This window comes from Artemia sp. Qi Xiang Cuo, unplaced genomic scaffold, assembly GCF_049724085.1.
Source record: "Artemia sp. Qi Xiang Cuo unplaced genomic scaffold, ASM4972408v1 HiC_scaffold_23, whole genome shotgun sequence".
Taxonomy (NCBI): domain Eukaryota; kingdom Metazoa; phylum Arthropoda; class Branchiopoda; order Anostraca; family Artemiidae; genus Artemia; species Artemia sp. Qi Xiang Cuo.
The window spans coordinates 6,304,087-6,431,064 of record NW_028297432.1 but is presented as its reverse complement, the minus strand read 5'-3'; the positions used below and the strand labels follow the sequence as shown (position 1 = coordinate 6,431,064).

The 126,978-nt window shown below is 34.7% G+C and overlaps 2 protein-coding genes across 4 annotated transcripts; one reads left to right on the top strand and one right to left on the bottom strand.

Moving 5' to 3' along the window:
* The first annotated feature begins 6,306 nt into the window (after positions 1–6,306).
* LOC148939001 (33 kDa inner dynein arm light chain, axonemal-like) lies at positions 6,307–21,939 on the top strand. Its single transcript, XM_089107386.1, has 5 exons — positions 6,307–6,498; positions 7,110–7,242; positions 15,908–16,053; positions 18,470–18,667; positions 21,717–21,939. The coding sequence occupies exons 1-5, from the start codon at positions 6,307–6,309 to the stop codon at positions 21,753–21,755; spliced, it is 708 nt and encodes a 235-aa protein (XP_088963512.1). The 3' UTR covers positions 21,756–21,939.
* Positions 21,940–22,149: 210 nt separating this feature from the next.
* Positions 22,150–94,207, bottom strand: LOC148939000 (general transcription factor IIH subunit 3-like). 3 transcript variants are annotated; one of them, XM_089107376.1, is made up of 8 exons: positions 94,148–94,207; positions 53,428–53,608; positions 44,943–45,158; positions 40,538–40,661; positions 36,063–36,185; positions 33,784–33,919; positions 24,533–24,569; positions 22,150–22,301 (listed from the first exon to the last, which is right to left on the bottom strand). In XM_089107376.1, exons 1-8 carry the CDS (start codon positions 94,173–94,175, stop codon positions 22,223–22,225), a joined length of 924 nt encoding a protein of 307 aa, XP_088963502.1. In that variant the 5' UTR covers positions 94,176–94,207; the 3' UTR covers positions 22,150–22,222. The 3 variants fall into 3 exon arrangements, with proteins under 3 accessions (XP_088963502.1, XP_088963503.1, XP_088963501.1); XM_089107377.1 differs by lacking the exon at positions 94,148–94,207 and adding an exon at positions 94,082–94,105; XM_089107375.1 differs by lacking the exon at positions 94,148–94,207 and adding an exon at positions 58,152–58,296.
* Positions 94,208–126,978: the final 32,771 nt, after the last annotated feature.

Genomic DNA, 126,978 nt, shown 5'->3' with positions numbered 1-126,978 from the left:
ACAACCTTAAGGTTGAACGTAACGTAAAGCCTTACGTTTTCAATGTGAAGGAACCTCAGCCAAAGCGCACCGCGTCGGCTCTATAGCCTAGCTGATACTTACTGAATTTTTCATAGTTGATTTAGTGTGAAGTGTCCTTTTTTTTTTTTTTTTTTTTACCTCTGTTTTGTTGCTTTTATTTTCTTTTGTTGCTAATTTTTTTTTTTTTTTTTTTTTTTTTTTTTTTTTGAGGGGATTTTGTAAGGATAATGGGTGATATTTCTCACTTGCGTTTTCTAGAGAGTAATCTTTTTAGAGTGGGAGATGTTCTTTATGATGATTTACTTCCGGAAAGTATAAATGCTGATTTTTCCCCGCAAAGAGATAGTTGTTATGTGGATGTGATTTCTTCAGGATTAGAGGTGAATGCAAGATCGTTTTGCCTCTGTCATTGGAATTGCCATGTAACTTCAATGTATTATGAAATTCTCCAGTTAATTGATAATGTGAATAGTAAATTTGATGTAATTGGCCTTTGTGAATCTTTTTTAACTTCTGAGCATGTTCTGTTGTTATATAATTTTCCAGAACACAGGCTTATTGTAAGGAATAGAGCGAGAATGGGACGTGGAGGTTTGGCATTTTTGGTTAAGGATCATTTTGTTTCTAAAATAAGGGAAGAATTATCAGTTTGGATAGAAGGTAAGGTAGAATCTCGGACTCTTGAGCTGGAGTTTAGTAGAAAAGATATATTGATTTCTGAGGTTTTTAAGCTATCAAGTACAGTCTTGATAGATTTTTAAAATATTTTTATTAGTTTAATTGATTAAGTAGAATTAAGTAGTCTGTAATGATGTGGCACGGGTGATTTTATTTTTGATATTTTGAGTTTATGCAATGATAATTTTGATTTTTTAAAAATTTTATCTAGCTATTATTTTTATCAATTAGTTGGGATTTTGACTCGTGTAACAGGACAGTCATCTACACTTATTGACAATATTTTCGCGCAATCCCGGGTATTACATAGCTGTTATGCTGACGTTATAGTAAGTGAGGCTTCCGATCACTTTCCTATAGTAACAGTGACTTCATATCAATATGCGATAAAGCAGAATAGGACAAAGATCAAAAGAAGGCAACTAAAAAAAGAGAGCCTACAGAAGTTTAGAGAGGAACTAAGTATCCAGTCATGGAAACCAGTTTATGAAGAATCTGAAAGTGCTTTTGCGCCATTCGATATGTTCATGGACATATTACAGCCAATATTTGACAGAACTTGCCCAGTAAAGAGCATAAAGGTGAGAAAAAAGGAACCCCGGAAACCTTGGGTAAATATGGAGCTACTAGACTTAATTAGAAAGAGAAATAAATTGTATAGGAGTTACTTAAATAGTAACCATAGTCAAGATCTAACTGAATTTAAACAAATCCGTAATAAAGTAAATCGGCTAAGGCGGTCATGCATCCGCGAATATTATGGAGAGAAATTTAAAGAAAAACAAAGGCAATACGAAAACGACTTGGAATATTATAAATGAAATCGTAAATAAGAAGAAAGAGACCGAGATTCCTGCTAGTCTGATCTTTGATGGTAAATTTGTTGATGGAAATGAAGAGGTGGCTAATTTCTTTGGTGAATATTTTTCCAAGATTGGTGAATCAATAAGTGAGAATCCATACGATGAAAATAATGAAACTAATGAGACGTTTAGTGATGAAAGGGGAGTTGGATTGGAAATGTCTGCAGATGAAACGAACGTTGAAGAATTAAAACAGATAATAGGATTGGTAAAATCAAGTTCTCCAGGGAATGATGGAATTAATCTGAAAGTGTTCAAACATGTTATGGTATATTTGTTGCCTTGTATTGTTTATTTGATTAACCTTTCTTTGAAGAAAGGTGAATTTCCTACTCGTCTGAAAGAGGCTAAAGTTATTCCGCTTCACAAAGGGGGTTCAAAAACTGATCCGTCTAATTGGAGGCCGTTTTAAATTTTGCCCCTATTTGCTAAGCTGTATGAAAAAGTGATGCATCGACGACTTTATAACCATCGACGACTTGGATTCAGGAAAAACCACTCTGCAATACATGCAGTCCAGCACCTAACAGATTTCATCAATGTTGCTCTCGAAAAAAGTGTACTGGTACTTTCAGTATTTATAGACTTTAGAAAGGCTTTTGACACGGTGGTTCATAAAATTTTATTAAATAGGCTAAGCCGTTTAGGGATCCAAGGGGTTATTCTGAAATGGTTTGAATCTTATCTTAACCAGCGTATTATTCGAGTCTCTATTAAAAATTCTATTTCAAAAACTTTTATCGTTAATTCTGGTGTGCCTCAGGGTTCAGTGCTTGGCCCACTTCTTTATCTAATTTACGTTGATACCATGCGTTTTTATATATCAGATGCACTTATAACGTCTTTTGCTGATGACATGGTGTTTACGATTACAGCTACATGTCTGAACCAGTTAATTGAGAAGACAAATAAGGCCCTCGCTGAATTGATAAGTTTTACAAATTCTAGTTATTTGGTAGTGAATATTTCAAAAACAAATTTCGTGACATTTTGTAGAAATGGAGTTTCATGTGTTTTAGATAATAAAATTGTTTTTAACGGTGAATTTTTAAAGCATGTAAATAGTGTTAAATATTTGGGCTTTAGTCTTGATTTTAATTTAAGTTCGAAATCACATTGTGATCTTGTGGCAGTTAAGATTTCAAGAGGGTTGGGTGTGATAAGAAGACTGAAAAATCAAATACCGTCAAATGTTTTACTTTTACTATATCATTCTATTGTTAGCCCTTATTTATCGTATGGTTGCATGCTATGGACTAGTAGTTTAATTTCAAGTTTTAGAAAGGTCCGAATTTTACAGAATAAAATAGTTCGTATTGTAGGTAATTACATTCAGTTTGAAAATAGCCCGTTGAATTGCTTCACAAGTTTGAAAATTTTAAATATTTATCAGTTACGGGATTACCAGTTAGCAAATTTTTATTTATCAATGGTTGAATAAGTGTTCACCGGAGGTATTTTGGGAAATTTTTGAAGCTAACTCATCTTATCACTGCTATGAGACTAGAAATGCGAATGACCTTGCATCGGAGCTCCGGAATACTCAACGTGCTGCGTTTCTGCTTCGTTTTGCGGGACCGGGGGTGTGGAATTCCCTCCCGGATGCTATTAGACAAGTTGATAATGTAAGCCAGCTCAAGAGTAGATTGAAGCGTTACCTTTTGGGTTATAATCTGAATGATTAGATTTTTGAATTTGATTAATGTTTGGTATGAAAATTGTTTCGACAGATAATGGTCGTATTTTCGCGAAATTACCCAGGCAAAGCGCACGGAGTCGGCTCTATAGCCTAGCTGATACTTATTTATTTTGTAATTTTTGTTTTAGTTAGTTGTATCTCTTTTTTTTTTTTTTTTTTTCTTTTGAGTGGATGTTTTAAGGATGATATGTGATATTTCTCACTTGCGATTTCTAGAGTTTAATCCTTTTAGAGTAGGAGATGTTCTTTATGTTGATTTAGTTCAAGTGCTGATTTTTGCCCGTAAAGAGATAGTTTTTATGTGGATGTAGAGCTTTATAATAATGGATTTGCAGCCATCGTAAACAAACCTTCGGGTTTTTGTAGATGGCCGCTGTAAATTTGTTTGTATTTTTTTATGCTAAATAAATTAATTTGAATTTGAATTTGAATAGCTTTTGGGGATCGAATTTAAAGTTTCAGTGGTTTGGGTAGGGGACTAGCAGACTTGGTAATTTTTTTTTAAATGGAGAGGGTGAAGGGGCCTAAAAATTTGTGTCTACGCTCTGCCTGAAAGTTCTGTCCTGTTATTCCCAGGAGAACTTTGAATTTATTCATTGTGAAACAGTAATATAAAGACAAAGACAGCCCAATATAAATTAGCGTGTTTTGTAATATCCCTGAAGGGCTTCTAAGCCGAGAATGATTGAAGCAATTCAAATGAGCCAATCTATTTGTAGACTGTTGCTTTGTTGTTATCCAAACTGTGTGTGCATTTTCCTCATCTTGGTCCTTCTTGTTTTTCATTGATCTCCTCGATCAGTTAAGTTATTTACTATAAAACTACTACTTTTTCAATTAATGAAACTGAAGCAAGTAGCTCTTATATTGAATATCTGACTTTAGCAGAGGAAGAGGAAGGCCCGACTTTAACACAGGTAGAGAAATGTCTGACTTTAACAGAGGTAGAGGAAGGCCAAATTTTAACTGAGGCCAAGGAAGGTCAGAAATTAGCATAGGCAGCGAAAGAAAAGAATTTAACAGTGGTAGTGGAAGGCCATATTTTAACAGACGAAGTAGGTAAGAGATAAACCAAGGCAGCGTAAGTTACGCTCAGAGCAATACTGGAATCAAGGGAGATTCTTCCAATGCCAAAGAGAATTATTTCGCAGATAGAGGCAAAAGAAATGGAGAATTTAACAGAGGGAGAGCAAGTAGTTATTTTTTTTTTATCAAGTAGTAGTTATAGTTGGAACGTAAGTAGGGATTCAGGCCTGTTCGTTGAAGATGGTAAGATCGTCAAAAACGAACCTCCAGAGTGGATGAAAACTGAACCTAATTTCTATAAATATTGGTATAAGCAATTCAAAAATTTTTAGAATTTGACGAAGGAATTTTATTAGATAAAGAGGTATGGCATTCGACAACATTTGAAGATACAGTAAAACAAATTACTGACAATAAATACTGACCAAGTAGTCAATTCTAATTATAGACCTTCTTTGAATTCCCTTTTTTCGCTCCGGTCTTAATTCTTTAATAGTTAATGCATTATTAGGAATTAATGAAACAAAAAAGTTAACAAACTATGACTTCATAATTAAAAGTTCTAAAGATTGGAGGACAATTAGTCCACCTCCCTCACGCCCTTTTTTCTCCAAAGACATTCGATCAAAATTTTTAGATAGCCATTTGATTCAGCATATTTGAAAGGTCTAATACATATGCCTTCTGGGATGACATGACCTCCAGTACCCCCAGTATTCACTGGGGGAAGGGGTGTAAGATGCTTTGTTTCCCTATTAGGGGTAGATTGTACGTTATGGAAAATGTGCGGAAATTTTGGGAAGGAATTTTCAGCTGGTGGGAGCGGGAAAGTCAATGAGAGAATCTACCACGAAGAGGGAAGTTCCCAGGGCTGGGAGAATTTTTTAGGAGACATTTTACACGGGAGGAAGAAAAGGGGATTTATAGGCATTATTTGGAAAACAGTGAGAAATTAAATAAATAAAAAAAAACAAGTTTTCACAACTAAAAGTGAAGAACAAATAATTTCTGAGACCACACTGGCTAATCATGACAAAACAAAATCACAAAGAAGAGAGAAACAAGGACAATAAAGGCACTGTTATTTTTCTCGTTTCTCTCGTCTTTGTGATTTTCTGTTTTGTCATTATTAGCCAGTGACCTCAAAAACTATTTACGACAAGCTTACGGGGATCATTTGATCAAGTCTGTTCTTAATTATTTTGCTTTGTCAAAAGAACACGCTAACCTAATTAAACAGCAAGAATTTTTACAGCATTATAGGGTAAAGAGAATTATTCCGAATTCTCTTTGTCTAGTGTTTATTTTGAGGTTTCGTTTTTATATTGTCCTTTTGACTTTTATCTGCATTTTGTATTATTCTGCACTGAGAACAGTAGAGCGTAGGTCTCAACCAAAATGTTTGCATAATTTTTTCCTCCGTTATCCGCTGGCTTTTATTGTCTTCGCTTCTCTCTTCTTTGCGATTTTTTTTTGTTTTATCAGCAAAGAGCAACATTAAAACTTAAAAAAACTGAAATAATTCCACTTATAAAGGGCACTACCCCTTCCACAGCCTTCGGTCTTTGTTTTAAAATTTGATTTTTGGTTTCAATTCCTTAAGAAAGACCGCTGGAACACAAAGGACCTTGAGTTTTAGTGAGAATCAATTTTAAAGAACTTTAAGACTTTAAAGTAAAGGACGAGAGATGAGGAAGGGGCAGCCCCCCTCATATACAGAATAATTTCTATTCATTTTGAATTTTAATGTTGCTCCTTACTTTCAGCTGAAAAACCCTGTTTTTTATTTTAATAAATTGAAGCACGGCATAAATCTGTCCGCAGCTGATGGAATAAACTAAAAAGTCAAAGCAAGGGAGTAACATCTTTAAAAACGTTTCTTTAGTAAAGCCATAAATGCAAATACCAAGTCATAAATACAAAGTCATAAATGCAAAGTCTCCTTAGAAAGGTCTTGCATAATATACGTTGCTATAGATACGGAGAGTGTTTATTCATAAATGCAAATAGAAAATAAAAATGTCATGTAAAAGTTTACCGTTTTCCTTGTTGAACTATAAAAAGCCAGTACTAGTAACAAATAATTTCTGTGAGGCAATCACTTCAACTGGAAATAAAAATGAATCTGGACTAATATGTCAAGAAACTTTGAATTCAATTTTGCAACCGCGGACGCGGATTGATGACGAAGGAGCAATATGGATGCAAGAGGTACGTTTTCTGAGTGAGAGACAAAGGTGGACTGTTATGAAAAAGTTGAGAGCCATGGCTTATTGAAAAAAAAGACAGATAGTCTGAGTGAGAGGCAAAGCACCCCTCTCTGAATCTTTATGTTTGTGTTTTCTGAGGGAAATGATGGTGTTCAGAGCAATGGCTAATTGGAAAAAAAAAAGCCAAAACAGATAGTGTGAGTGAGAGGCAAAGCACCCCTCTCTGAATCTTTATGTTTTTGTGGAATCATACTGACCATTTCTCTACAAAACAATAATAAACAAAGTAAACTTGCACTTTTTTAAGGTCAAACATTATTTTTTCACTGTTTTTACAGGACTGAAGAAAAAAGACTATTTCCACGTATACAATCAGATGCTTAGATTCCCTCTTGAGTAAAGTGTGAGAATATCAAATACATGATGCACCCTTTAAGTTTTTCCAATAGTTAGGTAGCAAATGTAGTATGCATTTAATTCAAAATTTGATTCTATAAACTGTAAAACCTTCAGAGTCATAGTTTCTAGTTTTTATCACTGAGAATAGAGTCCACCTGTTTCCAAGTCCCGCGAGTGGTCTTATGCCCTACCCCAGTATATTTTCCTTTGCAGGTATCAAGTACTCCTGGATCAAGGACAGAGGTTATAACCCTCCGTGCGAGATTGAATTACCAGCTCAAGCAAAGACAATCTAGGCCAGTCGGATTTTGCCCTATAAGAAGAGAATTTTATAGTCAATGCTTTGGTAAGTTTTGAGGGAATTTATCTTAAAAAGTCTTTAAGTTTATCTTCAAAATTTACTAACAATTGCCAAACTTTTCCAAAAATATTTTTATCGGTCATTACTATGACTAAGCATTATAGTTTATGTTATAAGTAGTAAACGTGTAAAAGCCAGCCCTTATTTGGCATTCTCCGCAAATTGTGAAGAATCATATTCTCTGGAAGTTTTCAGTCTTCACTATCCAAGTTTAAATGAATGAATAAATGAGGAATTATTTCCAATTTAAAAACAGCTATTAACAAACTGAGCCTGAATAAATCAGAAGCACCGGTGTAGAGCTGCCTAAATAAGGAGCCATGTGTCGTCGTTTTTTACCGGACGACTCAAAACTGATATGTTTGAATTAAGGTCCAGGCGGTAAGGGGCAGCTCCATATGGAAAGCATGGTCTTAGAAGCTTGGGAAGGTGTTCATATGATTAGAAAATGAAATATCTAGAGCTGGTCTTGAGTGGTCAAAAGCGATTGGAGAGCAACCAATCTCACTCCTTTGCCCTTTTTTGCTACCTGACCCAGAATAAGGGCACATGATATTTAATCAAATTTTTTCTTCAAAAAACGTAGTTTACTTTTGGGACTGACATTATCTCCACAGCCCCAGGAGTAATGGCTATAAGGATTTAAGGGACTTTAGCCCTACTCATACTTGTGGTAATTTCTGTTCGTTTATTATTTACTTGATTATTACTTTTAGTTTCAGGTCGTTTTAGGATTCATTTTATTCATCTATAGCAGTCGCTAATGGTCGGAATTTGCTGCCGATAATGGATGGAATGGAGTCAGTAAGGGCTGCCAAAATCATGCAGGGTCGGGAGGGGGGTTATTTTCCTCCTGGACACATGAAGCACCAGTCCTGGCAAAAGAAAAGATCTATGAGAAACAATACAAGGTGGGATAAAGAAGTTATCTTGCTACCAAGGCCGTATCCAGGGGGGGTTACCCGGTTTGAACTGGTTTGAACCGGTTACCCGGTTTGAAACCCCCCCCCCCCTCTGAAATTTTTGACCGAGACGAAAATTAGGTGAAATTAGTAAAACCTTAGTAAAAATTAGTAAAGTTTTTCGAAAACCGAGTCGAAAATTACTAACCCCCCCCCCCCAAACAAATATCCTGGATCCGCTCTTGCTTGCTGCTAACGGTTTTGAGGTTTCCAGTACCGCCTGCTGCTGATGGATGGCGAGTGATGGGTGCCTCTTCCCTTTGTTATGAACGACGAATGTTGCCTGCTCAAGTTGGTGGATGAGGTTTTTGGGATAGATCAAAACAATAATGGCCACCATGACACTACCAAAGAAGGCTCTTCTATGAGGGGTAATAAAAAATAAATATAGGTAAACCCTGTCTTAAAATGGCGCGCCCGAGGGAGCATCAATTGCCCCGTTGCTATCGGTGCTATACTATTTACATTTGAAGGGAGGGGTGGGGGCTGAAGGAAATGTAGCTTTGTGGCCTGAACATTGACTTTGTGGTTTTGCTCATAGCAATAGCAAAAATAATAATATATTGATAGTAATTTTTGCTTGTTTTAAGTTTGAAATATTGTTTTACTTTATTTCTGACGTCTTGGGTTTGAACATGACGCTTTGATTTTCTTTGAAAAACCTATTTTATGAATTTATTTAATAATAAAGAAAAGAAGAGTCAAGAGAAACCTGACAAAATTCAACGCAATATACACAACACACAAAAAAACAACTAACAAACCATCTAAAACAGATAGATGAATTACAATTTAAGAAAATAACATACAAACAAATCACGGTTTAAAACCAATTAAAATTAAATTTAATCCAAATTTATCTCTCTTTAATCCAAATTTAAAATTTAAATGCAAATTTGAATAAAAACCAAACTTCTAAATTTATTCTCCCTATCAATAACAACGGCAGGAGTAGTTCCATTTTTTGCTAATATTCCAGATTTGCTGGTCAAACATAGGTAATTCATAAGGCACTTGCAATCCTTATAATTAGTAGAACAGAGAAATCTTTCGTCCACTTCAGATAGAATGGAGACAACGATAGACCATGTTGTACAAAAAGAGCATTGCATATGCGCGCAAATGAACAGTTGAACAGCAATTTACTGATAACAAAGACACCGTAGCCACGATAAGCTTGTGTTGAAAAATACTGAACAGGAGCAGAAAGAGTCGATATTAGGTTTGAAGCAATTATAAATTAATTTGATGGACATTTTTTATACGGGTTTCAAGGCCGTAACCGGGGGGGTAGGGGGAACTAACCCTCCCCCCCTTCCGAAATGTTTGTCTGACTCGTAAAAACGCAACAAAAATGGATATAAACAAATTTTTCATGCGTTGTTTTGTGTAACCCCCCCCCTCCGGAAAAAAAATCCTGGGTACGGCCTTGGTTAAATCGATTTAATGTCAGCTAGTTTTATCCAGCGTTCGATTCCACGCTGGCACTTGTACAATTTAGTTCACTATGCACCATTTATTATTTAAAACATAGTTGCTATACTTATGTCTGACTTCAATTCAATTCAATTTTATTCAAGAAAAAAACATAACACAGACATCAATAATAATAAAGATTCTAGAAGATAACTTGTTAAGGACCAAAAAAAGAAAAAATTAAAGTAACACTGAAAAAGAAAATAGAAGAATAAAACATGGGTAATTAAAGCAAATTGGTTAATAATGGATAGATTAAATTATATTATCAACTTTTGTTATATTTTTATACAGCTTGCAGAAACTTCTGGCTAGTTCAGCACTGGAGAGTATTTTGTTCCATTGAATAATAGATTCGTGAATGGGTGATTGCTGGGCAGCACTAGAAACGCATTTAGGAATTTTAAAGGCTCTATTGGATGAACGGAGACAGTGGGCTTCCGAATTATTAATATTATAATAGGTTAGTAGTTGAGGCGGAAGATTATTGTGGAAAGCAGAGTAAGCAAGCGATAAGTTTAGTTTTTGTATGATTTGATCAAATGGAGCTATGCCAAAATCTGAATAAAAATCACGGGTTGGATATAGACGGGGAAGCCAAAAAGCTGCTTTAATGGTGCGGTTTGGGTGAATTTTTAGTTTTTTAGTAAAAGACTATTGTCTAATTCCCCAAACAAAACTACAATAAGAAGGTTAAGGAACAATTAAGGAATCATAGACGGTGTCTAGGATTTTAGGAGGAAAAAAATAGTTCAAACAGGTGACCACAGCTACTTTTCTCAAAATTACTGCTGGGATGTACGAAATATGATTAGAGAACGACAAACATGAGTCAATAAATACACCAAGAAACTTGGCAACCTCCACTTGAGGGAGGATGTCGGAGGAGGACCTGAGACCAAGAGCAGGTTGAATTACGTCTTTGTTGTAGGGGGTTCTGAATAATACTATTTGACTTTTTTTGCTATTAATGGACATGTTATCCGTAAGGCACCACGCCTGGACTCTGTTCAGAAGGACTTGGGCAGAGGTTATTGCCGATGCTAAATTGGTGCCAGTGATGAAGAAGTTGCTGTCATCAGCAAATAATACAGGATACACTGAAGGGCCCAGGTCCATAACAAGATCATTGATATATAGGAGAAATAAAATAGGGCCTAGAACGGAGCCTTGCGGGACACCCCTCCGAACAGATAAGTGCTGAGAGGATACTCCACCTAGGCTCACACTCTGTACCCTTCCAGATAGATAAGAATCAAACCAAGAGAGGGGAACACCACGAATACCGTAACTATTTAATTTACTTATTAAAATACTAGGCCTTAGAAAAATCCAAAAATAACCCCAATACAGTTTTTTAAGGTCGAGTTGTGAGCGTATGAACTGTGTGGCGTCAATTAGAGCATGAGAAGTTGAAAATTTCGGCCGAAAACCATATTGGTGAGGAGAAATCAAGGAAATGGAGTGCTGATTGCCAAACTGAAAGGTAGACAGACGTCTGAAGATGATTCTCTCGAGCACTTTAGATATAACTGGAAGAATTAGGACTGGAAGATAATTACCTATCTCAGTTGGATCGTCCTTTTTAAGAACTGGAATAACAATGGCTGACTTTAGTAAATCAGGGAAAACTCCGTGGGTTAAAGATAGGCTGGGAATATGCTTGATGGGCTCATACACAAAAGGAGATATGGTCTTCAGGAGCTTATTACTTAATCCAAGACAGTCAGGAGTAAAACTATTAGGGAGAGAACCGATGATTTGAAGTACCTTTAAGTCTTTAAGGCGAATAGGTATTGACTTCGATTTTCTATTTTTTGAAAGTACATCGTTAATTGTAGACCAAGTCTTTGTCAGATTTCCTTTGCAATTGTGAATTTTTGCGTAGTAATAGTTTTTATTTAGTTAACGGATCAGTGTAGTACACAAGTTTTTATAACTTTTATAATTAGAATGTTCAATATCACTACTGACAGGCTAACTTATATAATTTGTTTTTACGATATGAGGAGACAATGAGGCTATTTGACATCCAGGGGCATATAGGGATATTTTTCCGGTTAGGTTTACGAATAGGAAAAGTTGAATGGATAACCTCACTTAGCCTTTGCGCGAAACCATTTGTGGCAGAATTTACCTCTTGACAATTTAAGGCATCGGACCAGTCAGTGGTTCTTAGGCAATCAGTAAAATAGGTTATATTTGCAGAGCTGTAGTTTCTAGTAGGTGTTGGGATATTAATTCTAGAGCGTAGAGGTAGTGGTTACGAAGGTAGTGACAAGTAAATAGGAAAATGGTCTGACAGATCCTAAAATTTTATATTTGAGGACAGGTAACTTCCTAGGTAAGTGGATAAAAAAATGTTATCAATTATTGTTTAAGTTGATCTCACAGGATCGACTCTACTGGAGAAAAAAAGTGTGGGTAGAAGACCACAAGTGGTTACCAATTCAAAAAAACTGTCAGATTCAATATTTTTACCAACATTAATTAGATTGCAATTAAAGTCCCCAAGAACTATTGCCTTTTTATGGGGTAGGTTAATAAAATTAGAAAAATTATAAAACAGATTACAAAAACATGAGGTCGGTAATGGAGGAGGTTTATAAAATAAGGAGAGTATATAGGAATTTTAGCCGATAACTATGTTATTAATTATTGAATAAATACATCTGAGATTTATTTGTGTAGAGAAAATAGTTTCGCACTCTGATAGCCTGGTAAAATTTACATTAGAACAGATGTAAAGTGAGATACCCCAGAACACTTTGTCAATCTCCTGGGCATATGGATTATTTGGGAACCAGGTAGTAAAAAATCACTAGTGTCATCATTATCGGAAAGCCATGTCTCTGTTAATCCTATTACGTCAAGAGGGCAGACACCATTGAATGAAATTAGATCTTAAACTTGAGCCACTTATCCCGGATGCTTCTGATGTTGAAACAAAGAACATTAAGGGAATTATTATTTACAAGTTTTGGCTCCACATTGGTAGCAAAATCAAGAATATCAAGGTATTTACAACTAGCATGTGTTAAGGTACCAGGGGGGCTGCTTATAGGGTTGGCATGCTGATTACTTTCTATATCGGGATAATTAAAAGCAGTGTTATTAAAAAGGGATAAATTAGTTAAAAACGAAAAGTCACACATTAAATAGTCGACAGGCATTCTGATTGTGACTCAATCAGCCTATGCTGGCTTAAAAATCTGTGTGGAGTAATTCCAGGTAGCTTTGTCGGTCTTGATGTCTTTCCTTGCGCAGGATTTTCCGAAAGGGGGTTCTTCAGGGTTTTTTGGGGGGCACTTGGTATCAAGGGGAACCATGGATTAGTTTTATCTCGGATGAAATTATTCTGAAAATTTTCAACACTAGGGGAAGCATTGGGAACTGTTGGTGTCCTGGGGGCTGCTGATGGTATGGGGGCTGCTGGTTGCCTGGGGCCTGTTGATGGTTCAGGGGCTGTTGGTGGCCTGGGGCCTGTTGGGGGCCGGGGGACTATTGGTGTCCTTGGGACTTGCATTGCTCCAAAAGGGATTGGAAGTTGTTGCTCTTTTGCTATTCTTAGTATCTCTGCCCTTTGTTTATATTTGGGACAGTTTCCTTTATCTAGGGACTGGTGTTCGCCCTTACAATTAGTACATATTGGGTCAAAATGACAGTTTGACTCATTATGGTCCTTGCTTAGGCAAATCTTACAAATGTTGGAATCCTCTCTGAAGTATTTATCTGAGTGCCCAAGCTTTAGACATTTAGTACACTGCAATGGCTTTTCTTTGTAAGGCTTGAAAGATTTTTGTTGGCCAAAGAGGAACACTTTGTCAATATTAAATTGTCCTTGAAGCTCAAACAACACAGTTTTAAAGTTTGAGGTTTCAGTGGTTTCGCGACCAAGGGTATGAACACTAGAGACCAGAATGCATTCACCTTTTTCGTTCATCAATGCTTCCTTCAGGTCCGAGTTTAGAAACGATTTAGGGACATTGTAGAGCACTATCTTTGTTTGTATCGGGCTTGGGGACCACAGATGGGCTGTGACAACAACATTTTCAACACTTTTTATCTCCATTACCTTTTTCACTGATGTGGGATCGTTCAAAAGGATATCTAGGGATCCTGATCTGTTTATATTCATATTAAAGTTGCAACGAATGGTCTTGAAGAGGGAAACTCGCAAATTTGGTAGATCACGGTTGTTAAACAAGCAATTATCAGATTGGGGAACTAGTTGAATGATTACCGGGGAATCGGTTGGATTTCTTGAAGAGTTGTTCGTGGTATCGGTTTGATGTATTATTACTAAATCTGGTGGACTTTTTGTTCGCTGTCTTCTACGCTTAGCCGAGTTAACTATCTTAAAGCCTTCTTCATCTTTTTCAGTATCCGTTGTTGAGGGGGATGGACATTGGGTGGTATCCATGTTTAGGGTATAAATACTCTTCAGAGAGGTCGCTGGTACATACGCAGTTGTAGGGGAGGGTTCTAGCGAGGGCTTTTGAAGATGGTTGAAATGGAGACTTACTCATATCCCTATCAGGAGGTTGTTTTGGAGGCTCCTTTTTTCCAAACATTTGGGCTATTCAAAATCACAAAATCGAACACTAATTCGAATTTGGTTCTCTATAAATTCAAAATAATTAACAGTAACGAGAAAAGTACCAGTAATCTGGTTTAGTGTTTACTTTTCAGTTGCCAAGAAATTTAAATATTCACTATTTTAACAAAGTTGAATAGGATAGTGGGTCACCTTAAGTCAAAGTATCCACAAGTCTTATCAAAAACATGAATTATTCACGTTTTGTTCACAGGTTAGGTTGCGAAATTGCTGGTATCCAGATTATATATAATTCACAAGAGAAGTCTTATCAAAAACGTGAATTAATCACGTTTTTGTTCACAGGTTAGGTTGCGGAATTGAAGGTATCCAGATTATAAATAATTCACAGGAGAAGTGTCTCCTCCGAACTCACAATCAAGACTCACAATCAAGACTGGCTAGTTTTAGCCTGCGTTCGATTCCATGCTGGCACTTGTACAATTTAGTTCACTATGCCCCATTTATTATTTAAAACATAGTTGCTATACTTATGTCTGACTTGTATCTTTAATTTCTATTTGTGTCTTTTTGCTTTGTTTTCAATGGAGATGAGTCAATAACCAAAACAAGCTTTGACTCTACACATTCACATTTTACTTTATTATGTAGTATTTATTGTTCAATCAATTCCCTGCTACTTTATTTGACTTGCATCTTCAGCTACAACATCTTCATTTTAAACGCTTATATTTAATTCGATCTGTTTAGACGACCCAATCTTTAAAGATCGATCACATACCCGTTGAAGGCCATGACATTCATTATATATGAATAATGCTTTGGCAAATAATGGTTGAAATAAAAGTATTTACAGTTTCAGCATGAAGTATTACAAGCAAGATTGGTAAGCATCTGGCTTACCAATGACCACAAGCCATTGATAAGCTATACTACAAGCCAGATTGGCAAGAAAGATATGTGAAAAAATTTACTTGTTTGCACTAAAACATTAAAAAAGACTCGAAAGAGTAATAAAGATATTAACATAAAAAAAAATGGTAGTTACGTGTTATAGCGACCATACTTTGCTCTTGATCTGTAATGAAGCTGGTCTTCTTTGTCCACACGGAGATAATCAGCTTAGCCTGAGCGAGAGAAACTATTTCGCAAGAATATTTTAATTAAATATTTAATATACAGAGGTGGTTAGGTTATGTTAGGTTAAGTATTTAAAATAATGCGCTCTGGACGGAATGCTTTCGATAATTCTCTACTGTAGTTTCCATAATTTTGTTACTAAAGTATTATACTTTCATCATATTTTTGCATATTTCATTAGGATTAAAATACATTCAGTTCTTTAGCGTGGTCGCTATAATACGTAAGTACCAAAAGTTTGAAAATAGATGTCTCCAAATGCAGCAATAGGTTAAAGCTAATTTTTTTACCTGCCATCTGAAAACCAAAAATTTTGTTAATATAAAAAAAAGCACACGGCGATCATCACAGAGGCAATGAGGGCTTTCCATGCTCTCATTTTTGGTCTTAAAAGATTTACTTTTCCGGAAAGCAGCCATAAAACATATAAATCTTTACTGTTTATTACATTTGGATATAAAGGCATTTTTACAAAGTTGTTTTTTGAATTGTTTGTTTCTCTTCTTCCTTGTAGATGAGCTAATACGACAAACAAGCGTAAACTGTACAGAGTCTGGACTTTTATTGGCGGAAGTACGTGATGAAATAATTACAAGCATGAACGCTATAATCCAGCTTTACGAAAGCGCTGTGACCTACACATTATCGAAAGATTTAAAGGTATGTAAGGATTATAAAGCTGGAGATACATTTAGAGCTTTTATTAGTTTTTCATCAGGTCCCTTCAAAGACCTTATATTATGAAAATCTTTAATTGAGACTGAAACTACTTTGAAAAGCCGAAAATAGTTTTGCTTTGATGTGGATGGAATATGTTAAATATGAATACCACCAAGTCTTGAAACCCATGTAGTAAACCAAATGGGTCCAGGCTTGCGCAAAGCCTCCACTCAATTGGAGGTTTTGGAGACTCCTTGCTACTCGCTTCTAGGCCAGATTGCTTTGTGCGGACTTGAGAAGATGTTATTTGTCATTGGTCTGAATTGGTTGGACCTGTTACTTTTCTTGAGACCATAACAATTTCAATGATTCAAACAATGTAAAAATTACGAAATGAAACCTTACAACGTTGAAAGAAAACTGACGTATTTACATTTTAATTGATGAATCCAGACAGTTTATCTTCTTCTTTTTTGTTGGGGGGGGGGGGTAATGTACGCAGCAGTGCTGGCCTCACGCAGCTTGTTGCTACACTGACTTGTTAGTAATCGCAATAGTAATTTGATTAAAATTTGCATATCTTTAGCAGTTTTTTTGGGAGTTTTGAAAACAAAAAAAGGGAGAATAAAGGAGCTGTGAAAAGACAGCTTTTGGTAAAATTGTCGCGGGTCTAAAAGATGCAGTCTGACGGGAAAATAGCAAGACATTGTCTTGGTATCTTATAAGAATGACGCAAAGCAGGGTTTTAAAAGTTTTGAGGGTTTTTGTCCTAACTGACACAGGAAAGGCTGTGCTGGAACAAGCCACGATCTGAGAGCGAAACTGCCCAACAGCTCGAAAGCTCATTCCGAGATAAATACGATTAAATGTTTTGAGCCCTACTTTTCAAGCCCTCAAAGTCCAGTCAATAAAATTGTATCAGATCAGGTTTTTCATAGATTATAAATAATATTGAAAACAAATATTTGGGATAGGATAGCTTCACTCGTAAGATAATTTGGCTCTCAAGAAAAATGCTGACGTTTTAATTAGAACAAAACTGAATTTGCTATATCTACAAAATAGAAGGTCGTACATAGTCCTACGCAGACCATAAAAAAAAAAAAAAAAAAAAAAAAGATAATTTCACTCTCAAACGTTCTGAGATCACACTGGCTTTATTCGACGTACGAGAGAAAAAAAGGAAAATGAAATGATAAAGCAGATATTTTGGCATGGCTGTATATTTAGCATGGTTATATATTTATTAGGAACCGTCCTGATTTCTTTTTATATTTTACAAAAAAAAATGCATATATCTTTTTTCCTTCCCGTGTTTTTTAACACCAAGGACGGCGTAGCGGAAAACTGTCAAATATCTGCTTTGTCTTTTTTTTTTTTTTTTTGCTTCTTGTCGCAAATCTCACTTTCAGGTCATTTATTTATGAAATGGGAAGGTAATACTATGTCCTCCCCAACTTTTCCTTCTATGCAGGTAAGAATATTAACACAGTCGTCTATGTTACATTTGAAATTTTTTTCAATGGGGTTAGCTGTCTGCCTGCACCACCCATTATAAAGGATTAGTCAAAATACTCCATAAAATAAAGTGAGAATAGAAGAAGGGGACATTTCCTAACCCTACCCTCTTTTTGTTTATATTTATATGGAATATCACAGACAGGTAAGAAATTTAGGCCTAAAAAGCCATCCCTTTCCGGCAGAAAAATCCAGTGATTCTCTTCCCAATAGTCTATGTTATTGGATTTGTTTCGAAAACGCAAGATTTTTTTGAGGGGAGAAGGGACAGCAGTAGAAAAATTTGGGAGGGGGAGGTAGATTAATTATAAAGTAAAATTTATTTAATTATAAAGCAAAATTTCTGCTGAAATTATCCCCTTCGGCAAAAATTTTACCGAATTCCAAAAAAGGACGGGGGTGCAGTGCCCCCCCCCCTCAGGACGACCCTGCCGACAACTGAGCAGGGATACCTAAAATGTTTTGTGGGTAAAAAGGGGTACAGTGTCTAAATAAATTTGTTTGAGAACCACTGGTGTAGATAGTCACTTCAAACATCCAGAAATCGTTTCTTTAAACCTAACGAACGTCTAAGAAGTAATCGTTTACGCAACAATAAGCTTACAATATAGTCCATGCAACCACGGTCGCCAGCTTTTCTTGGATTATACATAGCAGCCCAAGAGGTTGAACCAAAACCCAAATTAACATGATGGGAATAATTTTATTGTTTCCTTCTAAATAAATGTAATTCATACCTAAGGTTGTACCCCATTGGGCCAATTATTATAAATTGCATAATCAGACTCAATTACAAATACTCTAATTGGAAAAAACTGGCTCCTCCTGCCAGCAGTGAATGCAATCTTTCAGCACCTAGATTTATAATTAAACAAATTTAGCAAAATTATTATTTCAGTTTCAGAAAGATGAGGAAGGCGTAAAGAATAATATTGATGATTTAAAAAACAAAATTCAAGGACTAGAAGCTGATTTGAAGTCTCTTCGCACTCAGTTTGAACGAGAGAAGGGAGAAATGGAAGAAAAGTTTGAACTGAAAGAAGAAGAGCTGTTATCCCGAATCGAATCACTAGATAATACGAACCAAACAATTAAGGTAAAGTTCTATTCATTTTTCAAAATTTTTTTAATATAGAAAATTGTCTGGCTGAAGGCAAAAAAAACATACCAATGGTTTAAAGTCATTCTTTGTTTTCAACTGAAGTTTCAGTGGGCATAAGGGCTGTACACACAGATTTATACTCCTAAACTATGGCACCTGCGGGAAGGGTTCCAGTGGGAAGGATAGAGCTAAACGAACGTCCTGGAGGGGAGGCGGAGGTTTGGCAAAGAACTATTAGCTAGAAAAGGGCTATATTCTTAAACATTAGAAAATCATGACACTTTTCATGTTTTGGTATTCCAATGGGAGGAGGGGGACGCGCGATAAAACCTCAGATCGGCCTCCTATACTTTTAAAAATTCTAAAAACCTCGATCTATTGATTATTTTTTCTAACAACAAACTAGCCTCTAACATTTTGAACCTAACCTGTTTGTCCTTCGTGGAAAAGTTCACTTTATTCATAAACCAATGGCAGGGTGTATGAGCTCTACGAAGCGTAGCGGAGGTATGTGAAGACATCCAAATATCAAGAAAATCAAGACATATCCAAATATTCAAAGATAGAACTTATTATACTGGCTCTCCAGAATCAAAGACATTCCATGCAAAAACTAGGTTTCAGTTACTTCCCTTTGAAGTTACTAGGTTGCAAAGCAAATGATGACAAATATTGCCTTTCCCAGAAGAATAAATAAAAAAGGAGCGACACAGAAATTTTGCGGCGTTATCCCTTGCTTCATTTCAAACAGCTTTGGAGCCTTTATTCTATTAAATAAAAAATAGATCAAGTGAAAGTAAGGAACAACATTCAAGCTTAGAATGAACAGGAATGCTATCGTTACCACTCCGCAATACCTCTTTCTTCAAGCCAATTTTTTTTTAGTACTTTTAAAGAAGCTTCGTATTGTTCAAATTAAACGACCCTTTTGTTTCAAGAGTCGTTTTAAAGAATTTGGATCGAAAGTCAAGCTTTAGCATAAAGAACGATATATTGAGCAAGAAGCAATCCCCCTCATATTCGTAATAATTTCTGTTCGTTTAAGTTTTTATGTTGCTCCTTACTTTTAGTCAAAAAACTTGTTTTTTATTTAATTTCTGCTCGTCTTTTAAATAATACCAGGAAATCTAGGTCCTCCTCCATAGGAAATTCCCTCCCCTCATGAAAAATTTCACGACGAAAAGTTCCTCCCACGTAAAATCCCCCCCCCCGCCCAAAAAGTTTCCCCAGACTATTCAATTCTCGCAAAAAAAAATCCCCCGGAAAATTTCTTGCAGACAATTCCGCTTGAAAAATTCTTCTTAGCACACAATTGAAAAAGATTAATTTTTTATTGTTTTTCAAATACTACTGGAGTTTCACCCCTCTGTGGAAATTTTTTCGAGAAAGCCCCCCCCCCTTAGAAAAAAAACTTCACTCCCCACGGAAAATCCCCCCATCAGGAATGGTTAGTTTAACCAATTTACATGCTTAGCCAGAAAAATGGTTAGTAGAAATTTCCTTTTCAAACCTCACATAAAGGATGTTTTCTTTTATCTTACTACAACGTTGGTATTTCAAAACTTAGCAATTTGCATTTTTTGGCGTTATAAATATTTTATTTCTTATTAAATTATTTCTGCTTAATTAGATAACTAGCCTACCACAAAACAAAAATTACGCAAAAAAGAAAAAGAAAAAAAATTTGGGAAAAGCAATGAAATATTAAAGGTTCCGTTCCTAAAATCTTAAGATAGAGTTTATACTTCTAAAACAAACAACTAAGAATTTAGACTTTCACATGATACTCTGGCCAAGTCCATACTTTATATTTTGAGATCTGAGCATCAGAGCATTTAAATGACTCTTAACTTTACGCAGCATTATAGATGCTCTTTAGAATAGTATTTGATGGAAAAAGACCTTTGGCAGAAGATATGTTTTGTCCCCGAATACTAAATAATTCAAATAGTAGCCAAATGAGCTAAATCTATGGTAGATAGCAATTAAAACAATTCTGGACAATTTCCCCCAACAAAAGATTCTATTTTAAGCTTCTTTTTAAACTGTTTCTGGTTTTCATATGTTTCATGAAATTGGTCAATATAGTCTGTGAAGATTTCAAATATTACATTCAACAGCTTTTAAATATATGAATATTTTAAAATACTCATCTCCTAAGAAAATTGGAAATAAAATACACCCCGGATAAACCTGGCTTTGATACATTCTTAAACAATTGCATCTTTGTCGTACATGACAATTAATCTATGCACTTTTTCTTATCCAGGTCAAATATTAGAATTAAAATTTGTACCGGAAGGGCTTGCAAGAATAGTTCATGAGCATAAATAGATGTTAAGAAACATGTAATAGTAATCCCTGACATTTTGGAGGCTGCCAGGGATTTTTCTTGTGGGAGAAGGGAGGGAACTTTTCACTCGTTTTGAGAATTTTACTAGGGAGACGTTGAATTTCTTGAGGGAAATAACCCACCTTTGCTCCCGCTTTAGCTACGCATATGAAAGTTATTCTTTGGCACAAGCTATAGCTCATTCTTGTCATTCATTTTCGGAAGAGTCCAAGAGTAAATTTAGATACTGACAATCGTGTCTAATATTAAATTTAAAAAAGTAGTACCTCAAAAAGACACAAGTCCCATCGTGTCTCCGGAATTTTTGAGAAACTATTAATTACCCGGAAACAGGATATACAAAAAAAAGCCAAAATTCGTTAGTAATTGAACGATATCTGCCAAATTTACCAAATTTCTGATTACCACATCCATTTTTTCGTTCTTGGTTTTTCTTTAAGCAACTCTTTTAGAATTAATAAATAACAAATTTAGAGGCAATAGAGCGCTGTATATATCTTTAATGCCGTCTTTACTAAAGCTGCTTGGTCTTCTTTGGTCTTCCATTCTGCCAGCAAATAGTAAAACGGATAATCATCTCTCTCTCTCTTAAGAAAACCTGGAATATTTACGCACCATATCTACCAGTATATGAGTAAGCGTTAAAGCACTTTTAAACCCCAGTCCAAGAGCTCTTTTTTTCTTTTTTAGGCAACACTGCAGAGCGTCTTGACACCATCATCAAAATAAGAAGAACTTTAATTTACAAAATATGGTCGTAAACCAGCTCTTAGGAAAAGTCTCGGGAGATTCGATACCGTTAGCCAAAATATAGAAGAAGAAGAGTGTTGTTGATTAAACAAAATCCTCTTTAAAATAAAGGCTTTGGATTCAGGAATGATCTTAATTCTAGATCAGTCAAGATTAGACAGTTCATAAAGTCTCACTGATAAATTGTATGCCAGATCTGGGCACCTCGAAATTTAATTTACACTATTGTATGAAAATAGTAAGATTTCTATTCAATAAAAGTCAGAAAGGTGTGAGTAGTAGTTGAACTAAAGTCAACTCTTCATACACGAATTAAACTCACTCACATTGTACTATGTCTACCAAGATACAATAAAACTAGCTGAGTTTTTTATAAGCAAGTTTTATTTTATAAAGTGAAACTGCGAACAAAATGAGTCATAGATACGGCACATGAAGATAGGAAATCAACGAACCAGACCAGGAGGTAGAGCTCTTCTCTTCTTTGCTTTAGGCTGCTGCATTGTCGCTCCTTTGAATATGGAACTAGAAAAAGTTTTTAGAGTAAATAACATGGAAAGAATTAGAATGAAACGCTTTAAATTACAATACAACAAATGCCATTTGTATAATTATACCAAAGGCTGTAAAGCTGAAAATTGAGCATTAAAGCTCCAAATTTTTCCTCGATAGCCAACGACTAGCCAGAAAATAATGTAGCAAGTATTCATTTGGGCATCCTTTTATTTGGACCTCAGATAAATACAGAAAAACAGGCGGTGTTTGGAGGGAGAATATTTCTCATTTTCTTGTTCGTATATCTTTTTCCATGCATACCTGTTTCTTCGAGGGACAGTATCCCCTCTGATCTCTGTGCTGGTGTCAATGGGGGATATATCTCTGTCCCCATATGCTGGCGTTCCCCGAGGATTAGTTTTAGTTTTCACTGCCTAGTCTGCAATAATACAGATGTCAAATTTCCCTTCTCTTTTAAAACCGCTTTCCAAGTATTACAATAAAGCTAGCCACCTCCTTCACGAAACTAATCGTCCACGAGGTATCACTTTACTTTATCTTCAATCACTATACATTCTTTCAAGTGAATGTTTTACTTTTTCTCGGCTTAATGATGACCCCCTCAGCCCCTAAATATTCTGCTGTCTTTTGCCTCTGATCCAATTAATTATCATCTTCGCAACGCAAACCCTATTCAAATCCCTTTACTCCATCTGCAAGGTTTGACTTCAGTCCTGTAACAGCGAGTCATAGTATATGAAATATGACAGCTCATTCTGATCAAAGGTGCCACACGCTGAACTCATTAAAAAAAAATGTAAAAAAATGTTTGGCTTCTTAGGTGTTTTTTCTTTTTTTTTGTAGGATCGGTTGGAGTCTTTAATCTATTCAATTTATTTTTGTTATTTCAATTTTTATTGTATCTGTCATTATTGATTATTTACTCTTTTACCTGGGAGGGGGGGAAGCTGAATTATAGTCAGTGCAACACCTATCAGAATAGGCTAGCGGATCTCAACTAAACATTGGTCAGAAATATGAATTAATGTCTTAACTATAAATTATGGAGATGAGGACCCGATCCAAATTCTATGAGAAGAGGGAAGGAGGGTCCCTGAATTCATATCATAAGAGCAATACTTGAAAGGGTTTGTCCAGTGTCAACCACACTCAGGAGCGTCCCAAGATTCATTTCATTGGGGGAAGACCTTCGTGAATTTTACCAAATCGCTACCTGATTTAAGCAGAATTTTCAGCAGAAATCAAGAATTACGCTAAATTTTGCCCGATTTTGCAAAATGTTCACTTCTGGCAAAATTTTTACCTAATACCAAAAAAATGAGGGGGCGCCCCCCCCCCCCTCCTCTCGAAGCCTCTGACCACATTTAGCCAGAAACAACCTTTGATCAACTAGATCTATCTTTCTGAAGGGCTGCACTGTTATCATTTGTAAGCATAAGAAAGGCCTACTGGATCTTGTCTAAATTTTGCGGAAATTAAGAACTAGAACTTTATTTCATATTTAAAGGGCCCTTGTCAAACCTTATAGACATTAAAACTGTGTTGCTCCGCTACTATGACCAATGTGTCACATTTTCACAAAACGTACAGAAAACTAATAGCAAAGAATAAGACTGTAATTACAAGCTAGGAAAATATAATAATAGAAGAAAATGAAGACAATATGGAGAAAGAGAAGGAATTGTAAAACAAAGAATGACATGACTAATGGCTAAATCTAGAATTCAGTTATAATTTAAACTTAATTCTCTTGAAGAAAAACTTTTTCAATATAAATTTAGTACTTTTAAAAACTCCAAAAAAAATAATAGATTGAAGCCAAAAAAAGATTCAAGATCCAAAAAAAATAAGATTCAAGCTCTGAAAATAGGACATCTATCATAACAGATCCGAGAAGTAGCTTCTAAAGCATTCTAGTTACAGATTAAAAGCAGTAAAAAGTCAACCTTAATTAACATCAAAGGATCTAATAAAATCCTTTTGGAAGTACAGATTCATAATCTCGTACTGTAATCTATTCGCTAGACTCCCTGAGACATGGAGCTGGAAGCTCATTAGATTCGACTGAGACTCTTGTTAGTTTTAGATTTTCGAAAAAGGTCTCCATATGAAGACTGTACTAATACCTTAATTACAGGACATGTGACCATTAACCTGGTGAAGGGCCCATAGGATTAAAAAATAAAAAAAGAGAAGAAGTAAAACAGGTGTAACTTAAGGAAAAATACAAAGGAACTTACTCGCATGTGACACATATGGGCGGTGTCCGACAAAAAACTGAAAATAAAGTGATATTTTCACAAAAAAAAACACAACAGATAACATATCATACATGAAAATAATGCACGGTGGGCATACTATATTTATGGTATATTTTTTTCATGGTATTGTTTTACATTGCATGGTTTTTATGGTATATTTTTTTATGGTATATAATTAAATGGTGAGTTTAGACACCCTGATAAAACCGTCTCTTAGCATGTAAAACAGTCATAGATAAATAGTGAATTTTATTCGCTATAATAGAGGAATGTCTGATAGGCTAGCACCACTAGAAAAGTGACTTTGGAGGAAATGCTCTCCCCCCACCAAGGGAACAAAAAAAAGTTTTTTTTTTAATCTATCGAAAGAGGAAAATTAAAAGTATTTTCGCTTAAATCCTGGTAGAAGTGAAAATCATGGTAGCACTTTTCTCAACCTCCCCCTGGAAAAATTTCCAGGTGGCTCTCATGTTCTAAACTATAGTGGCATGTGTATTAGAAGCAGATGCATTTCACACTACAAAAATGATTTATAATTTAATACAGAAGGGATAAAACTGTCAGCTAGATTTTTTTTACGGTCTATCAGCCTTTAGAAACGGACAGTGGCAAACAGAGTAGCTTACTCATTATAAAAAATGACAGTATAGACTTCGAATAATGTTTGTAAGTGAATGTAATGATATTTCAGGGAAGAATTCTTGCATGAATATAAGAAAAGACAGGCCACAAGTCAGACTTTTCTAGCTTTTCGTGACGACGAACTGTTATTGAGAACATATTATCAAACGGGTAGGCTAAACCATCTTATAATTAAATTATGCAGATGATGTAATTTTGATAAATAATTTTTTTTTTTTGAGAAATGAGTGAAGTTTTAGTTTTGAGAGTTCAGTGTGCAAGAATAAGTTCAAAATTTCATCCCGAGGAGACTATGTTGCTTAGACTAAGAACGAGTGAGAGTAAAGACGTGATGCTAGGAAAGGAGAAAATCAGTTTAGCAGATATCGCTAATCTGGATAGCAGTAATAGTAAAGACGACGAATGCAGTGAAGATGTAAAAAGTAGCATAGCCAAGGCGCAGATGAAAAAAGCATTCAAACTAAGATTAAAATATTGGAAGTCACTGTAATGGCAGCGGTAAAGTATGGCTCTAGAGCCTAACGATAAAGACATAAAAAGAATTACCCACCAGAATCAAGTCTTAGAAATGGGATTATTTACCTTTATTATTACTAAGTCACTTTTATTTCAATACTAAGTAGAGATTTCCAAGTAAATCATTGCATTGTCCTGCTTATTTTGCAATGATATTATATTATTTTCTCTTTTAATTATTAATTATATCCTTCTATTGTATTTAATCTACTCTTATATGTACAATTTTTAAAGTCGGAGAGACCTCTTTACCAGTGTGGCTGAACTTGCCATAGACTTTTAGAGTTATAGTATTCAATAGCATGTCCAAGAATATACCAGTACCCACAGAACCTTTTCTCCGAGGCCACCTTTGTCTGAAATATATAAAATGAAAATTATAGCCTAATATAATTTTTACTTTTTCTCTTTTCTTAGGTATCTAGAAAAATCATATAAGCTACTGGCAAATGTACCAGTTAAATGTTATTTCTACGATTCTTCTTCTATTTAACAGCAGGCGGGCTTTTCAGTAAAACTATTTAGCCCTTTTCCTTTTGCTTCACTCTGTGGGCTACAGAGCTACTGGCTTGATTGCCTCATATTTATTAGATATATTCAGATATCTTTCAGCAGATCTTTCGACTCAAGGAGTTCAAATATAAGATGATAGATGTCGATTTCTATGCTCTATGTGCAGGTATAGTTGGCTAGGCTCTTGGCTGATAGTGGGATTTTGTGGTGTTTGAAGTATTTTAACAGTTTACAAAGCAAGATATGTTGTGCAGACGTCAGCATATTACATTCAAATAGGCAATGGTCAATTGTTTCATTATTCATATTACAATGCCTGCAAATAGGGGTCAGGGGAATTGAACCACTTGAATTAGAAAGCTTATATGAGAATGCAAGGAAATTTAGTCCATTTGTTCCAGAACGAATTCTATGATAAATTTTAGAAAGATATTTATTGGGAAAGGGGGAAAGGATAGGATTAATCTTATTAAAATTAATATCTGATAGCCTCCATCGGTAAATATCTCTAATTGGGATTGGTCTCCCACTTGGCTGGTCAATATTTATAGCATTTTTTGCTATTTCATCAACCTGATGATTACCACTTATGCCAGAGTGGCTAGGAATGTACTGAAAGTAAGTTTTTATGCCACTTGAAGCAAGATTATCAATAATACTGAGACAATGATAAGTGTCAATGTCCAACTTATATTGAGGAGCTGAGGCCAGCAACTCAACGCTTGATAAAGAGTCGGAATAGATGATAATATTATTCGAATTTTCAATCAAAGGTTGGTTTTGCTTAAGGTGTTCTAATGCCATGATTATGGCATTTAACTCAGCAGACATTATAGATAAATTATTAAATAATCTCTCGCCCATTGCAATTTTCAGGTGAGGAAGGAAAACACCACTTGCAACCTTCTCATCCATTTTTGACCCATCAACAAATATTTGGAAGTGATTTTTATAGGTAATTGTGTTAAGTTCTGCAAATTTTTTCTGGACAAAAGCAATGGGGGTTAAATCTTTATTCCATTTTGAAAATTCAGTATTTATTATGGAAAATGACCAATTCCATGGAGGAGATTAGGGGAAAGTAGGTGCAATAGACTTTGCTGGTACAGGGAACTTCTTTTGAATATTGGCATACTCATCTGCAATACCTCTATACATGGCTGGATTTCTTAACCAATTATGTAATGTGTGTGAGCTATTTGATTCAATTTTTGTAAGATGTTTTATCAAGAGAAAGCTACGTCTCTCCCTTATTGTTGTTAATCCACTGTCCATAAGCAGAAACTTGGTGCTTGTGGGTTTCCTAAGACCAAATATGAGACATATTATATCATTTTGTGTTGTTTCATTTTTTTGTATCTGGGTCTTTGCACATGCACCATAGACGATGAGCGCATAGTCAATATGGGGTCTTATATGTGATTTATAAAACTGGAGTAAGGTTTTCTCCTTACAACCCCAGTGTGTGGAAAGATGTCTTTTTAGTATATTTGCTTTTCTATAACATTTTTTTATTGTGTTTGAAATGTGGAGGTGGAAATTAAGTTTTTGGTCAAGCATGAGACCTAGGTAATTAATATTATTATCTTCTGAAATAGTTGTTTTATTTAGAGTTAGTTTTGCATTAACATGGTTTCGCTTCCGGTGAAATTGGATTATTTTTGACTTGGTGGGCGCAATGGGTAAATCTGAATGTTGAGAGAATTTTTCAAACTGGAAAAGTGACTTTTGCAGATTTGACTGTGCTATCTGAAAGGTGTTGCCAGATGACCATAGCACCAGATCATCAGCATATTGTAGATTCGTGTGGGGTAGGTTCATGTCCCAGAGATATAGGGCAAAAAGGAGGCAACTGAGGACCGCTCCCTGAGGTAGGCCTTTGGATATTGTCTTTTGGAGTGAAGAGGCTGAACCAACACAAACAATGAAACTTCGCACTTCTATGAAGGATTTAATAAAGGATACTAGCTTAGAACGTACTCCAAGGTTTGCAAGTTTAATTAAAAGGATTTGATGGTTCACATTATCATAAACTCCTTCAAAATCTAGGAAAGCTGCCACTAGGATATTATTTTTTGAGAAAGATTCATTGATTGCATTTGTTAGCAAAATGAAAGCATCTGTTGAGGAGTGGTATTTCCTGAATCCAGTTTGAGTGTGTGGGATCATGTTATTTTTCTCAACAAACCAGAGGAGTCTGTGATAAATCATTTTCTCCATTATTTTCCCCATCACAGGTGTAATCATTATGGGCCTATAAAACTCAGGGTTATTTTTCTTTAGGATTGGTAGGAGGGACGAACATTTCCATATATTGGGGAAACTAGAAGATGCCCAAGCGTGATTATAACAATTTAGCAATTCTTGTTTGTATGAAGGTGTGAGATTCTTTATCCATGTAAGGTGTATATTGTCATAGCTACTGATAGTTTTGGACCTAATATGATGTATTGCATTATTCAATTCCTGGATTGAAAATGGATTAGTTATGTACTCGGATCCTGGGCGTGGTTGGCAACTAGGGTTCATAGGAATTGTGTACAGTTTGCTTTGATTATTTTATGTTAGCTTATTAGCAAAAAGAGTTGCAAATAGGTTAGCCTTTTCATTATCATTGTCATAATGGGTGTTATTATGTATAAGCTCATACAGGAGTAGGTTGGGAGAAGTCTTTTTCCCACAGATGTGGCTTTTGACTTTATGTATAATTGGCTCATTTGTTTCTCTGGAGAGATTATTTGCAAAATTATTCCAGTATTTATATTTAGCATCTATTATACTCCTTTTTAGATTAGATTCTGCTTGTAATTTTTTTAAATATGTAGTAGGTGATGGTTTTTTTATGAATTCTGTCCTAGCTGCCTTTTTTATCCTCCATTTATTTAGGCACTCATTTGTCCACCATGCTTTAGGAATTTGTTTAGGGAATGTTTTCTTAGGTGTTGTCCTGGGGATAGCGTGATTAGCTGTATTTATTAATAAAGATGTCAACGCTTCAGCATGTGTGTCAACTGTTGTGTTAGAAATGCATGAACTTTGGGTGAAACTTGTAATTTCATCATTTAGCTTATTTTGCAAAATAGACCAATTTGCTTTAGTGTTGATATATTTGGATGTATGAGATAAAGTTTCAGCAGGTTCATTTAGGGAGCAAACTATAGCAAAGTGGTCTGTACATAGACTATCAATTTTATTTATATAAATTTTGTTCAAAAAATTTAGACACAATTTGTAGGTCAATTGTGGAGAAATTGCCACTTTTGGGGTTGAAATAAGTATTCAGGTTTGGAGGGGTAGCAACAACTAATTCATTATTATTTGAAGTCATATGCTCAATAAATTTACCAGCTTTATTTGCTGGTTTATTCCCCCACAAAAGGCTGTGGGCATTGAAATCTCCACAAATAATGCTATTTTTTAACATATTAGAATTATTTATATAATTAAAGAAATCCTTGGCATCTGCAGTTTGGCCATTAGGGTTATAAAAGCTTATTATGTAGGTTTTTAAATTATTCAGCAAAACACTTACACCAATTACATCAACATCATTGTCAGAATCTGGAAAATTGATGCCACAAAATTTTATATTATTATTAACTAATAAAGCTACACCACCTCCTTTTCTCTCTGAAGATCTATCCTTTCTCAGAATAGTATATCCCAGAGACTTAATTTGTTGATTTTGGGTTAAATGAATTCCTGGAGGCAAGCAATATTAATTGAATTATTATTCATAAATGATATAAGTTCATTGAGATTATTTTCTGTGAGTGATCTTACAGTCCATTGGAGATTTGGCAAATATTTTGTTTTTGATTTGTTCTTCAAATGACTTTGTATCAATGTCCAACGTTGTTAAGAGTAAAGAAAGACATTTTTTCGCTTGAATTAAGATATCCCCTTAGATTTATGTATTTTCAAATTCTGCAATAATTTTTTTTTTCTGTAGTTAATGTGTGTTCATTGCCTGAACTGCATTACAGTTTAGAATGAATAAGCATATATTTGGGGATTGCATTTTTTTTTGTGCATCCTGTTTTTTGGTTAAGGGATTGATTCCTGGTAGTGTTTCTGGTTTGTTTATTCTTGGGAGGGAGGGCCAGGCTGGCCTCATCTCACCGGACAAGGAGGCTTGTTGGCTTGGTGATTCCTTCTGATAGGGATTTGAGCTAGGGGGCTTAGAAGATGGTGTTTTATATGGGGTGCTTGATGCATTGGGGGTATTTGACTTGGGGGTTTTGGTTGGTTTCATTACAGGCTTTATTTGGTATTGTTGGGCAGCATTTGCTTCCATTGCTGCAAAGGGGTATGGGATGGCCTTCTCTGTTGATATTTGTAGTGTTAGAGCTCTTTTCTTGTATGCAGGGCATAATTATTTATTTGTAGATTCATGTGGGCCTTTGCAATTGATGCATGTAGGCTGAGCGTTGTTGCAAGTTGTCAGCTCTTTATGATGGAAAGATTTACAATTACTACACTCTTGGAGAATTTCATTGCATTTGTTTGTTGTGTGTCCCAGTTTGAAACACTTCTGACACTGAATAGGCTTAGGTTTGTATTCCTTGTGTGGTTTGATTTGCCCAAATAGGAATAATTTTTCTGGGATATCAATTTTATCCTTCAGTGTGAATAAGAAGGATCTACTAGTTTTTAGGCGATTAGAGTTGGGTTTTCCAAGTTGGGTAACATCCTCAACTGGGATTGTGTTTCCAGCCCTATCTGAAAGGCCTTCTTTTAACTCCTGAGTAGATATCTCTGGGGGAACATTATAAACTACTATTTTTGTTGGTGATTGTTTTGGGTTCCAATTAGATCCAATAATTGGGGTATTCAGAAGGGATTTAAGGTTAATTATTGTATCTGCTGATTTCTGATCTTCTACAGCTATTAGCAGAGATCCATCACGGTTAATGTTAAGAGAAAACATTGATTTTAGCAATTTAAAAATTGCAACTCTTATTGCAGTGATCATTTTCATTTCAAAGGGGATAGTGGGAGTAATTTTAAGGTAAATTCCTAAGTTTTTGGAGGTAGGATCTTGGGCAGGGAGAGGGGAAATGCTTTTGATTGGGGAGATTTTTTTCCTTTTTTCAGAACTTCTAGAGAGGACCTCTTGAAACCCATTATCATCGTTTATGGTTACATTAGCCCCTACACTTATCATTGTCCTATTCTCCGAATTGAAGCTATCATTAGAACTTTGAGATAGGGTGCTTGACCAGCCAGGATGGGTATCTTTCACTATGACACTTTCACTGGAGTTTAATTTGGGATCTGGGGGGACTTTTTGTTTTTAGGACTTCTAATCATTGCCTATTGGAAAAAGCTTTAAACACAAAAATAAAACTAAAACAAGAAGGGAAAATATATGATATCAAACCGTCTGCACTATACTATGGGGAGGATAAACACCACAGTATAGCCCTGAGGATGACTTGAGCAGAATTGGTTTAGTACAACTGCTGATCAGAAGAGATAATAATCACAAGAAAATATATTTCGATTTTCTACGATGAAAATGAAGTCATTTTCTTATTCTAATTCTTCTACATCTTCCATAACATGAGGCCGCTAAAAACCTAGGAAGTGATATGGCACTAGTAACTTCTTTTTTTTACTAAGGAATTTTTTCTAGGGATAAGTTTAAAGTTTAAAGCTGATGCTTAAAGCTTGTCTGGCACCCCTCCCACCACCACTCTCTGTCTAAAAATTTTTTATATCATTTTGACAATCAAATTTCACAGAAGCTTTGCTGAAGACTGGTTTCAAGTCAGTAATTTCCAAAGCGAACTCTTGTTTGTCTTCAAGCAGGAAACAACAAGCCATCCAGCATTTCCCAACAAAACCAATTTTCTTGTTTTGTTAGACTGTAGCCTTTGAAAATGTCATTTCATACTTAAGACCAATCTACCAAAAGTATTCCACTTGAATATCCTATCGCTCACCTCTGTCTCCTCACTGAGCTAGCGAAAATTATTTAATTCAAAAATTTACGCAAAAACCAAACTCTTAGAAAAAAAAAATCCCAAACTGGGTGAGGCAAATGAAAAGGCATTTTAAGTTTCACAAGGGCGGAAAAAAATCAGAAAAAAATACATATCACGCTCAATGACAATTATAGCCAGGTGGTTCTACACCAACAAACATTGTACGCCAACGCTACGCCAACAAACATTGCACTATATAAATTTGATAATTCCAACTATTTAGGGGGACATAAAGCATCTACAAAAAAACCTGAAAATATGAAGAATATTGAAACCCAAATGAATTGTAAAAAAATGGAACGGATCAGTTGATAGAACACGGTGAGCTGAAGGAGATTGCCTGTAAAATGTTGTGTAACACTTTTTGAAGTATTGCGTTTTTGTATTCTTGTCTTTTTGTGTATACTTGTTTATTTTGTGTCAGGAAAGTGTTCTCGTTTGTACAAAGAAAGTATTCTTGTGTCCAGGGCACGGACACAAGTCCGTATGCAAGTTCATGCGTCCGTACACAAAATTGCAAACAAAATTTTATAGTTTCCAACTATTTAAAGGGATATATTGTATCCGAGGAAAAAAATGAAACTTTTAAGGATCATGAAACTCAAATTAATTATAAAAAGATAGAACAGATCATTTGATGAAGCATGGGGAGCTTAAGGAGGGGGTCCTCAAGTATTAGCTTCAGGAGCTGTCGCATAGCAATTTTTGAAGTACTGCTTCCAAAAATAGCATCAAAATGGAAATTTTTTCATATTAATTTCGCCTTGAGGTCCATAGACGGAGAAGTTTTGCTTAGTTGTGCTACAAAAACCATGCATCATATATCAGCCGTTGATAATCTAAAATTTGGTTGCCGGACAACTCCTAATTAGAAAACTGACCTTACAGGAAACCTTACGATAAGAACAATCCATCATGAAATATTAACAAATGATATTTTTGAATTACACAACAGCAATAACAGTACTGGCAACGACGATTGTCCAGTGACTGAAATGGATTGGACAGTGACATAAATCTTAACTCAAGTAAAATGCTACAGAACACTTTTAGAATTATTGCACTCAATTGGAAAGGTACGTGGATAAATTTTGCCTCAAGAAAAATGGGGGGATTACACCGGGGGGGGGGCTAATACCTCATAAACTGTATTTTCAGGTCTAAATTATCGGAGATGTCCGTTGGGCAAATCTTGGGAGACATTAAGAATCGTAAGAAATCGATGTTGACGCGAGGAAACCAAGTTAGTGTTTCTTTTTTTTCAGGTCAATGTGTTACTTCTAAATCCGATGTTTTTTTTTAATTAAGAGACGCAAAACAAGAAAAATTACCGATAGAAATGCAAAATTGAAACAACAAGAGCCATAAAGAAGACGCAGCGAAAATTCAAAAAAAAAATTCATTGGATAATTTGGATTTTAAGAATGATAGGATGGGTGAGAAACAAGATATCATTTACTTAGAAGCTAAGAAAAACTAACAAGGGGAGTTAATAGTCCCATTCGATTTTAAAAAAATTAAGTAGTTAATATACAAAATTGACCTAAATTGATAAAAAGGTATACATACTTGACAAGCAAACAGAACAGACATAGCCAACTTCAACCAACTGTCTGTGACAAAAGCAGGCCGCTCGATAATCAATCTTTGTTGGTGGCGGGAGGTTGAGATTCTTTCTTTCTTCAATAGATGGTAAGAAGAGCCACTGCAAAGATAAGTTAGGAGCGTCTACTAATATAACGAAATAATTTGTTAAATTAGTGATTCTTACATAAAAGACACGAATATGAGGGGGGACAAGGATCTTTGGATTTCTTTTAATGAAAATAAAAAAAAGCATTTCCAAAAGTCTAGGGGGAATTTTCCAATTTTTTTTTTTTTTTCAATGAAACCCCCGAAAAATTATTTTTCATAATAAGGTATCATAAAAGAAAACATTCACCGTCATCAGCAGCTTTCAACCTAAGCTGGAAGCAGTCTTTCGAAAGGACTAAAGTTATATAAAACAAATTTCAAAGTAACAGAAAAATTATAAAATACGCTTTGGCGCTTTCAATTTGTATCAATGACCATCTGTTTTGCAAAGATTTAGTTATAAAGCAAAGCAATAACTTTCGTATTTAATGATAAGATTCTGAAATATTGACGCAAATGAGAAAAGAACATATGACATATTTTGGAAAAACAAACACAATTGAACAGAGAAGAAAGATAAGCCACATGATCAAGCGAGTTAAGTTTAAGGGAGTGTGTCATAAATGTCATTTTGACTGAAAATGCCGCATATAGCCTCTTCAATCACCAGAGACGAGCTGTGAAGGCAATAATTGTGACATCACGTGAACCTAACGCTGGCTTCTATCTGCTAGTAAGTTCTTCTCAATAGCTAGTCATCGCTCAACCGTAAAGGACTAGATGAGTGGCATTTTCATACCGCAAAATTTACGGTGCCTTTATAATTCAAAAAAAGCTACACGAATCAAATAGTTAGGAATGGATCTACGGTTTAAATTAGGTCCCGGGAATGTGTTTGGAACTTCCTACCGCCGCCCTTTTCCTTCCTTCACCTACTGGACATAAGCACGGTATTTTTTGTCCTAATTTGTGCTAAACAAACATAAAATAATCACAACTTGTTTATAAGACTTGATTTATTAATTTGTATTTCATGATATTTTTATCTGTTAAAAATTGGTCTACTTCAATAAAATAAGTCAAAATAATAATATTGATAAAATAAAAAAAATCACTAAAACAATTGGGAAAAAATAAATCAATATAATTAAAATAAAATATAAAATTAGATCAATAGTAGCTTTGTCATCAAAGGTTTCTCATGTAACGAATTACCAAACCCCTTCACATTAGGTATAAAGCTATTTATCGTGTGTGCTAAGTGACAAAACTCTTGTTAATTAAGCTAAAATGGGTTAAAATAGATATATTAGTATATTAGATAAAGTTGATGTTATAAAACGAAAATAAAGCAATAGAAAGGTTTAAAAATTGCAATTGGGATACTATATGGTTATTCTAGCATAGATTACCAATAGAGGTAATCCCAAAAGTTCTTCTCTAGAGGTGTCCAAAAGAAGGTTTAGCAAATAACACAAAATAAAAAAGTAAGGTAATTATCAGGACTATCGGTATATCATCACTTATGATAAAGCTGTAAAGATTGTAATAAAAACAATAGAAATAAAGATGGTTTGACCTATAACATAATTTTAAAAGCTTGCTAGAGCTTTTTAATGTTGCCCTTTTTTCATCAACTTTTTAGAATCGAGGTCACCTGAAGTTACACTAGTGTTAATAGAAAGCTTCATGTTGAATTTATAACTAGGACAGCTAAAATTAGAAATCCTGAAATTCCTAAGAAATCCTTAGAAATCGTAAAATTGATAAAGTCTTAGAAATCTACATAGCCTACACAGGAAGAATACTTAAGCAGCAATGCATGGTCATAGCTTTATTTACCTCCCTGAGATCAGCTGTGGCAATTCGAAAGTCATTAAGTAAAATAAATCAATCTTACACAAGATCAGAAAACAGAAACACAGGTTACGAGTTCTTTTTTGTTGCTATTAAGGATCATAAAGACCAGCTATTTTTACAGGGAATTCTTTCTGTTTGTAAATCCATATTACGTCAAAGATAGACAATATCAATAGTTCCGACTCCAACCTATTTCAACAGATGACAAAGGGGGATAGATGCATTTCGAGAATAGGAACGCGTTTGAATATCTTGAAAATGAAACGAGATACAGAAAAATGTCACAAAACACCTTTGTGTGAGCTGTATTAAAACAGTGCATAACAATGATTTTAATTAATCTGTAAACTTGCCAGTAGGTATTCAAGAAGTCCAGAAGGTTGAGGAATTTTGATGTATATACCAACAGTGATGTCACATCCTTGTTGAAGCAAATTCGAATCCTCGCCAATCACACAGGCATCTAATAGTACAGACTGAAAATAAAAGTCAGATTGCATTTTATTTCAATTGGAAATTAGCAGTTCAAATGCCAAATCAATTAGTCCCACTTTTAAGGCAGGGGTGTAATTTACCATAGGACAGGAGAGAGCGGGAATCTGCCTCCCAGCTAAAAAGTAGCATCTTCAAAAATCTTGTTAAAGCTAAGATAGGTCTACATAATTCAAGCATCCACAGAAAAATATCAGTTGTCTTTAGTATACCTTTTCCTTTATGGTATTATATGGCTCATTTTTCATTTGAATTGGTAAAATTGGCTCCAATTTTGACCCCCCCCCCCCACCCAGGATTTTGGCAAAATTAAACCCCTGTTGTAGGCCTAATTCTTTTTTTAGATTTTGCTGCCGAAAAATTTATTTGACTTGTAACTTTGCATGTCACTAAAGAAAACCAATATTTTAAGAATAAGGATTAAAAATCCCAAATGGCTTAAAATAAGTTGACTTTTGAGATATATTCTTTTTACAGAAGCCAAATTGACCCAATACACACTAAAATGGATATAAATGCATTTTCCATACCCAAATCAATTAGAAAAGCCCGAGTTTTCATTCAAACATATGAATGTTGGGACTCAACTGAAACCAGAAGTGTTTCATTTGGGTCACTCTAATTGTTTCATATACTATGACAACAATTTGTTATCCAAACCGTTTTTATAGGGAGAAAAGAATGTTGCACTTCTCTTAGATTCTCACAAGAAATAAGGAAACTTCATTCTCATAAATAATTATTTTTAAAATACAAAAACAGTAAAACTGAATTCTGTTGTTTGAATTGATAAAGTGAAAATTGAATAACTGTGTATGTCTTTAAATAAAATTAGGAAAATCGATTTTTTTTTTTAATTAAAAGATCTCCTTGTTCACACATACAGATTTTTGGTAGAGGGTGGCAGAAAATTCAAAAAAAAGATATGAGAGAAAATTAAAAAAGAAGATATAGCACCAAAAGCTTAAGAAGGTAAGAAGTCCGCCTGAGACTGTAAGCGGGCAAGCCTATTAGGCTTAGGTCACTGGTTCGCCTGTGAGCCCAAGATAATTCAGTCCCCTGTTTTTTATACAAGTCCAGTCACCATTGTCCGTCATGAGTCAACCCAGAACCTCGATCATCCGTTATTTCTATGACTATCTACCTTAGTTCTGCCCTAGGATGGATGGATGGATGATAGACTATCTATCAACAAGTGGAAAATGACATCATTTTTATACTATCCTGAAAAAGGCTTATACCAGCTTTGCCTCTTACTCAGACTACCGTATCTGTCTTGGATTTCTTCAACTAGCCACAGCTTGATGGAAACTTAATTTTAATTCGAAAATCAACAGATTTTTAGTATTTGAATTTTTACGAACAAATGTTTTTTCAAACTTAACTAGTTTGCGTATTTATTTTAACGGGTTCAACGTGGAACAAGAAAAGCCTTAGAAAATTACGGTTTTCAAGTGGGCCCAGGGGCCAAAAACTGTTTTAATTTTGATGTCCTTGGTATTTTAAGAATGCAAACTGTTTATTTTATTGTAAGTTTTGGGGATTGTTCATCTCATCCTTGTCTAACTTTAACGGCAATTTATTTAAAATTTGAAGGGTTATGACTTCCATACAAAAAGCTAGTTTTAGCAGAATTCGCTCCTTTTCTCGTGTACAATATTTAACAATATCTACATATTTAGCAATTTTCTACGTCTAACACTATTCTGAATATTTAACATGTTATAGGGGATACCGTTGAACCGTTACTACTTTAAATTTGCCTCCCCGCCCCCCCCCCCCCAAGAGGCGATATTCGCCCTCTAATGAAGTTGGGTCTTGTCCTACAAACGCTAAAGATTTTTTTGGAAAAATAAATTGTCCTTAGTTTTACCTTTTGATACAACTTAAACTATTTCAAAACTATTAAATCCTGAATCACAAAAGCATTATAAGAACTTACAATTAATTTTACAATTTGGTCAAGTTAAAGTCTGGGTAACTTTATTTAAGGTTTGAGGAAGAAAATCTATATGATTCGACGATAATATCCACATAGATTTTACAACTGACAGAAAATCAAGAATAAAAATGGAAATGCTTGGAGTTTAAACAAACATTCTCCTAAAATCAAAAGTCTCATATGTGTAGAGATTTCTAAGAAACCCTCAAATATAGTTTATCTCCTTTACGTAGCAAAAAATACTGTAAAATGAAAAGAAAGTTTGTTTCAAAATAAGTTTGTCTTCTATTATTCTTAAAAGTAGTACAGGTGTTTTGAATTTCTTTAACTTTGGTAAAGATTAAACCCCAGTGACTCATCAAAGAGGGGAAACTCAAATATTGTGCGATTGTGGAAATTAATACATCGATAGAACCAATCCAAATTGGGAAAACGCCAGAGTTGCCAAGCATAACAATAACCTTCAATTCTGATAAGTTCGTTATCTTCTGATACAGCTCTCAGTAACCACATTCTTGAAAATCCCAGCAATTCAGTACTTTTTAGAAAACATTTCTAATTAGCATTGATCCACTGCAAGCACTGTATATACATTCATACAGTATAATTATCCTCTATCTCAACCAATAAAAAAAGCCGGAGCAAGATGCAAGTGCTCCGGAGAACGTAGAAACTTAAGCGACATTAGATTTTTTCACGGGTAGACAAGTCAGATTTATCTTGAAAGCGAAACTTGGCGTCACCTTTGTAAAACTAACTTTTAAAGAATCTAATTTTTAAATTAATTTATTTCAATACATATATAAAAATCGGTAATTAGTAGTGTAACGTTATTATTAGATGTTTTTAGAAATTCCAAGTAGGTTTCAAAGTCACGAGTTGGTTTCAAAGGCATTTTGAGAAAGTTTCTGCCAAAATACGTGTTCTAGGATAATATACACTGACTTGTTGATGGATAAGGATATTGGCGGGGCTTTTATACGCGCCAAGACTGTAGTAGCCAAATATTACTGAGTCATGATTATACTGTATATAATCTATATACAGTGACTGCAACTAACCAACCGAAAGCAACTAAATAAATTGTCCACGCAGCAACTGACACAAAACTAAGCTAAAACGACAAAACGTCTTTAAATAGAGTCTTGGTGTAGTACACAACCCTATATACACAAAGTTAATAAAAAAAATGATTTAATACAATAGGAACAAAATCAATAGCTGAACAGAGAAAATCTGTATCCAAAATACATACACGACTACGGGCAAAAAAGCAAGCATATCAATGAGGATGGGTTTTAATTTTTACTAGAACACTATAGCATGAATGAACAATCGTTTTTGTCAGTCGTAGTTGAACTTTTATAAAGTGATAAATGTAATCCTATGCTAAATTTAGTTTTATTTTTGAATTTTGGGTTGTTTTCTCTTTTATGATCTTGAGTTATTATTCATTTCTTTAGCATTTTCTTCTCATCTCTAGCATTTTCTATTGATCATAGAGACAAAGCATTCACTTAGATTTTATTTTAGTCACTATACTCAGAAAAAGTCCTCATTCGAATTTTGGTTCGTTTTCGAATTTCAGACCGTTTTTGGTCTGTTAATTTTAGTAGGTCTTTATCTTTCTGATCTCGAATTATTATTCATTTTTTTAAAATTTCTTCTATTTTACTGAGGATGGCTATTGGTCATATAGCCAAAACATTTACTTAGGTTTTATCTTAGTTACAATACTCGGGAAAATTCCTCATTCAAACTTTGGTTCGATTTTCTAATTTTGGTTAATTTTTTTCTATTAATTTTTGTTTGTCTTTGTGATTTTCAGCTATTATTCGTTTCTTTGGCAATTTTTCTATTTCGCTGAGGACGGCTATTGATCATATATCCGAAAATTCAATTTGGTTTACTTTAGTCCAGTAGTTCTCAACCGATTTTGCACCATGTTCCGCCTAAGCATTTCTAAAATCCTGATGCCACCTCATGATAATTAAATTTTAAATAGACGTAAAATTTTGAATAACAAAATAAATTTTTACCTGAAGGAACCTTAAAAGGTCATTAACTTCGTCTCTTTATTCGACTCGTCCTCTGCATATATTTTCTACTAATGCCAAATATTGCCTGAATACAACACCTTTTATACAGTGTATGACGTCAATACAATACTATCGAGAATTTTTTTTCTCTTTAAATGCATATACATGTGACGTCATTCACACCGATTTTTTTCTTCAGGATTCAGGCTCTAAAGTATAGTCAGAAGGGTGCACTTCCTGCCCATGACCAGCCAAAATTTTGCCATGCCCCAGCCATTTTTCGAATTCTCTTATAATAAGTGGGAATATCTCCCCTAGTACCAACCCCTCCTCTATTTAGTCAAAGGAGACTTACATTCTTTTGGCAAGTAAAGAAAACATTCATGAATGTCATACATTGAGCAGCACTTTCACCTCCGTTGGTGATAACAAGAATCCTCGATTTCAGCTTCTCAACTACTTTTTTGGATTTGGCGATTCTAAAAAAAAAGAGATTACTACCTTCCAATGGTAAAAGATTATTTATTTTATACCAAAGTCGTAGTAAAAAAGAATGATTTAAACTTCGTTCTTTTGAGAAAAAAAAACTAGAACAAAGACTTTTGTATATGAAAAATATTTACATAGCACTTACCACAATTAATATATTAAGGGTATTAAGTGTAAGAACATTAGATGTGTTAAATGTAAATAATAAAAAGAATGATATAGCGGAAAATCAACAAAAAGAAAGAAATTCTCAAAAAAAAGAAGAAAGAAAGTGAATTTACATAAAATTGATAACAGATTGTAGAAAATAACACTGCTCTTCAACAAAATTTTCCGGCAAAGAAAAGATATCATACATTTGAAAAAATAAAAAGTGTTGTGTGTTTTATTAATGGTCAGACAAGATGTTGCTGTGTTTGCAAAGGACTACGACAAGCTAAAATAAGCTAAATTCTTGTTACAAGAAAATATTAATTTTAAGAACAAAGGAGGAAATAAAAACGCTCATATCAAAACCAAATAGTTACAAGGGAAAGGGAGAAGGGGGTGCATGGTAGAACGAATATAAATTTGTTTGCTGAGGCGTTTTGTGACGAAAATAATTAGGCTCTTAGTAAAAGCAGAGATAGGTGAATAAATTGGAAATGTTAAAGAAACTATACGGGACTGTTAAGGCTAGTAAAAATGAAATCAACACCGATATTCGTCAGGACAAATTTGGAAAAATACTGTCCTTTCTGTCTTTCAGGGTGGTAAGGCTTGCAGTACTGATTAAGCATCTGCACTATTTCTGTTTTTTTTTTCAGAAAAACATAAACGAAAAAAAAAAAAAAAGAACAGAACAGAAACAGGTTCGACAAAAACAGGCCAACAGTTTCACCTTTCCTTTCTATTTTTTGAAAAAAAAACAGCCATTATTATAAAAAAAACCAGCTGTTAGTTTTGCTTATCTTCCTCTTTTTTAGGATGTCGCACCCTGTCACCTATACACGCTGCAATTTCCAAGCAAGCGTAAAGAAACCGCCTTGAAACAATCCCAAATCCACTAATCTGTCTCTTTTTTAATCGACCATATGCGCAGACGATACGACCCCCGCTGCACTGGTGATTCTAAAACCTACTAGAGGACCTGGGCACAGCCCAATTTCATTCAAGCCACCTCAAGATGTTGAACATCGGAGTACGAAATAAAAGGAACAAACATTTCTCTCAAATACACAAGCACAACAGCTTCTAATAAAATGGAGAACAAAATAAAAATAATAAATTCATCCAACCAGTTCGTGACACACTGACCCTCAATTTAGTCACTTGAAAAGCGGAAAGCAACAATTCTAATGGCATATTTTCGTTCTAGTCTTCCATAGAAAAAGGAATAGTGACGTCTTTACCTTGGCAAAAAAAAAATGCAATTTTGTTCCGTTACCTTGGCCATTACCTCGGCAAAGTTTTTTGGTATTTATAGCTTTAATTTTACAGTTTTTTGTGTTTTTCCGGGTGATTGATGCATGAGCAGGTACAAATAGAAGATAAAAGATCAATTTTTGGAATGGCTTTTGCATTTTCAAGGCTGTTTTTTTTTTTCAGTAGAAAATATTCAAAAAAGAGAATTAAAACTGCAAAAAAAATAAGAAAAAAAGCGCTTGCACAAATCGATCTTTTGTCTTCTTGTAGATATCTAATCATGCATCAGTAATTCAGAAAAACATATAATTCTGGAGGGGAATGCTCCAGAAGCTTTGCCATGAATGTTTGTTTTATGAATGTAGAAAGAACTATTTAAGGCAGTTTTAAGGTTCAGCTCACTTCAGACCTGGGGTGGCTAACCTTTTCTGTTCACCTGAGTTTATTCAAAACAATGCAAATTCAAGCTTAGGCCCAACCTTTTACCTCTAAGTATGGTTTATTCGTTGTTCTTTCTTCACTAGACCACATTAGAAATGTTTATTTTCTTTTTCGTTCTCTTCTTCTGTTATCCAGACGATCCCACCATTCGCCGCTAGATAACAGCGTTAAATTTCGCTGACCTTTATCCGCTAGACAATAGCGCAAACGCAAGCACTCGGTAAAATGAAAAAACATAAAACAGTTAAAAAGACAGGAATGAAAAAAAAAACAGTTAAAAAAACTGAACGGAAACAGTGCTGATGCTTAGTTTTAATAATGAATCAAGAAGGGATTTTACCCTTCTTATATATAATGAAACTTGTTTAATCATATTGTGGAACTTCAGCAACATTGTTAAATTTGCTAAAAAATTAATTTTGCTGAAAATAAAATTTGTTTTGTTTTTTTCAACAGAACGTTGAGGAGACTTTCAATCCCGGCTATGATAGAGAAAAAGAAAGGATAATAATTCGAGAATAGTCAAGAGCTGGAAGAGACAATGGTCTAAACGAATAATTGATCTTAGTTAATTATTTAGGAAGGAAAAGTATAATATTCGATTCTCTAGAGTTTTCCTAAGTTAATGAAACAGATGAAATATTTTATATCAATTTTAGATATGTACTACGATGTACTAAATATGTACTAATATGTATTAGTATTATCTTTAGATATGTAATAAATCCTCTTTAATACAATTTGTTTTTACTTTCGTCATTTTCAAAGTATGGTTACAAGTAGATTTTAGCTATTAAATAAAAATGGAAAAAAGAGCGGTGACGAAACTGGTAACCAGAAACAAAAAATACAAAGAAAAATAACTATAATTGACTATGTTCCAGTTTAGTGCCTCCATATAGATTAGTATATCTGTATGCAATGTAATCTATCCTTGCCATCATTACTGGCAACACAGCTTTGACAAGGAAGATTGCTTCTTTGTGTTCTATAAGTAAAATCTGCCTTTTATTAGATCAATCATTTGTAATATTTTTCATTATCATGATAAAAATAAATTTTTAAGCATATAAACGCGAATAATAAATGTTTCTTTTCATTATTTACCATGAACTGGATGCTCTCATTCTAAATGTTTTGCAATTGCAAATGTTAATGACAAATTGGGTGGTCACATCTGAGTTAGTCCACTAGTGGCACTGATCTTGTCTAAGACCAACACTAGAAAAGAACCAACGCCACTAGAAATGTAAACAAAAAACAGAATTCTTAAAAGTTGATACAAGTTAATCATTTCACAATCCATTTGGAATTTTAAAAAGAGATTAAATAATATGTTTCAAAATTTTTACAACCAGATTTCAGACACTTCAAAACTACTTCAACTGATTTTGATTTCAATATTTCAACTCAAAATAATTTTAACCTTCTTTCAACCAGTTTTGGCATGATTATAATAGTCGATTTCTACACTGCCATCTATTAAAGCAACTTATAGATGATATCATGGCTGAGCCGAATTGCCACTAAAAGTCAGAACAGATGTGCAGAAAAAAAAATTCTTTCAACTTAAAATAGGAACTACCATGTTAGTAATTTAGGATACTAACCAACGAAGATACTGCAAAACATCACGATAAAGTGATAAAACCAAAATAAAGAAATAAGTAAAAAATAAAGTGATTAATTTAGAGATAAATTATTTTGGGCTCAGAAATAAAGTGGTTAATTACAATTTTGACACTTACGATAACAATAAAAATTTGAAACAGCAATAGAAAAAACAATGTCAACCATGATATATTGAATTCTAATTATAGCAATGCCAAAAGCCGGATGTCGTGAAGTACTTCATTCTTTGAACCGTGCAAGTTAATAATTTTGAATTAGTTACAGAAGTTGCGTCAGCAGTAAAGTTTATCTTTACCGATCAATTTTCACAAGAATTTCAAGATAGTAAACTAACCTAATCTATATTGGAAGCTCCTCTTCCATATATGACTTGTCTCTGACTTTGAATTTTCCAAAAACACATAGAAAAACTTGGTATTTTAATAAATATAATCATTCTGATAAGAGAAATACTAAAAATTTCCAGAATTGCTACTTCACAATTGGTTTTCACGTAATTGCTAACTTTCATTAACGCTTTTTTCTTGACAATTTTGAATAGAAGTGGAAACCCTCCTTTCAGCTAAAATTTGGCTCTTAGTCCAGCCTCCTAGTCAGGGGCGAATCTCCCGCAATTTTATTGGGGGGGGGGGAGGCAGGGGAGGTCCAAATCCAGATAGTCAAGGGGCATTAGATATATAATAATTTTTCAATGCACTTTGCTTTGGGGGGAACCGGGCCCCCTCCCCCCCCAAACGACGCCCCTGCTCCTAGTAACATGCTGGGTACACCCCTGATAAAAATGGTAAACTAACCTGTTAATATAGCAAAGGGCCCGTGTTAGGGTTCCAGCAATTGGGAAGTCAAGAACATTACTGTCATCACCAATTGAACCTTTTTCTGAATTCATCAATTTAAGGAATTCTGTTTTCAATGATAAATTGATTGCAGAGAACGTCTCGTATCGACCATCAGTTTGTTTTATATCTTTAGCATAATCAGTGCCATCTTCTGATGGGTAGAGAAACCGACTAAAAGAAACTTAGTAATTAATTATTAGCATAGGATGCAGTATTTGATATCATTATAAAAACAGATCAGCAATATGATCAGTCTCTGAGACGATCAACAAGTAACAGAATAAATTTTTCCTTTGATTATCATGTTTGATGAATAAACAATGTTTTCGCCAAAGCTTTAGCAAAATTGAGTTACTTATTACGAGTTTTGTAATTATCATTGTTCTCCTGAACAGTGTTTTTTAGTAGTTGTCTAGTTTTAATTCCATTGTTTCTTAGTTTTCCTTTTGTTGTTTTTAGTTTTTCGTTGTTTTTTTAGTTTTCTTTTGGTTTAGTTCCTGTACTCTTCTGTACTACTACTACTAACAACTCACCGCAGCACCAAGCCACCTGAGGCCAACACAGCTACACACGCTCCTCCTCCACCCCAATCTATTCAAAGCCTCCCTTTTTACACCCGCCCACGAAGTTCCCATTTCCTTTAAATCTTTCTTTATGACGTCTTCCCACCCCAGACGGGGACGACCTGTTTTCCATTTAGCCCTAGATGGCTGGCCAAAAAGAACAATTTTCGGCAATCTGTCATCCTTCATCCGCACAATTTGCCATAGCCACCTCAACCTTTCTTTCATTATAGATCTAGAGAGTGGTATTGAACCACATTTTTCGTGTAGCCTATTGTTTGAAATACAGTCAGTCAGCCGGGTACCCAGAACAATTTTTTTGTAATCTCACTTAAAAATATCCATTAAGTCATCATTCGGTTTTCAGAGCGCCCATGCTTCAGCGCCATATTTGACCGCTGTCATCACTGTAGCTTCTAATATTCTAATCTTGGTTTGCAGGCTTATGTTCTTATTCTTTCAGACTTTTTTTAACTGTGAAAAAACACCCTGAGCCATGGCTATTCTATTTTTAACATCTTCACTGCTCCCACCATCTTTACTAATAATACTACCAAGGTAAGTGAAGCTGCCCACCTGAGCAATATTTTCATCACCCAACGTCACCTTTTCATCTTCACGTATTCCTAGCCTTAGTGACTTAGTCTTCGAAAAGTTAGTTTTCAAACCAATTCTAGTATCCTGAACTCGCAAAAACCTCTAAAAATTCATTCATTTCGCTCACAATTTCATCTAGAATGCTTAAATCATCAGCATAATCCAAGTTAGGGAGACTTTTTCCTCCCCATGTGATTCCGTAGTCTCCCATTGCCTTTCCTGTGCTCCTTAAAACAAACTCCATCAAAATAATCCATATAAAGGGGGATAGAACACAACCCTGCTTAACTCCTGATTTAATACAAAACCAGCTGCTAACCTCATTTCCTACCTTAACCGTAGGTAGGAATTTCCTCCCTCTTCTGTATATATTCATATACAGTATATAAAGAAAGCATAAATAAATCAATGTTATTATTTGAGTCAAAAACAGTAGGCAGGATAATAAAAACTACCAGAGGTAGGTTAAAGATTTACTACTGTCTACTCAAAAATAAAGAATTGTTGCATTAACTATCATTTTATTTATTGCAAAAAAAGTGAAAGCTATATTTACAGAACCCCTCCCCTATGAGAGAACCCCCCCCCCATATTAATAACGATCGTATTTTTAAATTTGGAAAATTCTCCCTGCGGAAAATTCCTCCTCCACAGTAAATCCCCCACGGAAAATTATCCCTGGTTAAATACCCCCCAACTATTTTCGTTCATCGAGGAATCGAGTTGATGAATCGAAAATAAAATGATGCACTGAATCCATATGTACAAACATCGACTTTCTCAAATCATGCTTTCCACAATAGAGTTGATCCCAGACTGGATAAAGTACTTCTTTACCCTTCATTAATATGAATTACCTAATACATTTCTTTGTGATTACATATGCAAAGAGTCGGAAAAGGATACATAAATGCAGCTGATTTTATATTAAAAATCGTCCTCGAGGGATTCCCAACGACAATTCCCCCTGGAATTTTTTTCCATAAGTAAAATAACAATAGTATATTTAAACTTTAAAAGAGTTAGGTTGAGTCTGAGGGACAAAGGGGGCACTTGCCCCAGGCACAGAAAGTTTAGGGGCGTAAAATTTCAAATAAATAATCCAACGGTTATAATCCTTTTGTAATTTTTGAAATTTATTTAGATAAATTAGAGGGCACAGTTGGCAACCTGTTGTTAAAATAAAGCCTTAAAAAGTTGTAGCGCCAGAGGGGGGGGACAAATAAATATTGGGACCAGGGCAAAATACAACCACCACGCTACTGAGTTGACTGCCAACATAACGGAACTGTTGAATACTAAATTTAGAGAATTTATTGAAAAAAGAAATTTTATAATTTCGGTAGTTTGACAAAATCCATGATTAATTAACCCGTAAATTAAATATCCAGAAAATGTATATACTATGACCAGAAGAGACTGTTAATTATTTGTGTTAAGGACGGCAAATAGAATCTGAAAGGCCAGGTTATAGATTCATAAAATATTCTGAAAAACCCTAGAGATATTTTTGCTATTGGAAAAGCATATAAGCGCGAACGATTTTTAAGGCCTATTCAAGGCCTTCTCCGGCCACGCTATTGATTAGCACTAAAGCCGTTATTTTGCTCAGTATTATGCTAAGATCTTATATATTTCGATAAAAAACGATTTTAAGGGAAATCTTAGGACTAAGATCTTACTTCTTATGCAATTTTTACGTAATCATCATTCAGCTATGATCAGCGGTCTAACAACAATGATGAGTATATCATCAAAATTCTCTCATCATTGTTCTATTTGGCAGAAAAATAGCCTTCTTTGCACTTTTTGCTACCATCAGTGAGCTGTAAGATCTTAGAACAATGACGAACTAAAGAACGGTAATCTGTGCAGAAAGATGAGAGATCTTTGAAGTAAGGCCTTAGTGCTATAGAACGTGGTTTATGTAAGCGCGAACGATTTTAAATTTAAAAGCTTGTTTTTGCTTGACTTCGGCTGAGATTGTGGAAGTAAGAATAATGTAAGTGAAATTTTCCATCAGTCATTTAGAATTTAGACAAACTTTTCTATAAGTTTTATAACTATTTAATTTTACTAGATTGCAGCCTTGCTGCAACCATGCTTGGCTTTGAAGGTGCAAATTCACTTACATATTCTTTTAGTATAGATCAGTTTCATTAACCTTTCACCAAAACTAATTCTAGAAATACAACTTAAGCCTATAAGTAAAACATCCTTTGGTGAACAATTAAATTTTTGATTATTAATAAAATTAACACTCCAACAAATCATATTTTCAATAAGATTTTAATTTTTTCTTACCTTTTCTTTACATTATCAGACCAACAGGGTTTACTTGGGATAAGACTTGGTACCTCAGGCCACGCTAACATGAGTCAGCTCATGCTTATGAGATTCTGGGTACCACAGATGAAACATGCATCCTTTTCACTTAAAATATGGTAATTCAAGCGAGAAATTGAAGTTATGTTTTTATTCTCCAGCAAAACAAAAACGTGATCAACAATTTTTATCAATAATTAGCATAATCTCCGTTTTAAATACGATACGTAAAATCACTGCACGAGTCGGTAAAACCGCTGCATTTACCGACCGAAATTGAGATTTCTGTAACATGTCATGCCACTATTTTCATGCGTTTTAGTTAACCAAATGGAAAATTGTGGAACCTTCTATAAAATCAAATCAGGAGTTGGTAAAACTGCTGGGTTTACCCACTAAGTTCGAGATATCTGTAAATGAGATGTCAGCAATTCTGTGGTCTTTATTTGGCGAAGTCAGAAAAATCGTGCCACTTCGTGCCACGATTTTACCAACTCATTTTTTCACCGACTGCGCGAAACATTGGGAAGAAGTATCCCTCCTCCCTCCAATACGTGACGACCCTGAAGCATAGTTTTCAAAAGACAAAAATAATGAAATTTTCATTTTGTTTAAAGGCACTTGCTAAAGTTACCTCCGGTCTTATCTCAGAGAATTACTATTTGATGCTGTGTTCATACACATACCTCTTAAGCTTTCAAAAATAAAAATAAAATATTATATATTTTATATATATATATATATATATATATAGATAGATAGATAATTTTATTCACCCACTCGATACAAAACCACAAATGGCACGAATGGAGTATAAAGAAGAAGAAAAAAAACACAAAAAAAAACACTTAACTGCAAAAACAAAAACAAACGTTACGATACACCGCCAATAAATAAAGACACTATTACAAAAACTCACTAAGGACGAATTGCAATTGCCAGACTACTAGGCCCAAGCGACCCCAAAAATTCAGAACGACGTTTCGTCACAGCAGCAATCGGATCTGTGATACCGAACCTTGCAGACATCTTGGAATTTTTAACCCACGGTGGGGTATTTAAAAGAAATTTTGCATATTTGTAAAAAAGTGATCGAAGGTTTCTTTTATCACTAACACTAAATATATGCCAAAACGGTGATAAAGCCAGAAAGTGTGGGATCACCAGTGCATTATATAGCCTAGCTCGAATTTGTCGATTATATTTCGCTTTAGTTGAAGATAGCGCCCCGTAAGCCTTACGTGCCTTTTCTGCGAAATTACTTATTTGGCGAGCACGTGTAGATGCCATGTTATGACCTATAGGCATTCCTAAGTACATTATGGAGTCAGACAGTGGAACCTCTTGAGCACCAAATTTGACAGCAAGATCTATACAATCTGCATTTCTCCTATTGAAAGCAACAATCTCGCTTTTACTTGCATTAAAAGATAGGCCTATCTCTCTATAAGCATCATCTAGAATCTGAAAATTTTCTTCAATACGAGACAAACATCTACTTAAATTAAAAATATCATCTGCGTAATTAAGTAATGTTACATCCAAACCTCGGAAAATGCAGCTCATTTGCACTAACTTTTGGGCCTCGAGAACACTATTATTATACAACCGGGGTGACGAAATTGCACCCTGCCTAATGCCCTTTCTAACCGGAATAGCTTTTGGTAATACAATCGGCCCGTTAGGAGACGGGACTTTAACTTGGACTCGAAGCTTCTTATACATATCCCGAAAAGGCAAAATAACCGATCGGTCCACACCACGTTTATGAGCAGACACTAATAACTGGGGATGTATCCCAGAATCAAAAGCACGTCTAACATCATGACTCGCTAGAATAAGGGATTCATTCAGTTCATCAGCTTCTATTAATATATTAGCAAGAATATAATGGACGTGCTCGCGACCAACACCTTTTTTAAATCCGAACTGATTATCGGGGGTAGAACATTGAAAAGCAATATGATCTATAACTAGCAATTCCATAAGCTTACATAAAACCGGCGAAACAGTTATAGGGCGGTAAGATACGCATTCAAACGGATTTTTCCCTTTTTTCAAAATAGGTGTAATTACTCCAGTACCAAAAACGTCGGGAACGAGACCAGAATTAAAGATAATTTGGAATAGAAGCTCTAAATGACTCAGGAGACCAGCAGTACCATGTACAAGATGCAACCCACACAACTTGTCGACACCTTTCGATTGTTTCTTTTTTAATTTTGAAATTGCACGAATCAGATTAGGAACAGTTACTATGTAGCCAACACCAGAACTAGGCAATTCCATGAACTTATCAAGTTCGACTTCATATTTATCTTCAAGATCTTGTTCGGGTGGAGAGAACTCAGAAGTAAAGTGGGACACCCAATCTTGCTCAGAGATCACAGGTTCGACACTATTCTGATCACCATTACGTTTAAGAAATCTCCACACAGCATTTGGATCATTACTTATCAATTGACTATGTTGATCGATCACTTCACATTTATGCTTAGACAAAATCTTAGCAAATCTGCGTTTGCTGAACAGCCGAACTTCATTTACAACACCTGATTTCGGACGACCACACTCGTTCCAGAGCCTAAGCCAAAATTTTGCACGACCACATGCTTCACTTAGAGCAGGGTTTTCGGACCACTTTGGAATTTCCGTTCCCACTCGGACTTTACGAATGGGGACCGCAGCGGCCTCGGCAGATAACAGTGCGTGAGATAATTCACTACAGTAGATGTTTAGTAGCAGCTGTTTCTCTTCATCTTGAATACATACACTCTGCTGTAGTAATTGGAACGGCACTTTAATCTTTGTGAGAATCTCATCCAATACGTAATGATAAGTAGCCAGGTCAATTTTACTCCAATTAGTTTTGATTTTCCACTTCTTTTCATTAGTTGGGGGGTTAGGAGAGGCAGGAATTACTCGAAAAGTGTTTATAATTGGAAAGTGATCAGACGCGCTTACGCTCAGATCTACGTGCGAATTGCCGCAAGCTGGAGATTGGATGGAACTTAACATGAAGTCGAGAGATGAAGTCGAGCCTGAGTTATGGATATAAGTAAAACACAGATCATTGTTAGCAAGACGAAGACCGTCACAGGAAGATAGGAGGATCTGTGCTCGAGCGTTAGACTCATCAGTCAAGTCACAGTTCACGTCACCAGCGACTATACATACAAGGCCCTGGCTAGAACAGCTGCCCACCGAACTCGATAGCTTACTGCAGGCTTCACTAAATTTTTTTTCTGATTTACTGTCTCTGTAGTCTGTTGGCATGTACACAGAGTGGATAACAGTTTTGTGCACCTTAACAGCAACAAAAAAGTCTGAAGATTTATACAGAATGGGATTTAACCTGCTGCTAACAAGAATGGCGATTCCACCGGACGGCCTTCCCCTGCCCGATGACTTTGCAGGAGTAGCAAATACTTTGACGCCATCGTTTAACTCAAGCAGACTAACGGCTTGATTCGAGAGGAAGTGTTCCTGCACACAGAGTACATCATTATAACATAACAATCCTTCTAACAGTGGCATTTTATCAACCACTCCACCATTTAAGTTCCATGAAACAACCCGTATAGAATCACCGATCATTGTTTAGAAATTAGCTTCTGAGCTACTGGACATTGGAAGCTGTAGCACGGGTGTCGAGAAGAACCACACAGAGCGCATTTGGGGGCATTTTGGCATGGATTGTCCCGAGAGCTGGAATGATCTCCACCGCACTTTGAACATTTCGGGGGATCTACACAAGATTTTGCTGCATGTCCGTAGGACTGACAGTTGTAGCACTGCATCGGTAAGAATTTAAATTCTGTAATGGGTAGTCGCTCGTAACCAAAAATGGGCGGAGAGTTCATTGCGATAAAGAGATGAGCTTTGCTTTCAAACTGTAATTTGAATGACCGAGTACTACCAATTTGTACGGCCTTAACACAGTTCGGTACAACTGAGCGCAGTTCGTCATCTGAAGTTTCAGTGGGAACGTGGCGGATTATTCCGAAGAAAGCGGGAGTTTTTACTTTAACACTTATAGTTGAGTCACTTTTACCCACTGCCTCAGCCAGGGACTCGGCAGCATTCTTGTTGTTCAAGACTACTCTCCACTCAGATTTCCTAGGTTTCAGCTCCACAATGTTCGAACTAGTATCACCACATACTCTGTCCAAATAGGATTTCCGAGCGCTAGGGTTCGAAAGATCTTTCGGGGGATTCTTCAAAACAACCGCATATGACAGTTTCGACATGATCGTGTTGGTTTCTGCCGCAGGCATAGCAGAGACAGAAGGAGAGGGATTAGAATCCACGTAACTATCGAACTTAGCACACAATTCGTTTACTTTCCGGGTTAGGGTAGCCGTCACTTCTCCCGGGATTATCGGAACTTCATCAGGTTCGAAAATCACAAACCGCGGCAACGAGATATTTTTATCTTCACAAACCCGAAATACTTTTAATATGTCCAGGATATCATCGGTGTTCTTCGATCGCGCAGTAACACGTGTGGTAATTCCTGCTAGGGGCCACAATAACTCCTTCGCCATTGCAATTGCTTCCTCTGAGAAAAACTCGACTGCTTTTTTTGCTATATCCTCCGAGCGATTACCAGCTTTTATCGCACGGAAAGCATAATTCAGTAACGCATTCCAAACCAATTTCTCATTACTCCCCATCGCAACAGCCACGTCACATATATATATATATATATATATATATATATATATATATATATATATATATGTATATTTCAGTTTTTTTATGTTCTATTGTTGATGTTTACTTTTCTGTGAACAAGCTCGTTTTATCAATTTCTCTAACAAATTCCACTAATATTACTTTGCATCTTGTTTTAAAATAGATTCAAATCATCTCAGGTATACCGTCATACTTAATGTAAAATACATTTGTTGAAAGCATCTCAGTGTGTATAGATCAAATTTTTCATTGCTTACTTCCCAGTAGAATGGCATCCAAGAATGCAAACAATATTGTTGCTACTCATTGCCAAGTGAGAATTGGCTAAAGCTTCAATACTATCCAGATATCTGTAAAAGGGGAAAGTATCTTCTATGCCTCTAGATGACAATCCAACTTTTGTGTCAATGACAATGACCAAGAGATCCAGGTCAACACCTAAAAGGTTAGATATAGGTCTCATCAGACAAAACTAAAAAAAAACACTACAGCAAAATTATCTTACTCACTTGAAAAAAAAACTCTGGAGAAATTGTATAGAAATTTTTTTCTATATGTAATGTCTCATGAATTGGTTACAGGGTGTGTGTTGAATACACCATGAAACAAAAATGCAGAAGTGTAAATGAAGAAAGGAATCTTTGAGTCTACAGCCAGTAGAAAAGAAAAGAGAGCAACCATTCAAATAGTACACCTGTGTCCAACAATGCCTCAGAAGGGCTGAGAAAAATATAATCTAAACCATAAGAACTTGAAAAAGAAAAGGAAAAATGAAAAAATAAGGAAAAAGAAAAGAAAGTCAAAGAAAAATACAAACTAATGTATATATATGCAACAACTTACAAATTTATCAAACTTTCAGTTTAGAGACAATTGGCAGTATATTTGTCAAAGTTTTGCTTATTTTGCTAGTTGAAACATAGAAAAAAACTCAATTTATCATGAAACACTCTTTCCATGTATATTAATCACTACCATGCAATTGTGTCCCAACTCCACTAATGGCGTAGATAATTTCGGAGTCATCAGTTTTACTACTGATGACGGTCACTGCATATGTGACCGAAATATCTGCTATTTTTTGTGAATTTCTATCACTGTTTGTGAAACATTGTTTATTAAAAGGATTTTATCCCTATTTGAACTTTTATTTATCCCCTAATGGCTGGATGTAGCCCAAGGCTAGACATAAAACCTTGCTGATTTATTTTTTGCTTCTTTTTTTTCATTGGTATTATGAACCATCTCCAGGTAAGAAAGAAGCACAAAAATAAAAGAAAAGTAATAATAATTCAAACCAACAAAATAAGGACAGTGTTGCATATAGCCTATGACTACATCCTTACAACATAATGCTACAAATTCCTTGCAACCTCAGCTATGCTTATTTTGAATTTACAATATTTGAAATATATTTTGTGCCCAGCAAAGTGCAAAAGATATTCTTGCTTCTAGAGAGTTTAGGGAATAGTAGTCTTGGTCTCAATTGTGGTAATTTCAGTTTACTTGATTAATTATTCATTTTAATTTCTGTTCAGTTTAGGACACACCTATTCATATATATTATTCATTTTAATGTATGTTTCTTTTGGATTTCATTTATTAGCTTAATATAATTCATGTTTGTTTTAACCTTAATTTATTATACTACTACTATTAGTACAACTCACCGCAGCACCAAACCACCTGGGGCCAACCCAGCTATGCATGCTCAAAGCCTCCCTCTTTACACCCTCCCAGGAAGATCCAATTTCCCTTCTTAAATTTTTTCTTGTGATATCCTCCCAACCCAGCCGGGGATGACCTATTTTTCAAATGACCCTAGACGGTTGGCTGACAAGGACAATCCTTGGCAATTTGCCATCCTTCATCTACAGAACGTGTCTTAACCATCTCAACCTTTCTCTTATTATCCCTTTAGAAAGCGGGAGTGAACCACATTTTTAGTACAGCTTACTGTTAGACATATGGTCAGTCAGTCAGGTACCCAAAACAATCCGTAGGAAATTTCTCTGGAAAACTTCTAGCAAATCCTCCTCCATTTTTCGAGGCGTTCAAGCTTCAGAAACCTTATTTGACCATTGTCATCACTGTAGCTTCCAATATTCTAATCCTGGTTTGCAGACTTCTCTTTCTATTCTCCCAAACTTTTTTCAACTGTAAAAAAACACCCTGGGCCTTGGCTGTTTTACTTTTAACATTTCCACTACACTTACCATCTTTACTAATAATACTACCTAGTTAAGTGAAGCTGCCCCTAGACCGATATTCACTGTCCCCTAGACCGAACATCATATTTTCACCTTCACTTATTCCTAGTCTTGGTGTCTTCTTAAAAATAATTTTCAAACCTATTCTTGCACCCTGAACTCGCAAAACGTCTAAAAGTCTAATTCAATTTGCTAAGATTTCCATCTGGGATGCTTATATCATCAGCATAATCTAAATCGAGGACAGTTTTACTTCCCCATTTGGTTCTGTGTTCTCCCATTGCCTTTGGTGCGCTCCTTAGGACAAAGTCCATGAAAATATCCATACAAATGGGGATAGAATGTAACCTTGCTTAACTCCTGATTCAATACGAGATCAGCTACTAAGCTCATTTCCTACCTTAATTGCAACAATGTTTTTCTTGTACATAGCAGTAATCACTTTAATGTGTTTATCTGGTATATCATACAAGGATAGGGGCCGTTGCTAAAGCTCTTCCATCAGCAGAAACAAAGACTTGCTCATAATCTATAAAACTGGGGAATAATGGTGTTTGATGGTTCAGGTGTATCGCAGTTATTAATCTGGGAGAGAAAATTTGGTCAAAGCATCCTTTACCCTTCCTAAAACCATACTGTTCTTCTCTTCAAACTTTCTCTACAGCATCTCTAAGACTAAAAAGTACCATCATACTAAGCGATTTGCTTCCTACAGTCATCTACCGCATAATTCCCCCTTAAATGTTCATTCCAAAAAGAATAATCACTCCTGTTACAACCGCATCTAGTCCCCCCCTCTTTTTGGGCGAGATGTAGGAAGATGTAGGCCTAGGCTATATGTCATGCAAAGGTTTGCTGATTTTTAGGCTTTACAATACTTTTTTGTGCTTCTTTTACACCTACAGTTATTTCATAATGCCAAATAGGGGCAATTTCGAAAATAAAAGAATACTAGCAAGAGTTTCCACATAGCCCACATAGGGCCCCGTTAGAGGAGGCTGGGATGCAACTACAACTGTAGTGGTTACCATTTTTGGAAAAAAGCTGCTGAACAGGGAAGCAAATAGTATATATTTTTTTCTGTCTTACTTTTTTTTATACAGTAAGTTTACAATGTGCATATAATGTAGCCCATTTTAAATACCCTAAGGTATGTTTAACTTACTATCTATATTCTATTCATTTTTCTTATTTTCGACTTTTTAAAATTAGATTTTGTTGTTTAAAAACAATGCGTACTTGGCTCATTTTCTGTCAGTTAATTGGAACGAAAGCAATTTGCAGTTTGCACTTAAGGACGTTTAATACCAGAAATTTCATTTTGCGAGTCTCAGCGCCAGATGACAGTCTCAAAGACAAAGGGACTATTAGCAAATTTTGTCAGCACCACATGGAGCTTTCAAAGCAATTTTAGTATGAATTGATAGGGGATCTTAAATGTGTCAACATTTCAAAAAGCTAACAAGAGGCTGCTTTAAAATAAAGGAAACCTATTAATCTCTTACTAATAGCTATACAAAACGCTGTCTAATCAATGTACATTCAGCATAAATAACGTGCATTTTATTTTCGCAAAGATTTCAATCAAGGCAGTTAACACAACAATAAATTTCAAAAGCTATCAAATTATTCAATGAGACTTCATTAGAGCTGATTTTTAATGTTATCCATGTATGTATACTAAAATACTTTTAGGGACTGCCCTTTCCTCAACTTAAAAAAGAAAGTTCTGCTCCATTCACTCAAAAAACAATATTTAATATTTGAAAGATCTTAAGCCGAACTGGCCAGCCATGACAAAAACCAACAAAGAGAAAAATCTCAGTGAAAAAAACAAACAAAAAACGATAATGAATATGTTAATTTGGTGTTATAAATTAATTAACTATAAAATAAAACCTTTTCCCTACGTGGCTGATCTTTCACCAATTGTATATATATATATTTTTTTTTTTTGGTAGTAGTTTTATTGTTTTTTTAGTTTTAAATTTTTTATCTAGTTCCTCTTTTTATTCTTTCGTGCTGAAGATGCCCTGTTTGGATACAGGCGAAATATCCGCGTTGTTTTGCATTTTTCGTTTCTTTTCTCTCCACTGGCCGCAGTCTCGTTTGTTGGTTTTTTTTTCACCGAGATTTTTCTCTTTGTTGGTAATTTAAACTTTCTAAAGATTAAGTTTCATTAAATCTGAATATCTCAGACACAAAACTCAAGAAGTTAAATATTTTTTTTAAGATTTCCGAGAAAGTAGGCGTCAGTTTTCAGTTTTCTGTCATTTACTCGGATCTCTTGTCTAAGCTATACAAGTATTGACAAGACTGCCCAATCCATCCTGAATAGTTCGGCCTCGGAAACTAAAAAGCTTGTAATAAACGAGATTCTTTATGGTATCAAACGCCCATAAATCCTAACCATAAATTATTGACAATTTCGAAACTGGCAAAACGAAAAGATTTACACATTGTCAAGTTTATTGTACTTAATCATAAAAACACTTTCATTTGTAATAGATCATCGGTAATATAAACATCGAATTTTGAATCAAATGATCTGGGTATCTTTATTACGATAAGATAAGGGTTTATTCCAAAAACAACACAACACAAAACAAAAACAAATGACCTTCCATAAGCTAACGCTTGTTCGGAAGTATTTACCCTCTTAAAATTAACACTTATAATAACATACTAAAGAGAAAGAAGAGAAAAAAAAATTAAAAAGAAAAAGAAGAAAGAAAGAAAAAGAAAAAAAGAAGAAAAAATGAAAATCTTACACTCACTCGGCTCCTGGTCGTAATAACCAAAAATCAATACTTCACATACTCCAAAACTTCCAGCCGCCATCCCATAAATAATAAATAAACAAAACAAAAAAAAAATAAAAATATATAGGAAAAACGGGAAAAACGGGTTCCGGGCAAACCTGAGAGTGACTCAACTATACCACCCATTAAACAAATTCATACAAATTCATACCTATGGAGACAAAGGGTTTTAAGGTCCCGACGGAATTCACATAGATTCGCTGACCTTTTTAAAGAAACAGGCAAAATATTCCAGACAACTGGCCCCACATGACGCATTGAAAATAGCGATCTAGTATTAGTAACTTGAGGTGTCCGTATTTCTCTAGCATGACGAGTAGGATAATTGTGTACATCATCACCAGAAATAAATAAATTTGATAGATTTAAAAAACACTTGGGAACCAAATTAGAAAAATATTTAAACATAAATAACCCATGGTAAAACTTTCCAAGACCAGACACAGGGATAATATTTAACTGTACATATTGGGATCTCACCGAGTTTCTCCGATTATCTCCGGACAACACTCGCAGTGCCATATTTTGTATTACACGTAACTGCTGCAAATGCACTGAAAATGTGCTAGACCATATACTCACGCAATATATTAAATACGGGTGAACTAACAAAAAATAAATCAATCTCAAAACAGAATCCTTGAAAATATTTTTTAACTTTCTCATTATTCCAACATTTCTCGCAATCTTACTACTAATAAAAGAAACATGATTTTTAAAACTAAGGCATTCATCCACAATAACACCAAGGTATCATATAGTATTTGTACGCTTAATTACATAATTCTCCATTTGCAAATCAACAACCCAAGGGTAAAAATTTGATGATCTACCATACATAGTAAAACCTGATTTACTATGGTTTAACAAAAGCTTATTCACTCTCATCCACTTATCTATACCTAACATACCTCTTCTCATTATCTCTATTAAATCAGATTCAGTCTTTGCTGCGGCAGTAAAATGGGTATCATCTGCAAAACTAGGAATAATCACCCAACAATTGGAATGTGCACTATCTAACAAATCCAAAACAGAAAATCGTAAGTCGTTAATATAAACCAAGAGTAAAAGCGGACCTAAAACAGAACCCTGTGGAACACCATAATCAACTATTCTTTCACCAGACCTCACATTAGAAATTTCAACGCACTGGGTTCTACCTCTCAAAAAAGTTTCAAATAACTTCAACGCACTTCCTCTAATTCCCCAATTTTCAAACTTCATAATTAAAATTTCATGGTCAACTGAATCGAACGCTTTAACAATATCTAAAAAAATAGACGCCACCTTAAAACCATGGTCCAAAGCATCATGCACAAACGTTGTCAAAAATAAAACTGCCTGTTCAGTAGACATCCTCTTACGAAAACCGAGCTTATTAGAATGGAAAAAGGAAATTTTCTCCAAAAACTCAGATACTCCAGAATTAATAAGTTTTTCTACTAGCCTAGATATAACAGAAAGGAGGGATATCGGTCGATAATGATTCACATTTTTTTTATCACCCCCTTTAAATAAAGGTATTACTCTGGCACTTTTAAGACATTCCGGATATATACCACATTTAAAACTAGCGTTAATCAGGTACAAAATTTGTTGCGATATCACAGGAAAAATTGACTTGAGAACCTTTGTTGAAATAAAGTCTGACCCGGATGCACTGTTTCGCATACCTTTTACCACATCACACAATTCTTTTTCAGTAACCGGTCGTAAGTACATAGAAACGTCACTACTTTCATGCAAAAACTGAGTAAAATCACCATCACTTGCATGCTGCTCAACAGACGACGCTAACCGGCCCCCTACACTGGAAAAGTGCTAACACACATACGTTCAGTAGCTTGGTGAATATTTTCAGCATCAACAAGACTATAAGTTACTTCAGGCTTATTTGGTTTAATTACAGAATTTATAACATTCCAAGGCTTTCTCGGGTTACCCCCCGCATTTTTAAAACTATCACTCAGGTAATCTAACTTAGCTTTACGAAGTATACTATTCAACTTATTACTATACGCTTTATAAATATTTACATCGCTAATAGGCCTACTATTACTTAATGCGGACTTTTTATACAATTCTAGCTGTCGCCTAGCTAGAGAAACTAGAATACTCTACCGTATCCTTAATCATCGAATACCAAAGTGTAAATTTATCATTCACATCCATATCATTACTATATAAAAAATCACAATTTTTTCCTCCAAGCTCATTTTTTAACTTCGGTACATTAAAAACAGGAAAACAATTTTCGGTACTTCAGAACGCTCTGATCTTGGCCGGTTCAAAAGAGAAGGAATAGATACCAACAGATCGAAATGATCCGAAACGTCGTTTACAATAACACTCGCACTACTATATCCAGTATTTAAGTAAACGTTATCAATCAACGTAGCAGAATCATGGCTCACTCTTGTACATATAATAATAGAAGGCTGTAGTCCATAACCTGTGCATAGTGTTTAGAAACTCCATAACTCTAAGGTTACTATTCACTGTTCTTAAATCCAAGTTGAAATCAACACATCACACAAGGTCTAGTAGAAATTGGTAATTTATCCAATTGCTCATCTAAAACTGAGCTAAACGCATCTACATTACACGAAAGGGGTCTATAAACGACGATCGTAAATCATTTAAAATTAAGACACTGTAATTCTAACACCATACTTTCAAACACCATTTCTCGATTAACTCTTATATCATCTCTCACCTTAACCTCAAAACCATTACGCAAATAAATTGCTAAACTACCATGTCGATTCATCTCTCTATTTTTAATATATAGCTTATAATTACCAATCTCTAACAGAGAAGAACTATGGTTCTTCAACCAAGTATCAGTTAAAGTTAAAACATGAGGGGTTGATTGCAGACATAACTCATTCAGAAACTGGTATGAACTTTGAGTCCCTTGAAGATTTAAATGAAAAATATTAAATTCACTTTGACAAGTATTATAACTCAAATCGGACAGAAACTTATAACGGAAATCAGGATTAACCTCATGCAACTCACCCACATCAAAATCTCTGTGAAGTACCCCTCCCCCCGACTCATGTAATTTCATCGAATCACTCTCAAGAAAACCCAGCCGTTCCCTAACTAAACTTGACATTCAAAATAATCAATCCGAAGGGATGGAAACCGGAATTTTGGAATGTGAAAAAATAGTAACCTTACCATACCATGAGTGAAGCGACCAAGAACCGAGAAAATCAAGACCAAAAAATGATTAAATAAAACAAAAGATAAAGAAACATGGAACACAAATAATAACACAAAATCAATTGCCAACATAGGGGATATAAATAACAAAACCAATGAATACATCATAACACAAAAAAAATGAATAAGTTAATAATTTAACAATAAACGCAACAGCCGCTTATTTTAAATTTCATAACTGACACTAAACAAAACTCACATGATTACAAACCATCCGTTCATAAGACTACCAGATTATCAAATAGGGACCTATAATAAACTCCTTCTCTACCTCACCACCGCGTAAGCCTCTTCCCCTCGCTTAACTGCGCTGTTGCGCTTTGCTATCACTGCGCGGTGAATTAGCCTCCGGGATTCTATCACTAGGGCAGAATTTGCCTCGCAAACCATTAGGACGATCAAAATAAAGAAGAGGTGAAACGGTTTTAGACACCCAAGCTGAAATACCTATATCCTTTAGCTTAGCCTTCTTCTCAAGAAGACTTTTTTATGCCTCCCGGACAGAAAGAGGGGAATCATCACTAATACAAATCTCATTCCGATTCTTCACAGGTTTGCCTTTCAAGTTCTTGCTAATTTTTAGTAAATCAATCTTCTTTTCCTGCGAAAAAACATTAACTTTGAAAAATTTCTGGTCTTTCACGTGTTGTAGTACTGTAAACTTGGGAACTTCACTTGATTCAAGCCCAGACAAACATACTTGCTTAAATGCTTCACTAGCGTCCTCCTTACTGTCACACGGCAAATTCCAAACACTAATGTTACTGTCAGATACCTGGTATTCACACATCATTAACCGACTTGCCGGATCAATATTGTTTTTCCTCAGCGCCATCGCTTCACTCGAGATGGCGCTAATCTGATTTTTTTAGGCTATCAGTTTCGCTTTCAGCTGGTACTACACGGGCTTGAACTTCCGTAATCGATGCGTGAAACTCAATCTGCTCCTTTTTCCAACCATATAACCCTTTGTTCCAGAGATCTCATACGTCCATCAATAGAGTCTAACTTAGATCCGTTTTCTTTCACGATTGCCAGCATCGTAACAAAATCTTCGGACAACTTTAACAATGGTGACTGGGACTCCTCGCTAGAAGTGGCCGAAACATCTAAAACTGCTCCAGTTCCATCAGCTACAGCACGCTGGACTTTACGCCGACGTCCCATCTTAGAAATAATTAAACAAGACACGGCTTACCTCACTGGGCAACAAATATTTATCCACGGAGCTGCCAACGTGTATTAAGCGTTAGCCGTTACAAGGGCACGGCAAACGCCAACCAAACTCCAAGAACGACTCCTAACGCCAATCTTTAACTCAGCTCCAAAAACAACTCGAAATTTAGGCCAATAGGTCAGCAGCAATTCCTCTTCGGGTTAAATGTACCAAATTGATACGAATAAATATAATTTGAACACTCGATCAAAAATCAGCATCATAGTTCAGAAGGGCATATATTCAGAATAAACTTTTAACCACTACTGGATAAACAAATAAGTGGCTCTCACGTAACAGGTCCTTATCAGTCACAAGACAATACATTACAAATGTTATTTTATTCCAAACTAATCAACTTGGCAATTTAAAAAACTAGTCTGTAATAGACCGTAAATCATAATCCATTATTACAATTTGAGTTAAAATGTTCACTCATTCACTGCTATCGACCAAACACACCTTATTCCATTTATGATTATTAACTCAGATAATAATTTTTTTTTTAAATACACAAGTATCCAATCAATTCAAATTATAAGCAATCTTCAAAATACAGGTACTTATTTCAAGTTCTTACATTACTTGTGTGAAATTCTGATTGCGTAAAAAATTCAGTATCCGATTGCACAACTTATCACTGAATTACTTCAAGGTTAAAGAATCAAGTCAAAACAGGTGTATTCCCTTTGAGAGCTAGTTCAATACTATTCTACGTCCACTTGCCAAGAAAAGGGACAAGTATACGTACCAAGAAAAGAAAAGGGATTTTAGTACGTTTCGTTAACTGCTTGATTGACTAAACTCGTTTTTCTCCCTTAAATTTGAAATGGAAGAACAGTGTTGTCTAAGAACTAATCTACGTATAGCCTACGGATGGCAAAACAACAATTCAATATTATTATTTTTGAATCTAGCCAAAATAAACATGCCATTATTATTCCACAACCAAAGTTTTTTAATAAATTGCAAAATAAATAAAATAATACCAAAACGTTTTGTTTCAAGTATCACAAAAACACACAAAATAAGGCTAATCACGCAAAAAACTAAATGTGCTACATTTAAACCACGTGTTGAAAGATGAGTTATTCCAGAGACCTCAAACTGTAAAAGAAATAAATCTTTTTTAAAACGTGCTTTTCAGTTTTCTTAATACCTATAATTACAATCAATTTACGACTGTTGCTGATTAGGCAGACAATTACAGATTTTGCATTTCTGGAATTGTTTAAAACGTGAGTTTTATTTATTTATTTGTCTTTTTTCTCTTTTTCTTGTTGGGTTGCTGTTTTTTTAACGATTTAAATTATTTTTGTTTTCTCTCTTTTTTTCGTAACCATTGATAAAGGCTCCCGGATAAGGAGATAAAAAAATCCAAAATGTTTTAATTAACGTTTTTTGTTGGGTTTTGTAATTAGTATATTTTGTTCACTGCTTGATACATTAAAGCCGTTTTTTCTCTTAAATTTTAAATATGTCAAATTATAGACAAAAAAAGGAATTTAAGACATTATAATTTAGTATGTTTGGAAAGAGCATTGAAAGGTGTGTCGATTAATATTTTCATCTTTTAGCTAATGACTGAATATAAACTTCCCTAAATTTACTGGTTTACCTACCCAACACAAAACTTGTTCAGTTTATGAAAATTCAGCTTCCTGGAGAGAGGGGAGGGGTGGAAATTGACACTTGGACACACCAGCCTATGGCCAAATTTTTCTTATGGTTACTTATAAGACAGGAATCAGATAGAAAAGAAAACCCGATTAATAGTTCGCTCTCTACCGCTAAAGTTCGAATTTTGTTCGAATCACAAATCTTTGAATCACAAAAGCCGTTAATTAGAATAGATAGCTCTTTTGAAAGCACTAGAAAAAAAAATTTTGCGTAAAGAGCGAGGTATTGACTAGGGGGCGACATCCCTCATTTACGTAATAATTTCTGTTCGTTTTAAGTTTTAATGTTGCTCCTAACTTTCCGTTGAAAAAACTTGTTTTTTTATTTAATTTCTGATCGTTTTTTAAATCATGCAGGGAAATCCATCGCCCCTTCATAGAAATGTCCCTTTCCGAGCCCCCCCCCCCACCAGAAAAAGTTCCTCCTGAAAACGCATGTATACTTCCCAATCAGTAGATTGTTAAGTTGTATTTTGCTGATGGCCGGTTCCTTGGCGTCTTTTCAGGGCACATGTCAAGGCTATCCCCTAGGGTGCTCTTGAGGTTGAATGAACTTTATCAAGGCCATCTCCTAGGGCATTCTTGAGGTCGAACGAACTTTATCTAGGCCATCCCCTATTGAGGTTGAACGAACTTTATTTGTGCAATGATATAGCAATGAACTCTGAACAAACCCGGACAATTGTGAAACAGATTGCATAATGATCTAAGATGCGCGCTAAAGATTTTCTGATTATTTCAGAAATATTTGACTGTTGTAGTCTTGAGGTCCCTAAGGCACTCTTGTGAACTCTTGCATAACTGATTTCTCTGGTTTTGAGCGTTAGTTGCGTAATGATATAGACCAAAGGCGCTCTTGAGTCACTACTTCTATGGAAGCTCTATATTATGGGTGTTCCCCACTCCTTAAGAACTCACTCTGGACACTAAAGTATTTTAGTACTTTTAAAAAAAAGCTCCTTTTCGTTTAAATTAAATGATCCTTGGGTTTCAGGAGTCGTTCTTAAAGAATTGGGACTAAATTCAATCTTTTGCGTAAAGAGCGAGGTGTTGAGGAGGTAGAAGCTTGAAACCTCTACAGTAGGGTTCTCTGATACACCCAATCTAATAGTGTGACTTTCATTAAGATTCTTTGACTTTAAGGGGGTGATTCCCTCCTTTTTCGAAAATCAGGCATATACTTCGAGGCTCGTAACCTTTGATGGGTAAGACTAAACTTAATAAAACTTATATATTTGGAATTAGCATTACATGCCAGTTCTTTTGATATAACTACAGAATTAATTAAAAATGAATGAGGTGGGGAAAAAACCTTTAGAAGTCTTGCTACTTTGGATCTTTTCGAAGCCAGAGGCAAATGAGATATCAAATGTTCAATGATATTAATAATATAACCCTATCTCAAGCGAATGTTTTGATTGCGTAATGATCTAAGAGGTTCACTAAGCATTTTCTGTTGATTTCAGAAATATTAGTAGTATGGTGTTAACATGTTTCACGGCCCTTATAGGGCATTACTTTCACGACACAGATAGAGCATTACTTTAACGACACACATAGAGGATTACTTTAACGAGACACATAGAGCATTACTTTAACGAATTATCATTCCTTCATACCCTCTTTCTTTTTTTTCGGGGGGGGGGGGGTTAGCAATTTGGTTTGGAACAAATTGATTCTAATAAATTTTTCTTAGAAATATATATTTAAAGAAACCCTGGCACAGCACCTTATGAATTAACAATTAAATGAAATCAGTAGCAATCTATAAATAAGTCCGACCGTGCCCACTGAAATCATGAATTATTTGTCTGGTGTAGGAATCGAACGTGAGGTCTTAGATTCTAAGCAATTATATTCTAAGCAATAGGTCTCATGCATTTGCTATGCCATTGAATTACATGTGTTTGTATATCATGTATCATCTTTAGTTTTAAGAAACTCCCCTCCCTACTAGTTGTTATTGAACCTTTTCTTTCAATTCGTGAAATATTTTTAACCTGGACCTTCAGGGGACGGTAAAGAGCAATATCAAAACTAAAAAGTGCATAAACGATGCCTTTGAATGGTTTCCGAGATAAGCCCTTGAGGCGAATCTTACTTATTTTTGATTCCGAACATTTTAATTTAATTTTTTTTAAATGAAATTTTTTCAAACTTTTTCACGTCTTAAAATGATTTTAAAAGGAAAAAAAGTCGAAGCCGAAAACAAAACGTCACAAATAAAAAAAACGTCACAAAGCAAAAAAAAAACAACGTCTCAAAGAAAAGAAAAATGTCTCCAACAAAAACCGAAACTTCTCTAAGTAAAATAAAACTACGAAAAGAAAGAAAACATCTCGAAGAAAAAAAACGTCTCAAAGTAAAAAATTTCACGAATAAAAAGAACAACGTCGCAAAGAAAAAAACATTTCCAAGCTAAAAACAAAGTCTCAAAGAAAAAACCCTTTTAGGTTAAGAAAACACCGTCTCGAAGAAAAAAGTTTTTTTGAACTGAAGTTTTATTCATTTTTGTTTTCATGTCTGAAAACGATCCAAATGTAACCCAAAAAAAGTCACAAAAAAATTAAATAGCAAAAAAAACATGGCAAAGAAAACAAAAACGTCTCCAAGAAAAAAGCAACACCTCGAAGGAAAAAAACACCGCAAAGAAAAAACGTCTAGAAGAAAAATGTTTATAAAATCAAAAAATACAGTCACGAAAAAAACATCGCAAAGAAAACAAAACGTCTCCAAGCTAAAAACAACGTCTCGAAGAAAAAAAAAGCCCTTTTTAGTTTAAAAAAACATCACGAAGAATTATTCAATTCAAAGATACAAACAAGAAAAGACAGGAACTGTGACAAGCAAACACCTGCACAGCGACACAGGTACAGAGAGTGAGAAAGAGAAACTAACGTATACAGGCACGGAGGGAAGTAAACACCCGCACGAAAGTGAAGGATTGGGAGTGAGAGAGACAACCGAACATACAAATACACAATTCAGACATACAAACAGACAAAGACAGACACTGAGAGAAGCAAATTTTGCACAAGTGATCTTTGGACAAGGATCTAAAATTTGGCCTGTTTTTTTTCTGATTTAATTCCTAGGAAATAGAAAAAAAATCTAATGTGACACCTGGTAGCTTTTTTTAAAAAAAGTCTGGAGCCTAAGAAATGGAAAATTCAAAGCAATCGAAAGTACTATAAATTCAAAAAAAATTGACATTAATTGGCCTGATTGAAAATTCTAGATTCTTTTAATTTATTCGTTCACAATCGTGTTTATGTTTTTACATTTTGGACTCTTGCACGGCATGGATAAAAGCGAAAAGGTTAAAAGTAACATAAAATTGTAGCTCTTTTTTTATTTACTTTATGACAAAATTTTCAGCTTTCTAGTCCAATTCATTAATTATATATATATTTGTAAATAAAATTTGATTTTTATTCTGTTTCTCCTGTCTTACATGACCCCACTTTACACCCCCTGAATGGAAACATACCTCAGGCTAGGACGGGTCATACTTGCGTTTAACTGTCATCTTGTCTTTAATTGGAGTTTGTCAGCTAAGAGAACTACAAAAAAATGACCAGAAGAAAAAAGATGAACAAAGGATGGCTTAATCTAAAACCAAAGCGGTACGAACATAAATTATAAAACTATCAACACAGTTTTTTCGTAGTTTGAAAAAGATCTTGAAGGAGGGGGCCCGGGGCTCATGACAGATTTGGAGACCAATTTGGCAAAAGCAACGAAATACATTAAAAATCGAAAAGATTATATCCAAATATCGTATATGGAATAAGAAAGATCGTGTAAAAGCGATAATAAACAAAGGCATACACGTCGTAAGTGGACTGGGGGGGGGGGGGTTCTTTAATCTATTTTGCTGGTTAGCAAACTCTGAATTGAATTGCTACCATTACTAAATTAAATTAGATAGATTATGTAGTCTGAAAAAGTAAGAGCATGGACAGATTGACACCACAAAGAAGGCGCCAAGTTTGAACTGTGGAGGGTACCAAAAAGGGGGGTGGTCTAAAATTTATAGAATCTGAGAGTCAGGAGGCCCTCCCCCCGGAAAAAAATGCAAAATTTATCATCCTATTTTATAGGGTATGTCAAAATAGCAAAGCTTCGTCGAATCTCAGTACTTTTCATAGTTGAAAAACCCAGTAACTATGTTTTTGAGGATATCACCACCCCCCACAGCCCCTGGGGGAAAAGTTTGCAAGTAAATAAATTTTTCCATTATTTACCAATAGTATTTCTTATTGGGAAGTAGACAGAGATTTTTCGGGGAGGAGGGGAATTTTTTACGGGGATGACAAATGCGGTAAGTACATAAATTATAAAACTATCAACACAGTTTTTTCATAGTTTGAAAAAGATCTTGAAGGAGGGGGCCCGGGGCTCATGACAGACTTGGAGACCAATTTGGCAGAAATAACGAAGTACATTTAAAAATCGAAAAGATTATATCCAAATACCGTATATGGAATAAGAAAGATCGTGTAAAAGCGATAATAGACAAAGGCATACACGTCGTAAGTGAACTGGGGGGGGGGTGGAGGGCTTTAATATATTTTGCTGGTTAGCAAACTCTGAATTGAATTGCTACCATTACTAAATTAAATTAGATGGATTATGTAGTCTGAAAAAGTAAGAGCATGGGCAGACTGACACCACAAAGAAGGCGCTAAGTTTGAACTGCGGAGGGTACCAAAACGGGGGGTGGTCTAAAATTTATAAAATCTGAGAGTCAGGAGGCCCTCCCCCCCCAAACAAAAATGCAAAATTTATCATCCTATTTTATAGGGTATGTCAAAATAGCAAAGCTTCGTCGAATCTCAGTATTTTTCATTGTTGAAAAACCCAGTAACTATGTTTTTGAGGATAACACCACCTCCCACAGCCCCTGGGGGAAAAGTTTGCAAGTAAATAAATTTGTCCATTATTTACCAATAGTATTTCTTATTGGGAAGTAGACAGACATTTTTCGGGGAGGAGAAGAATTTTTTACGGGGATGACAAATGCGGTAAGTACATAAATTGTAAAACTATCAACACAGTTTTTTCATAGTTTGAAAAAGATCTTGAAGGAGGGGGCTCAGGGCTCATGACACATTTGGAGACCAATTTGGCAGAAGCAACGAAATACATTAAAAATCGAAAAGATTATATACAAATATCGCATATGGAATAAGAAAGATCGTGTAAAAGAGATAATAGACAACGGCATACGCGTCGTAATTTGCTGAATGGGACTCTAAATCTCTTTGGCTCGTTATCAAACTCTCTCTCTCTCACTCTCGCTCTCTCTCTTTCTCTCTCTCTTTCTCTCTCTCTCTGTCTCTCTCTCTCTCTCTCTATCTCCATTCTCTCTCTCTCTCTTTTTCTCTCTCTCTTTCCCTCTCTCTTCATTCTTTGGTAACAGATCGTTATTTCATTTGTAAAAAAAACCTTGTCAGTTGATCCGGCCTCAGTCACATCTATTGTTTTTGTTTTTAATTATAAGTTATTCTGAAATTGATCAACAAAGTTTTTTATAAGGCCATTACTGAATTTATTTAGATTATATCAGAATCCTTTAGATATATTATTTAGATTACGTCTAAAAGAATATATTCCATGTCGTGTATATGGAACACGGTATATATAATAGAACACTGTATATCAATAATTTAATATACAATGATACGGAACAAGAAAAATCGTGTAAACCTGATAATAGCCAAAGGCACACACGGCGTAGTTGGACTGGGGGGAGGCGGTGGAGGTCTTTAATCTATTTGTCTAGTCACCAATATATGACATAAAGTGATACTGCTAATGACTTCAATTATATGGAGTATTTATTATGAAAAAGTAATAGCAGGGGTAGATGGACATCGCGAATCTGGCGCTAAATTTGACCTGCAGCGGATACCAAAAAGGGGGGGGGCCTAAAATTTATAGAGTTTCAGAGTCAGGGGGCCCTCCCCCCAAAAAAAATTGCTAAATTTATCATCCTATTTTGTAGGGTATGTCAAAACAGCAAAGCTTCGTCGAATCTCAGTGTTTTTCTATAACAGTTTTAAATAAAATTACCACACATAGGGCACATTATTATTTCTAAAAAACTCAACATAATCCAAAAGGCTATATGGAGAAGCTGGTCGGACAAGAAAGTGCAAATTTATGAAAATGTTAGCAGGACAATGATACGCCAAATGCAGTCACTGTTGTTGATATATATTTTTATTTTTAGGAGGCAAGGTAATCCAAAAGAATCTATCCCTCTTATTGCCACATGCAACACTCAGTGCAGAGATGAGTCAGAGGCTCCAGGAAGTAGTACACCTCAGTCATCGTCTCTGCCCCTGACGAATCGACATTTATCTGACGGAAAAGACATCTCAATGGTTCCTAGCGTCAACTGCATTTTGAACATGTCCCATTTTGTTGACGAGCTTACTGAAGCTATACTTCACAGATTCAAGTGCAGAAACCTACATTCCAATGTATTTATAACCAAAGTGTGGTCCATTGGACTTAGAACCAACTTAGTCGCAGAATGTGGTGCCTGTAAGTGGAAAAAAATCGTAAAAAACGAACCTGATTCTCCCACAACAAGTGTAAAAGACTATTTGACAACCTTTACAGACAGCAAGCCTAAAGGAACAGCAGAGCGCTATACAAATGTACGAGGAGATGGGAACTTTAAGGCTGTGTGAGGTGTTAGGGGGACAGGCGGAGGCTATGCCACCCTATCTGAAATACCGGGGGTCTTAGGCATCTGCCTTTTGTCAAAAAAGATATTCATGAAAACTGAATCGACAATTGGCACGGTATGGATGGAACCATTGACGGAAATCTTGCAGCAGAAAGGACAGGAGTTACTGAAAAAGGCATTTCACGAATACAGACTCCTTAATAGTTCCTATTGGACTACAGTAGTATGTGACAGCGAACGGAAAAAACGCAGCAATGGCAATGACTACACAGCCAAAGGATGTTTAAGGGTCATTATTGACGCTTTCACTAAAAAAACATTATATGTGGGGATAAAAAATAAATATTGTTATATTTGCTTCAGAGCTGTGAACAAGGGGGAAAATCCCGTCATTCATGCATGCTTCATGAACTATAAGGGTCCTTCTAAAAGTATGGAGACAGACATTCTTGTGGAAGGGTTTCGCATTAGTGAAGAGATGCACGGGTTACAATATTTTCGGTACATTGGTGACGGAGATTCTAGCGTTTTTTATACTAAAGCAAAGCGTCCCGTATGGCTCGTTTATTGAAAAAGAAGAATGTGCAAATCATGTTACAAAACACTAAACGAAATACCTCCACGGCCTTGTCAAAGCAAAAAAAGGAATATATACTAAAGTTTTACCAAATAACATGATCCAAAAACTTACAAAAAACCTTCGGGGAGCAATAAAGAAAAATTCAGAAGACCAAGGTACAGCTGAGAAGCTGAGGGACCTGCTCCGACGAGGCCCCGAGCATGTTTTTGGGAATCATTCAAAATGTGATGATGCTTGTCCAAAGAAAGCTGGATTACCCGAAGGGAGCTTAGCGGAGGATAGATAGAGAAGCGTACCCAAAGAAGTTTTTCAAGACATACAACCTGTTATTGAAATCGTCTGCCGGAAAACAGACATGCTCCACACGGATTCGACAACCAATCTTGCGGAGAACTATGTGTCTGTAGCCGTGAAATTTTGCGGTGAAAAGCAAATTAGCCGCTCAAAACGCTGGGCATACCATGCACGTATAAATGGAGCAAGTCTTACTTATTCATTTGGTCCTATATGGAATAGCCATATCTTTAAAAAATCTTTCGGCTGTAGCCCAGCCGAGCTAACGAAGCAGTACTGTGAGAAGACCAGCAAACTTTGAGCGCATTCAAGAACAAAATTAAATCTAGACCATGTTTCAATGGGTGGTAGATATCAGGCTAAAAGGAAAAATAATTAAAGCTTTTCTGGAGTTCTTGATTATGGGCCCAAGTGCAACAGACCTGATATGAGACCAGAGGAGCTGGAAGCTGCCAAGGTCACATATACGAAAACTTTTCTGAACTACGATCAAGCTACTTTGCAGCAGATCTATGAGAAGACAAAAGGGCAATCTTCTAATGAACAATGGATTTCTGAAAGAAGCAAAAAAAATCACAAGTAATCCTTTTCGTCAGATAACTTCTCGGGAAGAAATCACTAAAACAGGCCTTATTGTAAGATACGTCCGGATTAGCGGTAGCAATTATCGCTTGGTTAAAATGATTAAGGGAAGTGAACTAGAAGAAATAGCTCTTACATTTTACGAAAAAAAATCTGGCCAGCCGTTTAAAAAGGTAATATAACATTGGACTTTTAGTCCACCCAACGTGTCAATATCTCACTGCGTCTTTGGATAGAATGTTGCCCGATGGAACACCAGTTGAAGTAGAGACAGTACATAACATACCAAAAGGGAAAATTATAGAGGATGGAGCTTATACCAAAGACCAAATATAGTGATTCTTCCTTCAGGTAACTAGTTCAGGACTGAAGCTAAAAGTAAACCACAAATACTACAGCCAGATTCAGGGCCAGCTAGAGATCACTAATCAAGAGCTATGTCAACTGCTGGTCTACAATAATGAAAAAGACTGGAAAATAATAATAGTTGAACTATCAAGGCAGTATTGGGCAAAGGAATTTCCGAAATTTGAGCATTTTTGGAAGGAGTGATTGTTGCCTAAAATACTTGATGCAAGAATGGAAAGGAGCCTAGAAACAAGAGAGCCAGCATTATGTCACAATGGCCATAGATAAAAAACAAACAGTCGTTTCTAGTAGTAATAAAAAAGGAGCAACAAATTATTAAGAAGCAAGCAGTGAAAAACGGAAGATAGACAAAGATTTGTTAGAAAACGAAGATTTTTAGCTGATTCATTGATCGGAATTGGACAATGACCAATAGTTTTTATATTTTGATATATTACTGTAAAAGGATAGCAAGTAGCTTCTACTTTAGTATTTGATCCGATTTCGACATCTTAAAGCTTTTTCTACTGCTTTGCAGAGTCTCTACGAATAACGGTCTGCCACTTCCTTCCTTGTGTGTAGGATTACCACCCCTTGGGGCTTTGTACTATCTATATTAATTTTTATGTTGCTTACTGATTTTTGGGCCAGTAATTTCAATTAATTATTTCCAAAACATATTTTTTTCTCAAAGCTTGGGATTTTTTACGACTTAGCAAGTAAATTCTTGCGAATAAATTACACAGGAAACGAATTATTGGAAGCTAAAGGGAGGCTTTAGTGAAAGCTCTTTATGAAAAAGGCTCTTTTTATGAACCATTTAAATTGCTTTTTTTGCTTTATTTTTATTAGCATTGTTATTAGGAAAGCCAGGTTACAGCTTTGATATTTAAAAAACCTAACGGTTGTCATTTCAGGACCAAGGTTTGTTTGCTCCAGTATAAAGGTGTATATTTATTTAGCAGATAGGCCTACAAGAAGAAAAAGTCTGACAATAATGAAAAAAATGAAAAAATTAATGTAAAAAATCTCCTTTCATGGCAAAAATAGCTTAGAGGAACAGCTAAAAGCTAACAAACTGTTCGAACAGTCAGTGTACACCAAAAGTCTATGGAAACAGCCTCTGGGCTGAATGAAAATATATGAATATCTTTTGTGTCAGAGCAGTTCCTCACCTAACACAAAGCACCGTGGATGCTAATGCTATGCTTCCAAGGTCGCTGGTTACAAAAGATGTCCTTATTTCTAAACAATAGAATTTATTTTGAACAAGTAATGTGTCTTCTATTTTGGTGTACTCTTTGGTGTATCTTTGAACCCATCGGCTTTTTGCTAGATTACAAATTTAATTATTATCCCTAGTATTATTCTCTTGTAATAGATTCAATTTCTGATATGCAATGTTGTCCACGATCAAGCGGGTACCCAGACCCCTTCATTCAAATCCTCGGTCTTAGGACAGAGCCGTTATTGATAGATTTTTGATAGAAAATTTATTCATTTAAAATTTATCGCTGCTCCATGGCAAAGATGGTTCTAGACGTTTACCCTCCAAGAAAATAACCCCTGGGCCCCTCCCCCAATGGAAAATACATCCCCGCAAAAAAAAAATTAGTCCCGACAAATTCCCCCCAACCCGACAACCCCCCCCCCGCTGCAGAAAACACCCCCGCGAATAATGTTAGTATGTTTCCCAATAGCAAATACTATCTGTAAGCAATGGACAAATTAAAAAAATTAAAAAGGCGCTTGAACTTATATAATGAGGCTCTATGATTTTTTGTCGCTAGGGAGGGAGGGAGATACCTCAAAGGGTGCACTTTGATGCCAAAACATACCAGCTCTCATTGAGCCATCGGAATTAGTTCTAACGGGAAGATGAGGAGAGTGTGGAGGTAGGAATTGATGTATAATCCCCGAGGCCATAACGAGGATTTGTTTTGGGGTGAGGACGTATTTTTTTAGGGAGAGGGGGTACAAAAGGAACTTGAAAAACCTATCAAAAATGTGAAAGTGATGTATACTCCCTTTTGATTTCTGGGAATGTTTCTGGTCTATGCTTTTATTATGAATATAAAGAGTAAAATTAAACCCCAAAATGAGCATAATCTATTTCGTATAGGAGATGGACTGCCCTTCCTCATCCACACCTCCGCCTCATGATCGGAGAAACTTCAGAGGGTGCTCATTATATTAGAAATTGAGAGTTCTAGTCTTGAGAGTATAAGTTTGTGAAACGTATTTACAACGCTATTTTATTAGGTGGCCAGCAATTACCCCCCGGAAAATACCCCCCACCATAAAATAACGCCTAGCAAAAACTACCCCCCGGCGGAAATTCCACTCCCCCAGGAAAATAACCCCCTGTGGAAAATAAGGCTTTCCAAATTTGAGAATTTTATTCGAGTTTTAGTTTTTTAATTTCCGTAGGGAAAAGAAATTTTGGTACTTGTGCATTATGCGCCATTCACTCCAGTTTACACTATGTGTAAAACACGAGAAAAAACCGGTTTCTTCGTTACTTTATAAACAAGTTTCGGCAATAGATTTGCACACAAGGAGGGGGGAGTATAGCAGGTCTGTATCGAAAATTTGTTAAATGTAATTATTCTGCATATTACGAAGTAAGAATTGTTTTCTGACTTCAAACTATCCAAATAATTTGCCCCCCCCCTAATGTGCAAATACATAGCCCAAATGGTACTTGTGTAGAATCTGGCTACACACGCGATAAGGGAGGTCTCGTTAATGCTAGTTAAATAAAACAAAATAAGATGAAAATATAATAGTTCAGGAACAATACAACACCGCCTCGCAAAAATAACCCCCGGCGGAAAATCCCCTCCCCCAAGAAAATAACCCCCCGTAGAAAATAAGGCTTTCAAAATTAGAGAATTTTATTCGAGTTTTAGTTTTTTAATTTCCGTAGGGGGAAGAAATTTTGGTACTTGTGTATTATGCGCCACTCCCTCCAGTGTACACTATGTGTGAAAAACGAAAACAAACCGGTTTCTTCGTTACTTTATAAACAAATTTCGGCAATAGATTTGCACATAAGGAGGGGGGGGGGGAGTATAGCAGGTCTGTATCGAAAATGTGTTCGATCCCATTATTCTGCATATTACGAATTAAGAATTGCTTTCTGACTTCAAACTATCCAAATACTTTGCCCCCCCCCTTATGTGCAAATATATAGCCCAAATGGTACTTGTGTAGAATCTGGGTACACACGCGAGAAGGGACGCTTCGTTAATGCTAGTGAAATAAAACAAAATAGCATGAAAATATAATATTTCAGACAAAATCTTGGGATTTATTTTGGAATATTGGGGGGGGGGGGGTAAAGCTAAGTAAATAATAAATACGTAGTTAATTTTAAATTATCTGGTACCCACGCGATAATGCGAAAATCAGATAGGATAAAAACCTGTTAGTCTGCACCACGCGAGACAGATACCCGGTACTAAAACAGGGGTACTAAAATAAAACAAAATAGGATCAAAATATAATGGTTTATAAACAAAATTATAAGATTTACAAATTACAATTATGCGCCCAAAACACTGTAATATAGTGGGTACTGTCTTTGGCAGAACCCACTCTTTTTCTGGCTTTGGCAAATCCCAACTTGTAATTTTAACATCCATGTCCATTCAATCACTTATCTTAGCAGACAAACAGGTTTTTATCTGATCTTCGCATTATTGCGTGGGTACCAGCTAATTGGAAAGTACCAATATGTAACCTAGCCTAACCTAGCTATCTTTTAGTCCACCTAAACCCCAAAATACTAAAGTTTAAATCTTTGTAACGGAGTATCTCACTATGCAGCGGAAACCTGTTTATCTACAGCGGCTTTGAGATTTCGATGCGGTCTTTCTTTTGTGTCTTTGTCTTGTCTTGCGCTAAGCTGAAAGAAACTAACAAAGAAACGGGTTTGTTCTCTAGTTTTACACAGCTTAAACTTGAGTGAGTGGCGCATAATACATACGTGTCAAAATTCCTTCTCCCTACGGAAATTAAAAAAACAAAAAACAACTCAAATAAAATTCTCAAATTTGAAAAGCCTAATTATCCACGGGGGGGAGGGGGCATCTTTCAGGTGCATTTTCCCCGGAAGTGGGGGGTGTCAACACCTAGAACCATTTTATTAGTTATTCTTTTTCCTTTTCAAATTATCGAAAACTTTCGGCCTTTTCAAGACAAGATATCTTGTCCAGGACAAGATTTGATATCTCCTCGAAGCTTGTCCTTTACCTGCTGGTTTGACAAGTGTCAATCCCCTGTATTATTACCTCTGAAGACGAAGGTTTTTTTATTATTATACCGGCCTACCGGGTGTTTACTATTGACGGGTGATACTATTCCAGTTTTTGGGCTGTGACGTTGTCATCTGAAAGGCTGTGACGTTGTCGTCCCAATGAAACAGGCACATTGGCCTTAAGACGAGAAAAAGCTTGAAAAAACTTCAGTTAAAAAAAAAAATTCCAATGTTGGGAATCAAAAATAAGTATGATTCGCCGCGAGCGCTAAGCTCGCAAACCATTCAAAGGCATCCTTTACGCACTATTTAGTTTTGATATTGCTCTTTACCATCCCCTCAAGGTCCAGGTTCAAAAATATTTCACGAATTGAATTAAAAGGTTCAAGAACAACCAGTAGGGAGAGGAGTTTTTTAAAACTAAAGATGATACATGATATACAAACACCTAAAATTCAATGGCAGAGGAAACGCATGAAACGTATTGCTTAGAATGTATTTCTAAGAAAATAATAATATCATTGACATGTTGGTTCAGATGACTACCGCCTTATTCTTTTACCGTAGGAAATCTAAGACCTTACATTCGATTCCTACACCAGACAAATAATTCATGATTTCAGTGGGCACGGTCGGACTTATTTATAAATTGCTACTGATACCATTTAATAGTTAATTCATACGGTGGTGTAAGAAGGTTTCTGTCAATATATATTTCTATGAACAATTTATTAGCATCGAATTGTTCCAACCAAAATTGCAAGCCCCCCCGCCTAAAAAAAGAAAGAGGATATGAAGGAATGATAATTCGTTAAAGTAAAGCTCTATGTGCGTCGTTAAAATAATGCTCTATGTGTGTCTTTAAAATAATGCTTTTTGTGTGTCGTGAATGTAATGCCCTGTAAGGGTCGTCAAACATGTTAACACCATACTACTAATATTTCTGAAATAATTAGAAAATGCTTAGTAACTGTCTTAGATCATTGCAAAATCAAAACATTCACTTGAGATAAGGATAAGTTATTAATATCTTTGAACAATTTATATCTCATTTGCCTCTGGTTTTGAAAAAATCCAACGTGGTACGACTTCTAAAGATTTTTTTCCCCGCCTTATTCATTTTTAATTGATTTTATAGATATATCAAAATATGTGGCATGGAATGGTGAGTCCAAATATATAAGATTTATTAAGTTTTGTCTTACCCATCAAGGGTTAGGAGCCTCAAAGTATATGCCTGATTTTCGAAAAAGGAGGTAAACACCCCTTCAAAGTGAAAGAATCTTACTGAAAGTCACATTATTAGATTCAACATAACATAGAACCCTACTGTAGAGGTTTCAAGCTTCTACCTCCTCAACACCTCGCTCTTTACGCTAAATTTATAATTTTCACCCAATTCTTTAAGAACGACTCCTCAAACCCAAGGGTCATTTAACGTAAACGAAAAGGAACTTTTTTAAAAGTACTAAAATACTTTAGTGTCCAGAGTGAGGTCTTAAGGAGGGGGAACACCCATAATATAGAGCTTCCATAGAAGTAGTGACTCAAGAGCGCCTTAGGACTATATTATTGCGCAACTAACGCTCAAAACCAGAGAAATCAGCTATGCAAGAGTTCACAAGAGTGCCTTAGGGACATCAAGACTACACCAGTCAAATATTTCTGAAATCATAAGAAAATCTTTACGCACATCTTAGATCATTATGCAATGTGTTTCACAATTGTCCGGGTTTGTTCAGAGTTCATTGCTATATCATTGCACAAATAAAGTTCGTTCAACCTCAATAGGGGATGGCCTAGATAAAGTTCGTTCGACCTCAAGAGTGCCCTAGGGGATGGCCTTGATAAAGTTCATTCAACCTCAAGAGCACCCTAGGGGATATCCTTGACATGTGCCCTGGAAAGACACCAAGTAACCGGCCATCAGCAAAATATAACTGAACAATCTACTCCAATATACAATACTATATGTAAACAATGGGCAAAGTTCATAACTTGCAGCCCTTCCCTCGGCAACTGTGGGAGATTAAGTCATCCTCAAAGGTATATTTATTAGATTTTCGACTATGCTGAACAAAATGAATATCTCAAAATTTTGATTGGGTGACCTCGGGAAAAAATGAGCGCGGGAGGGGGTCAAGTTGCCCTCAAATTTTTTTGGTCACTTAAAAAGAGCCCTAAAATTTCCGTTCGAATGAGACCTCTCATGATATTCTAGGACTCATGGATCAATACGATCACCCCTGGAAAAAAACAACAAAAAAACAAATAAACATGCATCCGTGATCTTTCTTCTGGCAAAAAATACAATATTTTTACATTTTTTAGATAGGAGCTTCAAACATCTACATTTTAGTTTTCTGTTACGCTGAAATCAGATGGTTTAATTTACATTAAGATTCCATCACTGTTAGTGGGGTTTTCCCCCTTTTTTCAAAAATAAGGCAAATTTTTTCAGGCTCGTACCTTTTGATGGGTTAGACTTTTTTGAAATTTGATGAAACTTATATATTTCAAATCAGCATAAAAATCCAATTCTTTTGATGTATCTACTGGTATCAAAATTCTATTTTTTAGAGTTTCGCTTACTATTGAGCCGGGTTTCTTCTGAATGTTCGTTACTACGAACTGTTTGATTTTTTTCCAAAGACACTTCATATGGAGGTCGTCGTATAAACATCAAAATGGGTTCAATTGGAAATCGAGATTTCTAGTGCCCTTTTGAAGAGTCAAAAGTGATCAGAGGGCAACTAGCCCCCCCCCATACCCTTTGTTTCCCAAATGCATCCGATAAAAATTTTGAGTTAGTCATTTTGATAAAACTAATTTAATTATCACATAACAAAAACTCATATAACAAAAAGGGCTAGTTTCCATTTTAATAGTCGAGAGTGCTTTGAAGGCAACTAACCCCCCCCCCCTCTTCGCGCCCACCTTTTCCCCAAACACATCCAATCAAAATTTTTAGATAGCCATTTTATTCAACGTAGTTGAAAGTTTTGGAAATTAGGTATTTAAGGATGACAACCCCTCCCCCACAGCCCTTAGGGCACGGGTTGTAAGTTATGCTCTGGGGGGCATATAAAGTTTTTATTGAAAGTGTTGTCGTAGAAACTTCAAAAGGGCTCATTCAATTGGAAATTGAAAGGGCTAGTGCCTTTTTAATAGTTGAAAGTGATTGGATAGTGATTAATGCCCCTCTCACACCCATCATTTCCCGACACACATCGAATCAAATTTTTTAGATATTCTTTTTGTTCAATGCAGTTGCACGTTCTGGAAAGTAAGTCTTTTAGGATGATAACCCCCTCAGAGCTTGCACTGCAATGTGTGTAAATAATATTCTGTTGGTATCTAAGTTTTGTAAAAAAGGTTGTTATATCAATCAAAGGCAGTGCGATTGCCCTTCCTATGTAAAGAACGATGTTGGCACAATGTATTTTTTTCCATAACAGGGCACTTCGCATCGAAGTAGTTGTCGTAGAAACGTCGAAAAGGGCTCATTCGATTAGAAATTGGAGTGGCTAGTGCCCTTTTTAATAGTCGAAACTGATTGGAGGGAAATTAGCCCCCTTCCCCTCAGGGCAAGGATTTTAAGATATGCCCTAGGGTATATAAGAACGATGTTGGCAAAATGTATTATTTATTAATTTTTTCCTTTGGAGCAGGGCACTTCGTATTGAAGAAGTTGTCGTAGAAACTTTGAAAAGGGCTCATTCAATTTGAAATTGGATTTGGTTGTGCCCTTTCAATAGTCAAAAGTGATTGGAAGGCGACTAACGCCCCTTCAACGCCCACCATTTCCCGAAACACATCCAATAAAAACTTTGAGATAGCTGTTTTGTTCAGCGTAGTTGATTTCCAGATAGAAAATATGCTTTTGAGGAGGACACTCCCCCACAACCCTCAGGGCAAGAGTTATAAGTTATGCCCTGGGGCACATAGGTTTTTATTTGAAATCTTTGTCGTAGAAACTTGAAAAAGGGATCACTCGATTGGAAATTCAAAGGGCTAGTGCCCTTTTTAATAGTCAAAAGTGATTTGAGGTAACTAACCCCCTTCTCACACCCATCTCTTCCCCAAACACATCCGATCAATATTTTAGATCGCCATTTTATTCAACGTAGTTGAAAGTTTGGAAATTAGGTCTTTAAGGATGAAAACCGCTCCGCCCCCCAGCCCACAGGGCAAGGGTTGTAAGTTATGCCCTGGGGACATATAAGGTTCTTATTGAAAGCGTTAAAAAGTTCTTAGCGTAGAAGCGTAGAAAAGCTCGTTGAAAGAACTTTCAACGTAGTTGAAAGTTCTTGAAACTAGGTCTTTTAGGATCATAACCCCCTCAGAGCCCTCAGTGCAAGGGTTGTAAGTTATGCCTTGGGGGCATATAAAGTTTATATAGAAAGTTGTTATAAAAATTTCAAAAAGGGCTCATTGGATTGGAAATTGAAATTGCCCTTTTTAATAGTTGAAAGTGAGTGGAGAGTAATTAACCCCCCTCTTACGCCCACCATTTCCCTAAAAACATTCAATCAAAGTTTAAAGATAGCCATTTTTTTCAACGTAGTTCAAAGTTCTAGAAATTATGCATTTAAAGATGACAAACCCCCGGATCCCCACGGGCAAAGTTTGTACGTTCTGCGATAGAGACAGATAGAGTTGTCGTAAAATTTCAAAAGGGGGTCAGTCAATTGGAAATTGAGAGAGCTAGGGTCCTTTGTAATAGTCGAAAGTGATTGAAGGGTAAATAACCCCCCTCTCACGCCCACCATTCCTCCAAACACATCCAATCAAAATTTTCAGATAGCCATTTTGTTCGACGTAGTAAAAAGTTCTGGAACTTAGGTCTTTGAGAATGACCCCACCCAGCACTCAGGGCAAGGGCTGTAAGTTATGCCCTGGGGGCATATAAGATTTTTATTGAAAGTTTTGTCGTAGAAGCTTCAACAGGGCTCATTTGATTTGATATTAAAAGGGCTAGGGTCATTTTTAATAGTTGAAACTGATTGGAGAGCTACTACCACCCCTCTCACGCGCACCATTTCCCCAAACACATCCAATCAAGATTTTGAAGATAGCCATTTTGTTTAACGTAGTTGAAAGTTCAACTACGTTGAAAGTTGGAAAATCGGTCATAGAGGATGAAAACCCCCCTAACATACCTTAGGATGCGGGTTGTAATTTATGCCCTGGGGGCATATAAGGTGTTTATAGAAATCCTTGTCGTTTCCAGAAGGGCTCATTCGATTGGAAATCGAAAGGCCTAGTGCCCTTTTAATAGTCAAAAGTTATTGGAAGGCTTGACATTTTTATAGTAAAGATCGATGTGAGTATAATGTATTTTTTTTTGTTGTTGTTTAGACTAGGGCACTTCATATCGAAGGAGTTGTTGTTGGAGCTTCCAAAAGGGCTCATTCGATTGAAAATAGAAAGGGCTGATACCCTTTTTAATAGTCGAAAGTGATTGGAGGGCAACTAATCTCCCTTCTACTCCCACCCCCTACGCCCACCCTCCTATTTGCCCATTATGTTTAAAAACTAAATGTTGGCTTAAGACTAAATCAAAATACACTGTGTTAATGCTAATTCCCAATAAGGCATCTCAGTAGTATCCCAAGAACGACTAAGGGTATTATGTTCAAACTTTTAAGGCTACTTCTGCTCTTAAAATTTAACCAAATCAAAATAGAGTAAGTGTATCCAGATTTTTTTGCGAATGGTATCAAGTTTTCCATTTCAGGTAAACTAGAGGAGGTATGAAAATAAATTAAACACAACTATGTGTGTCCACATTTTTAAAAGGGTGTATGTTTTTAAAAATTGCTTAAAATTTCTTTACAACATACAAATAGCAAGCCAAACTATAAATTCTTAAAAACGAAAGCAGCAGGTTATGAGTTCTTTTGGCAGTGGAAAAACTGAGAGCTAGTACTAATAATATTAAACTCCGTGTTCCTCATACAATCACCAATCAGATTCATATTGCCAAGAGCTAACGCACCTTCACTGACTTTTCATTTATCAATGGTGAAATCCCTTCAAAATTGGCATTAGCATTTGTAGAAAGTGTTAGTGTAATAGGATCGTGGACAAGTTACCCACATAAATTTGAGATGTTTGGACTTTCATCTCTTGTGTGTAAAGTAAATGGAATCCCACTTTACAATCCATCTTTAGATAAACCCTATAGGACACTGTATGAGTTACCAATGCAATCCCTAGATCGAGATTCACAACTATTTGAAAATTGTATAGCTAAAGAAATGTTTGCTAAAACGCATGATTTCATTCTACTGGACTTGTCTGGTCTTCAAAATTGTGGTATTGTATGAACGGGGAACGTAGGTCTAGAGCGTAAACTTGCCGATCGATTGGCAGAGATTTTTGCATTAATATCGTTAAATCAATTTGAAACCTATTGGGAAATTACCCCCGAAGGCAGTGTACCGCTTGACCTTGCACCATTAACACCAGTCAAATAATCAACGTATTTAATATAGATCCATATATGTCGAAATACAAATCCTATTGTATACCATCAGACTTCCTTAAAAAATTGAAATTGTAAACAATACCATTATTATTGTTAATAGCAGTCCATCGAGTGTAAAGACAGTTCATTGGATGTGCACCTTTCAAACAGTGAAGAATGTTGAATTTTGTGATCCTCTTGGCCTATCATATACTTTCTACAATCCGCACATCGACAACTATATTGAAAGCACTGGAATGGCTATTATCCAAAACCAGAAGAGTTAACAATCTAACGACTAAAAGCTGTGGTTTTTATGCACTATTATATTTCATTTTTGCATGTCATGGTTGTGATAACGACAATCTTCTCAACATGTACGTAGATAATCATTGCCTGGACCGCTCTATAGTGGAAAATTCGCTCTCAAAGCCGTATAATACTGATTTTAGTGCCCTACAAATGAAAGGTTTTAAAAATGTATATAGATTCGTTTGTTAATAAAAAATAGTGCATAAACGCGACAATTAATTTATTCTCCTTTTTGGATTTCTTCTTCTTCTAGTGCGTATAGGCAAGTGTCGAGAACAACTAAGGATGGTAGATCATTTGATTTCACTGTATATTGATCTTGATTGGCTGCAAAGTCCGGGTCACATTTTCAACAGTGCAATATAACTTCACTCTTATTGTATCCTTTTGTATAGTCAATGATACTATTTACATTCATATTGTAAAATTCGCATGTTTCAATTTGCCTATTTGAAGCAATATCACATACAGTGTTTTCAAATGGTTGTAACAGCTCTATAAAAATCAGTAGGTTTATAGTCATAATAGCCAGTGTCTTCACAACGTAGAAACCAAATTGTCTTGTTCTCCCAACAGTCGAATTATAGTCCTGATTCTTCTTCCCAAAATAATTTAAAACCACGACGATACCGGTCTTGTAGAAATAAACTAAAATCTCGTTTAGGGTTCTTTCGAATCATACCAGGGTAGGTATTCTCCCAGTGATCACATTTGTCATGGTGACAATTGGAGCATAAATGTTCTCTAGGGTGAGAGTCACAAATCTCTTCAAGACAAGAATTACAGTCTTTAAATTGTACTGCATATCCTCTATGTAATTTCCATGGATTGCATAATTTACACTTTTCATTGTACTCATCAATAATTGTACAATTCTCACATGATGACCAACTGCCAAGGGTATACATACATAGTGGACATGTATAGAAGATTTTTCCAGTGTTAACTCTCTCACAGCTAATATGACACTTATCTATGATATATAAATTGAGAGAGAGATAGAGGAGTAACTGTGTGACGTCACAAAACCTGTTTGAACATGATCTTCTCTCTCTCTCATCTAGATAGAATCTTAAATTTCTATGGTAGTGTATTCAAAAGTCCACGATATCATTTTGCTTTGTTTCAATTAATATATCAATAAATTGAGTAAATACATTTGAGTCACATCGTAAAATTTGTATACAATAGTCCAATGATGGAGAATCATTTCTCATTACATCGTCAAGTATTCTTTAGCAAAATATTTTCCTTTGAAGAGATAACTCAAAAAAATAATCATCTAGAATCAAACATTTTTCAATAATCACAAGATTCAACATAATTCTCTCTTTCTCAAATTCATTCATTTTTCAATCCTAACACTCTCACAGCTGACTTTAGACTGATCAGGATTCGTTCTACTTCAAGAATATTCGCTAACCTACTTAAAAAAAATCTAACAAGAAGAAGAAAAAGAGAAAATTTTCGATTTCGAAACATTTTTATTGTGTGTAGGCTATAATTACAACAATAATATATTACACATACAATCACTTATATAACTTATTCTCCTCAATACGTTTCACTATTGCATTTAAAGCAACTTGAAGTCTATGTATATGCACTATGTCAACTTTCGCTGCGAAGCATAATTGTTCCTCCAATTTAAATTTTCTCAACAATATCACATATCTTGCATACATGTCATCCCATTCAAGACATAGTCGAGATCCTCTTGTAATTTTGACTGCTATGTTGGGTACTCTTGTTTTTGTATCATTGCTGCTGCTACCAGCTCCACTATCAACTTCTAATAGTGTAAACATACCACTCATTATTGAAAATATATATCTTGTCAAATAAAACGAGTATAAATCAACTGTTCTCTCTCTGAATTCTATTCTCCCACTAATATGAACTATACTGAAAATCCTTCCTTATATTAGTTCTGGTTGCTATGAGCGGTTGTTAGAGCCTCTTGGTTATTTTTAGTGACTGCTTATTTGGAACCCCTACTAATTTCAAAGACCATGTAACGAAAACTCCAGGGTCAACACAGCCCCCGAGGGCCCGGGGCAGGCGTTGTAATTTATGCCCTGAGGGATCTTATGGAAGGGATACTCGTAAAAACTTCAGAGAGTGATCATTTGATTGGAAATTGAAAGTTCGAGTTCACTTTTCAAGAGTCAAAAAGATATTGGAGGGCAACAAGCCTCCTCCCCCCCCCCCACACCTTCTTTTTCCACACCCATCTGATGAAAATTTTGAGATTGACATTTTCTTAAAAATAGTTCAAAGGTTGGATAACCAAAACTCTAGTGTCAATACAGCCCCCAAGAGCCCGGCTGAAGGCGTTCTAAGTTATGCCCTGAATGCATGTATGGTTCTCATGAAAGGGATGGTTTTATAAACTTCATAGAGGGCTCATTCGATTGGAAATAGAAAGTTCTAGTTCACCTTTTAAGAGTTGAGAGATTGGAGGGCAACTACCCCCCCCCCTATGCCCTTTTTCCCGCAAACAAATCCACTAAAATTTTGAGATAGCCATTTTTCTTTAATTGTTCAAAAATTAGATAACAAAAACTAGGGTGTCGACACAACTATTTATGCCCTGGGGGTATATATGGTTCTTATGAAAGGGATGCTCGTATAAACTTCAGAGAGGGCTTATTTGATCGAAAATTGAAAGTTTTAGTTTACTTTTTAAGAGTCAAAAGAAATCCAAAAGCAACTAGCCCCCCCCCCCCCTACACACCGTTTTTCCCCCAACCCAATCCAATAAAAATTTTGAGATAGCCATTTCGTTAAAAATAGTTCAAAGGTCAGACAAGAAAAACTTCTGTGTCAACGCTACCCCCCAGGGCCCGGGGGCAGGCATTGTAAGTACAGCTCTGGGGGCATATATGGTTCTTATGGAAGGGATGCTTGTATAAACTTCAGAGAGGGCTCATTTGATTAGAAATTGGCAGTTCCCGTTCAATTTTTTAGAGTCGAAAGATATTTGAGGGCAACTAGCCCCCCCCCACGCCCTATTTTTCTAATACCCATCCGATAAGAGCTTTCAAAGAGCCGATTTTTCAAAATGCCCGGCGTGCATATATAGCTGTTATGGAAGAGATGCTTGTATAAACTTCAAAGAGGGCTTATTTGATTTGAAAATAAAAGTTCTAGTTCAGTTTTTAAGAGTCAAAAGATATCAGAGGGCAAATGTCCTCTCCCACACTTCTTTTCCCTCAAAAGCATCCACTAAAAATTAGTATATAGCCATTTTGTTAAAAATAGCTCAAAGGTCACATAACAAAACTCCACTTTCAACACAACCCCCCAGGGTACGGGGGCAGGCGCTGCAAGTTACGCCCTGGTGGCATATAGCCTATGGTTCTTCTAGAAGGGATGCTAGTATAACCTTCAGAGAGGACTCATTTGAATGGAATTGAAAGTTCTACATCCATTTCTAAGAACCAAGAGAGATCATAGGTCAACTAGCCCCACCCCATGCTCTTTTTTCCGTAAACCTATCCATTACAAATTTTGAGATAGCAATTTTTTTAAATAGTCCAAAGGTTGTATAACAATAACTCCGGTGTCAACAAAACCCCCCAGGGCCCAGGGGCCAGGCGTTGTAAGTTATATCCTGGGGCCATATATGGTTTTTATGAAAGGGATGCTCATATAAACTTCAGAGAGAGCTCATTTGATTTGAAATTAAAAGTTCTAGTTCACTTTCTCAGAGTCAAAACAGATCAGAGGGCATCTAGCCCTTCCCCCCGCCATGCCTTTTTCTTCCCCAAACCCATCCAATAAGATTACTGAGGCAGCCATTTTGCTAAAAATAGCTTCAAACATCAGATATTAAAACTCTGGGGCAACACAGCCCCCCAGGACCCAGAGACAGGCATTGTAAGTTATGCCCTAGTTGCATATATGGTTCTTATAGAAGGGATGCTTGTAAAAATTTCAAAGAGGACTCATTTGATTGAAAATGGAAAGTTCAAATTCACTGTTAAGGAGTAAAAAGATATCAAAGGGCACTTAGCCCCCCCCCCTGATGCCTATTTTCTTCAAAACCATCCAATAAAAATTTTGAGATAGCCATTTTGTTAAAAATAGTTCAAACATCAGATAATAAAAACTCCGAGGTGAAAACAAACCCATTTTTTTACTTTGGTATTATACTTTGATGCTAGTTTTGATACTTTGATGAACATTTTGAAAAAAAAAGTTTTATTTGAAATAAAGAATTTTTAAAAACTTGAAACTTTTGCAATAAAAAAAAAACAAAAATTAATTTAAAAAAACGTAAAAAAAGTTTTTCAAAGAAAAGTATAGGCCATTTTAAATTTAAGATTAGCAAATACATATACCTGTTAGAATTCAAACTCAAGATGACCAGAAATTACTATTGAAGAACAAATGAAACCCAAAACGAACAGAAATTAAATAAACAATCATAGCAAGAAAACATACAACAAGTTATAATATAAATGAATAAATAAATCTTAAAGTGAGTAATGCTTAAGTTCAACATGCAAATCAAGGTTAAAACCATAAAAAATTGTTATTAAAGCATAAATGAAACCCAAGACGATCAGAAATTAAATAAAGAATCAATGCAAACAAACATGCAATAGATACTAATGTAAATGAATAAATAAAATCTTAAAATGAGTGAAACTTAAATTGAATATGCATATCAAGCTTAAACAAACAAAAATAACTACAAACAAGAGTTTAGGTATTGCCTCCTTCTCTCATTGTAAAAGTCTAAAACCTATTGAGTCATGGCGCTTTACTGAAAACTAGCCTATATGTGTCTTGAACAGTCTTGGAAAGTATAAATAAAATCAAATTGAATATTTGATATAAAATGATATTAATTGTTTTAAGATCCATCATCTAAAGATTTTATTCAAATGTAATTTTATTCTCATTGTCAAGACTCTAAGAAATTGAAAAAAAAAATATTTGTAATATAATTCGTTTTCAATAAAGCACCAATGGCACAGTAGGCCTTAGGTCTTTATAGTTAATGAAAGGGACAATATTAGGGGTGTTGAACAATTTTAGGAAGAACTAAAAAATTAAATTGAATATTTGATGTATAATGATATTAATTGCTGAAAGCTTGTCAGCTCAAAATTTTACTGTAATTTTAATGTTTATTTTCAATATTAAGTACAAAAGAAAATATTTGGAATACTGTTCATTATCAATAAAGCAATAATGACGCAGTAGGTTTTATACTTTTACAGTGAGAGAAGGAGGCAATACCCAAACTCTTGTCTGTGGTGATTTTTGTTTGTTTCAAGCTTGATTTGCATATTCAATTTAAGTTTCACTCGTTTTAAGATTTATTTATTCGTTTACATTAGTATCTATTGTAGCCTATATTTGTTTGTATTGAGTCTTCATTTGATTTATGTTTGTTTTAGGTTTCATTTATACTTCAATAGCAAAATATTTTTTTTTGTTTTAAGCTTGATTTGCATATTCAATTTAAGCACTACTTGCTTTAAGATTTATTTATTCGTTTATATTATTACTTGTTGTATGTTTTTTTGCTATTACTGTTTATTTGATTTCTGTTTGTCTTGGGTTTCATTTATTCTTTAATAGTTATTTCTGGTCGTTTTGAGTTTGAATTTTAACAGGTATTTTTATATTCTGATCTTAAGTTTAAAATGTCCTTTACTTTTCTTTGAAAAGTTCTTTTTCAGAAAGTTTTTTTTTAATTAGTTAATAGAAACATCCTCAATATTCTGAAGTAATGTTTTTGGCATTAGTGTACACTTAAGCCTGCTCAGAAGGAAACACTTAAAAATTCTAAAAACAACCTTAAAAAATCCTCAAATAATTACTTATATTATTCTTCAAAGTGATGAAAAACACATAGGAAATATATGATTTGCGCAATAAATTTGCACATTTGGGGGGGGGCAAAAAGTGAAGTATTTTAGGAATGATATAAGTATGCTAAGTACTTTAGGATTTTTGAAATTGTTTTCAGAATTTTATACTATTTTTTTCTTAGTGGGCCTAACTATACACTAATACTATGTTTTCTTTTAGTCAATTTATGTACCCTAGGGCTATATCTGGGACCATTAGGGGTGCTGGGTGCATTGTCAGAATAGCAACCATGATAATTACAAAGAGCCCTAAACAAAGAATCTAACATCCTGCATATTACAAAGTATGAATTTCATTGTTTTAGAGTTTTCTTTAATTTAAGAAATTTGCATGTGAATTGATTATAATGTTTAAAAAGGGCATAAAAAGACCTAAGCTACCCCAGAAAAGCCTCTCATCTCAGTCTTAAACGAGGGCAGGATAAAGGGCAATTGGATTGATTGGGTCCAATTGGACCCCACATTTGAAACAACCCTGTACTAGTATAAAAATGAACAAAAAAAATTTGAAATTCAAACCAAATTGCTTTATGAATTATTCAAATTATGAATTATTCAAATAATTAAATACATATTATTTTAATTTCACAATGTTTGATGAGATTTATTAATGTGTTTATTATTTTATAACATACACTTTATGGTATAGAAAAGTGAAACAAAATATAAGAAATTATTTAGTCATAAAAGGTCCTGCAAAATTACTTTAAATGAGTGTACATTCAAAGAGGATGGAACACACTAATCAAAAGTGCAACTGCATAGAAAGCTTACAAATGGTGAAATAAAAAGCCATCATTGGACAATATTAGGAATCAAAAGACTAGAGTGTTTTGTTTTTATTGTCAGTTATTCAGTATGGGTCTCTCAATTGCACTAGCCACTGTAGGATCCAAAAATTGGTCAAATAAATTCAATAAATTAGCCACACATGAAAAAATCAAACAATCCTTTGGTAGCTATGTTAAGATGTACAGAGCTTCAAAAAGACTTTCTGCTGAGCAAACAATAGACAATGTTCAACACAAGTTGTTGAACCAAGAAAAAATAAGGTAATAAGACACTTTAGAGATTACTTTCTGTAGCTCAGTTTATAGCAACATATTATCATGTTTAGAGGATCCATCAAAAACCTAGGCAATGAATGAAATGGAAATTTTCTAAGTATACTTGAATTACTTGGGAAATTCGATCCAGTAGTGCAGGATCATGTAAAAAGAATTGCTGTAAAACAATAACACTGAAGTTATTTAAACAAAACAATACAAAATAAAGGAAACTTAATAGAGAAAAAACTAAAAACTAAAATTATTGATAGAATAGAATATGAAAAATATTTTCCCATTATTCTTGATTGTAGGCTATTCCAGATGTCAGTAATCAGGAACAAATGACTGTTAGCATCAGATATGTCTCAAATGGAACATTACCAGACCCAAATATTGCTATTTATGAACAATTCATCAAATTACGCATGCTGGATAAAGGTGCTCCCCTTGGATAATAAGTTAACTAAGATTATTATGCATATTATAAAGTAAGAATTGTTTTCTTAACATGTCTTCTTATGACCTGGAGTGGTTGTAGATTTATACCATATGGAGAAATTGTTTCCAATATTTTATCTAACTTAATAATAATAAATCAATGCTTGCTGATTATATAACTTTAATAAATAAATTTACAATCAAACAGTAATTTTGAAATCCATGGTTTAAGCCTTTTTTATGCACAAAAATAGAAATTTTCTTGTAATTTTCAAGGGTTCAAAAAGGACTTAAATTTTAATTTGCAAGAGAAGCAATTATTATACTTGTAAAGAGCATAAAAAAGGCATCAAGTGGTATATTTGCTTTATTCATAAGTCAATAATATGAAAAGTAAAATATTTACCAACATGTAATATATAGAGAAGACCTCACATAAAAATCCAATTGGACCCTGTGCCTATTTGATCTGTGCCTGTCTTGAACTTTAACATATTTGTTTGTTTAGTAATGAGATCACTGTTGAATCAATGAAAAATTAATAAGTATATTATTTAGGGTTATATCTGGTCCTAATAGAACAGCAGTAGGGTGTAATTGTCAGGCAGCAGCCCCTAGGCATAGCCTATATGGTAAATTTTTACCAAATCATATTATTGACTTACAAATAAAGTGAATATACCACTCAATGCCTTTTTTTATACTCTTTCCAAATATAATAATCATTTTTGTCAGAAATGAATTTTACCCCCAATCCTATATATACCAATTCAGGGTACATATTTGGGTCAATATTTACCAAATGATATTATTGATTTTTAGATAAAGTTACTATACAATTTAATGCTTTTTTTATGCTGATTACAAATATAACAATCATTTCTATTGGAAATGAATATATGCCAATTCAGGGTATATATTTCTACATTAGAGGGGGTGGGGCAAACTTCATTTCTGATGTAAATGGGAGGTAAATTTAAACTTTACCTCCACCCCCCTTAATGTAAAAATATATACCCTGAATTGGCATATATAGGGGGGGGGGGCTAAAATTCATTTCGAATAGAAATGATTGTTATATTTTTAATGAGCATAAAAAAGGCATCAAATGGTGTATTCACTTTATTCCTAACTTAATAATATGATTTGGGAAATATTGACCCATATTTGCACATTAGGGAGGGGTGGGGGACAATTTTATTTCTGATGTAAATAGGAGGTAAGTTGAAACTTTACCCTCACCCCCTAATGTGCAAATATATACCCTGAATTGCTATATAGGGGCGGGGGTAAAATTCATTTACAAGAAAAATGAGTATTATATTTGGAAAGAGCATAAAAAAGGCATTGAGTGGTATATTCACTTTATTTGTAAGTTGATAAGGTATTTGTTTAGCCTTGTGACACCTGATAAGGAGACATGTTAAGAAAACAATTCTTACATTAAAATATGTATAATGATCCTAGTTCTTATATTATCCAACAGGAGAACCTTTATCATCAAGTCTTTCCTCTAAATATCCTTCTTTTTCAAGCTTAAAAGAAAATGTTTCCTAAACCCACGTTAAAATTACCACGTTGCTTAGGTCTTTTTAAATTGCCACCTAATAAGTTGTTTTATAGAGAGCATTCATGCTAGTCTTAAGCGTTCATATTTTGGTTTTGGCCCATCGCCACTGCACTTTAAAAAAAGTTTTAAAAAGACTAACACGAATACTCCCTATAAAACAATTTATTAAGTGCCAATTTACAGGGTCAATTTAAAAGGACTTAAGCAACGTGGTACTTTTAACGTGGGTTTTGGAAACATTTTCTTTTAAGCTTAAAAAAGAAGGATTTTTAGAGGAAAGACTTAATGATTAAGGTTCTCCTATTTGATAATAAAAGAACTAGGGTCGTTATACATATTTTAAAGTAAGAATTGTTTTCTTAACATGTCTCCTTATGAGGTGTCATAAGGCTAAACAATTACCGTTGATAATATGAGTTGGTAAAAATTTACTACCTATATTTGGAAATTGGCTAGTGTTAAATAGAAATTCAATGGCTTCACTCTTTTGTTATTTCTTGAATAATTTTCATTCAAAAGTAAACTTCATGCAAAACAGGGTAAAATTCTACTTTAGTTATTTTTACCTATCTTGGAAAGGGGTGAGGTTAGGAAAATGAAACTTTCAGGGATGGGTCTACAGGCTAAAATATGTCCTGGGAAGATATTTTGAAGTACTTATCTCCTCTCCTTCTCCCTCTAGAGGATCCTGAAATTTGCCTACATGACAGGTCTATACCTATTGAAATTTTGACAAAACAACATTTTACCTTAATTTTCAGTTATAAGATTCTTTTTCTCTGGCTTTAGTTCTGAAAATGCAATTCCTGTTATTTGAGTAGTATTTTAAGCCATATCAATGTTAATTTTCAAAATTTAGGAAATGTATTTGCATATCCTTAAAACTCTATAAATGAGGATTGAGCAAAATTGTGAAGCTGAAAACAATTTTGTTGGACTTCATTTTAAGCAGAAGATCTATTTTTAAAGGTCATAAAAGGTCAGGACCCTGTAGAGGGAAAAGGAGTGGAGGTAAGTGCTTCAAAATACCTTCCTGGGACGTACTTTAGCCTGTAGATCTATCCGTGAAAATTTCATTTTCCTAACCAAACTCCTTTCCAAGATAGCCAGAAGTAGCTAAAGTAGAATTTTACCCAAAACTGCTCTAAATCCCATTTATTGGGCTATGATCTATAGGTTATTATCCTGTTGTAGGATGTTAATAAATGTTCAACATGGTTCTAGCCATCAAATTCACTTTCCTGCCTTACCCTAAGCCTCCCCACCCATTTTGCTCAAAATTATGAACTGACACTAATATAATGGCGAAAGATCACCTTCGGCCGGAGATCTTTCATTAATCATTTTAAATTAGTAATTGGTTTTATGCTGTCAACCGCTTTACGACTTAAATTTTTTGGGTAATAGAGTCAGTGTTGCCACTCGACCAACACCGCTCCTCGGCGCCGGCCTTGTCAAAAAGCGGCATATCCGCGGCATCCTTGAACTAAAATACGGTGAAAACCGCGGCATGCTCAAAATTCTTAGAAAAACTCTGTTTTGTATTTTTGAGAGAGAATGGTTGAAAAGTATCGCTTTAATATGAATTTTGATTCAGTGTCAAGTAAAGTATGGTAAAAATCGGTCATAAATTTGAGAAAACACTTGCTGTCTATCCTTCTTTTCAGCGGTCAAAGGTAAGTATGGTCAGCTCAGTCCGTGAACACACATTTGTCGTTAGTCTTTTTCGTCAAGCACACAAAACAGGTAAAAGTGCTCAGGTACCACAGCAGGGAAAGTCCACGGTGGGAAAACCGTATAAATGTGAAGTGAATAGTGAAGAAATTAAAAGCGATTTTCCCTTGGGCCTTCAAGCCTATCCAATAGTATAATTGATGGGTAATTAGATTCTCGTATCTCAACCTTTTTTAATTAATGTTTAATGAAAATCAATATAAAAAGCTTCTAGAAGGAACATTCAGATAAATAATACAAGACAAACAGACAAGATTAATCGGAATCGGACTGTTCACGTATGTCACAAACAATTTCTTTGGCCAGACCATACACAATGCTTTGACTCAAAACGTTACAGTCACGAGAAGAGGCACTAGCCTTCACTTTGAGTACACGCTTGACTAGTCCGGGTTCTAGCTCTAGCACTGACTTGCCCGAGTCAAGCCCTCCTTTAGAATTGCACTTAAGGCCACACTTGGTATTCGGTGTTGCCGAAAGAGTCACTGCACTCAGTCGGTTTCGCTTATCAGTTTTCACTTCCTTTAGCAAACTGAAGAGACGCTCGGCAATAACGTTTAAGAATGAGAGTAAGAAAAAGCACTGAACCATTTTCCCGACATTTGGGAACATCCGACTACCATTTGGTGACTTCGTTTGCAAGATGGGGCGCCAGTAAACGACAATGTCCATGTCATCTACGTCAGAGAGATCGACAGTACTAGGCAGAGCTACACTCGGTATAGACCGCCATTCCTGCTCTATTTTTGCTTTATTCCAAAGCGAAGAATCGCAGTAGTCGAAGAACTGACGAAGACTGAGAATTTTCAGTTCATAACTAGAGCTTGGGGTAAGCAAGTATACCAAGTCGTAGATCTTTTCAGAGAATGGAAAACGGTCAAGGATTTGTTGAACAGCTTTGACGTAGAAATCCCTCGCGGAGCGACGAATTCGGAGACTTTCCGCTACAAAACGGCCACTGGTGATTCTCGTTTCGAGCCCCACAAGGGAATCGTACCCTTTGTAGCTGATATAGACATTTTCGTCGGGAAGATAGTTCACTTCGTCATGCGGATTGGTGTCAAAAGGGTTGACTGTTCTAACATATGAACGCTTCATAAAGTTCATGGCTAATGTCCGAAGAAGTTTTTCCACCTGGGTTTTCATAAGGTGAAATAGGGGTTTTTCAGACTGGAAGATGGTGTTGAACTCATTCAGCTCTCCCAACACGTACTCGACAAAAAACATCATAACCCTCGAGTATGGGTTGTTTAGTGTCATTCTGACATGATCATTAGCATGCGAGTGGTCATCTAGTACCAACGAGTTCCAGTACAACGTAAGAGTATCCCACTGTTCGAGAATACGGCGTGCACAGTTTTGAAACAACAACCAGCGTGTTGGAGCCAAAGCAAGGAATCTGTGCTGTTCTACTTGAGTAAAGACTTGAAATTCCTTCCTATATGCATCTCGGCGTTTTGCACTGTGCTTGAAGTGATTGCACACAGTCCGATATAGATCTTCGAGGCTCTTGGACAGTTTTTTGCAAGCATGACTTGCAATTAGGGCACACAGATGGCAGCTACATTCCACAACTGTAACTCAGGGATATTTCCCTTCAACAAGTGTTTTGACTGAGTGGTTTATCCCCATCATAGCATTCGTTGTGTCAGAGCAGAATCCGACCCAGTTTTTTAGAGGAACGCCCGCCTTCTTGACATAATCCATTACCTTCCCTAGCTGGTTGAATAGACAAGACGCTGATCCGTCGCTGCATTCGACAAGAGCGAGCAAATCTACTTGCAAATTTATTGCTTTGTCACAAAAGCTGACATACACAGCAAGTTCTTTGACTACTGAGAAATCTGGTGTCGTCAATTAATACGAAGAAAAAATTTGTTTTCAGGTTTTCAAGAAGCTTCTAATGATAATGACGGGCCAACGCGTATTGAAAACTATTAGTTACTTTAGTTTTACCAAGGTTAGCCTGGCTTAAAAGATCTAGGCCTAATAAACTTTTCACAACTTTCAGCACGTCTTCAGAAAGCGAATAGATTAGTCTGCACTCAACAAGATATGTCACCAGCTTCGCTTAAACAGTGGCCACTCTTTCAATTTTTGAATCATAAGGAAAATGAAGACTCAATGGTATGGTCTTAGAAGACGAAATTTATTTTCTTCGTGAGCTTTGGTCTGTTTGTGCCTTTTTGAGTCGTGTTTCCCTTTTTTACAAACGAAATCCTTTTTGCAGTAAGGACAGTGAGCTAAATATCCACTGTTATGACCAGTCAGCACCTTTCCTTTTTGTAACCATTCATTAAAGTCAGGTTCTCTTTCACACTCAGTTTTGTATCTTTGGTCTGCCCTTTTCTTTGTGATCCTTGGTTTTTTATTGGAGGGTTCATTATTTTCCGAGTCTTTATCACCGTCCTCATATTCCTGATCGATATCTATCACTTCTGCCATTATGTTGTAACACGTTTGGTCTATAAACAAGAGAAATATTTAGCTAGTATTGATCCTGCTAGTCTTTGATTTACAATAATATAAATATGGGTCTTGATATTATCATAATACCATGTTATAACACAATACTATGTCAACTTATGGGCCATTTTAGGAAGAACTATCGTATCGGTTATAACTAGATAAATAAAAAAGAAGTTTTTTAAACTGATAATAAGGAGAAAATTAAAGCTCAAGACAAACAGATATTATTCAGTAAATGAATGATTGACCCTTCTCAAAACCGTACTCTTTACGCTAAAGTTTGACTGTTTATCCCAGTTTTTTAAGAACGGCTACTGAAATACAGTTTAATTAGAACAGGAAGCTTTTTTGTAAGGGCTAACAGTTTTAGTGTAAGGAGCAATGCATTGAGGAAGGGGCAACCCTTCACATATGGAATAATTTCTGATCGTTTTGAGTTTTAATGTTTCTCTCCTTACTTTCAGTTAAAAAAAAATTAGTTTTTTTTAGATTTCTGAATCGTTCTTCAAATAATGCCAGTAAATCCGGTTCATCTTTCTTGAAATATACCCCCTCCGTTACGGGAGACCCCTCCGTGGAAATTGCATTCGACGTACAGTGCACCCCCCCCTCCGTCCAATTCTCTCCAGATAGTTCCATCCGTGCTTATAATCCCCTCCCCTGTAAAATTTCTTGCGGACGATTCAGTCTGAAAAATTCTCCTTAGCATACTTTCACTTGAATACAAACTTTAATCTCTAATCAGTTTCTCGCTTACTCCAGAAATGCCACCTCCCGTGGAAATTTTTCCCCGAAAATCAAAGCACGCGGAAAATAGCCCCTGAATAATTCCCGTGGAACATCTCTACACGCAAAATGGAGTTGGAAAAGAGAATGTAAGACAGTTAAAAAGAATTTCGTATAGGAACTTTGTCAAATCCCCCAGTGTAAAATTTCCCCTGGAAATTTGCCCCCCCCCCCCCAAATTTCTACCCAAGATTCTCCCTATTGAGATCAACCCCAAGCACACCCCCCCCCCCCAAAAAAAATGTCTGAATAATTCCCAATAATGAATACTATTCATAAAAAATAGGCAAATTTCATAGCTTGACCCGGACTGTGGGTGAGTCTTTTTACCCCCTAAAGACATAGTTATTGGATCTTTTAACTATACTGAACAAAATGGCTATCTCGAAATTTTTATCAGGTAATCTGTCTTGTCTTGGCTAATCCAGCCATTTAAACATTTGCCTCTCAATTACTTGGACTATCTGTCTTGGCTTTTCTCTGTCTACAATTACCCAGCCCAGTCTTGATGCAACCGATTGCCCAAAATACTTGATAAATTCAATTCAATGTTTTTTGATCAATATGCACAACAACAAAAAAGAATATTTTTCAGCAAATCAACTAAAACAAGACCTTTGCTGTGGGGGAATTTTATATCTTAAAAACCTTTGCAAGTGTGTACTCAACAATTTTTTAAGATTTCTTAGTGAACAGACGAACAGTATAGTAAAGAACGATGTAAAGAACGATGTTGGCGCAATGTATTGTTTTTTTTTTTGTTTTTTTGTTTTTTTTTTAGACCAGGGCACTTTGTATCGAGGGAGTTGTCGTAAAAACTTGGAAAAGGGCTCATTCGATTGGAAATTGGAGTGGCTTGTGCTCTTTTTAATAGTTGAAAGTGATTGGAAGGCAACTAACACCCCTTCCACGCCTACCATTATAAGAATACCCAAAAACATCTAAAATACATAAAATTTTAAGATAGCCATTTTGTTCAACGTAGTTAATTTCCAGACAAAAATTATATTTTGAAGAGGACACTCACCCCACAGCCCTCAGGGCAAGGGTTATAAGCTATACCCCCGGGGCATATAAGGTTTTTATAGAAAGTGTTGTCATAGGAACTTCACAAAAACTTATTTGATAGAAAATTGAAAGGGCTAGTCCCCTTTATAATAGTCGAGAGTGATTGGAGAGCAACTAACCCCCCTCTCATGCCCTCTTTTTCCCCAAGCACATCCAATCAAAATTTTAAGGTAGCTATTTTGTTCAGCGTAGTTGATTTCCAGATAGAAAATATGTTTTTGAGGAGAACACTCCCCCCAAACCCTCAGGGCAAGGGTTTTAAGTTATGCCCTGGGGGCATATAAGGTTTTTACAGAAGGCGTTGTCGTAGAAACTTCAAAACAGGCAAATTCGATTGGAAATTCAAAGGGTTAGTGCCTTTTTTAATAGTCGAAAGTGATTGGAGGGCAACTAGCCCCCCCCTCCATGCCCATCATTCCCCCAAACACATCCAATCAAAATTTTGAGATAGCCATTTTGTTCAGCGTAGTTGATTCCCCGACAGAAAATATATTTTTGAGGAGGACAATCTCCAACAACCCTTAGGGCAAGGGTTTTAAGTTACGCCCTGGGGGCGTATAAGGTTTTTATAGAAGTCGTTTTCTTAGAAACTTCAAAAAAGGCTCATTTGATTTGAAATTCAAAAGTCTAGTTCCCTTTTCAATAGTCGAAAATGATTGGAGGGCAACTAGCCCCCCCTCCCACGCCCATCATTCCCCCAAACACATCTAATCAAAATATTGAGGTAGCCATTTTGTTAAGTGTAGTTGATTTCCAGATAGAAAAATATGTTTTTGAGCAGGATACTCCCCCACAGCCCTCAGGGCAAGGGTTTTAAGTTATTCCCTGGGGGAATATAAGGTTTTTAAAGAAGGTGTTGTTATAGAAATTTCAAAAAAAGTTCATTCGATTGGAAATTCAAAGTAATGGTGCCCTTTTTAATAGTCAAAACTGATTGGAGGGCAACTAGCCCCCCTCACGCCCATCATTCCCCCAAACACATCCAATAGAATTTTGAGAGAGCCATTTTGTTCAGCGTAGTTGATTTCAAGATAGAAAATATATTTTTAAGGAGGACACTCCCCCACAACCCTCAGGGCAAAGGTTATAAGTTATGCCCTGGGGGCATATAAGGTTTTTTTTTTAAATCTTTGTCGTAGAAACTTGAAAAAAGGCTCATCCGATTTGATATTCAAAGGACTAATGCCATTTTTAATAGACGTACGTAATTAGGGATATTTGTTGTTGTTTTTTTTGTTTAGACCAGGGCACTTCGTATTAAAGGAGTCGTTTTGGTAGCTTTAAAAGGAGCTCAATCGGATGAAAATTGAAAGTACTGATGCCCTATTTAATAGCCAAAAGTGATTGGAGGGCAACTAATCCCCCTTCCACTCCCACCCTCCCACGGCCACCCTCCCATTTGTTCATTATGTTTAGAAATTAATGTTACGTTAAGATTAAATCAAAATGCACTGTGATATTGCTAATTCCAAATAAGGCATCTCAGCAGTATCCCAAGAACGACTGAGGGTATCATGTTCAAACTTTCGGGGCTACTTCTGCTCTTAAAATTTAACCAAATCAAAATAGCGTAAGTGTATTCATGCTAGCAAAGAAAGTAAACAGATTTTTTTGCGAATGGTATCAAGTTTTCCATTTTAGGCCAACTAGAGGAGGTATGAAACTAAATTAAACACTACTATTTGTGTCCAGATTTTTAAAAGGGTGTATGTTGTTAAAAATTGCTGAAAATTTTTCTCCAGCATACAAATAGAAGGCCAAACTATAAAGTCTTAAAAAGCGAAAAGATTTAAAGTGTTATTTTCTTTTTCCCTGAAAAGACTATGTCAATATAAAACGAACAGAAATTAATTAAAAAGAAAGGTTTTCCACAAAATAAGTTTTTCAAAGAAAAGTAACGAACTCCATTAAACCAAAAATGATCAAAAATAAAATTAAATAACCTACCAAGCATAAAACTATCACAAATCATCATCAATAAATAAATGAAACCCAAAAGGAACGGAAATTACAATCCTTAACCAACTCAAGCTCAAAACGAACAGAAATTAACATAAGTTGGGCGCAAAACCCCTATGCCTTCCGAAGGGCATAACATAATTAGCACTTTACTGAAAAAATACAAATGAATGTGCATTGTCAGTTTAATATACATGTACTGATATTCAGTAATCAAAATGTTAATATTATTTGATTTTATTAAATTTATAAAAGTAAAAACATTTATATTTTTTTCAGTAAAGTGCAAGTTTAGTTCTTGCCTTGGGAAGGCGTAGGGGTTTTGCGCCCAACTTATGTTAATTTCTGCTCGTTTTGAGTTTGACTCGGTTATTTATTGTAATTTCTGTTCGTTTTGGGTTTTACTTATTTATCGATGCTTATATCCGGCTGAAACCGGATAATTTGTTATACGTACATTTTTTATTTGAAGTTGACTAGATGTTGGAAATATGGGTAAGGAGATACGCTAAATTCGTTTCTGAGCTTCAATTTTTCGCCAGACAAGTAGCTCCGGAATTTCGGCGAAACCGGAAAATTGGCAGAAGGCAGGATCATTTCGATCGGTATCGTCAAAATAGATATGACTTATAGAGGTGAACACACATGCTGAATCCAAATCTGAACTTGGTTTCCTCAGAGGATTAGCCATTCGGCCTTAATCTGTTTCTAGATCTTTAAGAGTAAAAATGTTCAAGGAGTCTGACGAAGACTGGATCTAGTTCAAGTTCAATCATTTTATTATTAACATATACATGTATATAATTGACATAGGCCCATGGGGAGACAAGCTCGAAAAACTAGGCCTAGACAAAGATACAATAAAAATTACGCTACAATACAAAGATAATTACGACGGCAAAGATACAATAATACAACAATAATATGAAAGTAGCAGCTAGCCCAGGATCCAAATATAAATATAAATATAAAAAAAAGATTAATATTATTAAATATAAATTCATACTAAAGATAGCCGAGAGGCCCGCATTCACCTAGAACAACAATCCAAACAAATAACTTAATCATATTAAAAAGACACTTAATTAAAAGTAATCCTGAACTAAATGAAATTTAAGATTCCTTTTTATTAAATGGATAAAAGAAAATCTATGAATAAAATCCTTGTTAGCATCCCAGCACAGAGCTATTGACACGAATGGAGCGAATTTAGATCTCTCAGTACTATACTTGTCAATGTAGATACTCATTTTTTGTCGCCTGTTGTAATTACGCAAATCTTGTGATTGTGATAACAAATTTTAATTGAGGTAATATGGCGGTAATTTCTTAATATCATAATTAAATTTGAAAACAATTGCTCCAAAAGTAAATTGTTGAGAAACTGGAAGTATATCTAAATAAGTATATAAAGATGTTGTAGAAGACTTATTTGGAAGTGAAATAGGTGATGAAATAAAAAGTTTGAGGATTCTTACTGCTTTATTTTGTAAAATCTGTATTGGTTTAATATGGCTTTTAAATGTAGATAAATATACTAGAGAACAATAATTAATATTAGACTGAATCAGAGCAAAATAAATGCTTCGTAAAGCAGAGTAGGGCAAATAATGCTTCAACCTCCGCATTAAACCAACATACCTTGAAATCTTTAAGCGTATATTTTGAATGCGTGTTTTAAAAGATAAGCTTTCATCAATCATAAGTACAAGGTACTTTATCACATTCACCCGAGATATTGATAATAGATACTTCGAAGAAGTAACTCGGGTAATACGAGGGCATATATTTGACTTCCTGCCGTAAATTATGAAATTAGTTTTTGATAAATTCAAAGCAATAAACTTTGCAGAACACCATTCAAGAACATTAGAGAATGCAGTATCAAGTTTTGTCTCCAACTCCTCGTCATTCCTATCAGAAATTAAAACTGCCGTATCATCAGCAAAATATGTGCCGAGACATGGGATTGCCAAAGCGCGGTGAAAATCATTTATATAAATTAGAAAAAGCAGAGGACCTAGGACAGAGCCCTGAGGTACCCCAACCATCGAGGACTGAGGAACAGGCGAAGAGAGGAAATTACCTCCATCTATTCGTTGCTTTCTCTTATCAAGATAAGATTTAACTAGATCCAACGCCGGTCCGCGCACACCGCAATTATCCAATTTATGAAAAAGAATACAATGGGATATTGTATCGAATGCTTTTTTAAAATCCAAGTATATTGTTGCTGGAGTTTCACCTCTATCTAAGCATTCATGAATATATTGGATGAGAGCAATGATAGCGTGCTTATTAGTGTGTCCAGACCTAAAACCAAACTGGAAATTTTTGAAAAAATGAAACGACTTAAGAAAATCATAGATCCTCTTATAAATTGCCTTCTCAAATGTTTTAGAAAATGCTGACAAAATAGAAATAGGGCGGTAATTTGATGGGTTTTCAGGAGATTCACCTTTGTGAAGCGGAATTATCCTCGCTTCTTTAAAAGCAGACGGGAAAACTCCATTCTGAAATGAAAGATTAATTAAATGCTGTAATGGCAAAATTACTGCAGGCAATATTTCATTAACAATTATAGAGCTACACCCGTCAATTCCCGCTGAATTACCTAGATTTATATCACACACTATTTTTCTTATTTCAGACCGAGAAATAGACGCAAGAAAAATTGAATTACTTTGAGGAGATGGAAGGTATGAAGAAAAATGTTTATTACTACGTGAATCAAACTGGTTCATTACTGATGAAACAATTTTCTCTTCTATACTAGCGAAATAAGTATTCAAAACATCAGCCACTTTCTCCAATTTGTTAGTAGTCGATCCATTTTCTAAACTAATAAATTCAGGCAACTTGAATTCCTTTGTTTTTTTTTATAATAGAATTAATTAAAGACCACGTTTTGCGAGGAGAATTGTGAGCTTTTTCGAAAGACTCTTTATAATACCTATGTTTCGACAATCGTATCAGTGTGGTTAATTTATTTTTGAAGATTTCAAAATTTTTAATATTATAATCAGTTGGATTCTTTAACTGCTTTTTAAATAACTGTTTTTTTTTCTTAACGGATATAAAAATTCCAGACGTTATCCAAGGCCTTATAGGAAATTTTTCTCTGCAAATTTTCTTCGTAACAAATGGGCAACTAGAATCAAGGCAGCAATTGAAATTTCTTAGGAAAGTATCAGTTGCCACATCTGTATCCTCCGTGGATATTACATCCCGCCAATCCAATAGACCAAGGCTTTCATTCAGGTTCTTTAATGTTATTTTATTTATTAACCGTACTTGACGTTCCCTACTTACCTGCTGTATTTTATAAGTAAAAGTTAAATCTGAAACCAGCAGGAAATGATCCGATATATCACTTAAAACAACAAAATTTTCCCTAATTGTTAAGGATGTAAAACTATTATCAATGAGAGAAGTAGAACTAGGTGAAATTTGTGTAGTTAGCAGGCCAGTAGGAAGCAATCTTTTCATGTCGTTGGATTCTGTGAGACTTTTCTTATAGATCCGGCTCCTCCTGTTGCTTTTCCTGGATATCAATTTACTTTCAAAAACCGACTGAAAAGGCGCCAAGTTGGTTGGGCAGTATTAGTTAAAGAAGGTATCTCTTTTCGACACCTTGCAAATCTAGAAGGTTCTCATGATGAAATACTTTTTGAAGTAATGGTGACTGAAATTATTCTTGGAAAAAAAAAGATATAGTTTTTAGCGTAGTATACCAACCTCCTTCTTCTCCAGTCAAGTCTTTCCTCTCTAAACTCTATGATTTTTTGCATTAATCTCATTTTCAAAATAAAGATGTTATCCTCTCCGGAGATTTCAACATTGACCTTCTAGAAGCTTCAAATGAAGCTTCTGTTGATTTATTGACTTCTTGCTTTTCTGCATATCTGAAATGCAAGAGTTGGAATATTTCAGTAGTGTCTTGTTGTGCTTTACCTTGTCACTGTTACATTCTTTTGATTTTTCAAAGTTCATTTTGGATTTCTTTGTTGAAATGCAAGAGTTAGAATATTTCAGTAGTGTTTTGTTGTGCTTTACCTTGTCACAGTTACATTTTCTTGATTTTTCAAAGTTCTTTTTTTGATTTCTTTCGTTGAAATGCAAGAGTTGGAATATTTCAGTAGTGTTTTGTTATGGTTTACCTTTTCACAGTTACATTCTCTTGATCTTTCAAAGTTCATTTTGGATTTTTTTCCATGAAATTCAAGAGTTTGAATATTTCTGTATTGTTTTGTCATGCTTTACCTTGTTACAGTTACATTCTCTTGGTTTTTCAAAGTTCATTTTGGATTTCTTTACTTGAAATGCAAGATTTGGAATATTTAAGCAGTTTGTGTTTGTGCTTTAAATTGTCACAGTGATATTATCTTGATTTTTCAAAGTTCATTTTTGATTTTTAAATTATCTTGATTTTTAAAAATTCATTTTGTATTTCTTTCGTTGAAATGCAAGAGTTGGAATATTTCAGTAGTGGCTTGTTGTGCTTTACCTTGTCACTGTTACATTCTCTTGATTTTTCAAAGTTCATTTTGGATTTCTTTCCTTGAAATGCAAGAGTTGGAATATTTCAGTAGTTTTTTGTCGTGATTTACCTTATCAAAGTTACGTTCTCTTGATTTTTCAAAGTTCATTTTGGATTTTTACATTCTCTTGATTTTTCAAAATCAAGGATTTTGAATTTCTTTCGTTGAAATGCAAGAGTTGGAATATTTCAGTAGTGGTTTGTTGTGCTTTACCTTGTCACTGTTACATTCTGTTCATTCACACAGAGACATTGTTACTTACTTACAATTTTTTCGTAATTTCTTGAATGAAATTTCTGCACTGTGTATTCAAGAGGTGAAGAAACTTTTTATAATTTAATTTCTGATCGCAGGGGGCGGGCCATGGTTGAAGTTGCTTTCACGTAAAAATACCCGAATGAAATTTCTGCATTGTGTATTCAAGAGGTGAAGAAACTTTTTATAATTTAATTTCTGATCGCAGGGGGCGGGCCATGGTTGAAGTTGTTTTCACGTAAAAATACCCTCCCCCTTTTCCATGGAAAATCCCCCCGCAAGACAATTCCATTCCTGTCGACTTTTGGAGGGTGTTTCCCCATTTTTGGATAATTAGGCAATTTTCTCAAGCTCATAGCTTTTGATTGGCAACACTAAAGTTAATGAATCCTAGATCTTTGGAATCAGCATAAGAAACCCATTCTTTTGATGATCCTATTGATTACAGCTGAACCCTTACTTACAATTTTTTCATAATTTCTTGAATGAAATTTTTGCATTGTGTATCCAAGATGTGAAGAAACTTTTTTATAATTTAATTTCTGATCGCAGGGGGGGGGGGGGGCAGGGCATGGTTGAAGTTGTTTTCACGTAAAAATAACCGAATGTAATTTCTGCATTGTGTATTCAAGAGGTGAAGAAACTTATTATAGCTTAATTTCGGATCGCAGGGGGGCGGGCCATGGTTGAAGTTGTTTTCACGTAAAAATACCCTCCCCCTTTTCCATGGAAAATTCCCAGCAAGACATTTCCATTTCTGTCGACTTTTGGAGGGTGTTTCCCCACTTTTCGATAATGAGGCGATTTTCTAAAGTTCATAGCTTTGCTGATTCTTTTGATTAGCCTATCGATTACAACTGAACCCTTACTTACAATTTTTTCATAGTTTCTTGAATGAAATTTCTGCATTGTGTATTCAAGAGGTGAAGAAACTTTTTATAATTTAATTTCGGATCGCAGGGGGGCGGACCATGGTTGAAGTTGTTTTCACGTAAAAATAGCCTCCCCCTTTTCTATGGAAAATTCCCGCCAAGACAATTCCATTCCTGTCGACGGTTGGAGGGTGTTTCCCCATTTTTCGATCATTAGGCGATTTTCTGAAGCTCATAGCTTTGCTGATTCTTTTGATTAGCCTATTGATTACAACTGAACCCTTACTTACAATTTTTTCATAATTTCTTGAATGAAATTTCTGCATTGTGTATACAAGAGGTGACTTCAAGAAAGAGTTTGTTACTTCATTGCAATTTTTTTTATAATTTCTTGAATTAAATATCTGTATTGTGTCCAGTCCAGGAAGCAAATTCAAGAAATTGTATATTTTAGAAAAGGTCTCTAAAGTAGAATTTTCGAAAATTTCAGTTTGGGGTGAAGGAGGATTTTAAATACCTCAGATGGTTTTGAACTGCAGTGTGCTGTTACTAGTAGTAGTGGTAGTAGTAGTAGTATTTTCATGTTTTTTTTTGCAAAGGCATTCATAATATACCATAAATGCATTCAGATATTTTCAACTGTTGATTGTAGACAAAACGTTACTCTTAGCTAAAATAATTAGAAATTGCGATATAATGTTTGTGATAATACATTATTGTTACAGCTGTTTAAAGTGAAATTTAGGTTGCATATGGTGGGGTATTATCCATTTGAACTGGAGAAACATTTAAAAATATCTTTTGTTGATTGACATTTTAATGATAACAACAGGCTTAATTTCCAAGATATAACGTATAAAAAACGTTAAAAATGTATGATGTACATTCAGTTGGTTCTTATGACTTGGACCATGAATAGAAGAATTTATTTAGCGAAACTTGGTGAGTCTTCCATTTCAATTTTAATGCCAATATTTTCTTCTCTTGATTTGTTGGAAGGTTTATCATCCTTTGAAAATCTACTATTGTTACAATTGATTAAAGTGAAATTCGAGTCGCCTATGGGTGGATATTAACCGTTTTGAACTTGTGAAACATTTAATAGCCTTTTAATTTCCAAAATATAATGTACAGAAACATTAAAAAAAAATCTCTTTGGTGGCTGAACCATTTTCTTGTTTTGGAATGCTTAGCATAACGATATCACGGGGTATAACGATATCACGGGGTATTTCATTGCGTGATTTAATTGACTAAACCGTCTCACATCTCTACCATTATACAGAAAGGCTATGTCTGTCCTTTTTCTGTGTTTTTACAAGTGTCCTTATCCGTTTTCTTGTTTCACTCGAATCGTTGTCAATGTGTAAAGGGATATTTTCACCGTGTATTTTCCTACGATACCTTAAGGGTTGAATTTGTTGGTGTACCAGTGGTTTTATAATGCTAGGTTCCACAATTAGATTGCAGAGTGTCACTTCTTCTTCTTCACTCAATGGGAATGTGAACCATACATTATCCACATTCTCATCAATAAGATCCTGAAAAAAAAATGTATATCAGATCGATCGTGAAGTAATAATTTTGTCCATTACATCTTATACAAATTTCATATATTTTAAGCCTTTTAATTTTCATGTCTAGATCGAGAACCTAAGTTTGATGACTCCCACTTTATCACCCATGACGGATATTATGAGGTATGGAAAACGAGTGGTTTATGTAATTTCTACCGGATATTAAGACGTAAACTGAGACCGAGTGAGAAGGAGGTGTGGGCGCATGATCAAATGAAGAAGAAGAATACGGAGAATAAAAAGTCTTTTTGTTCACTATTATATATGAATAAACTGATTTAGTCCAGGAAATGAAGTCCTATTCCTACAAGTTAAGTTAGAATAAAAGAATGAGGCATATTGGTATCGGTTTTACTCGGATCAGTAATAACATTTATAATGAAAATGCATAATTTGGGTCTAACTCGTAGCACTGTGCTTGATGGTCCCAGCTCTTCACGAAACTGTATTCTTATTTTCTCCTGTCGTGTTTTCTTCTCAGGCTTGAAATGGTAAAAACGACTTTATTTTCCATGTAAAATAATCATTATTTTATACAGTTAAGACTATGCCATTTTTTTTATCCCCTCTCAAAACTTAATTTCCCCTCTTTATATCAATTTATTGGCTTACACAGAAAATAATTGAATGCCTGATAAATATTTACTAGTTGGTGTGAGACAAACATCACAATGTTTGGGTAATAGCTATAAAATACATTTAAGATAAAGATCTGTGGAGGAGGTCTTATTTAATTGAATCCCAAGTTACTGAACCCTCTGTAACTGAACCCTCATGTAACTGAACCTCCCTGAGCTGTCTGATAAATGATGCTTACCTTAGAAGTTGCAGTTAGCTCGCTACAAAGTGCTCTTGGTGCATATTGAATAACGCTTTCTCTCATCGAATTCATGTTAGTGCTGCCCGTGTCATTATTAAGATTGTTAAGTTTTTGTTTTTTATTCTTATTATAAAAGTCCTGTAATTAAAAATAAACTACAGTATTTTTTAGTCATTTTTTTACCGGTTTTTTAAATAACGACCCCAAAGAGATCCTTCTGACATCAACCTATCCCCCAAAAAATATTTATTCAGAGATTTCTTGTTAAAAATTTTTTATTTCAATTCATCCACAGGGATTTTTCTCTAGCAACTTGGCCCACAGTATAGCACTAAAAGTACTCTAAGAGGTCCTTCAGCCAACAACCTACCCCCCAAAAAAATATTTATTAAGTGATTTCTTGTTAAAATTTTTTATTTCAATTCATTCACAGGGCTTTTTCGCTAGCAACTCGGCCCACAGTACAGCACTCAAAGTACTCTAAGAGATCCTTCAGTCATCAACCCACCCCCCCAAAAAATATTTATTCAGAGATTTCTTGTTAAAATTTTTTATTTCAACTCATTCACAGGGGTTTTTGTAGCGCCACGTCTGAGGCACTACAATATCACATGAACATTGCAAAATGCTGGCAAGGTATAATGTAGTCTAACATGTTTTGAGAGTATGATCGAAATTATATAACTCAACCAGACTGGTTTTTGTTATTGTTCTCAATTGCACAAGGAATTGCACTTCAGCTTCACGTGCATATTTTTTTTTAAAGATGGCAACATGTGAAGCGGTTCAACATGTTTTGAGAGTATGGTCGAAATTATATAACTCAACCAGAATGGTTTTTGAGGCAACATCCGTTTTTCAGGGCTCCAATCAGAGACATCGGAGGTTGTTCAATATACGGTAAGTTGATTGGTGATTGGTTAAAAATAAAAGGAGTGATTTTTTCTTCGTCCTTGAGATTTTGTACTATAGCTTGACATGCACGTTGTAAAAAGCGAGTTTTTTTTCTTTTCTTTCTTTTCTTTTGGTATATATCTTGAGCAAATCATTCATTTCTAAGTCAGTTGATTAATAGAACTTCTATTAAACCTAAAGAATCAATCCCCTCATTCTAAAAGGAGAATAAGAGATTTATAATGGTATGTAAATACACTTTATTCCTCGACTAATATAATCGTTTTTATTTCCTAGCAGTGAGTTCCACATGGAATTATCTATCATTTTAACTTTCACACTGAAAGGTGAACTTTACCATAAATATGCGAGCTAAGATAAATTCCACATGTTCATAACAGCTGTTTTGATTAGAAGGTATTTTGAGACAAAAAGAGTATTGTTTCGTTTTTTATAATATTCTCATTCTACCTTTAGGTAGACCTTTTACCTGAACGATTTGGTTCTAATGACTAAAGTACTTTTAGTGCTGTACTGTGGGACGAGTTGCTAACGAAAAACCCCTGTGAATGAGTTGAAATAAAATTTTTTAACAAGAAATCTCTGAATAAATATTTTTTTGGGGATAGGTTGATGTCAGAAGGATCTCTTAGAGTACTTTTAATGCTGTACTGTGGGCCGAGTTGCTAAATAAAAACCCCTGTGAATGAGTTGAAATAAAAATTTAACAAGAAATCTCTGAATAAATATTTTTTTGGGGGATAGGTTGATGTCAGAAGGATCTTATAGAGTACTTTTAGTGCTGTACTGTGGGACAAGTTGCTAACGAAAAACCCCTGTGAATGAGTTGAAATAAAATCTTTTAACAAGAAATCTCTGAATAAATATTTTTTTTGGGGGGGAGGTTGATGTCGGAAGGATCTCTTAGAGTACTTTTAGTGCTGTACTGTGGGCCAAGTTGCTAAAGAAAAACCCCTGTGAATGAGTTGAAATAAAAAATTTTAACAAGAAATCTCTGAATAAATATTTCTTGGTGGAGGTAGTTTGATGTCAGAAGGATCTCTTAGAGTACTTTTAGTGCAGTACTGTGGGACGAGTTGCTAACGAAAAACCCCTGTGAATGAGTTGAAATAAAATTTTTTAACAAGAAATCTCTGAATAAATATTTTTTTGGGGGGTAGGTTGATGTCAGAAGGATCTCTTAGAGTACTTTGAGTGCTGTACTGTGGGCAGAGTTGCTAACGAAAATCCCCTGTGAATGAATTGAAATAAAAATTTTTAACAAGAAATCTCTGAATAAATATTTTTTTTGGGGGGGTAGGTTGATGTCAGAAGGATCTCTTAGAGTACTTTTAGGGCTGTACTGTGGGCCGAGGTGCTAACGAAAAACCCCTGTGAATGAGTTGAAATAAAAAATTTTAACAAGAAATCTCTGAATAAATATTTTTTTGGGGGATAGGTTGATGTCAGAAGGATCTCTTTGAGGTCGTTATTTAATACCCCGGTAAACATATGACTAGAAAATACTGAAGTCTATTTTTACTTACAGGACTTGGATATTCAGATGACAACTCAAAAACTTACAAAGCTTAATCATGACACGGGCAGCACTAACATGAATTCGACGAGAGAAAGCGTTATTCAATATGCACCACGAGCATTTTGTAGCGAGTTAACTGCAACTTCTAAGGTAAGCATCATTTATCAGACAGCTAAGGGGGGGGGGGGGGGTTCAGTTACATGAGGGTTAACTTAAAGAGGGTTCAGTTTCATGAGGGTTCAGAAGCTTGGGATTCAGTTAAAGAATACCTCCTCCACAGATCTTTTTCCTAAATGTATTTTATAGCTATTACCCAAACGTTGCGTTGTCTTTCTCACACCAACTAGTAAATATTTATCAGGCATTCAATTATTTTCTGTGTAAGCAAATAAAATTATAGAAAGAGGGGAAATTAAGTTTTGAGAGGGGATAAAAAAAAATGGCATAGTCTTAACTGTATAAAATAATGAATATTTTAAATGGAAAATAAATTCGTGTTTAACAATTCAAGCCTCACAATAAAAAACGACAGAAAAAAATAAGAATACAGTTTCGTGAAGAGCTGGGACCATCAAGCACAGTGCTACGAGTTAGACCCAAATTATGCATTTTCATTATAAATGTTATTACTGATCCGAGTAAAACCGATACCAATATGCCTCAATCTTTTATTCTAACTTAACTTGTAGGAATAGGACTTCATTCCATCGACTAAATCAGTTTATTCATCTATAATGGTGAACAAAAAGACTATTAATTCTCCGTATTCTTCTTCTTCTTTTGATCATGCGCCCACACCTCCTTCTCACTCGGTCTCAGTTTACGTCTTAATATCCGGTAGAAATTACATAAACCACTCGTTTTCCATACCTCATAATATCTGTCATGGGTGATAAAGTGGGAGTCATCAAACTTAGGTTCTCGATCTAGACATGAAAATTAAAAGGCTTAAAATATATGAAATTTGTATAAGATGTAATGGACAAAATTATTACTTCACGATCGATCTGATATACATTTTTTTTTTCAGGATCTTATTGATGAGAATGTGGATAATGTATGATTCACATTCCCATTGAGTGAAGAAGAAGAAGTGACACTCTGCAATCTAATTGTGGAACCTAGCATTATAAAACCACTGGTACACCAACAAATTCAACCCTTAAGGTGTCGTAGGAAAATAAACGGTGAAAATATCCCTTTACACATTGACAACGATTCGAGTGAAACAAGAAAACGGATAAGGACACTTGTAAAAACACAGAAAAAGGACAGACATAGCCTTTCTGTATAATGGTAGAGATGTGAGACGGTTTAGTCAATTAAATCACGCAATGAAATACCCCGTGATATCGTTATACCCCGTGATATCGTTATGCTAAGCATTCCAAAACAAGAAAATGGTTCAGCCACCAAATAGATTTTTTTTTTAATGTTTCTGTACATTATGTTTTAGAAATTAAAAGGCTATTAAATGTTTCACAAGTTCAAAACGGTTAATTGGCGACTCGATTTTCACTTTAAGCAATTGTAACAGTAGTAGATTTTCAAAGGATGATAAATCTTCCAACAAATCAAGAGAAGAAAATATTGGCATTAAAATTGAAATGGAAGACTCACCAAGTTTCGCTAAATAAATTCTTCTATTCATGGTCCAAGTCATAAGAACCAACTGAATGTACATCATACATTTTTAACGTTTTTTATACGTTATATCTTGGAAATTAAGCCTGTTGTTATCATTAAAATGTCAATCAACAAAAGATATTTTTAAATGTTTCTCCAGTTCAAATGGATAATACCCCACCATATGCGACCTAAATTTCACTTTAAACAGCTGTAACAATAATGTATTATCACAAACATTATATCGCAATTTCTAATTATTTTAGCTAAGAGTAACGTTTTGTCTACAATCAACAGTTGAAAATATCTGAATGCATTTATGGTATATTATGAATGCCTTTGCAAAAAAAAACATGAAAATACTACTACTACTACCACTACTACTAGTAACAGCACACTGCAGTTCAAAACCATCTGAGTTATTTAAAATCCTCCTTCACCCCAAACTCAAATTTTCGAAAATTCTACTTTAGAGACCTTTTCTAAAATATATAATTTCTTGAATTTGCTTCCTGGACTGGACACAATACAGATATTTAATTCAAGAAATTATAAAAAAAATTGCAATTAAGTAACAAACTCTTTCTTGAAGTCACCTCTTGTATACACAATACAGAAATTTCATTCAAGAAACTATGAAAAAATTGTAAGTAAGGGTTCAGTTGTAATCAATAGGCTAATCAAAAGAATCAGCAAAGCTATGAGCTTGAGAAAATCGCCTAATTATCGAAAAATGGGGAAACACCCTCCAAAAGTCGACAGGAATGGAAATGTCTTGGGGGGAATTTTCCATGGAAAAGGGGAAGGGTATTTTTACGTGAAAACAACTTCAACCATGGTCCGCCCCCCTGCGATCCGAAATTAAATTATAAAAAGTTTCTTCACCTCTTGAATACACAATGCAGAAATTTCATTCAAGAAACTATGAAAAAATTGTAAGTAAGGGTTCAGTTGTAATCAATAGGCTCATCAAAAGAATCAGCAAAGCTATGAGCTTGAGAAAATCGCCTAATTATCGAAAAGTGGGGAAACACCCTTCAAAAGTCGACAGGAATGGAAATGTCTTGCTGGGAATTTTCCATGGAAAATGGGGAGGGTATTTTTACGTGAAAACAACTTCAACCATGGCCCGCCCCCCTGCGATCAGAAATTAAGCTATAAGAAGTTTCTTCACCTCTTGAATACACAATGCAGAAATTACATTCGGTTATTTTTACGTGAAAACAACTTCAACCATGGCCCGCCCCCCCCAGCGATCAGAAATTAAAATATAAAAAGTTTCTTCACCTCTTGAATACACAATGCAGAAATTTGATTCACGAAATTATAAAAAAATTGTAAGTAAGGGTTCAGTTGTAATCAATAGGTTCATCAAAAGAATTGGTTTCTTATGCTGATTCCAAAGATCTAGGATTCATTAACTTTAGTGTTGCCAATCAAAAGCTATGAGCTTGAGAAAATTGCCTAATTATCGAAAAATGGGGAAACATCCTCCAAAAGTCGACAGGAATGGAATTGTCTTGGGGGGAATTTTCCATGGAAAAGGGGGAGGGTATTTTTACGTGAAAACAACTTCAACCATGACCCACCCCCTGTGATCAGAAATTAAATTATAAAAAAGTTTCTTCACCTCTTGAATACACACGGCAGAAATTTCATTAGTGTATTTTACGTGAAAACAACTTCAACCATGGGCCGCCCCTTGCAATCAGAAATTAAATTATAAAAAGTTTCTTCACCTCTTGAATACACAATGCAGAAATTTCATTCAAGAAATTACGAAAAAATTGTAAGTAAGTAACAATGTCTCTGTGTGAATGAACAGAATGTAACAGTGACAAGGTAAAGCACAACAAACCACTACTGAAATATTCCAACTCTTGCATTTCAACGAAAGAAATTCAAAATCCTTGATTTTGAAAAATCAAGAGAATGTAAAAATCCAAAATGAACTTTGAAAAATCAAGAGAACGTAACTTTGAAAAGGTAAATCACGACAAAAAACTACTGAAATATTCCAACTCTTGCATTTCAAGGAAAGAAATCCAAAATGAACTTTGAAAAATCAAGAGAATGTAACAGTGACAAGGTAAAGCACAACAAGCCACTACTGAAATATTCCAACTCTTGCATTTCAACGAAAGAAATTCAAAATGAACTTTGAAAAATCAAGAGAATGTAAAAATACAAAATGAACTTTGAAAAATCAAGAGAATGTAACTGTGACAAGGTAAAGCACAACAAAACACTACTGAAATATTCCAACTCTTGCATTTCAAGGAAAGAAATCCAAAATGAACTTTGAAAAACCAAGATAATGTAACTGTAACAAGGTAAACCATAACAAAACACTACTGAAATATTCCAACTCTTGCATTTCAAGGAAAGAAATCCAAAATGAACTTTGAAAGATCAAGAGAATGTAACAGTGAAAAGGTAAACCATAACAAAACACTACTGAAATATTCCAACTCTTGCATTTCAACGAAAGAAATCAAAAAAAGAACTTTGAAAAATCAAGAAAATGTAACTGTGACAAGGTAAAGCACAACAAAACACTACTGAAATATTCTAACTCTTGCATTTCAACGAAAGAAATCCAAAATGAACTTTGAAAAATCAAAAGAATGTAACAGTGACAAGGTAAAGCACAACAAGACACTACTGAAATATTCCAACTCTTGCATTTCAACGAAAGAAACTCAAAATGAAAAAAATCAAGAGAATGTAAAAATCCAAAATGAACTTTGAAAAATTAAGAGAATGTAACTGTGACAAGGTAAACCACGACAAAACACTACTGAAATATTCCAACTCTTGCATTTCAAGGAAAGAAATCCAAAATGGACTTTGAAAAATCAAGAGAATGTAACTGTGACAAGGTAAACCACGACAAAACACTACTGAAGTAAACCAACTCTTTCATTTTAATGAAAGAAATTCAAAATGAACTTTGAAAAATCAAGAGAATGTAACTGTGACAAGGTAAAGCAAAACAAAACACTACTGAAATATTCCAACTGTAGCATTTCTACGACGGAAATACGAAACGAACTTGTCAAAATCATGTGACTGTAAATTTGATGAGCTAAACCACAACAAGACACTACTTAAACATTCCAAGTCTTTTATTTCATCGAAAGAAAATTCGAAAGAAGACTCTAAAAACCTAGATAATGTAAATGTGACATAGTCAATAATGATGAAACACTCGTGAATTAAACCAACTCTTTCAATTCAATGAAAGAAATTCAAAATGAACTTTGAAAAATCAAGAGAATGTAACTGTGACATGGTAAGCCACGACAAAACACTACTGAAATATTTCAACTCTTGTATTTCAAAGAAAGAAATGCAAAATGAACTTTGAAAAAATCAAGAGAATGTAACTGTGACATGGTAAGCCACGACAAAACACTACTTAAATAATCCAACTCTTGCATTTCAATGAAAGAAATTCAAAATTAACTTTGAAAAATTAAGAGAATGTAACTGTGACAAGGTAAACCACGACAAAACACGCCTGAAATAATACAACTCTTGCATTTCAATGAAAGAAATTCAAAATGAACTCTGAAAAATTAAGAGAATGTAACTGTGACATGGTAAACCACGACAAAACACTACTTAAATAATCCAACTCTTGCATTTCAATGAAAGAAATTCAAAATGAACTCTGAAAAATTAAGAGAATGTAACTGTGACATGGTAAACCATGACAAAACACTACTGAAATAATCCAACTCTTGCATTTCAATGAAAGAAATTCAAAATGAACTTTGAAAAAGTAAGAGAATGCAACTGTGACAAGGTAAACCACGACAAAACACTACTGAAATAATCCAACTCTTGCATTTCAATGAAAGAAATTCAAAATGAACTCTGAAAAATTAAGAGAATGTAACTGTGACATGATAAACCATGACAAAACACTACTGAAATAATCAAACTCTTTCATTTCAATGAAAGAAATTCAAAATGAACTTTGAAAAATCAAGGGAATGTAAAAATCCAAAATGAACTTTGAAAAATCAAAAAAATGTGACTGTGACAAGGTAAACCACGATAAAACACCAATGAAATATTACAACTCTTGCATTTCACGAAAGAAATTCAGAATGAACTTTGAAAAATCAAGAGAATGTAACTGTGACATGGTAAACCACGACAAAACACTACTGAAATATTCCAACTCTTGTATTTCACGAAAGAAATTCAAAATGAACTTTGAAAAATCAAGAGAATGTAACTGTGACAAGGTAAAGCTCAACAAAATACTACTGAAATATTCAAACTCTTACATTTCAACGAAAGAAATCCAAAATGAACTTTGAAAAATCAAGAAAATGTAACTACGACAAGGTAAAGCAAAACAAGACACTACTTAAATATTCCAATTCTTGAAATTCAACGACAGAATTTCAAAATGAACTTTAGAAAAATCTGAGAATGTAACTGTGACTATGCAAGGCACGGCGTTACAATCCTTAAATAATACAGCCCTGGCTTGTCAATTTAAAACTTTCAAGCTTAATTGGTAAATATCATGAAAATGCATCTTTGAAAAGATAATCAAGGAAGATAAACAACTAAGATATTCTAATTCTTCCATTGCACGACTGAAATCCAAAATTAATTTTGAAAAATTAAGAGAATGTAATAGTGACAATGTAAAGCACGACAGAACACTACTGAAATATTGCAACTCTTTCATTTAAAGGAAAGAAATTCAAACAGAACATTGAAAAATCATCTTAGGATAAACTTGACAGACTAAACCATACCAACACGCTACCGAAATATTCCAAATCGTGCATTTCAACGAGAAAAAACCAAAAATTAAATTTGAATAATTAAGATAATTTAAATATGACACGGTAAACCACGACAAAACTTTACTGAAATATTCCTACTCTTGCATTTCAAGGAAAGAAATTCTAAATGAACATTGAAAGATCAAGAGAATTTAACTTAGACAATGTAACCACCACAAAACACTACTGAAATATTCCAAATCTTGCATTTCAACGAAATAAATTCAAAATGACCTTTGGAAAATCACGAGAAAGTAAAATTCAAAATTGAACTTTGAAAAATCAAGACAATGTAAGTGTGACAAGGTAAACCACGACAGAACACTACTGAAATATTCTAAGTCTTGCATTTCAAGGAAAGAAATCCAAAATGAACTTCTAAAAATAAATAGAATTTAGCTGTGACGATGTAAACCATAACAAAACACTACTGAAATATTCCAACTCTTGCATTTTAAGGAAATAAATCCAAAATGAACCTTGAAAAATCAAGAGAATGTAACTGTGACAAGGTAAACCATAACAAAACACTACTGAAATATTCCAACTCTTGCATTTCAACGAAAGAAATCCAAAAATGAACTTTGAAAAATCAAAAGAATGTAACTGTGACAAGGTAAAGCAAAACAAAACGATACTGAAATATTCAAACTCTTGCATTTCAACGAAAGAAATCCAAAATGAACTTTGAAAAATCAAGAGAATATAACTACGACATGGTAAAGCACAACAAGACACTACTGAAATATTCCAACTGTTGCATTTCAACGAAAGAAATTCAAAATGAACTTTGAAAAATTAAGAGAATGTAACTGTGACAAGGTAAACCATAACAAAACACTACTGAAATATTCCAACTCTTGCATTTCAACGAAAAAAATTCAAAATGAACTTTTAAAAATCAGGAGAATGTAACTGTGACAAGGTAAACCATAACAAAACACTACTAAAATATTCCAACTCTTGCATTTCAGCGAAAGAAATCCAAAAATGAACTTTGAAAAATTAAGAGAATGTAACTGTGGCATGATAAACCATTACAAAATACTACTGAAATAATCCAACTCTTGCATTTCAATGAAAGAAATTCAAAATGAACTTTGAAAAATCAAGTGAATGTAAAAATCCAAATTGAACTTTGAAAAATCAATATAATGTAACTATGACAATTTAAACCACGATAAAACACTACTGAAATATTCCAACTCTTGCATTTCACGAAAGAAATCCAAAATTAACTTTGAAAATTCAAGAGAATGTAACTTTGAGAAGGTAAACCACGACAAAACACTACTGAAATATTCCAACTCATGCATTTCACGAAATAAATTCAAAATGAACTTTGAAAAATGAAGAAAATGTAACTGTGACAATGTAAAGCACAACAAATCACTACTGAAATATTCAAAATCGTTCTTTTCAACTAAATAAATCCAAAATGAACATTTAAAAATTAAGAGAATGTAACTACGACAAGGTACATCACAACAACACATTACTGAAATATTCCAACTCTTGCATTTCAACGAAAGAAATTCAAAATGAGCTTTGAACAATTAAGAGAATGTAACTGTGACAAGGTAAACCACGACAAAACACTACTGAAATAATCCAACTCTTGAATTTCAATGAAAGAAATTCAAAATGAACTTTGAAATATCAAGAGAATGTAACTGTGACATGGTAAACCACGACAAAACACTACTGAAATATTCCAACTCTTGCATTTCACGAAAGAATTTCAAAATGAACTTTGAAAAATCAAGAGAATGTAACAGTGACAAGGTAAAGCACAACAAAAACTACTGAAATATTCCAACTCTTGAATTTCAATGAAATAAATACTAAATGAACTTTGAAAGATCAAGAGAATTTAACTGTGACAAGGTAAACCATCACAAAACACTACTGAAATATTCCAACTCTTGCATTTCAACGAAAGAAATCCAAAATGAACTTTGAAAAATCAAGAGAATGCAACAGTGACAAGGTAAAGCACAACAAGACATTACTGAAATATTCCAACTCTTGCATTTCAACGAAAGAAATCCAAAATTAACTTTGAAAAATCCAGAGAATGTAACTGTGACAAGGTAAACCATAACAAAACACTACTGAAATATTCCAACTCTTACATTTCAACGAAAGAAATCCAAAAATGAACTTTGAAAAATCAGGAGAATGTAACTGTGACAAGGTAAACCATAACAAAACACTACTGAAATATTCCAACTCTTGCATTTCAACGAAAGAAATCCAAAAATGAACATTGAAAAATTAAGAGAATTTAACTGTGACATGATAAACCATGACAAAACACTACTGAAATAATCCAACTCTTGCATTTCAATGAAAGAAATTCAAAATGAACTTTGAAAAATCAAGTGAATGTAAAAATCCAAAATGAACTTTGAAAAATCAAGAGAATGTAACTGTGACATGGTAAACCACGATAAAACACTACTGAAATATTCCAACTCTTGCATTTCACGAAAGAAATTCAAAATGAACTTTCAAAAATCAAGAGAATGTAACTGTGACATGGTAAACCACGACAAAACACTACTGAAATATTCCAACTCTTGCTTTTCACGAAAGAAATTCAAAATGAACTTTGAAAAATAAAGAGAATTTAACTGTGACAAGGTAAAGCAAAACAAAACACTACTGAAATATTCAAACTCTTTCATTTCAACGAAAGAAATCCAAAATGAACTTTGAAAAATCAAGAGAATGTAACTACGACAAGATAAAGCACAACAAGACACTACTGAAATATTCCAACTCTTGCATTTCAACGAAGGAAATTCAAAATGAACTTTGAAAACTAAAGAGAATGTAACTGTGACAAGGTAAACCACGGCAAAACACTACTGAAATATTCCATCTCTTGCATTTAAATGAAAGAAATACAAAATTAACTTTGAAAAATAAAGAGAATGTAACTGTGACATGGTAAACCACGACAAAACACTATTGAAATATTCCAACTCTTGTATTTCAACTAAAGAATTTCAAAATGAACTTTGAAAAATCAAGAGAATGTAACAGTGACAAGGTAAAGCACAACAAAAACTACTGAAATATTGCAACTCTTGCATTTCAAGGAAAGAAATCCAAAATGAACTTTGAAAAATCAAGAGAATGTAACTGTGACAAGGTAAACCATCACAAAACACTACTGAAATATTCCAACTCTTGCATTTCAATGAAAGAAATCCAAAATGAACTTTGAAAAATCAAGAGAATGTAACAGTGTCAAGGTAAAGCACAACAACACACTACTGAAATATTCCAACTCTTGCATTTCAACGAAAGAAATTCAAAATGAACTTTGAAAAATCAAGAGAATGTAACTGTGACAAGGTAAACCATAACAAAACACTACTGAAATATTAAAACTCTTCCATTTCAACGACAGAAACCCAAAAATTAACTTTGAAAAATCAGGAAAATGTAACAGTGACAAGGTAAACCATAACAAAACAATACTGAAATAGTACAACTCTTTCATTTAAACGAAAGAAATACAAAAATTAACATTGAAAAATTAAGATAATTAAACTTTGGAATGATAAACCATGAAAAAATACTACTGAAATAATCCAACTCTTGCATTTCAATGAAAGAAATTCAAAATTAACTTTTAAAAATCAAGTGAATGTAAAAATTCAAATTGAACTTTAAAAAATCACGAAAATGTAACTGTGACAAGGTAAACCACGATAAAACACTAATGAAATATTCCAACTCTTGCATTTCACGAAAGAAATTCAAAATGAACTTTGAAAAATCAAGAGAATGTAACTGTGACATGGTAAACCACGACAAAACACTACTGAAATATTCCAACTCTTGCATTTCAAGAAAGAAATTCAAAATGAACTTTGAAAAATCAAGAGAATATAACTGTGACAAGGTAAAGCAAAACAAAACACTACTGAAATATTCTAACTCTTGCATTTCAAAGAAAGAACTCAAAACTTAAAAATTAAAAATAAATAAAATGTAACTATGACAAGCTAAAGCACGACAAGACATTACTGAAATATTCCATCTCTTTCATTTCAACGAAAGAAATTCAAAATGAAAATTTAAAAAATAAGAGAATGTAACTGTGGCAAGGCAAACAACGGAAAAAAACTACTGAAATAATCCAACTCTTGAATTTCAATTAAAGAAATTCAAAATGAACTTTGAAATATCAAGAGAATGTAACTGTGACATGGTAAACCACGACAAAACACTACTGAAATATTCCAACTCTTGCATTTCACGAAAGAATTTCAAAATTAACTTTGAAAAATCCAGAGAATGTAACAGTGACAAGGTAAAGCACAACAAAAACTACTGAAATATTGCAACTCTTGCATTTCAAGGAAAGAAATCCTAAATGAACTTTGAAAGATCAAGAGAATTTAACTGTGACAAGGTAAACCATCACAAAACACTACTGAAATATTCCAACTCTTGCATTTCAACGAAAGAAATCCAAAATGAACTTTGAAAAATCAAGAGAATGTAACAGTGACAAGGTAAAGCACAACAAAACACTACTGAAATATTCCAACTCTTGCATTTCAAGGAAAGAAATCCAAAATGAACTTTGAAAAATCAAGATAATGTAACTGTAACAAGGTAAACCATAACAAAACAATACTGAAATATTCCAACTCTTTCATTTCAACGAAATAAATACAAAAATGAACTTTGAAAAATCAAGAAAATTTAACTGTGACAAGGTAAACCATAACAAAATACTACAGAAATATTCCAACTCTTGCATTTCAACGAAAGAAATCCAAAAATGAACTTTGAAAAATCAAGAGAATTTAACTGTGACATGATAAACCATGACAAAACACTACTGAAATAATCCAACTCTTGCATTTCAATGAAAGAAATTCAAAATGAACTTTGAAAAATCAAGTGAATGTAAAAATCCAAAATGAACTTTGAAAAATCAAAAGAATGTAACTGTGACAAGGTAAACCACGATAAAACACTACTGAAATATTCCAAATCTTGCATTTCACGAAAGAAATTCAAAATGAACTTTGAAAAATCAAGAGAATGCAACTGTGACATGGTAAACCACGACAAAACACTACTGAAATATTCCAACTCTTGCATTTCACGAAAGAAATTCAAAAATGAACTTTTAAATATCAAGAGAATGTAACTGCGACAAGGTAAAGCATTACAAATCACTACTGAAATATTTAAACTCTTGCATTTCAACGAAAGAAATCCAAAATGAACTTTGAAAAATCAAGAGAATGTAACTACGACAAGGTAAAGCACAACAAGACACTACTGAAATATTCCAACTCTTGCATTTCAACGACAGAAATTCAAAATGAACTTTGAAAAATTAAGAGAATGTAACTGTGACAAGGTAAACCACGACAAAACGCTACTGAAATAATCCAACTCTTGCATTTCAATGAAAGAAATTCAAAAAGAACTTTGAAATATCAAGAGAATGTAACTTTGACATGGTAAACCATTACAAAACACTACTGAAATATTCCAACTATTGCATTTAACGAATAAAACTCAAAATGAACCTTGAAAAATCCAGAGACTTTAACAGTGACAAGGTAAAGCACAACAAAACCTACTGAAATATTGCACCTCTTGCATTTCAAGGAAAGACATCATAAATAAACTTTGAAAGATCAAGAGAATTTAACTGTGACAAGGTAAACCATAACAAAACACTACTGAAATAATCCAACTCTTGCATTTCAACGAAAGAAATCCAAAATGAACTTTGAAAAATCAAGAGAATGTAACAGTGACAAGGTAAAGCACAACAAGGCACTACTTAAATATTCTAACTCTTGCATTTCAACGAAAGAAATTCAAAATTAACTTTGAAAAATCAAGAGAATGTAACTATGACAAGGTAAACCATAACAAAACACTACTGAAATATTCAAACTCTTCCATTTCAACTAAAGAAATCAAAAGTAAACTTTGAAAAATCAAAAGAATGTAACTTTGACAAGGTAAACCATGAAAAAACAATATTGAAATATTCCAACTCTTGCATTTCAATGAAAGAAATCCAAAGTGAACTTTGAAAAATCAAGAGAATGTAACAGTGACAAGGTAAAGCACAACAAACCACTACTGAAATATTCCAACTCTTGCATTTCAACGAAAGAAATTCAAAATCCTTGATTTTGAAAAATCAAGAGAATGTAAAAATCCAAAATGAACTTTGAAAAATCAAGAGAACGTAACTTTGAAAAGGTAAATCACGACAAAACACTACTGAAATATTCCAACTCTTGCATTTCAAGGAAAGAAATCCAAAATGAACTTTGAAAAAACAAGAGAATGTAACAGTGACAAGGTAAAGCTCAACAATCCACTACTGAAATATTTCAACTCTTGCATTTCAACGAAAGAAATTCAAAATGAACTTTTAAAAATCAAGATACTGTAAAAATACAAATTAACTTTGAAAAATCACGAGAATGTAACTTTGACAAGGTAAACCACGACAAAACACTACTGAAATATTCCAACTCTTGCATTTCAAGGAAAGAAATCCAAAATGAACTTTGAAAAACCAAGATAATGTAACTGTAACAAGGTAAACCATAACAAAACACTACTGAAATATTCCAACTCTTACATTTCAAGGAAAGAAATCCAAAATGAACTTTGAAAGATCAAGAGAATGTAACTGTGAAAAGGTAAACCATAACAAAACACTACTGAAATATTCCAACTCTTGCATTTCACGAATAAAATTCAAAATGAACTTTGAAAAATCAAGAGAATGTAACAGTGACAAGGTAAAGCACAACAAGGTAAAGCAAATCAAGTGAATGTAAAAATCCAAAATGAACTTTGAAAAATCAAGAGAATGTAACTGTGACAAGGTAAACCACGACAAAACACTACTGAAATATTCCAACTCTTGCATTTCAAGAAAGAAATTCAGAATGAACTTTGAAAAATCAAGAGAATCTAACTGTAACAAGGTAAACCACGACAAATCACTACTGAAATATTCCAACTCTTGCATTTCACGAAAGAAATTCAAAATCACCTTTGAAAAATCAATATAATGTAACTGTGACAAGGTAAACCAAAAAAAAACACTACTGAAATATTCTAACTCTTGCATTTTAACGAAAGAAATCCAAAATGAACATTGAAAAATCAAGAGAATGTAACTTCGACAAGGTACAGCACAACAAGACATTACTGAAATATTCCAACTCTTGCATTTCAACGAAAGAAATTCAAAATGAACTTTGAAAAATTAAGAGAATGTAACTGTGACAAGGTAAACCACGACAAAACACTACTGAGATAATCGAACTCTTGCATTTCAATGAAAGAAATTTAAAAAGAACTTTGAAATGTCAAGAGAATGTAACTTTGACATGGTAAACCATTAAAAAACACTACTTAAATATTCCAACTCTTGCATTTAACTAATAAAACTCAAAATGAACTTTGAAAAATCAAGAGAATGTAACAGTGACAAGGTAAAGCACAACAAAAACTACTGAAATATTGCAACTCTTGCATTTCAAGGAAAGACATCCTAAATGAACTTTGAAATATCAAGAGAATGTAACTGTGACAAGGTAAACCATCACAAAACACTACTGAAATATTCCAACTCTTGCATTTCAACGAAAGAAATTCAAAATGAACTTTGAAAAATCAAGTGAATGTAAAAATCCAAATTTAACTTTGAAAAATCAAGAGAATGTAACTCTGACAAGGTAAACCACGATAAAACACTACTGATATATTCCAACTCTTGCATTTCACGAAAGAAATTCAAAATGAACTTTGAAAAATCAAGAGAATGTAACTGTGACATGGTAAACCACGACAAAACACTACTGAAATATTCCAACTCTTGCATTTCACGAAAGAAATTCAAAATGAATTTTGAAAAATCAAGAAAATGTAACTGTGACAAGGTAAAGCAAAACAAATCACTACTGAAATATTCAAACTCTTGCTTTTCAACGAAAGAAATCCAAAATGAACTTTTAAAAATCAAGAGAATGTAACTAAGACAAGGTACAGCACAACAAGACACTACTGAAATATTCCAACTCTTGCATTTCAACGAAAGAAATTCAAAATGAACTTTGAAAAATTAAGAGAATGTAACTGTGGCAAGGTAAACCACGACAAAACACTACTGAAATAATCCAACTCTTGAATTTCAATGAAAGACATTCAAAATGAACTTTGAAATATAAAGAGAATGTAACTGTGACATGGTAATCCACGACAAAACACTACTGAAATATTCCAACTCTTGCATTTCACGAAAGAATTTCAAAATGAACTTTGAAAAATAAAGAGAATGTAACAGTGACAAGGTAAAGCTCAACAAAAACTACTGAAATATTGCGACTCTTGCATTTCAAGGAAAGAAATCCAAAATGAACTTTGAAAAATCAAGAGAATGTAACTGTGACAAGGTAAAACATCAAAAAACACTACTGAAATATTCCAACTCTTGAATTTCAACGAAAGAAATCCAAAATGAACTTTGAAAAATCAAGAGAATGTAACAGTGTCAAGGTAAAGCACAACAAGACACTACTGAAATATTCCAACTCTTGCATTTCAACGAAAGAAATTCAAAATGAAATTTGAAAAATCAAGAGAATGTAACTGTGACAAGGTAAACCATAACAAAACACTACTGAAATATTCCAACTCTTACATTTCAACGAAAGAAATCCAAAAATGAACTTTGAAAAATCAGGAGAATGTAACTGTGACAAGGTAAACCATAACAAAACACTACTGAAATATTCCAACTCTTGAATTTCAACGAAAGAAATCCAAAAATGAACTTTGAAAAATTAAGAGAATGTAACTGTGGCATGATAAACCATGACAAAATACTACTGAAATAATCCAACTCTTGCATTTCAATGAAATAAATTCAAAATGAACTTTGAAAAATCAAGTGAATGTAAAAATTCAAAATGAACTTTGAAAAATCAAGAGAATGTAACTGTGACAAGGTAAACCACGATAAAACACTAAAGAAATATTCCAACTCTTTAATTTCAAGAAAGAAATTCAAAATTAACTTTGAAAAATCAAGTGAATTTAAATGTGACAAGGTAAACCACGACGAAACCCTACTAAAATATTCCAACTCTTGCATTTCACGAAAGAAATTCA

What these genes read in the sequence shown, in the direction of transcription:
- LOC148939001 (XM_089107386.1), top strand. Translation starts at nt 6,307, where the DNA reads ATGTCATGTAAAAGTTTACCGTTTTCCTTGTTGAACTATAAAAAGCCA. An exon ending in ATTTTATAGTCAATGCTTTG is followed by an intron (nt 7,243 to 15,907) that starts GTAAGTTTTGAG and finishes TCTTCCTTGTAG; the next exon opens with ATGAGCTAATACGACAAACA. An exon ending in ATACGAACCAAACAATTAAG is followed by an intron (nt 18,668 to 21,716) that starts GTAAAGTTCTAT and finishes TTTCTTTTTTAG; the next exon opens with GCAACACTGCAGAGCGTCTT.
- LOC148939000 (XM_089107375.1), bottom strand. Translation starts at nt 58,221, where the DNA reads ATGGCGGCTGGAAGTTTTGGAGTATGTGAAGTATTGATTTTTGGTTAT. An exon ending in GCCCTTTGCTATATTAACAG is followed by an intron (nt 40,662 to 44,942) that starts GTTAGTTTACCA and finishes CTTTTTTTTTAG; the next exon opens with AATCGCCAAATCCAAAAAAG. An exon ending in TCTTTACTTGCCAAAAGAAT is followed by an intron (nt 36,186 to 40,537) that starts GTAAGTCTCCTT and finishes TTTTATTTTCAG; the next exon opens with TCTGTACTATTAGATGCCTG.